The sequence below is a fragment of the Micromys minutus genome (assembly GCF_963924665.1).
Source record: "Micromys minutus genome assembly, chromosome: 13".
Taxonomy (NCBI): domain Eukaryota; kingdom Metazoa; phylum Chordata; class Mammalia; order Rodentia; family Muridae; genus Micromys; species Micromys minutus.
In genome coordinates this window covers 55,301,044-55,406,593 of record NC_137982.1, presented here as the reverse complement: position 1 = coordinate 55,406,593, position 105,550 = coordinate 55,301,044, and the positions used below count along the sequence as shown (strand labels likewise).

The window sequence follows — 105,550 nt, the reverse complement described above, 5'->3', positions numbered from 1 at the left end:
AAATGATAAAACTATACATTGTATAAGTGCTTCCAGCCCAAACTGTTTAGGCACCACTGGGTCCATCTCCACATCAGAAGAAGATGTTGCAGAATTAGGCAGTTATTTAGAGAGTTGACCTTTCTGCCAGTGGTTCTTTTGTGTTTGTATTTATTTTCATACTCTCTGGGGAACCCCATTCTTTCTTACACGCAGAGGCATGCCTGTGTTCCCTGCTCTCTCTGCAGCATGGCGTCCCTCACTCTGCCCAGCCCTCAGTGCAGCCCTTGGCTGATTCCAACCACAGTTTCTCAGATGCATTACTCAGAACACTGCAGAAGAAGGGCTGGGACACAGTGGTTCCTAGTAGGTTGTTTTATAAAAGGATACCAGGGCAGCGGGAGGGAGATGGATAAAAAGGCCGACTGAGAAGTGTGTTTGTGTGTGTGTGTGCATGTGTGGCAGTTGTTCACTGAACAATAGTTCACATTTGATCATTACTTAATATAGTGAAACAATATAAAAAAGTAAAGCTTAAGCATCAGTTTCAATAAATGGATACATTTTGATGAAATTCAACATTTTCGTGAATAATCTCATAGCAAAAAAAAGATCTGATAACCCGATGATACAGAAGTACGAAAATCATGAGTAACAAAGTTTAGTAATCAAGTTTTACAGTCACTCTACTAAAAGTTCCTCATTGCTTCTTAACACACACTAACAGCTTTCATTTTATAGTGACTATAAAAAGGCGAGATACAGAAATCAGTTCTGAATAGTATGCTGTGTCAAAATTCCTCTCATATGTTTATCAAAAATAAAAAAATCCAAGAAAGTGCCATGGTCCAGGAAGAATGTTTATTAAACTCAGAGTTCCGGCCTCCAGTATGTGTGGATAAGATATTTTTCACATTTTTGTGCCACTTTGATTCACAGACAAAGAGAAGCACTATAATGTTCTTTGGAAGATGATCAGTTATTGACCATGGTGGTGGTGGTGGGGGGTAAGACACCCCAGGAAGATGATGAGTAGGTAGTGAGCTAGTCTTTCAACGTTCCCTCAGACTTTTTGTGTACACTGTCAAAGACAACACACTGACCAGGAGAAAGCTTTATCCTTCCCCTGAGCGTGACTCGGGGAAGGCTTTGTCCTTACCATGGGTCCGAAGCATTGGGGTTTCTAACCAGTGGTATCTATAACGACAAGACACAGCAACTCAGGAATTCATCCTCTCCCCATCAATATCGAGCCCTTCATCCCACTACTGGCTGAAGTTCAGGGAATGGTAAGGAAGAGGAGTGGAAACAAGGAATAAGAGGACTGGAGAGGCTCGGCGAAAGGCTGTCCTCTGACAGGACATGGCAGTCACCTGAGTCCACAGCAGCTGTGGTTACATGACCTGCACCAGATTGAGCCAGGCAGCACCCCAGCATGGTGGAAGAAAGACCACAACCCCCAGCCAGGCAGCATCCCAGCATGGTGGAAGAAAGACCACAACCCCCAGCCAGGCAGCATCCCAGCATGGTGGAAGAAAGACCACAACCCCCAGCCAGGCAGCACCCCAGCATGGTGGAAGAAAGACCACAACCCCCAGCCAGGCAGCACCCCAGCATGGTGGAAGAAGGACTACAACCCCCAGCCAGGCAGCATCCCAGCATGGTGGAAGAAAGGCCACAACCCCCAGCCAGGCAGCATCCCAGCATGGTGGAAGAAAGACTACAACCCCCAGCCAGGCAGCACCCCAGCATGGTGGAAGAAAGACCACAACCCCCAGCCAGGCAGCACCCCAGCATGGTGGAAGAAGGACCACAACCCCCAGCCAGGCAGCATCCCAGCATGGTGGAAGAAAGGCCACAACCCCCAGCCAGGCAGCATCCCAGCATGGTGGAAGAAAGACTACAACCCCCAGCCAGGCAGCATCCCAGCATGGTGGAAGAAAGACCACAACCCCCAGCCAGACAGCATCCCAGCATGGTGGAAGAAAGACCACAACCCCCAACCCTGGTTGAGACACGATTGACTGTAGATGCTTGTTGGGAGAGAGCGACTTTTCCTTAGGAGTGAGGACACTGACAGATTCCCAGACCACAAATGTCCCTTATACACATGCATATGAGCAGCACTAATTAGACTCAGTAAGTTATTAAAGGAGAGAGAAAGGGAGGCGAGACGAAGGAGGAACGCAGTGGGGTGGATATCATCAGTTTATTTTGGATATATGTCTAAACGTTTCAAAGGTCCCAAAGAATAAAAATGCTTTAAGCAAAATCTCAGGAGAGAATGTCTTGATTGGCAAATTTTGTTTTCTAGTTGCTGTCTGAATGTTTAACCGGGTGGAAGATCAGTTGATTTCTGCTCAGTAGATGAGCGTTCAGAAACTTCTTTCTCGAAGAGCTGGACCTCGGAGATAGTGAATATGCACAAGCTATCGTCTTTGTGAAAAGTCAGCTAAGTTTTATGTTAGAGCAATAGTATAGGCAGTTAATGATTGAAAAGTTGGACAGATTGTTTTGAACGAATCCTCTGCATACTGAAGGAAGCTTGCTTGTTAGAAGGCGAGAGACATTTCCCATTGTGTTAAGAGTTGTTGAAAATCTGATTTGTATTCCTCATCAGCTGCTTAGACATCCTTCTACATTGAGAATCGGTGTGTGTGCATGCACATTTGTGCATGTGTGTGCATGGATGTATGTGCATGCATGTGTGAACACACAGAGACAGGGGAGAGAGAGAGAGAGAGAGAGAGAGAGAGAGCGCACACATAGTTGTGGAGACTTTCATTAGTGAAAAGGGAATAGGATGTCACTGTTACTCCTTTCAACAAGCCACGTTTTATAATTTGAGAGCAGTTAACGCTAGGTGGCAGGGCAAGACCGCAGATATCTAATGCCTCAGCTACCAAGACCTCCACACCTCCCACTGGTCTTCAGAGTCTTATTCAAAAGACTTTGTTTCCAAATGTAATTATTAGTCATTTACAAAATGATGTATGGGTCAAGATGTCAAATGCTAATTTAAATGTAACTTTCATTTTCACATTGAAGATTAGTATTCAAAAACTCGCAAGCATTTCACAACACGTCCCATATAAGCCTCTGCCATGAGATGAGAAAGCGTCCTTTTCAATGTGCTCTAAGTCTGTTCCAGAAATAGAATTATTTTGAATCTTTCTGGGAAAGGGAATTTCTGTGTCTCAAATGAACCGGTCTCACATTAGTTCTTAGTCTTTATTTACTATTGGTCCACATACAGTTTTTTACTCAAACAGGAACATTCCTGAGCATAGAAGGACTCCCTTAGAACTGAGGGATAAGACTTCCCCACCAGCCTACGGCCAGCACTCACTCCACTTTCCTGACCGAACATTTCGAAGTTTGTTACATCTAATCCCACCTCCCCGTTCTAGCGCAGGCCTTGTTTGCCAGCACCTACTCTTTCCTCTCTCTGCAGTCTCCAGGTTCTCAGGAACACCACCCGGGCATCACAAGGGCCAGGCTTTTTGACTAGATAAATATTTGGCTGTTTCTGATTTAATTTGACTCTCTTGGGGACACTATAGGCACTGCCACAGGCTCATGAAAGCACTTTACACTGCGTGGATGACAGTCACAGATGGCCCACTTCAAATTCACATCTTGCTCTTGTAAAAATCTTATGCCCGGCAAAATGTATGAAAACATTATTATCTTCCTTTGATAAATAATTTGTACACATGTAGTAAAGATTGGTCCTTTAATAATGGCATCTTTATGCTCAGTAGACATGGTATTGGGTAGAAATTGTTTTACTAAATGCAGTTAATTATCCTTTGCTTTGGAAAACACTCCTAACAACAGTTACTAGGTAAAATAGTACAATATGAAGTCTATTTATTTCCTTAATAAGTTTTTGATGTAAGCATATAAGAACTATGTGTTTCTCAAATAGTAAATTCTTATAAAGGATGGAGAAAATTAGCTTTTTAATTGCATCAGTTACTTAAAAACAATGAGTTTTCATGATTAAAAACACAACAGAATTGCGGTTTCAGAATACTATAACTGAACGATTTCACAGAATGATTTTTAAAATTCTTCCTTTGACAACTCTGGCACATCTACTAGAAATGGACCGTCTATGCCATGTTCCACGTGACAGTGTTTTGTTTTGATTGTTTTTAAAGATCCATGTTTCTAGGCAGTAGCTATAGAAACTTAAGTGGTCAGTTTAGTCAGTAGAAACCTAAATTTGTCACAAATAATTTTGGTTTAGTTGTCTCATTTGTGGACACAAGACTTTGATTTAGCATCCTTCTGACCGATTGCTCTGCGAGGCAAGGCCCATTTCATTAGGGAGACTCATCTCTTCATTTAGAGACTTTGGCACCTTTGAGACAGGTAAAGGACCACAATGGAGGGCATAAGTCCTGCAGTAAGAGATTACAGTGGACAAATGCGACTGTTCCTCAAAATGACTTCCATTTGTGCGTCATTCCTCACTTTACAGAAGCACAGACTCTGTGGGAGCACTCTCATGGGAGCACTCTCATGGGAGCACTCTGCATGGCTTATGCCCTGTGTGGTTATACTGGCAGCATTCTTCCATGCTTGTCCACTCTCCTTTAAATGGTCAAAACAGAAGACACTTCTTATTTGGTCTTAATTTCCTGAAAAAGAACTATTTCTAGTGTTCATCTGAAAATACAAACTTGATCACCACTGATCAAATAATTTCAAGTAGCTCCAGTGTGTTCTGGGGAGAGATTACAATATAAAACACATGTAGAATCTATAAGACTGAAAGCCTGTCCTAACAACATACCCTATTGGCTCAGAATCTCCTAATTGATTTCTGGAAATAGTTCATTTAGCAATGCCATAGCTATCTAAGTATTTGTGTCATACAAAAGCACACACGTGAGAAATTCCCAATCTTTTCACTTGCTCCTACATAGCGTGGCATAGTCTAGAAGTTTTTATAGCATGTATTAATATAGTACATATTCATTTTTTCAGGGTCATAAAATGATAACTCTCAATGATCTTATTATTGGTAAGTTTGCTTACTTTTCTTTCTACGAAACACACATCTATGAGATTAACAAGAATTATTCAGAGTCTTCATGGACCACAGCCATAAGTCTATGTGCCCAACCGATAACTTATTCTAAACACTACAGGCTGCGTTACACTTTCTGTTTAGAAGAGCACTATGTGCATCTGCCATTCAGGAGAATGATCACTGGCACCATCTCAAAAACTCCTTACTATGACTCTGCTATGTTTGAACAAGTCCAATGAGCGAATAGACACTTATTAATGCTTTTATATTTACGGGAAATGTATGTAGCTTTGTATACAGTCTGTGTCTCAGAGGTCGGATATTCTTAGAAATGAACATATGGGCATATACGATGATCATTTGGAAGTTAAAACCTAGTATTTGTTTTGCCTGAACAACATCATACCTAAAGGTTCTGTCGAGATTGTCCCAGCAAGTATGAGCATCTGCGAGGGGACATGATTTCTTCTGCTTTCCTCTGCTTCCCTCTGCAGCATGCGACTCCACATCAGAATTCTGTAGTTTCACTCAAGAATGCTTTTGCTATTTTTCTGATTAATGAGCTATTATTTTAGGAGGCAGCAGTGATTTACAATGTTGACTTTTCACCTCAGGAACTGAAGGAAACAGAACAAGAAAATATAATTCAACAGTTCCCTATAGAAAGCAAAACTAAAGTGTTTACAAAGTAACTTCCTAGGTCACCACCCTCTCTTAAAACTACATTGTGTAATTCAGCTTCTTAGATGGAGTTTCCGTTTTTTTTTTTTTTTTTTTTTTTTTTCAGTGATTGACTGAGATTGTTAATTATGTTCCATATTTTTATATGGATACATCTCATTTTATATACATATACACAGTTAAAGATTCTATAATCATTTTCTTCCACTGATCAAGATAGTAAAGGTTTAAACAGGGCGCTGTTGTTCAGAATATGATATGCAGAGACTCTGCATCCTGTGACTTTACTGCCTTTATTTATCTGCTTGGACTCGGAGCTCCTCACCTGCTGCTTGGGTGTAGTAGCTTACCTATTAGCCCTAGTCTCCGAGCCAAATCAGCGAGATTTTGTAGCTAATTAGAACTGCTTGGCCATTAGGGTAGCTTACCATTTTCTAAATGTTATAAAATATGTTGATTCAAAGTTTAAACAATGTAGAGACCTTCAGACATTATTTATCCATCTTTTCCAGTTTGTATGTGACAAATTTGATGCAAAGATCATGTGACTTCTAGTCTGGCTTCAGGAGTTATGATTATTGCCAAGTCTCTTAATTTATCATATTACATAAAACTAACAAGTACATTTCAGGTTTGCAGGCTTTTTTCTTATTATAATAAATAATTTCTTATATTTATGATGCAATTATGTTTAGAGGTAATTTTTTTAAATTGAAGTTTATTTATTGTAGGAAATTATTTCATAGTATCATGTTAAAATATAGCCATATTTCCTTGAAGGTTATTTTGTGATACAAATACTACGGTATTTAGGTTATATACAGTGATTATAATTACATCAAATATTTAAAAGTATGTATAATGATTTCACACTCTATACACAAACTGGCTTTACAGACACACATCTAAGGGACTCTTAGAAAGAACAGCACAAAACCTTCATCTTCTTATGCAAAACTGATTGTGGAGTTGAATTAGTGCTCGAAATTGAATCTGAAGTAATTCTGATGCTCAAAATTCTATGCACACTTAAGAAGAAAGATGTGACTAATAAATCGTTCCTGGTTGTTCCGTGAACTCTAATTCAACACACACCTACACCCACATCCCCACCTCCTTTGATTCTTTTGCACGTAGATTGCCTTCAAATCACAGGCAGCAAGTTCTAACAGAGCTCAGCCTAGGTGAAAGCCAGCCAGCTCTTGCTGGTAACAATGTGTTCATACAGCAAAGGATCTCTGTCTGTTCAGGCTGCCTCTTGCTCTTGTCAGAGCGAGAAGGGAGTTGCTGCTTCTTTCCTGGGGTAAGCTATTTGAGAAAGAAAGTAACCTAACACTAAGTGCAGGCGGGGCGGGGTGATGTAACAGGAAGCTGTGATGTTTCCCTTCTGCTGCCGAGATCGCTTACAATCTGACAACAGTCCCCATCTACTCAGAGCGAGCCCTCACTTCTCGGAGGAGCACCTCTGCCTTAGGACCGGCGGGCTCTTTGCCTGGACCTCACGCTGCCTGCAGGACCACATTGCAAAGCTTCAGTCCTCCACACCTCTTCTCCCGGGGAACTCTTCTGCAGTGTCTCAGAAAATCAAATTCCCTCCCGAGACTGTTCACCCAGACTTTCCTTAGGAGCTCTGCCGGGTAAGTAAGCGTATTATTCAAAACAAACGTATGGATTCTCAGCACTATTCTTAGGTAGTTCGACAATGTTTCTAAGAATTTAGTAGGTGGCATTGAAATAACGCTGAAACCGGTTCATTTATTCTGCATAGGGACACTAGAGTGTTACTCCAGAATGCATTCAAAATCTATTACTAATGCATAAGAGTATTTACAGTGATACTTTAGAAAACAAATTTACCAACTCATGACGAGGTGAACAGGCTATAAGGCAAGTTTCTGAACCAACACCTTAACCAAGAAACAATGCGCTTTAAAGTTAGCCCTCCTGCTAGCTCAAGTCCTGACAGCTGGGAAGCATTTGCACCCCAGGAAGGGTCTTTAAATTTTCCACATAATCAGTATTCTGAGGAAGGGATGGAGTCTTCCTGTGTGACTGAACACAAAGCAGGACTTAGAAGAAAAGCCAGGACTTGGACTTCTGTTTGCTTTTCCCTTCTTTTGACACTTACACCTCGAACGAGGGAACCAATGGAATTTTCATTGTTCTGTGTGGCTAGATTTGTGTAAATACCCCCCCCCCCCCCGTTTTCCTTTGTTGTTGTTTGATCCGATTGGGTTTTTTCCTTTTTTTTGGAGGGGGTCCCTGAAGTATTTCCACTGTATTAAAACCATGGGTGTCATACAAATAAGTTAAGGGGAAACAAAAACAAAACAAACAAACAACCCAACCAACAACCAACCAACCCAAAACCCTGCAACTGCCCAGGGTTAAGAAAATGTAGTGATTTCTGCATTATTTCATGGTTTTTAGACTTAAGCTTAGATTTGTGTTACTTCAACTACCCTGCAAACTTGCAGGGGAAGTGTGAAAGGAGTGTCTATAAATAAATAAACAGAGACGGTAAGTAAACGGATTAGCTCATTAAGCAGAGGAATTAAATTAGATTTTCTATGATAATGCTGAGTTGAAGCTTCAGCAATGCTCTCTTGCCACAGGACAGGCTGTCCTGAGATTTTAAGGAGCCAGTGTCTCCTTAACAAGTGGTTGTCCCAGCAGCATCACAAACTATGGCTGGGGAATGTAAGATGTCAGCTCTGGGTTCAAATTGTGCTGATTAGCATAATTTATTAAACTTGATGTTTTCTTACTTAAGTGACATTATTAACTGCAAGATGCCGTTCAAAGAGAGCTTCTGAGCTCAGCCTCCAGTAGTTGGGAAAACAAACAGCATGTTACAAACTCACCCTGAGTAACTCCTCCTGATTCCTGGCTCAGCATCCACATGTTTTTCAATGTAATGGAAACATTAATTTGTACACTTGTAATTGTTAAAAGCTTTGAAGCTGATTTATGTTTTTGTTTTTTTGTTTTTTGTTTTTTTAAAATTCTACCACTGAGTTCCCTGATGTGTAGAAATGGACAACGCACTTTTAAGATATGACTTGTTACAAATAGTCATTAGGTAACTGGAGAAAGAAGTGAAATCAACACATTAAATAACCCAATGTCACATATAGGAACAGAAATTAAGAAGCATTACACTAAGCTAGATTATTTTCTTAAATTAAGTATTATATTAATAAACTTTCATAAATTAATACCTCCACAAACTCTTCTGATTTTATTAACTATACATTAATTAAATGAATTAATGTTCCAAAGCATATAATCATCTTGTATAATTTATTTTAATATTCTCATATATATTAATCGCATTGTTTAAAATGACCACTATTACCAAAAGTCGTAGTAGAAAAATGCCAGGCCGTGATTATTGATGGTCATTAGGCAAAGAAATTATCTGGGTTAATAACAAGAACATTTAAATAAGAATTTATACCTTTGTAGAGTAAACATGGCCTTTAAAATTAATAAACAAAGTCTAAAAGTTAAACCATGTTTTTATCCTTAATGTTAGTTTAATTTTACAGGCAATATTTCCTTGTAGCATCAAAAAAATCAGTGGGTATGATCTTAGGACAAGGTCTAAGTATGTCAATTAAAAACACAGAATTTATAATAGTCATGACTCACGTGATCTGAAATACGTTGTACCTAAAATATTCTATTTATAACTCGTTATATTTAGACAACTATTTGGAGCCAGTACAATAATAACATGTTATCAGTTTTATCTCTGCTTACATTTTGATATTAACTATTTATTCAGAATTGTTTTGAAATTTTGTAGATAAATTAATACAATTACCTTTAGAGAATCAAAAACCAACTCACTAAATAAGATGCGTTTCATGCTTCATGCACAACTTTGATTGAATCTGGTCAAGTTAATTCTGCTTTTAGAGGTACAATGATGTCATCTTTTCAGAATACAAATATAGTTCAAGAACCCAATTCCTTGTCTTTATTTGGGATCCAGAAAAACTTCTAAAGCCTTAACAAACACACTCTAAACACATATTCTTGAATGTAATTTTTTTTTAAAACAAAGAAGTAGAGTGTGGTATTAAATCATTTAAAAATTTCATTTAATATTTAAATTTAATAGTATTCTGATGCCGTGGTATAGAGAGAGAACTTTGCAAAAATACAGATAAGGCCCATATCCTAACTAGGCTTGCCAGCCATTTCCTATGAATTTCCGTTTGTTCTCATGGACATTCTCTTCCTGCCCGAAAATCTTTCAGTAGTGGCAGTTGCACAAAGCCCAAGCACCTGTAGTTTGTCCATTTTAAGTTTTAGGTAACTGGAGACATCAGTGGAGACAATACCTTAAATAACTCAATGCTTTTGTTAGTTTTAAATTTGTGTGTCATTTTGAATATGGGTATTCATAGTTGGATGTTAACCAGAACAATAGGTAGGACACAGTTAACTGTAAAGTTTGGAGAATAAGAATGAAGTTAATCTTCAGGAACAATGAAAAACAAGTGAGTAGAAGTCATAATAATATATTTATTTGAAAAGAGGGCATACATTTTGTATTCCATTGCAAATCTCAGGAAAGCAGAAATGTCTCAGTGAATCTGAGTGGTGATTTTTTTATGTGTAATTAGTATCATAATACTTGCCAGTAAACTGATTTAAGTCAAATAATCTCAATACTTTTTAAATTAATTCAGTTTTTAAATGATAAGTTATTTTGGGAAAAAGAAAAATTTTAACTTTTAAAGTAAACTGAGTTAGGATTTCCTAGTTTGATAGAATTATTATCATGTGACAAGTTACACACACACACACACACACACACACACATGCACGCACACACACACCCTCTTGTCAAATACATATTATGAGATTATTATGATATTATTATGACACACATACATTCAAAAAATCATGTTTAGAGCTCATCCCCAGACTGTACTCCACAACTGCACCCACAGAAATGTTTCTTTTCTTGTCAGCTGGGTACCACTTACTTATCTTCAATTTAAATTCTAAAATTCAGAATAAGTCAGGAGTTAAATTGTTTTTCCAGACTGGGCTTCTCTGTGTAACCCTGGCTGTTCTGGAGCTCATTCTGTAGACCAGGCTGGCCTCGAACTCACAGAGCTCCATCTGCCTCAGCCTCCTGTGTACTGGGATTTAAGGCTTGAACAAGCACCACCCAGTGACAAAGTATATTTGTACAGAACACGTTTCTTTACTTTTTTTTTCCAGTTGGCTTCTTTATGTAACATTGTATTCTGTAACATGAGCACGTTAATATACTATTTGCAAATATGGTCAAAATAGTGTCACTGAGGTTTTTAAAAGTAATGCTTAATCGAATCCATACATGGTTTCGATAAAATAATGTGACATTTTTAGCTTCCTAGCCAACCAAAAGGACAAAACATTAAGATCACCCAAAACAGCACAGGCTCAAGTAAAAAATAATAAAATTAAGCAATTGCTTAATAACCCCATGATATTGACATTAACTATTTTATTACAGTCTTAATAACCCTATGATATTGAAGTTAACTATTTTATTACAGTCTTTGAATAAAACCTGCTTTTCACAGAAATCCTGTTCCTTTTAACACTATACCATTAAAAAAACACAACAAAACTGGAAAAAATTTTGTACAGCAGGCATTGTTGTGAAAAAGCTTATCATTCATTCTTTATTCAGGTTTAGCTTAACCGGAGTTCAGTTGTATTTTCCACGAAACCTCTAGTAAATCTTCAAAGCGTCATTTGGAGTGCTAAATAAACAACAGGTTGGTTTACAAGGATGTTTTATGACAGCTCAGTTCCCTGGAAGATCTCTTGTGTGTTTTTGAACTCATAATGGCGGCTTTGATAATGAAAACCAGCATAAACTTGTATCAAAGCCCTAACCCGAGTCCCACAGTTACTATTCTTGTGCATGTAAAATTTAATTTAGCCTACTTTTTAAGTATAATTTGAAGAGAAAATTGAGACATTGGTAAAACTATCAGGGAGAAGTATATGACATTTTATTAGAAAATTATAATTAAAATAATGAAAAGTAATTTAATCAATACAAAACTGTGATTCATAGTTCTGCAGCTATTTTCATTATGAGAGGCCAAATATAGACTTGCCTAGCTGAATCAGAAGAAGAGGGTTAATATTTTATAAAACAGGCTGCCTATGTGCGCTCCTTTAAGAACTTAATTTCAGTGGTGTTTGTATTTTAAAAGCCTTTGTGAAAACATCCCAATATGCTTTATTGAAGAAGGAGAAAATAACCTTGAATCAATTGCTTTAGATATCCATATATGTTATGTACATGTAACTTACAATGTCCACATGTAACTATGAGATAGCCACACGGCTCTATAAATGTTTAGGGTAAAGCATGTGAGAAAATACATGGAACATGTTTGGCGGAGTATTTGGGTATCAGTAGATGCTCGAGAAATTTCACAACTCATCAGATCTTTTTGGAACCTAACTGAAGCCATGATGTGTATCTATACATAGGCTTATTCTTAAAGCCAAGACTCAGTCAATGAGGATATTGCCTTCTTCTATTATGGGACCTGAGTGAGTGAAGTTTACTGTAGAATTCAAAGGAATTATCATTCTGTTCTCCTATAGCAGAATCTTAGTTACTATTTCTACATTTGTTCAGAATATAGCAAGGCATGCTGGTCTCTGTGCGTCATGCCAGCACTCATGAAGCTGGGGCAGGAGGTTTACCCAGGTAAGAGGCCATCTTGGGAGGATTCCCCTGGGTTAGAGGCCAGCTTGGGTTAGTTAGAAGGCTCTAGGATAGTGTGGGTTGAGGGTGAGATGCCATATAAAATAAAAATAAGTATCTGTCAAGAGTGTCAGGAAAATTTGAGTTCTGAATATGTAGCATCCACAGGAGCTTAAAATAGAAAGGACAGATGACGTGTAGACTCAGTTTATGTAAGTAAAACTTTTTTTGGTTATTTGGGTTTTTAGACCATCTTGTAGTAGATATTTCTTATTACTTTTTATTGGTAAACACATGTTTTCTTATGTATCAAAATCTCTCAAGAATCCCTGTACAACAAGATGGAAAAACACATTCTAGTTTTGAAAGGCTTGAAGATAATTTTGTTATAAGAGTTTGATTTTCAGTTAGATGCCATTCACTGAGACACTTAAAAAAAAAACTCAACAGTAAGGAATTCCTAGACTCTCCCGTCTGACGGAGCATGGATTCCCGTGTCTAAGGGGAACCTTCTGTTATAACACATTTTACTATATAGTTATTTCTTTTTAAGATACTGGGGCCAACCTGTAGGGCACTGACAGTGGAATTAAATGAAAGGTACCACTGCCAACGGTCAAGGCCGTTCAGAACACCCTAACGCAGGCGCATGCAGCCAGAGTGGAGTGGAATCATTCGATTCCTCTGCTTAGAGTAGTCACCCTCTCCTGTTTCAGCCACAGCTCAGAGCTGTCCAGATTAATGTCTGGATGCAGAAAGTATCGGACTCGTCAAACTCTGAATCTTTAGACAACTGGCCACTGGTCTTCTGACAGAATGAGACAGGCCACAGGCAGCCGAATACACTGGGTCCCCTGTCCCCGAGCTGTCTGCCTACAACAGAGGCCCGAGCCAGCCATCTTTAAAACCAACGTAGGGCTTCTTAGAGAACTACGGTGGCAACTCTTCGTTAATTTTGATATTTTTTATTTGTCTTGAATTTTGATCTTTAGTAGTAATATGTACTGAATCAAAACATGGAATATAACAGTAAAAATCACATGAAAAGTGTGTAACTAAGGAAAATAATATGAGAAATTGTATTAACTGAAAATGAGACGAATGTTGAGGTCCAACCCTGCTGGACCCTAACTGTTTCATCAGCTCTCACTTGAAAGCCTCCTCTTCAAATCACTGGTGCCAGCTTTCAAAGTTTTATTCCTAAGAAAATGATTCTCTTTAGCTACATCTATTTGCTCTAAAAATAAAATCAGCACGTTCCTATTTAATAACTCATGTTCCATCGAACCTCGTTATAGGGTTAGAGGCATCAGTCCAAACTGCACATAATGTGATTCACAGGTTTTGTATTAGCGTTTGGCAATTTTTAAAAAGAATACCCATTAAATATATAGTTTCCCAACTGACGCTAGAAGTTAAGTGTATCCATCAAGTTCTGAACTTTAATATTTTAAAGATCATGTTTCCCAATCCTGTCATAGTACATGTAACTTGCGAAGTTGCAGACTTGAGTACATTTTTAAAACCTACTTTAATGTACTCTTCCTAACTAAATAGCCAACAGGGCCCAAAGCTGTGTGTCTTCAGAAGGCTTTACTAGGTCTAGAGATCGCTTATGCTTTGGAGAAAAGCAGCTAGGTCGGTACACTCAGCAAACACACTAGTTATGAGAACCGACCTCATTGTCCACGGGCACAGGATTCTTAGCACACAGACCTTAGAGCTCCTTCTCCCTCTGTGGAGATCCTCAGCTCCAGAAAACGGACTTCGTGCTAGAACCTCTAATACTCTTCAACAACATTTTAAGGGCATGCGACCTAACTTTCTGTATGCTTCTTTTAATGAACATAAATGTCCTTCTCCCAGATATCAACGTGCCTTAGGCTCTCACCGCTGTAGGACCGATGACAGCCATTTTGCCTGAGCTCTGCTCAAGTGGCTACTTAAAGCCAGCCAAGTGCTTGCCCCGCCAGTGTCTGCTCGTGCCTGTCCGCTGCGCAGGACGGACTTTTCCTACGACATTAAACACCTGGCAACAAACAATTTATTGTAATTTGCGTAACTGCTCTACAGTTTTTCAGCCTTGTGTATTCTTTTAACGTGTTCCTTCCTCATGTAGATTTCCCTAGTGTTTTAAAAACTCCTAGAAATGCCTGTATGTAACAGCTCCGCAAGGTTGCTCCGTGAAGGAGTAAACGAATGGATTGCCCGTGCTGCTCTCTGCGTCACAGAACGCTGTACATTGACTTCATAGTTTTAGATGCCGGAGCTTCAATTCTGAGCGCGTTGGAATCTCTGCACATTCCCAAAGATAAAGTGACCAGAAACCAATGACGACCTTTATTGCTCTTAGGCTAATCTAATATTTATCCCTACACTGTCTTTGTGAGGAAAAATAATCCAGTAAAGATGCTTTTTGTGATGAGTTTGGTGGTCAGGTTTCACTTGAATTCCAAGGACTGGCCCTTCCAACTAGTTAAACGAGGACGGAGCCCAGTATTTTGACACAAGTGTTGAAGTCTTTCCACAAGAGGCCAAACAATGGCCGAACTGGCAGAATTATTGTTGAAACTGGCAAACTTGCCTGCTGTTGGCTCCCGACATAGCCTTACCCCATTACTTACTGCCTTTCGGGACAATAGAGCTAGGTCATGTACAAAAGCAAAAAGCTTTAGCACTGGAGATGAAAGAAAGTAAATCAAGTGTTTGAAAATTCCCATGCGGGAGGATGCAAATTTAGTTTAAAAGCAAGAAGTTTAAGAGGCATTGAGTTGTATGCCGTTATCTGTGAACTGTTGAGCATTAAACACTGATCAGCAAGTATTAAATACACACTCTATAAGAACGCTGGTTCTCAATGCCCTTCACGTGTGCACAGTTTTGTAGGTTTGTTGACGTTAAAGGCAGAGCACTATTAACTCAGAACATATTTCTATGTACAGAAACAGACTGATTGCCCGAGTGTGCGCACACACAGAGGGACTAAGTAAATCTTAGCTTGTCAAAATGCTCCATGTTTGACTTTCACAAAATGTGGTTTTTGAGTTGATATAATTCACAAGTTATTAAAAATACAAGCAGTCTTTTGTAATTTAGATGTCTGATTTGCCTGTCGTAGATCTAACCATTCATTCATGAAGAAACAGCACAGTAGCATCTACTCTGAGCCCAGATATTTATATAATTCATAAATGCAGGATTTCTGGAGGAGAAGGAGTGACGTCCATTATGTTTGGATGGAGACAGTGAGTGTCACGCGCACCGTGTCCCTGCCCCACCCTCACTATGTAGCGGTACTGGTCGGTTGTAAACCATAAACGATTAACTGCACTGGAGTCACTACGCTCAGCACTGACTAAGTACAGCTAGAAAATCAAAATTAAAATGACTTCTTGTTTCCGTTCTTTTCTATTACTTAATTCTTAAACTTTCTGACTGCATTTTACGTGGCTGTTATCAAGTACTGTATTTATGATTAAACTATCATAAAGTGTAGAGAAAATCATGCTCTTTTAAAATGTAATCTTCACTAGTGTGTTTCCTAGAATACAAAGATCTCTGCTTGCTTTTATTTTGTAGTTTTCATGAATATAAGAGAATTGAATACCATGCAACGTATTTTCTTCATTCTAGGTAGGAATGCCATCAACAATATCTTTAAAAAGGTGAAGTAACAATAATTTCTAACAAGTAGATTATATTAAACTGTGCAAAAGGTACTTAAAGATAAATTAAGCACAGGAAAATAAGTACGTCAATGACATTTCAAGTCACTTTTTAGTTCAAAAATGATTAATTTCTCAATTTGAAGCGCTGCTCCACTTTCTCAAGCGAGCACCGATCATTATGGCAACAGACGAGTTTCCCACGGACATGAGCACTGTGCGGAGGTAATTCTTCTCTTGTCTACATTCAGCGGAAGCGACAAATAAGAAAGTCTCTAGTAGAATATTACTTATAGGTTGAATGTGGTCTATTAACATATTTAATGCTAAATTACTGTAAAATTTTCAATTCATTTTAATAGTTCAATAATTACTGCAGTTTGAAATTCATTACACCGAGAAATTTTGGTACAGCGTAAGGTGGATGGTAAATCCTATGTCAGAGCAGTTTTGACTCCTCTTTATGCTGGACTCCTTTGACTGGAGTGTCTCCACCGCAGGAGACTGGCAGTAAGACCGGTGACTGAATAACTACCTCCAAAGAGTATCTGAATCCGTTTTATAATTCATGATTTTACCTACAAACAAGTGCTATCTGTAATTTTTGATAAGAATCACTTCAACTAACTCATGTTGGGAACTAGTTACTTTAGAACAGCGTTAATATACATCATCATAGTTTGGCCAAGTATTTTAAAACCCATAAACATTTAATAGAACCTAAAGTGTTTCACTGTTGAGGAAATCCAGAACACTAGACTTGCTACAAGGAGCAAAGTAAAAGACAAGCTTGGAGACTTGTGTAGAAGTTGATAAATTAAAGAAGGAGGTGTAAAAGTCACTTTTATTTTCTCAGATGAGGGGATTAAGGGATGGATGAGAGCTGTACCCAAGTTGTGGGATACATGACTTGTGCTGAGCCCTGAGTGTCTCTTTCTCTGTCCTAACCATCCCTAAGCCTAGGCCTGGAAGAGTCATATACAATACACTCTTCCAAGCTGACCAGTTCAAACTGGCTTCTCTTGGCTTCACTGAATTGCTTTGCTTGGCCTCAAATTAATTTTAGCAATTTGTTCTAAATCTTCTGGTTGCTTTTCATTCTCTGGCTCATTCTGTCTTCACCTGTGACTAGTCTCTGTAAACCTGTCCTGGCAAAAGTGCCCCTCTCCTAACCCTTCATGCCGCTCTGTTAAGTTGCCTCTCTTTACTTTGATGTTCTCTTAAGTACTCCAGCTTTCTGTGTTGAGCGCTGGGTGTATAGTGTCTCTGACTCTGTTAAATCTCTCTCTGATTCGTCACTTTGTCTACCCCTCAATTAGATGTCACTTTCAAAGATGGCTGCTTTTTTCTACACTAATCTCCATTGTTTGGGATTAAAGGTGCATAATTCTAGTTGGAACACATAGACCTAGAAGACTTTGGATGTGACCCCCTTACCAGAGCAGCCTTGTTGCTGGATTAAAATTCTTTTTTAAAAAAAATTTATTTATTTATTTTATTTATATGAGAACACTGTAGCTGTCTTCAGAGATGGTTGTGAGCCATCATGTGGTTGCTGGGATTTGAACTCAGGACTTCTGGAAGAGCAGTCAGTGCTCTTAACCACTGAGCCATCTCTCCAGCCCTGGATTAAAATTCTTTAACAGGGAAGCAGTAATTTAAATTAGCAGTAATTATTAAAGAATAAGTGAAGTCTGATATAAAATCAAGTCAGGAATAAAATTTGAAAGTAAGAGGAACTATGAAAGACAAGAAAATATTAAATGAATTCAGCATCTTAGCAGGTTGAATTTATACAGTGTGTGTGTGTATAACAATATTAACCAAAGAATAAGAGGCTGTGAATTTGAGGATGAGTGGAGGGAAATGTGAAGGAGATGGAGGGGGAAAGCGAGGGGGGAATGATGTAAATTCAGTATTCATATATAATTCTCAAAAACTAAGTGAATTGATTAAAAAAAGAAAGCAAGATTGAATTAAATGAGCAAAGTAATGGGATAAATAAGAGTCTAGACAAGAAGATAAACTGGCTCAAAACCCATGTTTTACTTGCCAGAATAATTATGAAATAAAAATCCAATTTCAAAGCACATTATTTAAGACAGGGAGATGTGAGATGCATGGCCACAGAGAATGGACACTACCAAGAGGACTTTTTTTCTTGGTCTAAAATGGTGCTGGAAAAAACCCTTCCTCTTCTGTTTTTGTGTACTTGGTGTTAAGTCTAAGTGTTACTGCCCTAGAGAAGTGCCATGAAGTATTCGGTTGTGAGAAGCAAATAGAAATGCTGTCTTTTTGTTCAAGGAATTGAACTCAACCTGTCAAGGTCATAGCTGTACTAAACAGTGCTGCACAGAGTTAGAGCTGTTGACACTCTCCAGTGTTTCAGGACAGTTTCTGAATAGACACCTCAGTCACCATACTGGAAGGATCAGGTCTATTGGTACAATTCAATTCCTTTTCACCAAGCTTGTCAGACAATATGAGGTGCTTCCACACAGCCAGCAGCAATGGTTAAGTTCCCTACGGTGCCTTGAAAGTGTTCTGTGCACTGGAACCCTGCAGAGAATATTCCATAAGGACATATTAGGTTCAGACTCACAGTAACAGCCCACGAGGGCAAACAAGTCACATAATTAAATTAAGTTGTCATCTTTTTAAAAAGTTTAAATATTCTCTCTGAAATGCCAAAAATATTTCCAAAGATATATACAAGGCTTTTCTTTTTAAACCTTGGCTCCAAATAAGTAGATTTGTTATCAAGGGGCACATTTTCCCTCTATTAATTGCTATAATTTAGAAGTATCAAAAACTTGCTATAAATTTAAATGATAACTTTTCTTCTTTCACTGAACATAGAGATAAAAACTCACACACACACAGGTGCACACACACAAGAATAGACATGATGGGACACACATGCGTGCACATATACATACATACACATACATATGCTCACATACATACACAAGAAAGCATACATTAACTCAAGAGCTTTTCTTTTATTTGCCATTTTTAAAAACAAAATAAAATACAATAAAACAAAACAAAACAATCACATTGAATTTGGATAAGACAATCTAACAGAAGGAAAAGAGCCCCAAGAAAAGACAGAAGAAGCAGAGACCCACTTGCTCACACATTCAGGAGCCCCATAAAAATACTAAACTAAAAGCTATGATGTATGCACAGAGGACCTAGTGCAGGACCTGTGCTTTCAGTCTAGTCTCTGTGTTCAGATGAGCGTTGCTCAGCTGATGAAGCGGGCCTTGTTCCCAGGTGTCCTCCTTCCTGCTGTCTCTTACACCCTTTTTGTCTCCTCGTCTACAAGGGTTCTCTTAGCTCCGAGGCGAGGGATTTGATGGAAACATCTCATTTAGAGCTGCGTCTTCCCAGGACTCTCTCTGCCTAATGTCTTGCTGCAATCCTCGGCGTTTTTTCTCATCTTTAGGTGGAAGCTTCTCTGATAATGGCCGAAGAAGGCGCTGATCTGAGTTTGGCAGGATATCTTTAGGAGTTATTATTATTATTTTTTTTACTTTGCTGTTGTTGTTTTTGAGTCTTCATTGTTACTTTTTTTTTGACCAGTAGTATTAAGTTTTACTCAAGGTCTCTGGGGATATCTAGTCTTTGGTTCTTGGTCGCCCAAGCAGTTGTCAAGTATGGGTTCCTTCTTGTGGATTAGGTCTTAAGTCAGAAAGGGTTAACCAAACATTGGCTGGTTAGACTCAAGGGGTTTTCATCTTTGGTAAGCTGAAATTCCATCACTAGTTTCCCAGAAGACTCAGAGCATGAGGTAGATTTTAAAAACAAAATCAGAAGAATTCAGAGAAGTCACATTCATTATACTGCAAGCACACAGTGTGTTCTCATGAATATTGTAATATTCTGACTGTAAGGAACTAAAGATTCCATGTTTTGATACAAAGATTCCATGTTTTGATTCAAAGATCCAAAATATACAATTCTAGGCAGTCACACTACTGCAATATTCTATACAGTTTTCTTTCTAAACTTTGTGTCTCACTTGCAGATTTTATCTATCATAAATATCCTATTTAAACATCTTTTTTCCCCCCTGAGATAAGGTTTTTCTGTGTAGCCCTGGCTGCTTCAACTCACTCTGTAGACCGGGCTGGCTTCTAACTCACAGACTCACCTGCTTCTGCCTTTCAAGCACTGGGATTAAAGGCGTGTGCCACCACCACCTGGCTAATAAATTTCCGTTTTAAGTAAATATCCTCTTACTAGGTCATGGTTTGTTTGAACATCAAGTTCCTGCATCACTGATCCACACATATAGTCCTCCCTGGAAACTGTTTTCCTGTGCTAGGATCTAGATATCTGGAGATCACTTACCTGGGCATAACCTTAGAAGTAATATATTATTTATTTTTACTGTTTCAAGTTTTCTGTTATGAAAGTGCAAGTATGTTTTCTGTGGCAAATGTTTCTTTCAGATAGCATTGTGGTTTTTGAGATACATCACTGTTGGAGTCTGTTGTGTGATATGTTGTTTAGCACTACTGCAGTATTCTACTGCATGAATGTATCAGAATGTACCATCTACCCTTCTGCTGTGGAATGCTAGAATTGCTTCCAGTGTTTAACTTTTACAAGCATGACATTATAAACAGTCCCCTATATATCTCTCCATAAACTGCATGATTTTTTTAAATAGAAAAGATTGATAAGACATATTTTTAAGCAATCCATAATGTGATTGTTTAAATTTAAATTCTTACCAACAGTCAATGAGATACTTATTACACCATAGCCTTTCCAAAACTGTACTCTCTAACATTCTAACTTCTGCTACTCTGGAGGGTGTAACACAATATCTCATTGTGGTTTCAATTTACATCTCTCAGGTCATGAATCATGGGGAATTTGCTTGTTAAAATAATAAAAATTTTCCTATTAAACATTTGTTTTAAATTAGGTAATAATTAGTTGATTTAGAGAAACTGTGACTAATCCTCTTTTTGTGTATCATCTGTCCTGATTTTTCTTTCTATTATCTATCTATCTGTCTGTCTATCATCTATCTATCTGTCTATCATCTATCAACCGTCTATTTATACTATCTATCTACCTATCATCTATCTATACTATCTATCTATCATCTATCTATCTATCTATCTATCTATACTATCTATCTATCTATCTATCTATCTATCATCTATCTATACTACCTATCTATCTGTCTATCTGTCTATCTATCTATCTATCTATCATCTATCTATACTATATGTCTGTCTATCTATGTATCATCTATCAGTCATTGGTTGATGTATCATTTATTCTTTCTACTTATTTGAATTGTATTAAATATTGAAAATAAGTTATGGGGCTTACAAGTCATCTGCATAGGATGTATCTCTTTCCCCACTGTTGTAGTATCAACTTCCTATTCATTAAAACATGGAAGGCACTGGAGTTTGTGTTTTTCATATAAGTCATAATTTGGCAGCTACCTAGTTGTCTTTTTAACCATCAGTTGAATTTATCTCATTTATTTATTCAAGACTTTGATTTTCCCTTAATAGAATTAGGTGTGGGTTTATTTCTCTTTAGTTTAGTTAATGTCTTTATATTAATATCAAAACATTGATTTAAATAATGGAAACGTTTCATGATGAAAGCTTATTTCTATGTGTACATGCTATGTTTCTTTTCTATGTTCTCAAGATTTAGGTCATTTTAATTTTGTTGACCAGGCAATTTAGGCATTGTGCTACTGAACAAAATTAGATATTAACTTACTTTTACTACAGTATTTGATACTGTATGTATTAATAGCTATCATATAGAATGAAAGTAAGTGTGAGAGCACTGTCTGTTCTTCCAGAGGACCCAGGTTCAATTCCCAGCACCCACATGACAACTCACAACCGTCTGTAACCTCAGCTCTTGAGCCTCCAAGGGCACCAGACACATATGATACACATACATACTGACAAACGCCCATCCATTTAAATAAGTAAATATTAAAATCAAAGTATGTACATGGTAATTTATAGGTCACAATTTTGTTCATATATGCAAGATATTTATCAACCAAAATTAACTCCATATTTAATTTTATGATAACATGGTAATTGGTTTCATTAACTAATTACCCAAGGGTTTAAAATACTCTTCCATGGTCACATTGGTATAAGAAAAGTGAAAATTTTAGAATTACACTGAGAAAAACCCACAAATGTTCCTCAGCTGTTTCTATTTCCAGTGGCCTTTTTCTAACAAGTTGGGAAAATATTCAAAATAAACTTCAACTTTGAACCTGCCGAATTCCATATGGGTGCCAATAAAGCCTGATGCTGAAGAGTTTTTATTTTTTTCAAAAGCATTTTTAGAAAAATCTCAATTCTAGATTTAGACAGCATTGGTTCACATCTAAATAAATCTCTCTAATATGACCAGATCTTGACCCTAATAATAGCAAAGTTAGATTACAATTATGTATGGAAATTATGGAAGAATAGTAAGTTTTTCTTAACTATAGAGTAGTATTACAAGATAACTGAAATCAGATTTTGCTAACAAAAGATTTTGTTTTTTAAAATAGTCTTTTTAATATGTTTGAATGTTCACATCAGAGATGTCCTTGACAATGGCTCCGATGATGGTCAAAGCATAACCGTAAATTCACGGATCCCGAGGGCAAGATCAATACAATTTCTCAGCTCACAGTGAGGGAGGGTAGACTCCTCACAGAACACAAACCTGACATCTTTGAAGTTCAGTGAATTTTAATGCAGTGTGAATACAAAGCAGTAATATATAATGATTTCACTTTACTTTCAACGTTGACTCGACCTGGAAAGATGTATCCAAGTTGACGTATGCATTTGGTTTATTTATCAGTAGAGTCAAGTTCGTTTCTGACCCTATATGTCTCTGGGTTCTTCTTAGACCAGGTCTACGACTGCTCTTGCTTTCAGTCCTTCCACTCTGATGATGCTAACCGTATATCTATACTTGAACCAGCCAAGTCATTTCTGTTCCCAGGCCATTAATCTAGGACCAACCTCTCCCAAGGGCAGTCAGGGCAGCCTCCCTCCCTCAACAGCTACGTCAACACCACTTCCTAACACATGACAGCCATAGTCATCATTTTTTTTTTAGAGAAGTTTTTAAAAGATTTATTTTTTTTTATATGTGAGTACACTGTCACTGTCTTCAGACACACCAGAAGAGGGTATCAGAACACATTACAGATGGTTATGAGCCACCATGTGGTTGCTGGGATTTGAACTCAGGACCTTTGGAAGAGCAGACAGTGCTCTTAACCGCTGAGCTGCCTCTCCAGCCCCCTCCACAGCCCCCTCCTTATACTTCATTTACTTGCTTTATTTTTCTTTGCTTCACCTATCACCGCTGAACCTTTACCCACCTAACTGTTGATAAGCTTTCTCCTTAACAGCTCTAGCAGGCACGGACTATGGTATCCTTACTTTACACAGCAAAACTATACTCATGCAGACTCTACCTCTTTCTAGCGCTGAGCAATAGGAAACACCTGGCTCCACGCTTTGTCCCTCAGTGACCTTGCTAAGGGCAGGCTGTCATGCTACAAAGTAAAAAGAGTTTTGTTTTCCCTGGTATTTCTGGGCTAGTTTAATGGTAACCTAAATGTGACAGATGTATCTCCTCTGAACTTCCCTTTTGAACCCACCGTTCAAAATGGGAACTTTAACAGAGAACACACTAGCATTTGTTTTTAAGTTAAGTTAATTCCACATTCTGCTTACAATGTTACCAGATTCACCGGATTCCTCTTTTGTCATCCAGGGCCCTATGATGACACACCAGCTTCTTGTGCTACCAACTGCCAAAACTTTGGATGGTCTAACACTCAGGTATCGCTTATATTTCAACAAGATATACAAAGTAACAACTTGGATTGGCAAACAAGTCAAGGCTATTAAAATGCATTAAGTGTAGGGACAAAAATTTCACAGAGAATGACATAGTTTACTTCTGAATAAAAACCTCTGGTTACAGTAAACAACCAGTAACAGTGGAATTGGGTACACCTATCAATTCAAAACGATTTTCTTAGGACAGTGCAAAGTAGATTTAACCCTATAGTTGTGTTTCTTGGTCTAGATGGTTAGGAATATTAAGTTAATTTTGAATGTGTCATACTTTTGTTGTAGTGATTTAATAATTTAAATTTAAAGTCATTTAACATATATTACATTGGTCTAGAGATGATCTTTAAATGTTATAATACAGTGAGCTTATTCATTTGAACTAAATTTCTACTTTGTATAGAATTCCCTTTGTTTTCATAACATTATCGCTGTTACATTATGTCTGTGAATGGGGTGAGATGAAAGTTCCTTATAATTAGAACACACAGGATACCTTATTTATAAATAAAGGAGCAGAAATATAAGAAAATGAGCTGCTTCACTATTTTACAGTATTCCAGATACTATTTTTAGGAATCCTTAGAAAACATTGAATTTTATTATGTCAAAGAACAGCAAGCTTCCCGGTATTGGTGCCTCTAAAAGGACAGGTTATTCGGTCTTTACAGTGTATGGCAAATAAGAACGATGCGTCTGTGCCACAGCCAACAGCCCCCCATACGTAACTGGGTTTCCTTACCCTAACTTACTTTTGGTAAGGCTGAAGGGTTTTTTTTTTTTTTTTTAATAACTCAAAACCGAATTTCCTATTAAGGTACAATAATCGTGCTGAAAGTTAAATTGTGTTATCTTAAATTCAAAGCATTGTGAGAGGTTTCTTCTTCTTTTCTTTTCTACTGTTTTTGAGCTGTGAATTTCTTAAAAAAGAATTCCCAACCTACCTAGACCCCAAAATAGACCATGTGTAATTGTTCTTTGTCCCTGTCTTTGGGAACTCACGAGTGCTCTGTCCCCTTATGTGTCAGCTTCCTCTGCGCCCTGCATTTCAGATGACTCAGTTTCCTCACAGCAAGGTCTGAGTGCTCCAAACGCCAGCATGTATGTGGTAGCTGCCTCTGTCTTCCCGATACCCTCTACGCATGTGAGGCCAAACTGCTTGCTTCATAACGACATGTAGGGAAGGACCTACAAAAGAGGATGTTTTTAAATAGAAAATAACTGGCTTTGGCTTCCCAACATGTGCATCATAATTTGATATCGGGGAAGATTATATAGTATTTCAGAATCTCATTCCAATGTGAAAATTGTAGTGTGTATTGAGTAGTTTGGAAGAAATGCAACAGAAGGCCCAGATTTAAACTGTTGTCTCTTTAGTTGCTCATCCCATATGACTTATTGAGCATGGGCAAGATTGTGTGTGTGTGTGTGTGTGTGTGTGTGTGTGTGAGAGAGAGAGAGAGAGAGAGAGAGAGAGAGAGAGAGAGAGAGAGAGAGAGAGAGAGAGAATCACTTCCATGGCGATGAAACATGTAACTAGAAGTAGGAATTGACTTACATTCATCAATTTGTATCAATAATGGTTTTATTTTGGTTTGATAAGATGTCCCAGAGCTGAGACCAATGAGGCGTGGTTTTAGCTTAGTAACAGTGCCATGGAACCCACCACACTCACGAGCTCCCTTGGCTCCTGTGTTCTCAGTCTGTAGAGGAAGCAGACGGTACTACAGGACAGTCAGGTCCGCTCAGTTCTGAGAACCTGGACAATCTGATTCAGATGCTTGGACATAAAGATTAGCTGGAAAACCCCTCGCGCATGCGCATCGTTCTAACAGTAAGGACCCGGTCACACGTATGCTCTTTTAGCGCCACGCACTTTGCAATGGTTAATCTACACGATCGTTCAGCACACTCTAAAACTTGACTGATAGGTAGGAGGGACGAGGAGCACCTTCTTTGACTACATTGTATTTAGGACGGATCTAATAATAGCTACCACGGATGCTTAATAATCTTGCTCAAAGCTCTGACACAAAATGGTAAAAATGTCAATGTTCTAACACATTTCTAAACATTTTCTAGAAATACTTCACTTTTAAATCTTTATCTACCTTTGAGTTGAATCTAAGACATTTTCCCACAAATTTAAGATTCGTGTTACACACACTTTGTTAGTTTACCTGTTCATACTGGCTAAAAATTTAGTTCAATAATTATTTTTATTTATCTTTTAGTTTTTAATCTTTTTTTTACAGTTCAGACTTTATTCCCCCCCAGTCCACCCTCCGATTGTTCCACATCCCACACCCACCCCTAAGAGGATGTCCTCACCCCACTCCCACCCCACCAGACCTCCCCACTCCCTGGGGCCCCAAGTCTCTCTTGGGTTAGGTGCATTTTCTCTGACTGAGTCCAGACCTGGCAGCCCTCTGCTGTGTATGTGTTGGGGGGGCCTCATATCAGCTGGTGTGTGCTGCCTAGTTGGTGGCCCAGTGTCTGAGAGATCTCAGGGGTCCAAATTAGTTGAGACTGCTGGTCTTCCTATGGGGTCGCCCTCCTAAGCTTCTTCCAACTTTTCCCTAATTGAACCCCAGGGCTCAGCAGCCTCTGTCCACTGGTTGGGTGCTAACATCTGCATCTGAGTCTCTCATCTGCTTGTTGGTCTTTCAGAGGGCGGCCATGATGGGCCCCTGTCTGTAAGCACACCACAGCCTCAGTAATGGTGTCGGGCCTTGGAGCCTCCCCCTGAGCTGCATCTCAATTTGGGCCTGTTCCTAGATCTTTATTTCCTCAGGCTCTTCTCCATTTTTTTGTTCCTTCAGTTCTTTCAGACAGGAAGAATTCTGGGTCAGAGTTTTTGATGTTGGATGACAACCCATCCCTCTCCTTGCTGGAGGTGGGCTCTACAAGTTCCCTCTCCCCACTGTAGGGTATTTTTCTAAGGTCTCCCCCTTTGAGTCCTTAGAGTCTCTCACCTCCCAGGTCTCTGGTACATTCTAGAGGGTTCCCCCCTCCTTCCTCCCAAGGTTGCCTGTTTCCATTCTTTCTGCTGGCTATCAGGGCTTCAGTCCTGTTCCCCCACTCTCCCAGTACCTGATTATGTTCCATTCCTCCCATTCCTGTTCCCTTTTCCACCCAGGTCCCTTCCTTCCTCCCCACTCCTGTGGTTGTTTTCTCTCCCTCCCAAGTGGGATTGAGGCTTCCTCTTGTGGACCCTTTGGCTTGTTAAACCTCTTGAGTTCTGTGGATTGTATCCTGGGTATTCTGTATTTTCTTGGCTAATATCCTTTTATTAGTGAGTACATAACATGTCCTTTTGGGTCTGAGTTACCTTACTCAACATGATATTTTCTAGTTCCATCCATTTACTTGCAAATCTCATGATATCCTCATTCTTAATAGCTGAGTAGTATTCCATTGTGTAAATGAACCACACTTTCTGTATCCATTCCTCTATTGTGGGACATCTGGATTGTTTCCAGCTTCTGGCTATCACAAATAAGGCTGCTATGAACATAGTGGAGCACATGCCCCTGTGGCATGGTGGGGCATCTTTTGGGTATATGCCCAGGAGTGCTATAACTGGGTCTTCAGGTAGAACTATTCCCAATTTTCTGAGGAAACTCCAGACTGATTTCCAGAGTGGTTTTATCAGTTTGCAATCCCACCAGCAAGGAGGATGTTCCTCTTCCTCCACATCCTGGCCAATATGTGCTAATACCTGAGTTTTTGATCCTAGCCATTCTGATTGGTATAAGGTGGATTCTTAGAGTCGTTCTGATTCGAATTTCCCTGATCACTAAGGACTTTGAACATTTCTCTGAGCCATTCAAGATTCCTCTGTTGTGAATTCTCTGTTTAGTTCTATACCCCATTCTTTGATTGTTTTTTGGGCTTGGTGGTCTAGGTCTGTAATTTTAGCTATTTTACTTGGGAGGCTGAGGCAGGAGACTGTCAAGCTTACGGGCCGTGTTACTTCTCCTGACTGTCTCAGAGAAGAAGAGATGGAGGTCAGTGGTAGGAATCTTGCCCAGGATGCTCAAAGCCTAAGTTTAATCCTAGTAAAACTAGCAAAACAACAACAACAACAACAACAAACAAAACAAAAAACCAGGAAATATTCTCTGCCGTTTTAAATAATACAGCTTTATGTCTTTCAAAATTTGTAGATCTTTATAATCAGAAATGAGTGGGGCAGAATGTTTCACATAACCACCATTACTGTTTTATAAATTGACAGATATAATTTTATATTTGCATGCAATTGTATGTATGTACAATGTGTTATCTTGAAGCACATATACACAGCATAGGGCTACTAAATTCAGCCAGTTCACACATGAATCTTTTTATACAGTTACTTTTCTTGTGATGGGAAAACTGCCGGCATTTTTAATAGATTTCTTACATTGCCATTAATTGCAATCAGCATGCAGTGCAATCAATGCATCTTTTGAACTTATTCAGACCATAACTAAAAAACTGCTGAGTGGTATAATAATTTATATCATTATCTGGAGTGTTCCAAACCCACTCTTTATCTTTTTGCTATGCTAATAGGAATGATTTAAGTTTGTTAAAGCCTAATAACATCCTCTTGCTTTCCTCCTATGGGAAGATGGACAAGTGCAATCAAACAAACTGGTTAAAGAAATGACCCGCCATCCATAGGGAGGGCGTGGTCAGGTAAGCACAGAACCTCACTTGCAGGCTGAAAGCACTGCACAGTCCTCTCGGTAGTGTGGCATCGTGCCTTCCCCCTGTCTCATGCCTTTGCTCATTTTGTTTCTTCTATTCTCTCTCCTAATTTCTCAATCTCCCACTTATTCTTCATGGACAAATTGTTCTGGCCACCTCAGAAACCTGCAAACACAAAACCTTAGAATGATCAGTCTTTTTTTCTTCTTTAAATCACAGATTAAAAAACAATAGTCCCTTCTTGCCATTGCTTTCTGTTTCCATGGTTTCTGTTATCCAGAGACAAGAGAAATGGAACGTCGAAAAGAAAGATTATTAACACCTTACACGTGTGCAGCTGTCCTGGGTAGTGTGATGGGACCCTGCAGGGCTCTGTGCCGTCTAACTCGGAATTTAACGGCCCCATCCAGCATACCGTGCTACATATGTGAGCAGGCCTTGGGGCACATTAATCTGTTTAGGGGCTGCTGTGCTTATCAGGACGGAGGTCACAGCAGTCACTGCTTGTGACTGAGTTGTGCTTTATTTTCCATAAGTTCCCAAAGCACAAGAGTAGCAATGCTGTCACCTTTATTGCAGCATTTTGTCATAATTGTCCCATGTTCTGCATTATTAGTAACTTTGATCTGGCCAAGGATTAAACTTTATTAAAGCTGTAGGTATGAGAAAAATTTACCATTGGAATCCTCTCTAGGCAGCTAGAAGGGCCACTGCCATTAAATGTTGACTATGTTTAATTTGCCTTCTGTACTAGATTACAAACAGCGTGCACATAACAGGGATACTCTATAGTCATGCTAATTGATAGACAATGATCAATAAAAGTAGTTACATATAGAATTACTTACTGAAACTTACCATATAACAAATGCAGATGTCACCAACTGTGAAACAACACTTAATTTACCCTCTTCACTTTACATTAAGCCTGAGGGTATTGAGGCTTGGGTCAAGAAAATCCTTATCTTTGGGATGCCTAAATTATTAAGAGAGAGCATGCTTAGAAGACAGACAGAAGAACAGTTACACATGCTAAGTAGTTTGGAAACGCATGAAGCAGCATGGTTAGTGCCCACTAATCTACCATGCTAGGGGTAGTGATTCTAGGCAGAAAAGCACAGTTTCTCCTTAATGGAAAAACCACACCACCTATCTCTTTAGCACGGCTTAGGGTGGACGGTCTCTTGACCAGGTGATTGGCCCTTCCCAAGTAGGATCTTAGGTTTTGTCAAACCAGAGATACTATTCTCTTGACTAGGGCTTTTTTTCTCCTTAATAGACCTTTATTGCTATTCTAACAGTGAGATTCAACTTAATAGTAATTACAATGTTTTTCTTTCTCCTTCTCTCTCTCTCCCTCCCTCTCTCTTTTTCTCCCTCCCTTTCACCCCTCTCTTCCTTCTTTCCTTTCTCCTTTCCTTCTTTCTTCTTTTCCCATGTGTAATACACATTACACGAAGTCTTAGGACTGAAATTCTGTTTGCACGCTAAACCTGTGTTCCATGAACTTACCTGAATTCCTTATAGTATCAACATCACATAATACTGAACTACTGCAGACAACTTGGCCTCAGTTGCTTTAAGATTACCGGTGCCATGTAGAGTCGTTAAACTGCTGTGTGCTCCCGGCGTCCCCCTCCCAGCCACCTGCCAGAGAACTCTGGATTCGGCAGTTCTAATCCTTCCTGATGCTAGAAAACACTCCCTCGGGTACTTCTGAGTTAACATCTTTTAAAATCTATATTTCATCTCTGTTACCCCAAACAGAATTGTGGGCACTTTTTCTGATTCTCACATGTTGATGGGCCTTTAGGTCTGGTCTTTCTTCTTTCCTGTCATGGTGATCTCTCCTCCTTCCTCTCTTTCAGTTCCTAGCCCCCACAAATCCAAAGGTCCCAACTCACACTATTGATAGTTGGCTCTTTATTGATTGATCAAAAACCAACTGGGGACAAGGACCTTCAGCATTTTTTTAAAGGGATTTTGGAGGCCGGATTAATTTACAGCATTAGAACACTAGATTCTGGGGAGAATGCTCTCACTGGGTAAGAACACTTGGTGTTTAAGTAAAAGACTGAATTTTAACCCCCAGTATTCAAATAAGAAGCTCAAAGTCCAGGAATCCCAGCATGAAGATTAGAGATGGGATAATCATCGGGGCTTCCTGCTTCCAGGTTAGTGAAAGCTCTGTTGTCAAAGAAGTAAGGCAGAACATGTTAGAGCCCACACATCGCACACACAAACCCCACACTGCCTTGAACATCATTTCTTAAGGCACTTTTAGTGCAGTGCTTTCAGTACTTGTAGGGCTATCTGAGTCCACGAGGCAGAAAGGGCATGATTTCTGAAAGGAGAAAAAAAAAAAAAGCCAAATTTGAACTATGAAGGAACTTCGGCTCTTTAAATTTTTATCAGTAATGAAAGTTGATAATTACTTCAAACATCCTTTCTTTTATCAAACACCAAAGCGGAAAATACTCAGACCACAGATGTCCACAGGGTCCATGGGCCCTTAACCTGTCGCCCTGTAAGCCCCCGGCGCCACCTTCTCCTCTCTGCCTATAAAGTTCTTTTCCTATGAGCTGCGGGACTGATGTTCTTCTCCAAATCAGCAAACTTTAATCTTAACTTATACTTGGTGTCAACCTGTTCAATGGTCCTACTTGACTTAATCAATCCCGTATTCCACCTCCTCCAAGTCTTTCAATCTCTCTGCACTTTCTACAACCAGCACTACAGAAGGCGGGAGTAGACAGAAAGTTCTTACTTTGTCTCCCTAAGTCTGAGCTCACCAGAACTGCTGCCCTGCTTTTCTCTGTACCAGTCTTTAAAGCTGGCCAAGGCAGTCTTTCCTAATGCTGCCTGGTTCTTATTTCTTTCTAGTCTTTGGAGAGACCTGAATGCCTTTTGTGAGGTCAACGCCCCCATTCACATGCATCCGCATTATATCATTGTAAAATGTTGATGTCAGTCTTATCTAAGAATAGAACTCTATTTCACTCTCTCCACGGTTCCTCCCACACCTACCACTAAAAGCCAAACCTTTAAGAAGGATCGTTCATTCTAATCGTCTTCTTCCCTCACACCCAACCCAGCTGCAACTGACTTTTAATCAACAACCAGAAACCAAATACTTTCTCTTTGCTGGAAGCAGATGTTTGCAGGTGTTACCGGACACAGACCAGAGTCTTCGGCACTTACCTAATTCTAAGTTCAGTGTAGTCTTCAGGACTTTACCTGCCTTCACAACCCATCTCATAGCTTTCCCCTCTTCCCTCTGATAGGAACCATTTGCTTATGTGTTTCTCAACAACCATTCTCCAACTGCAGATGTCTAGTGAAATACCACTTCCTCTGGGGACTCATCCCTTGAGACACTGCATGAGGTCATCTCATCCTTCCTAGGACTTCATTTGTAACTTTTAACTTTGTGCTTCAGATTTATACTGTCTGTGTAGGACAACTAATCAAGAACTTTTATCTTATCTCTTTTCATACCTTGTCCTCTATCCAGTGCCTACTGGTGTCTCAATAAAGCATGTCATAATGTGTGGGTTCTGTTTTGAGCACATTGTGTCGCTGTCTTCCTTGGGTAGGCCATCACTCAAATTCCTTGATTTAGGTCAAACATTTGCTGCTGAATCCTTTTGCTTAAAGTTAGTTAACCTTCCTAATATCTGAGGTAGGACACTGACAGAAAATATGTATTTTCGTACAGATACTAGCTAGATCCCAGCATCTTCTTTACTGATCCAGAGAGACATCTTTTCCCCCAAGGTTGTTCCCGACTCACAACCAGCAAACCTTAGAAACTGACTCTGAGGGCTGAGGAAAAGCACACTTGGGTTGTAACCACTTTCCCAGGGAAATCAAGGCAATTATCCATCATTATTGGACAAACAGGGTCAATTTAAGGCATTCACATGTAAAACATCCTCAGCCCCGTGACAGCCCCGAGAGAAAGACCATAATGCCAGGGACAGAAATGACTCCAGACATTTGAGCAACAACACTTGCTGGCATTTTTGTACTCTGAAGTCATTTACTTATAAATCCCATGAACACAATTGCTACTTAAAAAAATATAACAAATACATTTAATACTTCCACAAAATTGTTTCGATTACTATTTAGGCTATGGAGAAGAGAAAATTCAATAAAAAAACAATAAGAGGAAAAAAAAAAGAACCTGTCCTATTTTCCTTCATCTTGGTGTCAGGAATATAATTACTTTCTTCAACTATATTCGGATTAAATTACTCCATTTCTTTTACTAAAAGGTTACGGGTTGCTTTCTACACCATTCAACTTTCTATGTGCCTATCAATGTAATAATAGAAATTTCTGGATTATCCCAAGAGTCAAAACAAAAACAGTTGCAGCAGGCAATTTTTTTTTTGTATTTCTTTTGTTTGTTTGTTTTTCGGTCACCTCTGCACAGAAGATGACTGTAGTATAAGGTATATGCACTTCCCAGGTTCCTACCTCAGGGTAAGAGCTGGGCTCAGCGATGTTTTAGTGAGGGCGGTGTTCCTCCCACTCCCTCGAGGTTTTGATCCATGGTCTTCACTGTAAGCCATTCTGGTATAGATCTCACCATGTCACCCCAGCTTACCTCAGCTGAGGCAGGGCTTCTATAGGCCTCTGAAGAGCAGGAGTGGCCATGATTGTCTTTAGTTTTTGTGAGGAAGAAACGGCACACATGGTAGAAGATACAGTTTGGGTCTGAGGCTGTGGTTCAGTGACAGAGTGCTCACCCAGCACACAGGAGCCCCTGAACTTAATCCCAAACACTAAGAAGTAACCACAGTGATTCTTGTACTGAATGTCTTTGAATCTTAATGCTAGTCTCTGTTTTTCAATAATGCTCCAAGTAATGTTTGAAATACAAAGCGTGTCTTCTTCAGAACATTTATTAAGGCCCTGGGAAGAGCAAACTCAGGCTAGCTAGAAAACAAAAGCCAAAAACCACTTTCTACGTCTCATCTACCAACAAGAAAAGTGTGTTACATATTAAATTGTAACTTTGGTCTCTTGTAGGCTCTCTGGTTCTTGTTTAAACTTTTTTATTTAATGGACTTCCATATACACACACTTTTTTAAAACTTGGAACAATAGACTTGAAAGGAGTCTATAAACATTAAGAATCAGGTACTCTATATATCCTAATCCGAATTAAAGAGGAAGGAAAATGGTGTCCATCAAATGAAAGATGGCACTGCTCACAGACTAAATATATAAGTGTGTGGCAGCAGACATTAGGGTAGCACGTGACGGTAGGATCATTAGGAAATCTTTCATACCACACTCAGAATGCCTTAGGACCACACCGGTCATCTGTCCTAGACATCGCTTGTCTCCACTGTCATCCCTGGGTTTGTTAAAATTAGAACCTGGGTTTCTTCATATTCTAATGGGTTTTGATTTTTTTCCACACACAACTTGTGACTTAGATCCGTGTCTTTGCTAAAGACAGCTGTAGTGTCAGAGTTCCACGTATTTATACCAAACCTTATCTCAGTCTTTCCTTTATGCCCGATAAATACTTTTCTCATTCTTTTATTTTAAAATTGAGGTTTTTCTACTACGATATGAAAGTCAGTATCATAATGAGAAAAATTATCACTAAAAATTTGAATGTCCACTGCAGTTGAATTAATAGAAACAGTCATTTAAATTTTTCGTGCCTTTTTCATTTGCTTGTCATGATTTATTTAGTTTTCTTATTTTTCCTCAAATCACATATCCTGATTACAGTTTACCCTCCCTCTACCCCTCCCAGGTCCTCCCCACTGCCTCTTCCTGTTTCTTAATAGAAAACAAGCAGGTTGCCATGACTTAGCTTGCCTACTAAGTTTTTATGTTCTTTCAAAGGTATGAGAAAATACTTTCTTTAGCAAGTATATTGCTGTTTCTTACTTTACAAATAAAGAAACTGAGACATGTTAGCAAGTCATGTATTTATATAAACACAATTATGCACACAGAAAGCACACACAAAAGCCAGCACAGAGAAAACACACACAAAAGCCAGCACACAGAAAACACACACACAAAAGCCAGCACAGAGAAAACACACACAAAAGCCAACACACAGAAAACACACACACAAAAGCCAGCACACAGAAAGCACACACAAAAGCCAGCACACAGAAAGCACACACAAAAGCCAGCACACAGAAAACACACACAAAAGCCAGCACACAGAAAACACACACACAAAAGCCAGCACAGAGAAAACACACACAAAAGCCAACACACAGAAAACACACACACAAAAGCCAGCACACAGAAAGCACACACAAAAGCCAGCACACAGAAAACACACACAAAAGCCAGCACACAGAAAACACACACAAAAGCCGGCATGTTGTTTCTCAGACAGTTACCTCTTCAGTTACCAATGAGAGCATGGTGATATTTACTTTGAAAATAGTAGGTAAAAGTTAATAAATTAATTATGAATAGAGGTTATTTCCCAATATTCCTTGCTGTTTCCAAACTCTTGTCTTACCCACTGGAAATTCCCTTTCATCTTGCAAAACCAGAATCCTCCTTGGTTCTCTTCGACAAGACTGCTCCACAGAAGACATGTTTGAAACATAAATTATTTTCTGTCATATTGTGTTTTCCTACAAATAATTTTCACAAACTAATCAAACATACGCTGTGATATTAAGGAACAAGAACTTACTGGGACCATTCCAGAACTTAAGCAGTCATCTCAGATGAGACATTAAATGATGTCTTTACTCTAACCAGGTTCTTCTGCCCCAAATGGGGTGACAAATCTTATCTGCTTCACAGCCACCAACTGGCACTGTTTAATAGGAACACCGGCAGTATTAGAATGTCTACAGTGAGGAAAGCATGCACATGCACACAGTGTGTACAGACACGTGCGTGTCTTTAGTAGTGCAGGTAAGAACATTAAAAACAACATACCTAAGTCACTCCCAGTTCTCAGCCACAAAGAAGCCCAATAGACATTCTCTTAAGTGTTGATTGGTCCATGTTTTTCTTCCCTTTGAAGTATGTACCTTACATCTCTTTACACTGACATCTCCTGAGCTAAGATCCTCCCATTATCTGCAGAACACGTTATGTCACCTCATTTTCACTGGCTTTCCTCTTCGTCCAGGAATGGACGAAGCTAACAAAAGCAAGGGTTGGGCATGCAGATTCAAACGGCCCCTTTCAGTCTGTTGTGACAAAATGCAAAAGACTTCCCTCCTTAATAATACTGTCCTCAAGGGGGGGGGGACACACAGAAAGACAGAGAGACACAGAAACACTTGGGCATTACTATTTCTTACTGCTCTTAAAGGACATGGCTGATATGTATTTTGAAAGGCACCAACAAAGCAGAAAGCAGCTGCATCACGAACACACAGCCAAGTCATTTGATTAGAAACAAATGACTCATACACAGCTCTCGTCCTCGTTCATACTTGAATGTCTTACGTCCCGCTATCTTCAGGGACCCACAACATTTACTTCACAAGAGGCTGAGAGAGTTTGTACTGTTAAATATTCATAATTGGACTCAACATTACAAGTCTTCTAACTGTGGCCGGTTACAGGGTGAGCCAGGACACACTGTTCTGCTCGCGGAGGGCCACCACTTGCTGTACAGGGTGCGTTTCCCAGGCACTGTGTTCGGCTGCTGGTTACGGAGGAGATTCCACTCGGTACGCACGAAGCATGCGCCCGTTACTCCTTTCTCACAGCTGCAGAAGCTTGGAGAAATGCTGCAGGGGACACCGCCCTTGTCTTCCGCTAGCACACGCCACTGTCGGTATCCAGAACACTAGGCCTTCTACGTGGAACCTGTTCGCTCTGCCTGACAGCCCGCCCTTCAAATACAAGGCCTGCAGAGTTATTTCTAATTGTTTTCTGAATGCCCAATTGCCACATTGCCTAGATAATCATTTTGACTCCTGCCCCAAAATGCCTCATAGAATTCCCCAGGCGCGGCCCCACTGAAACATGGGTTAGATAGTGTTTATCCTTTCCTTGTTTTCCTCTGTTTCCTTTCGAGATCGCCATTGTTTTGTAGTTTAGAGAGGTTTTTGTCAAGGAAGCCGAGTGTGAGGAAGACAGGCACGTAGCTGGAGACATAAGCTACGTTGCAGTTAGAGATGTATCGATGAACACTCTGGAAGCAGCCGGGGCAGTTTCAGTCCGTGGATATGTTTATTTCCTTCTCAGAAACAACAAAAGGTATGGATACAGAGATAAAGTGAAAAAGAGACTTAGGAAGTACATTCATAAGTACTAAGGACCTACAAACCCAGTTCTGGAGATCTGCATCCATTTTTTAATTGAAGACATACTCTGAGGGCTGATCTTCGCCCCCGGTTTAAAAGCCCACTCCCATTACGCCTCAAGGTGCGGACTCATTTTTCTTTTTCTCTTGGGATGTTAAAATGTTTACAAACAAGTTTTATTTTCTGTTTCGATTTTTTTTTTACTTGGAGAAAACCATACGTGGGGTGGGGATACAGGCTTTTCACTCCATGTCTGGATTGAAAACGGGGCTGTTGGGGAGGTGTTGTCTGTTTCTTCCGGTTAGCTTTTGTTTTGGGTAGAACACAGCACGGGAAGATTCCCAGAAGGGCGGGAGGCTGAGGCTAGGAAACATTTCTACGACGTTAAGGGCCCATTAAACCCCGTCAAGCGTGACAGGGCACTTTTTTTTTTCTTTAACACATCCTGGTCCACTTAGAGCTGAGAGTCAGAAAAAGTGCTTGGCACAACAATTTAGCAGGAAAGAAAGCTATTTTAAAAGTCTTTTGGGAACATGTTTGTGCAACAGGAAAAAACATACAATTGGGTTGATAATAGCCGCTCGTAAAGGTTAGAGCCGCTGAAACGCGTTTGCCATCTTCACAGGGAACGCGTTGTTCCACCGCGGCTCTCACTTAAGCACGCCTTAATTCAGCAAGGAGCCCCTTCCTGCCGGCTTCTTTTACACTGGAAAATCTATTTTTAAACCACAACCCAGACATAATCCCAGGACTTGATCGTTAAATTAAGTAGTGTTTGGGATGTGCGAAATTACAACAGCTCACTGGGTGTCGTGGGAGCCTGTCCCAGTGAGGCGGAAAGCGCACATCCAGGTGTGTGCGGGCGACTTTTCAGAGCAGCTCAGGTTCCTCAGTGCCCTGTGTCTCCAGTCACACTGCCTGGCTCGCTCGCTCCTGCATCCTTGCCCTTGTGTTTCTAGGCCTTTATCCCTAGAAAGTGGCCTTTGTACTCTCTGCTCATACATCTCCTTGCTGGCTTTCAGATCCTTTGGTCGTTTACAAAAAAACGGAGGTGGTATTATGATGATGATGTTGATGATGATGTAGTAAAATTTTTTGTATTAAAGATAAATATTCCTTATCAAACATGTGATTTCTAAATTTGTCCCTCTGTGTTGGGTTGCCTTTTCATTTTCTTTGTGTGTGTGTGAGTATGTGTATGTGTGTGAGTGTGTGTGTGAGTGTATGGATGTGTGTGTGTGCCTGAGTGTGTGAGTATATGAATGTATGTGTATGAGTGTGTGTGTGTGAGAGTGTATGAATGTGTGTGCATGTGCCTGAGTGTGTGAGTATATGAATGTGAGTGTGTGTGTGTGTGAGTGTATGAATGTGTGTGTATGAGTGTGTGTGTGTGTGAGTGTATGAATGTGTGTGTATGAGTGTGTGTGTGTGTGAGTGTATGAATGTGTGTGCATGTGCCTGAGTGTGTGAGTATATGAATGTGTGTGTATGACAGTGTGTATGTGTGTATGAGTGTGTGTGTGAGTGTATGAATGTATGTGTGTATCTGAGTGTGAGTATATGAATGTGTATGTATGAGTGTGTGTATGTGTGTGAGTGTGTATCTGAGTGTGTGTGAGTGTGTATATGTATGCACACATGCACATTCAATCTAGGACCTTGCTCATCCTGGCCCACTCTTCTACCACTGAGATGTCCTGAGACTGTCACTTTCACAATGGCACTATCTATACACAAGCACGATTAATTTGATGTAGTCAATCTATGTCATTGTGACTTGTACTTTTGATGTCTTGTGTATAAAAAATATCTCCAAGAATCATGGTGGCAAAACAGCCTTAAACACTTTCTTTGGAGAGGTTGCTTTACTTTTTGAGTTGGATATTAACAAATTCTACTGACACACTTAAAGTATCGATCATCTGAGAACATATACTACTCCTTTTAAAAATTTCTCTGTATTTACATTTCAAATGTTATTACCTTTCTCCCCATCCCCATCCCCCTTCCCCCTTCACTTGCTTCCATGAAGGTGCTCCCTCTCCCAACCACCCTCTCCACCTCAGCACCTTGGCATTCCCCTAGACTGGGAAAATGCACCTTCACTGGACCTTCCTCTCCTCCCATTGATGCCAGACACTGCCTCCTCTGCTACATAACCAACTGGAGCCATGGGTCTCTCCATGTGTGCACAATGGTTGGTGTTTTAGTCCCTGGGAGTTGTGAAGAGTTTGGTTGGTTGATAATGTTGTTCTTCCCGTGGGATTGCAAACCCTTTCAGCCCCTTCAGTCCTTTCTCTTGCTCTTTAATTGGGGTCTCTGTGTTCAGTCTGATGGTTATATGTAAGCATCCTCAACTGTGTTTGTATGACTCGGAAAGAACCTCTGTGGAGGAATCTATATCTGGCTCCTGCCAGTCAGCACTTCTAGGCATCGGCAACAGTGACTGGGTTTGGTGGCTGCACATGGGGTGGATCCCCAGGTGAGGCAGTCGCTGAATGATCTTTTCTTCAATTCTGGCATCCCTTTTTGTCCCTGTATTTCCTCCTGTGAGTGTTTTGTTCTTCCTTCTAAGAAGGACTGAGACATCCACATTTTGGCCTTTCTTCGTTTTGAGCCTCATAAGATCTGTGAATTGTTTTTAGGGCATTCAGAACTTTTTGGGCTAGTTTCTGCTTATCAGTGAGTGCATACCATGGGTGTTCTTTTGTGACTGGGTTACCTCACTCAGGATGATAGCTTCTAGTTCCATCCATTTTTTGCCTAGGAATTTCACGAAGTCATTGTTTCCAATAGCTGAATAGTACTTTATTGTGTAAATATACCACAATTTTTGTATCCATTCATCTACTGAAGGACATCTGGGTTTTTTCAGCTTCTGGCTATTATAAATAAAGCTGCTATAAATATGGTGGAGCATGTGTCCTTGTTATATGTTGGAGCGTCTTTTGGGTATATGCCAGGAGTGGAATAGCTGGGTCATCAGGTCCAATTTTCTGAGGAATTGCCAGACTGATTTCCAGAATAGTTGTATCAGTTTACAACTCCACTAACAATGGAGGAGTGTTCCTCTTTCTCCACATCCTCGCCAGCATCTGCTGTTATCAGAGTTTTTGATCTTAGCCATTCTGACTGGTGTGAGGTGGAATCTCATGGTTGTTTTGATTTGAATTTTCCTGATGACTAGGGATGTTGAACATTTCTTTAGGTGTTTCTCAGCCATTCAATATTTCTCAGTTGAGAATTCTTTGTTTAGCTCTGTACCCCATTTTTTAATAGGATTGTTTGATTCCCTGAAGTCTAACTTCTTGAGTTCTTTGTATATGTTGGATATTAGCCCTCTATCAGATGTAGGATTGGTAAAGATCTTTTCACAATCTCTTGGCTTCTGTTTTGTCCTCATGACAGTGTCCTTAGCCTTACATGTCCTTTGCAATTTCATGAGGTCCCATTTGTCTATTCTTGATCTTAGAGCATAAGTCATTGGTGTTCTGTTCAGGAAAATTCCCCTGTGCCTATGTGTTCTAAGCTCTTAGTCACTTTCCCTTCTATTAGTTTCAGTGTACCTGGTTTTATGTGGAGATCTTTGATCACTTGGATTTGAGCTTTATACAAGGAGATAAGAAAGGATTGACTTGCATTCTTCTGCATGCTGACTGCCAGTTGAACTAGCACCATTTGTTGAAGATGCTGTCTTTTTTCCATTGAATGTTTTTAGCTCCTTTGTGAAAAGGAGTGACCATAGGTGTGTGGGTTCATTTCTCACTCCTCATTTCTGTTCCATTGATCTATCTGACTGTCTCTGTACCAATACTATGTGGTTTTTATCAAGATTGATTTGTAATACAGCTTGAGGTTTTGGATGGTAATTCCCCTGGAAGTTCTTTTAATGTTGAGAATAGTTTTTGCTTCCTGAGTTTTTTATTATTCTGAATGAATTTGCAAATTGCTCTTTCTATCTCTATGAAGAATAGATGGGGATTGGATTGAATCCGTAGATTGCTTTCAGCAAGATGGCCAGTTTTTACTATATTGATCCTTCTAATCCATGAGCACAGGAGATCTTTCTATCTTCTGAGATCTTCAATTTTCTTGTTCAGAGGCTTGAAGTTCTTTTCATACAGATCTTTTACTAGCTTGGTTAGGGTCACCCCAAGGTATTTTATACTCTTTGCAACTATGAAGGGTGTCATTTCCCTAATTTCTTTCTCAGCCTGTTTCTCCTTTGAGTAGGGAAAGGCTACTGATTTGTTTGAGTTATTTATTATCCTGCCACTTTGCTGAAGTTGTTTATCAGCTGTAGTTTTCTGGTGGAATTTTTGTGGTCACTTAAGTATACCATCATATCATTTGAAAATAATGATATTTTAACTTTGTTTTTTATGATTTGTGTCATTTTGACTTCCTTTTGCTGTCTAATTGCTCTGGCCAGGACTTCCCATACTATATTGAATAGGTAGGGAGAGAGTGGGCAGCCTTGTCTAGTCCCTGATTTCAGTGGGATTGCTTCAAGTTTCTCACCATTTAGTTTGATGCTGGCTACTGTTTTCTGTATATTGCTTTTAGTATGTTTAAGTATGGGCCTTGAATTACTGATATTTCCAAGACTTTTAACATGAAAGGGTGTTGCATTTTGTCAAATGCTTTCTCAGCATCAAATGAGATGATTATGTGGTTTTTTTTTCTCTAGTTTGTTTATATAGTGGATTCTTTTGATGGATTTCCATATATTGAACCATCCTTGCACTCCTGGTATAAAACCTATTTGATCATGGTGAATGATTGTTTTGATGTGTTCTTGGATTTGGTGTTCAAGAATTTTATTGAGTATTTTTGCATCGATGTTCATGAGGGAAATTGATCTGAAGTTCTCTTTCATTGTAGGGTCTTTGTGTGGTTTAGGTATGAGTGTAATTATGGCTTCAAGGAATGAGTTGGGTTGTGTTCCTTCTCTTTCTACTTTGTGGAATAGTTTGCAGAGTATAGGTATTAGATCTTCTATGGAGTTCTGATAGAATTCTGCACTGAACCCACCTCGTCCTGGGCTTTTTTTGGTCGGGAAGCTTTTGATGACCACTTCGATTTCTTTAGAGTTTATGGGACTGTTTAGATGGTTTATCTGATCCTGATTTAACTTTGGTACCTGGTATCTGTCTAGAAAATTGTCCATGTGCTCAGGATGGACAGCCTCCTGAGGCTCTTCTGGATGCTCAGTAATCTTCAGTCTTATAGTAGTGGGCTGCCCCTCACTGCTCCCGACAGTCATTTGGTAGATCCGTAGGATTTCAAAGTGTTAGGTAAGAATTATTAATTAGGGTATAGAATATACTAGGCAAAAAATGATAATATTTTACTTTGATTAAAAAATCCTCTTATATCTAGTCATGTGATGGAACAAAATGCTATCACCTCATTTTGCAGGAATTTCATGCTAGTCAACCATAGAGTGAAAAGTGAAACTGTCTTATTCTAAAATCTCTGAAATTTCTACTATAAGAATATTCCTCAAAAGTGTTTAGAAAACAAAACTTAAGGTTCAATTTTGTATTCACATTTATGAGGAGTTTTAGACTTGTAACTGACTTTATATATGCCAGATTCACGATTTCTGATGATGTCACAGACTTCTCTACAGTGTGCGGTGCTTAGCTGATGGTGTGTACTTGGCTCCGTATTCTATCTATGGTAGAGGACGCATGAGAATGTTCCGATACCGTGCCCTGCCTCTTGTGCAGCTCCAGTTGAAAGATGTGCTATTCCAATAATCCTACTAAAAGGAAGGATTCTGACTGTATAACGCTGACTATACAACCTCAGTCACATCATACTTCAGTGAATTCTTTCTTCCTCACACGTGGGACTGTTCCATTAAAGCACACTTTTTTTTTTTCTTTTTTAAAGCTCCCTCCCACCTTTTACTAATCGGGCTGATACTGGCCACTTGCCTTTTCAAATAAAAAGAGTGTGGCTAAAATGACCGGAAAATGGCTAATTATGCCCACAATGGAAAAATTATTCCCAAGAGTAAATACTCCAGAGTGTAAAATGAAATCCCAAACCCAATCACAAACGAATCTCTCTAACAGCTATTCAGCTCTCCAGCCTGGAATGCTCATTAGATAAGCAAGTCAGTCTCTGAGGGCTTTGGCTTTTGTTTGAACACAGTGTCGTTTAAGGCTATTTAGCACACCTTAGGGTTAAATTAGGAGGCTCCACGTCTGCCTTCTTTTTAGAGGTGGAATGTTATATATATTTTTTATGATACTATTATTTGAGTATACTGCATACAAAAATTTTTGCTAGAACTTCAGTTCATGTAGGTTTGCTCTTATCCAGATTAATGCTCCATTTTAATCGTCAGATTCAAACTTAAGAGTCTTGAACTATCAGCAAGTGCAGACCCGAAAAGAATATTTCTAAGACATTAAAAACAAATAGACAGAACCGGTGTCAGGAGATTTGTTTTAAGACTTTAGGGATATATTTCTTTTTAAATGATTTATTTATTTATACCTTGCACGTCTGTCTGTCTGTCTTCATCTGACTTAGTATGTGCTGTCTTCATGTGTTCTGTAACCCCAGCATGTGCTGTCTTCCTCAGTCTTACCATCATATCTGGGGGGGGGGGGAAGCAAGAGCAATGGCAGTAGGCTGGGACCCTTTGAGATCCCACTGACCTTTCTATTGATTTGTATTAACACTATGTAGGTTATCCTGGGCCAGGTTCAGCCGTCACATTAAAATCTCTACCATATCTCTATCAGTGATTGTACTGTATGTGAAACAAATTGGGAAATTGTAATAATTTCACTGTGAAGATTTGAGTCTTGTCAAAAAAGTAATGCTGATAAAAATAATCATGCTTTGAGACATTTATATTAACATTTTTTCTCAATAATGTATTTTTTAAGACTGTAAGAGAGGAATTCTAATCTGTAGGAAGGATGGAAAAGAACGTTTATATTTTGTGTTGACAGAGGAGAAATGGCTTTTCTGATGTACCACAAGAAGAGAATGCATGTGCCAGCTCAGGTATAACTGATCCTTGGTAGGCCTCACTTTAGGATGTTAGAGCATCTAGATATGTGTGGGAATTGAAGCTTCTGTTGGTCAGCTCTGTAGTGACTGGATAAATAAACAAAGGAAAAGAATATGGCTTTGGGCCTAAAATAACTCAGGATATTTAAGAAGCAGAGGAATAGAAGTTGAAGGCTATTTTTTTCCTAGAGTGAACATAATCTTTCAATATTAGGATCAGGCAACAAAACTAAAAATTAGCTAAATTATTGTAACAAAAATCAAATACCAAGTGTAAAGTATACACACACATATATATGAATAGTAATAAACTGAGAAAAAATAAGCAAGCTTGCAGGTAGCATGCAAACATTTGCATTTTCATGTCCTGACAAATCATATTGATTAACACACACACACACACACACACACACACATACACATGCACATACATATGGGTTAGCCTACATAGTGTTAAGATAATATATGTATATGTCTTATGTATATGTATATGTCTTATATTTGTCAATGTATATATAAATACATAGTGTTAAGAAATATATATATGTATTTGTAGAACAAAACTTAAAGTTATCCTGCAATAAGCCCAGAGCAGGACCCTCTTCAAAATTCACAAACTTCATAGAGACAGAAAAGGGTGTTTCATAAGCAAACACATGGCAGGTTGGAAAGTTAAAATCAGAAGGGTGTATTATATAATGTAGTGACTGACTAGCCAGCTGTGTTTCGAGAAACTTCTGTTTTTGTTTATTTCTTTTTTTATTTAGCACTGAAAGTCAAACCTAGAGTCTTGCACAAGCTCAGCAAGTCCTCTATTACCTAATTTCTTCAACCCCAGACATCTGGGTTTTAATACATATTTGCATTTGAAGACACTTTTTGTTCCTCAAAGGTCTTTCTGTAATGAAATACATTACTTGAGAATTTGGTGGCTGGCGAGGCAAGTGGGGAGAGTATTTAGGAAGGGAGTACATTTGTTCTGTTTGTGCGTAAGGAAAAGTGCTTTGCAAGAGAACCGGATTTTTCAGCCTTCTTCACTTTGGGAAGGGAAAGGAAACCATTTGTAAACAATCTCTGAGAGTGTAAGCTGGGATGGGAAAATGTGAGGGAGTACTCCCAGTGCTGCTGTGGTTACAGACTCAGTTCAGAGTAATTGGTAGCTTCTTCAGATGTGACAAATGTCTTTTCAACAAACCACAGGACACTTTCGGACTCTAGAGAGAGATCAGACAGCACTGCTTACTTTGAATCCCCTTCATTGCCTTGCTTTCTCCCCAAATCTGAAAACAAAAACAAAAACAAAACCTGCTTACGCTGTTTCACAACAACCCATTCAGTTGTCAGTAAATAATTTCCAGTCTGAAAGATCACTTGCTTAGAGTGCTAGTTGATTAACATGGGGCACATCTTAATAAACACATCCATTTTAATGGGTCAGATGCACTTGCCCTGGGCATCATCTTACAAAGTGCATCTACCAACATGAGACGCAATCTAGGTTGACTTTTAGTTGCATTTGCCGTGGCGCTGTCTACCTCACCCGCCCATGACCCGTCTGTGACTAACCTAAAAGATCCACAGCACAGAAGTGATTCCTCCATTGCCTGGTCACTGTCTGTGGCCATTGTCAGGGACACTCAGATAAGAGCTTGTAAGAGCAGGTGACAGCCATGAATTGAATCACCCATAGACAGGCTATCATTGAGTCTTGTGGAGAGAGCAAGTGCCTACTATGTGTTGGATGATTATCACACAAACTTGCTGCTGTAACCTGGACAAAGACAGGGGCAATCTGTTTGCCCCACTGGTTGGGAATGAGGTACTCTAGTGGAAAGCACAACCCTAGGAAAGAGCACCCCAGGAGCATGTTTTCCAGATCACTAAGGGATGGTGTGATGAGGAAAAGCTACACAGGGGACCTATTTGCATTGAGAATACTTCTTTGGTTATTGTGGCCGAGATGACTTGGCAACTACTAAGATAAATGTCACTAAGATGCATTTTTAGACCTCCGAATTTGAAATCTAGTAAATAGCAACAAAAATAAGAGCAGTGTTGGGTAGAATGCTGTGGTGTTTGGGGAATCACCAAGCATGATTTTGAAGCACTTAGCCCCAAGGCGTAATGAAGGAAACTTAATCTCACCTGGTGTGTAAATCATCAAAGCACTGTTTTGTTACACCAGCCTGTTTTCCAAACAATAATTGTTATCTATATTCTGATTCATATATATTTTTACATAGAGACAGACAATTATGAACTGGTCATCTTTTAAACATAGCTCCCAGTGTTTTAAGTTTGCTTAATTTAGATGCATTCCAAACTTAGTGGGCATTACTTGTTCGGCATCCCAGCATCTGCAGTTTTGAAGACTAAATAGCTTTCAAGATCTTATTTTGTAAGAGAGTAGAGATGCTCAGATAAGTGTTTTTAACATCAGAATTTTATTGTCAATGCAGATAGTGCTTCTCAACCTTCCTAATGTTGCAACCCTTTAACACAGTTCCTCATGTTTTGGTGACTCCCCAATCTTTACTCTGAAGTTATTTCATTGCTTCTTCATAATTATAATTGTGGTACTGTTGTGAATCCTAACAGAATAAATAAGAAATGATAATTGATATTTAGGGTAAAAATTTCTGAGAGTAACTTTGGTTTTATTGGTTAACCATTCATTTATTTGTGTATTCAGTAAATATTTATGAGCTTCCAGTCAGAAAAGTGCACAGATGACATATGCCGTCTCTGTCTTTGAAGGATCATATAAGCAAAAGACAGAATAGAACACTTACAGTAAGTTCACTACAACAAGAGTGTTGAAAAGAAGATTAAACTCTTATCTCAGGGGACTTTTTGCAAGTCTAGCATTTTAAATTTATATAAATAAAATTCAGATATGTTATCTAATGTTTCAGTTATCCTATATAGATGAAAAGTATGATGTTTGGGAACAAATTATAAACAAATAAGCAAAGAAAATCTAAAAATTATTCTATGCTTTCTAAACCTTTTCTAATCTTCCAGATAATCAATTCAAAATCAGTTATAAATAATATATAACAGGGGACATTTGAAACCTGCTAAATAGTTATTTGAGTTGAGGTGACTGTAGTTGCTCGTCCATACTGTGCATGTGTGTATGTGTGCACACAGATGGGGTAAAGTTGGTAAGCCTTCCAAAGAATTTTGCTACATTTGGACTCTATACAAAAAATTCGAGATATCAGGGAATGAATAGAAAAAAATGTGAGCTAATATTTTTATGAAGAATAGCCAATCATAGAGTAGTAGTAGCTCACCAGAGGCAACACCTTAAATCAACAAATTGCACATTTAGCCCTGTAACCTTTTATTTAGTGTTTTGCATTCATTTATTAACTTGTATGTGTGTTTATGTAGTGGGGGAGGCTCTTGTATGCATATGTATGGAGACTGGAGGATAATTTAGCAGTGGTTTACTGCATTTTTTCCTGTGGGCCATCAGGTCATCTGGGTTGGTGAGAAGTACCTTTACCTTCTCAGACATGTTTCTGGCCTTCTTTTATTTTTTTAGAAAAAGATTATTTAATACTTAATTACTTCAGATACTATATGTCTTAGTCAAAGTTTCTATTCCTACACACACACACACACACACACACACACACACACACACACACACACACAACCCCATCATGACCAAGAAGCATGTTGGGGAGGAAAGGATTTATTCAGCTTACACCTCCACATTGCTGTTCATCACCAGAGAAAGTCAGAACTGGAACTCAAGCAGGTCAGGAAGCAGGAACTGATGCAGAGGCCATGGAGGGATGTTACTTACTGGCTTGCTTCCCCTGGATTTCTCAGCCTGCTTTCTTATAGAACCCAGGTCTACCAGCCCAGGGATGGCACCACCCACAATGGCCTGGGCCCTCCCCTCTTGATCACTAGTTGAGAAAATGCCTTACAGCTGGATTTCAAGGAGGCATTTTCTCAACTGAGGCTCCTTTCTCTGTGATAACTCCAGCTTGTGTCAAGTAACACAAAACCAGCCCATACACTATGTAACCACCAAAAAATAGAGGTTTGCAAATACAATTTTTACTTAAAATTTACTTACATATGATTTTATTTAGAATTAAAATATTAAGCAAAAAAATAAATTTTACCTCCTTCAACCAACATCCCAATAAGTCTCCATTGCCACGACAAGAAGAGCTTTGAAAAACCTACAAGGACTTTTGTCTTCCTATAATACTGAAAACTGCCTCCTCCTGATTTGTAAAATTTTATCTCCTTTTTTTTTTATTGATTCTGAATGATAATTGAAGTTTCACTGACAAGATTAGAAAACCACACTCATTTCCTTGAAACAGAAGGATGGAAAACACAAAGATATGAATAAATACGGAAAAATCTAAGTTATAAATATCTAAGGAAAATATATTTACAAACCAATAAAAACACATAAATGAATAAACACAGAAAAATCTATCAAGTTATAAATACCCAAGGAAATATATTAACAAACCAATAAAAGCACATAAATTCATATTCAAGATAAATTTTTTGATTATGTATTTTTTTTTTTTTTTTTGAGTTTGCTTCAAACTCCCTCTGTTACCAGGTTGGCCTTGAGCTCAGAGAAATCTGCCTGCCTCGGCCTAGAGAATCCTGGGATTAGAAACACATGCCAGGATAGGCTTGGAAATAGTTTCCTTAAACATATAACTACTTTGAAAATTATTTACTCACAGGAAATATAAAACAGCTAGGCCAAGTGTGTTTTTCTATAATCTATAATTTATACTGAAAAGATTCATGCAGTGACTAACTGCATTCAAATATATTATAAACAAAAAAAGGACATTTGCACAAGGAATGCTACTTGGCTACTAAAAACATGGACATCATGAATTTGCAGGTACGGATGGAACTAGAAAAGATTATTCTGAGTACGGAACTCAAATCCAGAAAGACAAAAATGACATATTCGTTTATAAGTAGATATTAGCCATATAGTACGGGTAGCCACGCTGTAATCCACAGACCCAAAGAAGCTAAGCAGCAGGTAGGGCCCAAGGGAGGATGCTTGAATCTCACCAAGAAGGGGAAAATAAATAGATGTGATATGCCAAGGCAGGCTGACATGCTTGCAATGTCTCTTCTCCTCTGTGGAGAGGGAGCCGAGGATAGAAGGAAGGGGGTGAGGGTGAGGGGACTGGGAGGAGAGGAGGGAGCTGAAGTTCTGATCTGGATATAAAGTTAATTAATTAATGAAAAAAAAGGAAAGGAAAAAAGTGCATCTGTTCAACGATTGAGCAATGTATTGATTGGAAAGAATAACCTTGTCAGTGATCAGACGTTTTAGCCCAATGCTAAGTCATATTTGCTATTCATGTTTCCTCTTCCTTGAGTAGTTGTGACTCCGGGACAGATTGGCTCAGCCATTTCTCATGATCAATACTAACTGATTCAAATATGCAGCTCTATTATTATGAAAGTCAACAATACTTGATAAAATGTTATTATATACAAAAAGAAATAAAATAACTGCTACTCAGCACACTGAGGCTGCTAGTTGAACAGGACTACAAAAAACTACTGTACCTTAAATTATTTTAAAAAACCAATAGCTTTAAAAAATAAAATACAAAGAAAGATAAAATAAATGTGTGTATCCTTCTTGGTTTAGGGGCAGGGGTGAGCGTCTAAAAGTCCGGTTAAAGACTTTTTTTTTCAGTATCATTTCTGTAGTTCATTAAAAATCAGAATAGCTCAAGAATGTCTAATTTCAGTGGAGATATTACTTAGAAAATTTCAGTTTCCTATGAAAATAATTTTGTCTTGTTAACCTCATATTAAGTTATTTTAAATCGATCCATTATTATAGGTCATGACCCTTATAATTAAGAAATTCTCGAAGACAATATTGAGCAAGATTCAGGAGAAAATGTGATTTGAGTCTGGAGACAGTTTCGCATGTAAGTATTTGGAAATTGGATTCTCCAGGGGTGAAATGTAATTAATAATCAAAATAACAACTTGTTAATTACTAAATTGCAGAAAATTATTTTCAATCTAGCACACTTGTTTTCAAGATGTGAGATTAATGGAGTCCTTCCTGATTTTCAGGTATACTTTTCTTAAGATCTTAAAACACAAATCTGGGGTCGTGGGTCGCTGATTGATAGAAGAGAAGCAATATTCAGAAGATTGCTTATGATTGATAAGAGAAGCTACAGCAACTATCTAGGTGAGTCACTGTGGGCAGCCAGTGGAGCCACATTCAATGTCGCTGAGCAATGGAGTGCTCTCAATGCATGTCATTAAAAACAAACAATCACCCCAGGAAGCCTGGGGTCATGTGGAAAAGGGCTTTCTAGTTTCATTCTGAAATTAGCTATGCCTGTTTTCTAACAGAATTCAATCTGAGTTCATTGTTCAGTGGTAAATATCTACTGAAGATTTTTTTTTTTTGTTTCCTTTGAAAAGCCATTGCTACATGTTAAGTTAAATGTGTGTTCTGTTCTATGTTTATATCATGAGAACCTAGATGGCTAAAACTAGTGTGTTAGGGTATACTGGGAAGTAAGCTTTAGGGTCATCAGTTTTCGAGTCTGTTTCTTAGTATTCTGCTGACAGATGGCTGTTTGTACCAGCTTAGAATGTGATTTAATATTAGATCAACACATGTATGTCACTGTTTACCCCAAGCCTTATTTCACCAATGCAGAAGACTTTGAAAATCTTTTTATTTCATGATTAATTTCTGTATTAATTACTTTTCTTATCGCTTTAACAAAATACCCGCCAGGAAGCAAACGTAAAGGAAGAGGAACCTTTGCTCATAGTCTGAAGGTTTAGGCCGTGTTGTCATAGTAAGCACAGTACACATTTGAACCATGTGATCACTCTGGGTCTACGAGAAGCAGACTGCAGTGACTGCTCCCATTCAGCTTACTTTGTCATTTATATTTAGTTCATGATCCGGGTCACAGAACGCTGCTGTCCACAGTTCTGTAGGTCTTCCCATATCAACCAATCAGATGATCCCTTACAGTCTTTCCATATCAACCAATCAGATGATCCCTTACAGTCATACCCAGAGACTAACTTAAAATGGCTAATTCCTCACAGATGTGTCTCCGGGTGATTCAAAACCTGTTCACTGTAATCAGTATTAATACAAATTTAATCAGATTTTCTCCATTGAAAAATTGAAAGGGCATTTTTATATTGTCTGAATGTTAATTTCCAAACAATTGGCCTGAGAATAATTTCCTTCCTTAAATTAGAGTCAGAAAGTTACAGATAAGTACTTATACGAAATAAATATAAATTATATGTATAATAAAATGTGAAAGACAGTCATGTCAAGCTGTTTATGTTTATAGTTAAATAATTGCATTCCAATTTTGATAAAGGCAAAGAAAGCAAGTTACTTTCTAATTACACAAAAATACATGTGTCAAATATTTTATTTGTAAATCAAATTAAACTAGATTATTTCACTAAACTCTGTTATACTTTAAGCCATAATATTGTCAATATTTGTAACACATTTGACTAAACAAATTTTTATAATTAGTGTAGAGTTATAACTGATATTTTCTTTTGAAGGATAAGTTATTGAGTATTGAACTTCATTTTTTTCATTTTTATTTTAGCTTGAACATACAGCGCATTTCATTTGGACTCTAATGATGGATAAAAACTGTATACTATGTTTCCTGTTTCTCTTGCCTCTAAATGTGGTAAGCAGTCAACCTACATATTTATTTCATTAATTATGACTATTTATGCTTTACTTACAACATGCATCTAATTGATAAAAGTTAATAAATGCAAGTTAAAGTAGTTATTAGATGATTTATTTTCATATCCACTTCCTTTTAGTATTTTTTTTTTATACTTTGAATTTTTATAACCAATATGGTTTGTTGGGTCCTTGGAAGGAGGTTGGAATATCAGTGGATTCAACCGTGCATGACTCAAAAGTGGTTAAGTTGGAAAAGTACTGGAATTATGCTTTATAGTATCACTAATATACACAGCACATAAAATATGTTTACAGGGACACATGGATTCAGAATTATATCTTTGACAAAATCAAATTCTAGTCTTTAAATTTTTTCTTCTGGTCAACGATTGATCGGCATTTATCGATTAAAAATAGGTAGAAGACATACACTGTACTTTGTATTAGCTTACTCATTCATTAATAAATCACTGTCCAGACAGATCTTGATGCTAAATTTGGAGCAAGTGTGTCTTCATTCATGTGTGTGTGTATGTGTGTGTGTGTGTGTGTGTGTGTGTGTGTGCCCATCTGCATCTCTGCATGAATGTGTCAGAGACGTGAAGCTGGAGGTAAAGCCAGAGGATCAATGAAGCCCAAAGAGCTACGTGCTTCATAGTTGACATATTTGTTATAGTCCTGTTTCCCTTCATCTTTTTCTCTGCATTGAATCAAAGCAACTGGTGTTGCTCTTCTCTTTATATACACAAGACACTCAGGGACACAACCTCGTCTAATTCCGTGTGCCAGCAAAGGATTTTCCTGTGGTGTTTCCAAGCAAAACCCTCAAAAAGATTCAAACAAAGGAATTAAAAAAAAACTACTAAAACTTAAATAAGCCCAAAAAGCAATATTATATTTCTGTGAGTGTACGCACTGGAAAACACCTTTGAGTCTAGAAGCTGCCTAGCGTCTGCACATATAAGATGTTATCTTGGGTAACTGACTAGACTTCAAGAGACAGAACTGTTTCTTTAGCTAACAGCCCCATTAAGTGTGCCAGCAAGGTCCATGGGTCACCATGGCTTCTCGACAGGCCACACTGTAGCATTTTATCATTTAGCACAGTGTAATATAAGGAACTATGACCTCTTCCCTTGAATTCATTCATGGACAATGTGGAAATACATTTGAAATTATTATTACTTTGCTTAGTTTCTAACCAAACCTTCTCAGAGAAAGGGTTTTATGTGTGCTTTCCCGCTAACATTGTCCTGGAATAGGCAAGTGCTTGCTTAGCCTACACGAGGCACTAGTTTCAACCTGCAGCATAAAAGAATAAAGTCAAGTGACTTAAATTTGACGTTCTTGAATCTTATTTAAGCCTACCAGAAAACAAAAGTCAGTATTAATGCTAGCCAGGCAGTGTGATGCCACACAGTAAGCTAGTTATTATTTTGACATTACAAATGTTCAAAGTTTGATTCCTTTCCATGTGGTCAGTACTCTCTGATATCTGGATGCCATTTTCTGTTGTTTTATAAGAGTCTTGGAAGTAGTGGTGCAGAGCTTACCAACACTGGAAGAGCAGGCAAACCACCAGGGGACTCCAGATATAACGGTTTGCATTTTTGAACAAATGTTTGGGTTACGTTGTTGTCAGCCAAGTACCACAGGCTTTGGAGAGCCAAGGGACCCTATATGGGTGTCACTAGCAGCACCCCAAGGCTGTTTGAAACTGGACATGTTCAGAGTTTAGACTATGGCAAACACTATGCATTGGGGGGTTGTTTCTCATGAGAGTCATTTTGTATTCAAGTGCCATGCTCTTGCTATTTTCCACAGGCTTCTCATGTTCTAAAGCCACTGTTGCTTCCCTCCCTCAGGCACTGGTCTCAGCAGAGTCGGAAGAAGGAGTGAACCAAACAGACTTGGGAGTCACTAGAAACAAGATCATGACGGCTCAGTATGAATGCTACCAAAAGATTATGCAGGACCCCATTCAACAAGCAGAAGGTAGCTGCAGCTCACACTAGATGCATTTAACATGCAGCTTAAAGAAAACTATCTCTGTGGGTTCTTTACATCTTCTAGTAAAAATTAACTAGTTGCTTGTTTTCTGGCTTATGTACAAATTTTATTATGTATTTTGTGGAGTGTGTTTTATGACATGATCCAACTTATTCTTTTTAGTAAAATTTAACAAAATTCTTCACTGAATTTTTCAGACTGATCCTTTAAAAGGTGTAAAAATATTCAAAATACTAACAGATATTAATGTTAAAACAAGACAAGTCAGTAACTATTGACCATCAGTTCTTGTAATTTATAAATTTATCTTTTAAAAACAGCTTTGCCCCATAGAGCTTGCATGTGACTGCATACCAATTCTGTTAGCTGGTACCATTCTGTTTCATAGCATTGCTTTACAACTCTTGAACTCACCCCTTGCAAATGATCTAGATAAAGGTTTAAGTAGTAAAAAAATAATGTTGAGCAATAGGAAAGTACCGTCAGAATAAAACAGTTCTGTGGTAGGTTAGTTCAGGATTACTGCTTATTTTATCTCAGAACTCCACAACGCACTTTGCAGTCTGTAAAAATTACTTTAAAGTAGACTAAATATCTTCTAAAAAAACCCGTTGTGTTTCTGAAACCCATCTGAATGTCAACCAAGGCTATCTGTCTCACGCTGACACCTCAGAACAATTTAAAACACAGGCGTACTGATGTGTCACGCTACTCACGGTGAGGTGTACTCCACACAGACTTTTATCATGGCAACTTGGATGTGCACGATATGATTTCTGAAGCAATAAGAACGTTCTTCTATATATCATAAAATGTATTTTACCTGCCATATCTGATGGGAGACATTTTAAACTTACTTAAGTTGACAGAAAAGAAAGCTCTGGTTGTCTTAGTCTCCCTTTTAAGGGTTTGTAAAATTATTTAGAGGTTTTTGGACACCAGAACTATTATGGCTCCACTGGGGCTAAAATGGCCACAAGATTGTTGTACAGATATGTGGTTATTAACAAATATTTCATGCGACAGTCAATATTCTACTTAATTTTGATGACTTACAGATTTCTACAGATTTTTGATTAGATATTTTAGAGCACTGATGAGTTAATTTTATTATATGTATATATTATAATATGCAATATATATAAATATATAATATATATGTAAAACAAATTTTTTTATTCTCACATTGATGAAAACATAAAGTGTTTACAGTTAAAATGCTAAAATAGTAATGCTGACTAGAAGGTATTTGTTTCAGAAAATGCTCTAACACTTTCCTTAAGAATGCAGTTTTTGTCCTACAGTGGTGGCGAACAACTTTAGTCCCAGAACTCTGGAGGCAAAGACAAGTTGATCACTGTGAGTTTAAGGGTAGCTTAGTCTATAGAGCAAAATCCATGACAGTCCGAGCTATATAAAGAAACCCTGTCTCGAAAAATCAAAACAAAACTAACCAAGCAAGACAGACAGACAGACAGACAGACAGAGAGAGAGAGAGAGAAGAATACAGTTTCTGTCTTAGTCAGGGTTTCTATTCCTGCATAAAACATCATGACCAAGAAGCAAGTTGGGGAGGAAAGGGTTTATTCAGCTTACACTTCCACAATGCTGTTCATCACCAAAGGAAGTCAGGACTGGAACTCAAGCAGGTCAGGAAGCAGGAGCTGATGCAGAGGCCATGGAGGGATGTACTTACTGGCTTGTTTCCCCTGGCTTGCTCAGCCTGCTTTCTTATAGAACCCAGGTCTACCAGCCCAGGGATGGCTCCACCCACAATGGGCTGGGCCCTTCCTCCTTGATCACTAGTTGAGAAAATGCCTTACAGCTGGATCTCATGGAGGCATTTTCTCAACTGAGGCTCCTTTCTCTGTGATAACTCCAGCTTGTGTCAAGTTTACACAAAACCAGCCAGTACAGTCTCTAACATAAAATATGCTTTACCATTTGCTTTAAAAAAATTAAGCGCAGGGATACTAATTAACCATTGCTTCATAGTTAAATACAATCACCAAGGATAGCTGAATTTATCGAGCAATGGCTTTGAAGAAATTAAACTGATTCTAATATTTATGCAGTCGGTTCTAAGTTTGGTTTGAAATGCCAAGGCACTGAGAAGCCTTCCTTAAGAGTTTATTCACGGTAGCCACAGAGACTTGCTGACCCTCCGTTTGTATTTCTCCTCTAAGGCCTTTTCTGCAACAGAACCTGGGATGGATGGTTGTGTTGGAACGATGTCGCAGCAGGCACTGAATCAATGCAGTACTGCCCTGACTACTTCCAGGATTTCGACCCTTCAGGTAGGTACCGGAATTTAATCGCAGATCTTACTGACACCTGTACGCTTGTCATTTAATATTTATGAATGTTACTAAATATTAGATCCATGTTGTTAAATGCATTTGTAACCTAATCACAAAAGTAATCTTGAAAGATTTGTGGTACGTAACTATCTTAGTTTTAACTTTCTACTTCTGAGTTCATTTAACCAAAGGGGGGGGGGATAATGAACAGAAACTATACGTTTATTAAACCCTTCTTCAATCTCTTTTTTTATCATTAAAGAGAAGGTTACAAAGATCTGTGACCAAGACGGGAACTGGTTTAGACATCCAGATAGTAACAGAACATGGACAAACTACACCTTGTGTAATAACAGCACGCATGAGAAGGTGAAGGTATGTAACAGGAGCTGAGGCTTGACTCACATTTTCAAACAGTGCAGTGCAGGGCAAGGAAAAGGAGTCAGCATCCCATTCCACAGTGAAGCCTTTCCTAGTATCACTGGAGAAAGACAATGAAAGGAATCTGTGGAAAATCTGTTGTTAATTCTGTCCTTACACTAGGGAAGTAACCCTGTGAGGTAACCGCGCATTTGAGTCAATGCCTCACTATCGGGATTTCAGATTCTCCAAAGAAAATATAATTTAAAGTGTAATGTAAGGGAAGACTTTCACTTCTAGTGAAATTCTAAAATTGCCTCCCCCTTCCCCAAAAATAAACTGTTCTTAGGGAAACAGTTATGCTTAGTGGGATTTAACTGTCCACCGGCACCTCGGAATAAGGCACCCATCCTAACTGGCTGCTCAGAACAGGATGGCTCTTGTTCCTGCTTTGAAACTTAGAATTAAAGCCACGGTTAAGGACAATAGTCACAGTTTAAAACTTGACTGAGATATTTTTATGTATTTCCGGTTGGGTGTGTATATGATTAAAAGTGATCTGTGCTTACTGTTTTGGCACTTTATCTGCCCCATGGTCACAGACAAGAAAACCCTCTTGTGCTAAACAAGATGAGTGTGCTTTCTTCCAATGGCAATCATTCAAAACTCGAGCTATCACTGTGTTTATGTACCATGTGTGCTTGCCCTGTTTAGAGGTGTGTCAGTTACCAACCCAACCCCAACTTCAACCCAACCCCAAGCCCAACTCCAACCCCAACTCCAACCCCAACTCCAACCCCAACTCCAACCCCAACTCCAACCCCAACTCCAACCCCAACTCCAACCCCAACTCCAACCCCAACTCCAACCCCAACTCTAACCCCAACCCCAACTTCAACCCAACCCAACCCAACCCCAACCCCAACTCAAACTCCAACCCCAACTCCAACTCCAACCCAACCCAACCCAACCCCAACCCCAGCCCAACCCCAACTCCAACCCAACCCAACCCCAACTTCAACCCTAACCCCAACTCCAACCCCAACCCCAACTCCAACCCCAATTCAAACCCCAACCCCAACCCCAACTCCAACTCCAACCCCAACTCCAAAACCAACCTAAACTCCAACCCCAACTCCAACCCCAACCCCAATTCCAACCCCAACCCAACCCCAACTCCAACTCCAACTCCAACCCCAACTCCAAAACCAACCTAAACTCCAACTCCAACTCCAACCCCAACCCCAACTCCAACCCCAACCCCAACCCTAACCCCAACTCTAACCCCAATCCCAACTCCAACCCCAACTCCAACCCCAACCTCAACTCCAACCCCAACCCCAACCCTAACCCCAACTCTAACCCCAATCCCAACTCCAACCCCAACCCCAACCCCAACCCCAACCCCAACCCCAACCCCAACCCTAACCCCAAACCCAACTCCAACCCCAACTCAAGCAAGCAAGCAAGCAAGCAAGCAAGCAAGCAAGCAACTAAACAAAACCTCTATACATGGTATGTTAAAAGAGAATTGAAAAAGAAAGAAAGCTAAAACTAAGAATGTTAAAATACACTTATATAGATCAAAGGATCTTTTCAGTTTCCATATTAAGGTCTGTCTCTGCATCTCAGATTTGTGAGATGAAATTGAAAACCTGAATAGGTAAAGAAAGCCTTATCAGGTATTTAACTTTGAGCAAACCAAATCATTGAACACCTTTTAATTCTGAATATAAAATGCTGATTTTATGTACACTATAAACTAAATAAATAAATGCATTACCGTAAAGATTCCATGTGACTTCTGATTCCTTAAATAAGGGAATATGTAGTTTATAAGTTTTTAATAACATTTGGCAAATTTGTGTAGATGTTTTTCATTTACATGTTTTCAAATATTTATCAGTTTTCAAACAATTGATTGTAAATCTACATGTTCTTCTAAAAGTAGAATTTATTCACTTGAATTTTATCTAATATACATGTAGATTTTTAGAGACAGGGTTCATTCTATTTTTTTTTTTTTTTTTTGTCACACAATATAGACAGCACTGAATTTGTTCTACCTGACTATAATTGGACATGGATTATCTATTGCATCTCTGATCATCTCTCTCATCATATTTTTTTATTTCAAGTAAGTGCATTTAAGTCTTTTTAAATTTGACAACTGTGGTGAATTCAGGTTGTGTGCATATCGAGCTCATGTGCCGGTAAAATATACAAAGTAACAATATTAAGTTTAATATTTAAAATAATCTGGAATAATTTTACTTTAGTTTTGTGAAGTAGTCAGGATATGACTGGGATATCTTAATCCCAATTCTATAAAATTATTAGGCATATAAAATTAGTGTTTTGCTCACGTCGATTTAAAGGGCTCTGTTTCCTTGGTCTCCTCCATCATCTCTTGCTCTTACATGCTTTTTTTTTTAAAAGATTTATTTATTATATATAAGTGCACTGTAGCTGTCTTCAGACACACCAGAAGAGGGTATAATATCATTACAGATGGTTGGGAGCCACCATGTGGTTGCTGGGATTTGAACTCAGGACCTCTGGAAGAGCAGCCAGTGCTCTTAACCACTGAGCCATCTCTCCAGCCCAGCTCTTACATTCTTTTATCTTCCTTACTCAGGGTTTTCTGAGCCCTGAGGGATTTGATGGAGACATCCCATTTATGGCTTAGTGTCCCAAGTTCTTACTCTCTGCAGAAAGTCTGCCTGTGATCTCTATATTTGTTCCTGTCTGCTGCAGGAAGAAGCATCTGTGATAATGGCAAACAAAGCAATGATCTATGAGTATTACAGAATGTCACTAGGAGTCCTATTACTGCTACTTATTTTTTTAAGAACAGTGTAAGAATATTTGGTTTTGTCTTAGGTCTCTGGGCTATGGGCTCTCAGGTTCTTGGCCACCTTTGCAATGTTAGGTATGAGCCTTAAGTCAAATCACACATTGGTTGGTTACACCCACAGTGTGCATGCCACCATTGCACTAACATATTGTGCAGGCAGGGATACTATTGTAGACCAAATGGCTGGATTGGTGTTTAATTTTCTCTTTTGATAACATGCTGAATGCTTCCCTGTGCCAAAGATGCTAGAAGATAGGGATGAAGGCTCTACATGAGCACTATATTGACTTATCTATGTTCAGTGAGCTGTATAGAGGTTGTATCCACCAACGGGGCCTTGCTGTCAGTTTGTGTAGAGCAATCTGTAGTCTTGGCAACAGCATGGATTGTTTGGGGTCCCTATGAGACCACTTTGGCCAACAACTCAATTAAATGTAATCAATCTCAGCACTGGAAGCTTCATTTGAAGACAAGAGATGGCTCGATGGGGCTGTCTTCTCTATTCTTTGGCAACTTGATTTAGATCGCCTTGATCTATGTTTATATTTTAGGACGTTTCTACTGTATCAAGTTTCCTTAATTGTCTCCCCCCATCTTCCCTTCCTCTTCCCCTTTCCACCCCCTCCACACTCGATCCTCCAATCCTAGCACCTTTATTTCTCTGTAACTGTTTTATTTCACTTTCCTAGTGGGATTTAACCCAGCCCCCATATCCCTTACTCTACAGCTAATCTCTGAGGTTCTGTAGACTGTGGCTTGGTTATCATTGACTTGAACAGCTAGTATCCTCATGTAAATGAATACATACCACATTTGTCTGGGAGACCTCACTTAGGATAAGGTTTTTCTAGTTCCATCCATTTACCTGAAAATTTCATGATTTTATTAAAATGTTTTTTAATCTGTTGTGTAGATGTACCATATTTTCTTTATTCATTCTTCTGCTGAGGGACACTTAGGCTGTTTCCAGTTTCTGACTCTTGTCAGTTTATCAGCAATGAACATATTTGATCACTGAATGTCTCTAGGATAAGATGAAACATCCCTTGAACATATGTCCAAGAGTGGGATGACTGGACTTTGATGTAGATTGGATCCCATTTTGCTGAGGAACTCACACACTGATTTCTATAATGGCTGAACTTCTGATATGTATATGTGCTATGTACCTTGGGCAAGTCTGGTATGCATAGGGACCAGAAGAGTCATTAGATATCCTGGAACTGGAGTTACAGATAATTGCGAGCCTTTATGTGGGTCTGGGAATTTAACCTGGATTCTCGGTACGAGTAGCCAGTTCTCTTAGCCATTGATATCTCTCTCGCCAGCCCCAGTTTTTACAGTATATTTTTTGTTTTATTATGCAAATATTTTATATTTTCAAAGCCATGCAATTCTTGGTCAAAGATACGTGTTTTTGTGCTTCTTGAACTGTATCAACTCAGAAGTCTCCCAAAAGCTGTATTTTCAGAATGAATTTATAACATCCAACTCTTCCAAACCTGATAGGTTTCTTATGAACTTCACTGATGATGTCACCAGAAACTCCATTGCATTTGTCAAAAATTTAGCAATAATTTGAGAGTCCATTCTCTTTTTAATTCCTCCTTATCATCTCTGACACCATTACTACTAAGCATTTTCTATGTATATTTAAAAAATATCATTGTTATTTTTATCAGGGACTCACTGTGTAGCCATTGCCGGCCTGGAACAAGCGCTCGGCTAGCTTCAGACGAGATCTGTCTACCTCTGTCTCCCGAATGCTGGGATTGAAGGTGTGTTCCACCATACCCAGCTGCTATTCTAGTGCATTTAAAAAAGCACTTTCCTCTATTCACTGTAGACGTCCTTAAAAAAAAAAAAATCAAAGGCAGGGCTTGTTTGTTGCTTTCTGTTTCAAATGTTAAGGTGCTTTTTTCTCCTGCACCTTATATGAACATGGGAAATAATGTATCTTGCTTGTTATCTTCTCTACCTCCATAGCCTGGTTAAATGTTTCATATTTGGGAATTATACTTGATCATTTTCTCAGTGGACTCTTCCTGAATTCCTCACCGAAGCTGTAATTAGTTACAGTGGACATGGTATAAAACTTTAAAAGAATGGAGAGATAACAATCTCTTTAAATTAAAAACCATCCCAGCCGAGACTCTTCAGATTAAACTGTCTTTATTTTCTTTCTAATGTAATAAGCCAAAAACACCCAAGGGCATTAAGTTTCTGAAGGCGATGAAGTTAATAGCAATTACATTGCATTCCCAAACCAGTAGTAAGAAAACAATGGTCTCCTGGAATTCTAGACCATATGCCCTTATGCAATTTTGATTTAGCAAAGATGTCAGTAAAGTACCCAATAAGTGAAAAGCAACATCAATTCCACTTCTCATGTGAAAAAAATCCAAGAGTTAATAAAATAAAATAAACTGGGCTTATGAGGCAAGTGGGACCGCCAAGGCAAACAATACTGAAGCCAAACTGGACCAGGAAAAGTATAGTATCAGCCTAAATCTCTAATCAGAAGGTTCATTCATTCAGTTCTCAGTGGAGAAACACTGTCAAAATAAATGGCTTATCAAGATGGTTGGGAAATTAAGGGAGACAATAGCTATGTTGACCAAATCATAACAGTACAAAGAACGTTGTCATAGGATTAGGATGTACAGCAATAGGAGCGAAACATCTTGAGTACAAATAATAATAATTAGGAATAGGGTGTGTACAGTAACAAGGAGAAATAGGTGGTTTAATAGATGGTTTAAGGTTAAAACCTCTTAACAGCTAAACAAATTATAGTGAAGCCTCGCTATCAATAGACCTGTCACTCAAAGTTTTCAGATAGACATCATACACTAACCCATCAAGAATATTGACATGGTGGATCAGAGAAATGACTCAGTCAGTAAAGTGCTCTTGAGTTTGGATCTTCAGCATCCATGTAAAGAGCTGGGAGCAGAACACTGGTGCCTCTAATTCCGGTGCTGAGGAGATAAAAAGCTCTATGGTCCTGCTGGCCAGCCAATCGAGCCAACTTGGCAAGCTCCAGGTTCAAAGGAGCACACTGCTTTAAAAAGGAAATTAGAGAAGAATGCAAATTGATCCATTCTTATCTCCTGTACAAAGCTCAAGTCCGAGAAGATCAAAGACCTTCCCATAAAACCAGATACATTGAAACTCATAGAAGAGAAAGTGGGAAAAAGCCTGGAAAAAAGAGGCACAGGGGAAGAGTTCCTGAACAGAACACCAATGGCTTATGCTCTAAGATCAAGAATAGACAAATGGGAACTCATAAAATTTCAAAGCTTCTGTAAGGCAAAGGACACTGTCAATAGGACAAAATGGCAGCCAACAGAATGGGAAAAGACTTTGCCCATCCTACATCTGATAGAGGGCTAATATCTAATATATACAAAAAACTCAAGAAGTGAAACTCCAGAGAACCAAATAATACTATTAAAAATGGGGTACAGAGCTAAGCAAAGAATTCTCAACTGAGGAATATTGAATGGCTGAGAAGAACTGAAAGAAATATTCAACATCCTTAGTCATCAGGGAAATGAAAATCAAAACAACCCTGAGATTCTACCTCACACCAGTCAGAATGGCTAAGATCAAAAACTCAGATGACAGCAGATGCTGGCGAGGATGTGGAGAAAGGGGGGCACTCCTCCATTGTTGGTGAGATTGCAAGCTGGTACTCTGGAAATCAGTCTGGCAGTTCCTCAGAAAATTAGACAAAGTACTGCCTGAGGACCCAACTATACCACTTTTGGGCATATGTCCAAAAGATGCTCCAACATATAATAAGGATACATGCTCCACCATGTTCATAGCAGCCTTATTTATAATAGCCAGAAGCTGGAAAGAACCCAGTTGTCCTTCAACAGAAGAATAGATACAGAAAGTGTGGTACATTTACACAATGGAGTACCACTCAGCTATTAAAAACAATGACTTCATGAAATTCTTAGGCAAATGGATGGAACTTGAAGCTATCATCCTGAGTGAGGTAACCCAGTCACAAAAGAACACACATGGTATGCACTCACTGATAAGTGGATATTAACCCAAAAGCAGGAAGACAAAAATGTGGATACTTTTGTCCTTCTTAGAAGGGGGAACAAAATACTCATGGGAGGAAATATAGGGACAAAGAGTGGAGCAGACACCACAGAAGAGGTCATCCAGAGACTGCCACCAAACCAAGTCACTATTGATGATGCCAAGAAGTGCTTGCTAACAGGAGCCTGATATGGATGTTTCCTGAGAGGTTTACTCCTCCAGAGTCTTAATGATACAGATGAAAATGCTTGCAGCTAAACATCAGACTGAGCATGTGGACCCCAATGGAGGGGTTAGAGAAAGGACTGAAGGAGTTGAAGGGGTTTGCAACCCTATAGGAAGAACAACATTATCAACCAACAAGATTCCCCCCCGCCCCCAGGGCTCTCAGGGAGTAAGCCACAAACCAATGAGTACATATGGAAAACCCACAGCTTTAGCAGCATATGTAACAGAGGATGGCATTGTCTGGCACCAATAGGAGAAACCCTTGGTCCTGTGAAGGCTTGTTTCTCCAGTGTAGGGGAATGCCAGGGTGTTGAGGTGGGAGTGGCTGGGTGGAAGGGGAAACATCCTCATAGAAGCAGAGGGATCAGAGATGGGAAAGTGGGAACCTGAGAGGAGATAACATTTGAAATGTAAATGCATAAGCTATACAATAAAAATGATTATTATTGTCAGTTGTTCTTATTTTGGGTTCAGAGCTAGGACTGAGAATTTAGAATGTTCTTTCAAAGCCTAAGAATCTATGAATGGAGAAGGAATTGTGTCATGAAAATTAGAATGAGTTATGTTTAAGTTAAAATTTGTAACAGAAACTGGTACTTGTGAAAATATCATTGATAGGAATTTGAAAGAATTTCTGGCTTTAATATCTTTACTTATATCTGTTTTATTCTAAAAACAAATACCATTCAACCAATATTTAAATATTAAGGCTTAAAACCTCCAAACTATCTATGGAAATCTCGGATGCAGTAACTATTAAAAATGATGGCTTACCTCTTTATTGGCCTCCCACAGTCTCACCCTCTAGGATCCACCTTAATATGTAGCTGAATGCATGGACCCTGTCACGACCTACACTTTCCATGAGATTCCCTTCCCTGGCCGTTCACTCTGCCTGCCCAGGAATGTTTCTTTACCCCACCATTTGGCACAAACATGACTCTAAGGCCCGATAGCTTTTCATGGAGGTTTATATATTAAATTCTCAATCCACAAACCCTCTACATAATAAGATTACATCCAATGGACAAGATACAAACTGCTCTTCTATATGAGACAAAAGACCTATGAAATCCCTAAAAAATATTCAATTCTATCAACACCAATTACAGTCACCAGGATCCAGGTCTGCTTTCTCTGGCTCCATCTTGATGTTTTCCCCTCAATTTCTGTTCCTCTTCTGTTTTCCTACTTTTTGTCTGCCTACCTCTCCACTGTCCAATTATGTATCAACTTAACATAAATCTATATATCACCCTTTTTGTTTACTTAAAAAAAGCAAAAGCAAAAAATTCTTTACCTTTAAATGTAAGCAGTGTACAACTATTACTACTTGAAAATATTCTAAATGACTATTTTTTAATGTTAATTATTTTGATTAGGCTATAAAACTAAATTAGTCTTCAACTCCATCAGAAACCTGAGAGTGGCCAAATATCTAAAAACATAGGAAGCGTATCATGGTTTACAGAGCTGAGAGAGTTTGTAGAGAGAAATCTCCACTAGCAGTCCCCTGTTAACATGTGAGAGTAAATCTTCAGCCTTCTGGCCTAGGATCACTGACAGACCTTGAAATGCAGAAATCTTGAAGGGCTGATAATTTTGGTTCGGCAAAGATTATCAGTCGATTATTTTGCACAAAGCTCTGTAGATGAAATCTGCAGTTTCTGCCCAGTGGCTGTCAGGCCACAAAGTAAACCTCACCTGGAGGTAGAGATGTTCAATTTCTCCATTAATTTCACCAAAGGGGAGCTGTAAGGAGCAGATATGTCTCAACAAAAGATAAATAACATTAAATGTAGTAATTTATCAATTTCTGATGTTTTTGAAAATGATCTAACTACTAAAAGCATTCTGAACTGTTAAGCCTTGACTACTCTTGGCCATTTTTAATTTAAATATCTCAAAAACATACTTTTATTGATTTAGAACCATGAGTTTATTATCTAGCCCTTAACTAGTATTGTTTAATCAACTAAAAACAGTGTATAAATCTTAAATCTATATCAAATAAATTTTATAGCACCATAAAGATTATAACTTTAACTTTGTATCAATTAGAAAGATTTCTACCAGTGAAGATATAACTTTAGCTTAGTTACCAAAAGAAGATTATAGCTGTATAAGCAAATGTGGCTAATTTCTCCCTGTATGATTATGATCATTTCTAAATTCCTCATAAAAAAACCTTATAATAACCACTTTAACTCCCCAAAATCCAGGGAGTCAGGTGATCATTCTTCATAGCTTTTTCAAACTGAATATATGGGCGTTAAGAATTTAGAAGGGAGGAGGGGAATGAGAAAGCCAGACAGACCTCAAGAAGGAAAGCCACACTGACAATTGTTGTGGTCTCTGATGTATGGAACCAGGCCAGTTTAGCATTCTGATGACAAGCTTTATCATAGTTGTACATTCTGTAATATACATAAAACTCAACAGAAAACACTTTAGTATCGAGAAAAACATTTTTTGGATCTTTTTGAATTTAGTTTTCAGGTGGTCTACCTCTATCAAATCTAATTCATATAACTCTGCAAGGCACACAGAGCCAAATCACATGTTTTAAAACACAAAGACAAAACAATTCTCTCAAAATAGTGTTTACCTTAGTTGGCAAGTAGAATATCTTGTATTCTTTCCCAGAGAAATAATATAAACACAAACTCAACATCATATCCATTTTTAACAATATAAACAATTAAGATAATTATAAACCCTCATTAGTGGCATCTGAAGAGCCATGTGGTCTTAGCAGGGTTAATTCACAGAACAAACTTACTATCACTTACAAATCAATAAGAAAGCAATTTGTAAAACCAGGACATTAGTTCAAAGTATTTCAATCTGTCCTTCTCTCAAACTGGAGCAGCAGATCTTTATTTATTAATAACTTCTCTAATATATGTTTTTATTTACTCTGTCTGGTGCACAGACTCTTAGCTTACTTCTGAACCGTGGGTGAAAATTCCCACATGATTCAGGTAAACTCTGTAATCTCTTTTTCTAACTTAAAAAAAAAATCAAAAATCAAAATCTAAAAACGAAACCAAAACTAAAACCAACTAGACTTGATCATTAATTCTGTATACCATCTTTAAAACAAACAAATATCTAATTCTGAACCAGTTTTTAGTACATTTAATAAACAATTCTGTAAAACCAGGACATTAGTCCAAAGTATTTTGATCTGTCTGTCTCTCAGTCTGGAGCATCAGATCTTATTATTTATTAATAACTTGCCTAGAATATGTCTGTATTCACTCTGCCTGGTGTACAGACTTCTATCTTAGTTCTGCACCTCGGTTGAAAATCCCCACATGATTTGGGTGAGTTCTAGACTCTCTTCTTCTAACTAGAAAAACAAACGTGACTTGTACATTAATCCTTTATATCATCTTAAAACAAATAAGCCTTTTAATTTTTGAAAACAATTTTGTCAAAGAATCAAGTAGCTACTAATCTCTCTTTCTCTGTGTTCGTGGTCACCTGCCTTTGCACTGCAGGACACCCACAGCCTGCCAGCAGAGGTTGTCTCTGTGTTTCTTTTGTTTAAGGTTCCCGTGCTTGTGACATCATGTGAGTCAGCATGGCACTGGTCCCGCTTACTTAGAAAATAAAAACTTTCTAACTAACTCTTATGCTGATAGACATAATCTTTTAGTGGATTCTTGCCTAACACGTTGGTTTGCCGCATGTGGCAGTAATTATTAAAAATGGATGGCTTATCTCTTATCAGCCTCCGAGGTTGCACTCCATGGAAGTCCCTCTAGCGTGGAGCCGAGCACACGAACTCGGTCACTTGGTCCATGGCCTACACTCTTTACAAGATTCCCTTCCCTGGCGGTTCATTCTGCCTTCCCTGGTGCTTCTGCCCCATCGTGTTTCTTTACCCCACCCCCTGGAGCAAACATGACTCTAAGGCCTGATAGCTTTTCATACAGGTTTATAATTACATAATTACATTCTCAAGCTACAAACACTCTATACCATATGATTACATCCAATAGACAAAGATACAAACTGCCCTTCCATATGAGACAAAAGACCTATAGAATCCCTTAAAATATTCAATTCTACCCATCGCCAATTATGGCCACCAGGATCCAGGTCTGCTTTTCCTGGCTCCATCTTGATTTCTCTTCCTCAATCTCTGTTCCTCTTCCGTTTTCCTATCATTTCTCTGCCTACCTCTCCACTGTCCAATCATGTAACAACTTAACATAAGTCTACAAATCACCTTTTCAAAGCTGAACTCATATATTTATTTAAAATATATTCGTTGCAAAGATACAATAGCCGATACAAGCCTCATTTCCAAAGAGGCCAGAAATTTCATATTGTTTCTAATTCCATTCTCATGCTTTGTAAAGAAGTAGCTCATTATGCTAAATCATAAAGGATACACACACACACACACACACACACACACACACACACACACACACACATACATACACACATATACACATACATGTATGGTGTTATAAATATATGTCTAATTTAGGAATAGAGTTTGGGTAAGAAGAAAAGAGAAGCCGGGCATGGGTAATGCAAACCTTTAATCCCAGCACCTGAGAGTCAGAGGTAGGCAGATCTCTGTGTTCAAGAAGAAATTATGTGGCTTAAAGATCAATATGCAATAAATACAAGTACTTTGCATTTGCTAAAACTTTTGCTTTTAAAATTAATGATATATGTGGTGTCGGCTGGGGAAGACACCCGGAAGCCCACCAGCCACTAACCTTCCTAGGTCCTTCTCAGTTTATGATCTTTCTGCTTGTCTTAGCTATTTTCTTTGACTTGAACATGCTTGACTTATAGTTTGAACAGAAAGAAACAAAATGAAGCAAAGCAAAAACATTTCTCTTTGTTATTAAATAGGCCTTAGGTGAAATGTGACAAATGCTCCAGGCAGGACAGCAGAAACCATGGTTTGTTTTTTTTTTTTTTGTTTGTTTTGGTTCTTCACACACCTAAGCCTTGGAATAGTATCTTGCACAAACTTGGCACTCAATAAACACACGAAGGCATGAAGGCTTTGTAGTTTATATCCAGGACTGACCTGTCCATACCTTGTTATTAATCTCTAACAAATTTCTCGAGCTTTTCCAGGCGTTATTTTTATCCATTAAGAAAGAAAGCAACTAGACCAGGACTCTGAATTCTGATCTGTAGAAGTATCCAAAGAAAATAAGATGGCAGACAGTAGATTAAAAAAAAAAAAAAGTCTGGGCACCTCAGAAACTCCTAGGTTTAAATGCTGCATGAAGTGTGTTTGTTGACCATCAAGGATGATAGAAATGATGAGTTTCATGCCAGATAACCTGGAAACAATTTCTCGAGGAGCTGATGTTTTAGATAAAATCACTCGTGTGAGAAAAATCCACCAACATATTCCTTCTGTCTCCTTACCCAGTCCCTGGTCTTCTTCAGCGAGTCTTTGGTAGAAGGAAGTCTTCTCCCCATGTTGGTAATCAAGGGTCACTGACCCAGCCTCATAAAAGGCCCAGAACTATACAGCCTGCTGATTTAGGGCACCGTTTGCTATGTTTTGTTTAGAAAGGAAAGACAACAGTCTTCTTCTCACCCATGTTTTAAATCAGAAACAGAGAACATGAAATGCTGCTCACCAGATAGATTTGTTTTCTATTAGAGCCAATTAAAGTAAAAAGTCAGAGCAAGAGATTAAAAGAAAGAGAACAGAGAGGGAGGGGGAGAGACAGAGCCATAACTCTGGGGTTTTCCAAGCCTTCAGAGGCAGACTTACTCATGATCATCTTTGGAAAAACAAAGCAGAATCCTCTAGATAAAAATAAATAAACTTTACTGGAATTAGTTACAAATTATGTTTTAATTACTGTGCAAAAGCTGAAAGCATAGCAAACCTGCCTTTTACTTTCAAGTCAGATAAAAGGCTTGCACATAAAAGGGCGCATGAGCATCCATCTGACTTGTCAGGGAAAGCACTGTTTGTTTGTTTTTTTTTTTCTTTTCTATTTTTTTTCCAGTTTGCTTTGATTTCTTGAAAGAACATCTCTGCTGAAATTTTAGATGTGATTTTAACTTCTTTTAAAGCAAGTTGCATATTTTCAAGCATGTAGAAATGATCTTTCTAGGTTATTGACAAGTTCCAAGTGATAGAGAGCAAGAAAGAAAAGATGCTGTCGGAGAGGCAAGCATCCTGACTCCGTGAGCCAGCCTTGTAGTGATCATGCTTGCTCCTGACTGTGTTGTACACGCATGTTCCAAGGCAAATGACCCAAGCTCTGACCTCGGTTCCCAGATTCATCTAAATGTTTCAGTCAGTGTCATGAACTTCTGTTTTGTCTGCACATTTCTCTTAAACTAAAGCAGAAATTTAGTTTTTCCTTATAGCCAGAGTTTTCCTACAGAAATCGTATATAATCCAGTCTTTAAGATGTCTGAAAATCAAAGGAATCCTATGTTGAGTCTGATAAACTTGACTGAATCCAGAACCATCACTTAAATGTGGCTCATTTAATGACCCTTGACCTTGCCTTTGACAAGGGCTGAGTTTGTGGTCATCTAGAGCTGTGTGACTGCATGTCTGTCCAAGTCCACCTGTCCACTCTTGCTTTTCAAACTCTTGTGACCCGTTTATCCTTTTACAAGGTTTATATACTTAGGTTAACTGGTATGTCATATTATGTATCCTACGCTTCTTCTAGCCTATCGTTGCATTTTGTTTACCTAGATATGTTTTTCTTAGTATTGTTTATCAACTCAACACTCAGTCTATCTCTAAGTCGTAGTTTAATGAATGTATCTAAAACTGTGTTCCTCATATTGAATGCTGTGTGAGTTAAAAACAATTACATTACATAATATGAGCCAGAGTTGCAAAAAAAAATCTTAAAAATACGTATTGAATTATATACTAAATTCACATTCCACATTAGAGCAATAGATTTGGATAAGGGCAATGTAGGGCAAGAAGTAGTGATGGATTTTGCTCAATAAAAACCGTTTCAACTCTAATATTACCATTGCCATTGGCTAATTGAGGAGAGTCTCATGTATGGAAATGTAAGTAAATAATCCATTAGAAATGGGGTTCTTCTAGGAAATAGTTGTATGATTTGAAACTACATTTATACGTTAAAGATAAGTGTTTATTGATGTTTTACAAATATTAATTTCTCTATGAACATATTTTATGTAGTTTCTTGAAAAAGTAAACCAAAGGGTTTATTTAATTATGTCTAAATTAGAATGATGTAGAATGCCACAAGATTATTTTAACTAAGCTGGCAAATGGTTGCTTTACATAAAAGTATACAGTTATTTAATTGCATTAAAATTTTGTAGTTCAAAGAGAACATATAGTAAAGGTAATTTTATTCCAGAAGTGACTATATGCTGTAGTCTGGTCTTGCAGGCATAAGTAATTTCTTTTTTTTTTTTAATCTGTACACACAGATGTAACGGTGTATGAGGAACTCAAATAAACCCTCCTTAGAATTGTACCACCATTTTAGAAGTTAGGAAACACAAACCTTTGAGTGACTAGATACTGCACTGCTACTCTTGCTGGTGAGGTACTCAGATGAGGATAATTAGAAAAGTAGAGCAATTATTATATGTGTATTATGTGTGTGTGTGTGTGTGTGTGTGTGTGTGTGTGTAGTTTTCCATTAGAAAGCAGAGAAATAAAAACAATTGACTAAAATCTTTCAGAATGAGGGAAATATTGTTTAAGTTAATCTCTTTAATATTTTTCTCCTGTGCAAAGGTGCACTACTGCCTTGCTTTATGCTGTCATTCTTTGGTTCTTCTCTTCCTCCTCTTTCTCCTCCTCTTCAGAGCATCAATGTCATGACTTTAACTAAGGGTATCTTCTCTACCTAAAATCCATGTCCCTGATCTTTCTTCCTGGTTAGGTCAGTACTGAGTACGCCATTTAACTTTGGCCACAGTCTTAATTTTTAAAAGAAGAGCACAAGTTTTAAGAACGACATCAGTTCATGTGCCTGTTTGCTTCCCGCTGTGATAAAAAATAACATTAGGGTCTTGCTCTGAGAAGTTCACAACTGTTTCCCTAGAATCTAGAAAGCATGGCCAGGGGATAAACAACAAATAGTAACTAATTGGATATAAAGTAAACAAAACTCATCCCTTCCTCCAAACTTTCTGGTTCAATAGGTCATCTACTAAATGGATGGCCTTGAATAACTTTATTCAATTTTATTAAAAGATAATGACATTGTAAGAGGTTGTTAAGATAATGACCCTAGTTTGTTGTGTACATGACTGGGGGCCATATTAAAAACTCAATAAACTGTGACCGTATTATTACTGATTTTGCCTCTAAAATGTCTTTGCTTGTTTCCGGAATGCAAGAAATATAAACATCCAAAAACCTGTTTTCTCTCCCGATGGTTTCTTTCCCATCAGCAGACAAGGGAAAGAACTTGTATAACAGTTCAGAGATAGGAAGATCCCAGCTAGCCACATGAAAACACTGTTCTCTGTGCAGCTGGAGCTCACCCGAGGCACTGAAGAGGCGGCCCTGATAGGCAAGGGTGGGAAAAGGAAGGAGGATGATGGAAGAGGACCAACTCCAGGCAGGGGTTTTTATTACACACTAATGAAAATAGACACACACCTTTCAATGTATCTAGATGGTGACAGTAGCCTCATTGGAGATTGTCTACTCCTGCCACACACACACACACACACACACACACACACACACACACACACACACACACACACACCAAACCAGAACCAGAACCAGATATACTGATCAGCATAAATCAATTCAAAGCAAATGATCAAAATGTAGTCTATTCTTTTAGTGTGTTCACTGTTTTCTGCCTATTATCTCGGCTAGTGCTCAGTTTGGCATGAGTTGTCCTTTCACATACATGACCAGTGGTGTGAAGGGAAGTGATCTGAGCCCTCAGTAATTACATAACTGGAATAAGAAAACAAGGGTTGGTAGGCTGCAGCTGTACCACGGCGCCCCATTTTGTTGCTCACTACTAATACTGGGAAAAGTAGATTAAAACTTTATTTTCACATAGCAAACCCAAATGGAAAATTAAGATGAGATCCTTGATCATGCTATCTGCCATATTTTGAAGATGCAAAAACAGAATTGGGTTACCATTTTAGTGAACATAGTGGTTTGGAGATTTGTATGGACAGGATGGAATTCCCTGAGAAAGTAAATTGGTTGTTTGGTCAATTGACATTTTACCACACAGAAATTATCTTCTGAATGTTGGCAAAATTGTAGCAAAAAAGATAGGTTTTTAATTCTTTAATTGAGGTGCATACAACTTGATACAAGCTAGAGTTACTAGAGAGGAAGGAACCTCAGTTGAGAGAATGACTCTATAAGATCCAGCTTGGAGGAGGGTCCAGCCCACTGTGATTGCGGCTGTCCCTGGGCTGGTGGTCCTGCAGGCTGAGCAAGCCATGGAAGACAAACCAGTGAGCAGCACCCCTCTCCAGCCTCTGCATCAGCTCCTGCCTCCGGTTTCCTGTCCTGACTTTGGTGATGAACAGCGATGTGGAGGTGTGAATGGAATAAACCCTTCCCTTCCCAACTTGCTTGTTGGTCCTGGGGCTTCACTGCAGTGATAGAAACGAACCCAACACAAGCTGCTGTACTACTGAACTACTTTGCTGTCACTGAGACACAATTCAATGCCATCTATTTGTGTACCAGAAACCACTGACTGTGTAACTAAAATTAACTGCATGCTAGTGACGCCAAAAACAATAAACAGCATCAATATGTGTTCCCCAGAGGTTAAAGGTCGTACTAAACATGTCATGGTTTGTCACACACAGCCTTCAAGGCCTGATATGACAGCCTTATTATAGGTAAGGGATCTGAGGATTAGATGCTAGAGACTTGCTCAAATGCACGCTGCAAGGAAGTGTGCTCAGGCTTCAGAAACCCCCTCAGGACCTTGCGTGCTGACGCGATGCTATCTGCTAAGGTTGTTCCAACAGGTGGCTGAAATCACACGCTGGAGTGACGTTATCGTCACACACCAACCGCCTATACAACTCTGCTTTACCACAACTGCACCCTGAAATGGTTTTCTAAAACAGTTATCAGAAAAGACCATGAAATAGAAACAACCCAGACCCCCAAGCACGTTTTCTATTCTGTGCTTATGCTACAGTCACCAGAACAAATTTTACAGCCGTATATAAAATGTAGCATGTTTCTTTGAGCAAGTCACTCATTTGCTTAATAGTTATATTTAAAATTTTCACTTGCGAGTTGATTTTTATCTGCGGCAACCTACTTACGTGTGTTAATGACTGTTCGGAAGGAAAGAGAAGGAATCACTGCACATGTCTGTGTCCCTTTTTCTCACAAGCTTGATAGAAGCCGTGTCTCAGCATCTGTCTGCACTTGCTTAATCTGTGCAGTGCTTAGAGGCAGAAATGAAAGAAATTAAGGCAATAGGTCAAAGCGTTTGGCGGGTGGGTATGTCTTCACCACGTGGGGAACTGATGACAGTGATCTTTTTTTTTTTTTTTTAGAGTTTGAGACATTTTTTTTAAACGACTTTATTTTACAAAGCAAAGATAAATGTAAAGATTTTAAACATTTTTTTGCTTAAAATTATACATTTTTGTCAGTACTGTTTTTTCAGACATTAAAATAATTTTTACATAAAACCATGTGAATATATTTTTTAGTCAGTACTTGATTTTTTTCAAGGGCTTGACAGTATGCATTGAAAACCTAATAGTTACAATAAGCGTAAAGTACATGCAAAACAAAATGCAACATGGAAATAGTCAAAGTCTTCTTGATTTGTAAATATATATATATATTTTTGTTTTCTTTATTTCTTGGACTTCATACAGTCTGTGAGTTGTTTCTGGGGGAGTGAAAGCCTCTGGGGTTAGCATCCCACTATCAGTGACTGCATATTATGTCTGTTCTTTTGTGACTGGGTTATCTCACTCAGGATGATCTTCTCTAGATGCAGCCATTTTCTTAAGAATTTGGTTAAGTCATTGTTTCTGGTGGCTGAGTAGTATTCCATTGTGTATATGTACCACAATTTTTGTATCCATTCATCTTCTGAAGGACATCTGGGTTCCTTCCAGCTTCTGGCTATTATAAGTAGAGCTGCTATGAACATTGTGGTGCATATATCTTTGTTGTGTATTAAAGTGTCTCTGGGGTATATGCCCAGAAGTGGAATAGCTGGGTCTTCAGGTAGTACTATATCCAATTTTCTGAGGTATCACCAGACAGATTTCCAGAGTGGTTGTATTAGCTTGCATCCCCACCAACAGTGGAGAAGTGTTCCTCTTTCTCCGCAGCCTCGCCAGCATCTGCTGTCATCTGAGTTTTGGATCTTGGCCAATCTGACTGGTGGACAGTGATCTTTATTGTAACAGTTTTACGGCTCAGCTGAATATCAGGATTGCTAAATTGGACAGCTTTGGCTTGAGCTGTGCAGGTCGATACTCACAATTACAGTAATATTAATTATAGTGAGAAGGAACATCCTTAAGTAGGCCTGTCTGTTTATTGTTAATAATTGTCATTGTTGAGAATCAAACCCTGTTACTGCCGTGTCATCTTATTAAAACAGGGCTATCTTTCAATGTTGTAGGTCATTTTATTGAACATAGGCCCGTTTTTCATTGCTGAATTGCAGAATCATGCTAGCCTTCAAAATTCTCTAATATCCCCATTTTCTGTGGAATATCATCTGTAGGTCCGACTTTACCCCAGGCTTCCTCTCATTCCTGTCATGCCCTGTGAAATCAAGTCAACTTCACAGACTGAAGTGTGAGAGACAGCAGGAGTTGTAATTCGTTCTATTTTGATGGGTTGCAGATGATTGCAAACACCTGCTATTAAATGTCTCAACTCCATCCAATGGTTATTTTAAGAACTATCACCTCCATAAACTTCCCTGAATCTTCACTAAGCACTAAGCACTGGGCACACACTGGCAACCCGCAGTCAGGAGTCTGGGTGATATCGACGTCCTCATTCTTTAAGGAACAAAAGAGTGGAGCTGTATATATAAAATCATGGAGCTATAGCCATTTCAGAAGGAGAACAGTCCGAGCTGTTGTTTTAAACGTAAAAAGCATTGATTTCCCCGTTCTAATTCTAAATTTCAACACACTCTGCTTTTTGCTTTGTTTTTGTCTTTTAAAGGTAAAAGGGAAGTGAGAAATTGTCCTTTAGATTTTCAGAGTAGAAATCCCAGCATTGTGGAGGATGGTTTCTCTAGAAGGACTGTCTGAGTTGGTGTGACTAGAACGCACTTGAGGTTTTATTTTCTGCAGTTGGCCTCCTGTAGGTCTCCTTTTATCATTTTCCCTGGAGTCCCAAGTGAACGGGAATGTGATGGGATGTTGACTTGAACAAGGTGAGGTGGTCATGTACTAAAAACCCAGGAGTGACTGAGTTAAATCTGTGAAGCTGAGTCACTCAATGGCAACACACCTTTTCTGAAATCTGCTTTGTATGAACTCCAAGGGCTAGTTCTCTGTCTTATATAAATGGTAAATGGTCAGCTTCTTTCTACATCTTAAGGACATCTGGACTGATGAGAGAAACAATCTATAAAACCAAATCAACACTCTTCCGTGATTTTTCTAATTTTCGTCCACACAGCTAGTCTAAAAGCAATTATATATTTCCCATGACCGGTCGATGTAAGTACAGTCATCAGCAGCCCAACAGAATAGTCTTGACTATTACACAAAACAGACTGTGTAGTGTACTTAGGGACACTTTACCGGTGTGGGAGTCTCAGTTAAATTGAAGTATCCAAGCTTGTCATTTGCATGTCTTTGATTATGTAACATCTCTGAATCTCAACTGCTTGTTGCAGAATAAATCAAATATTAATTGTGTACAGAATTAAGTTCCCCCTGCACATCTCTATGAAAGCAGCTCATTTCCATCTGGGCTTTTCCCCAATTAAAATTTTTATCAAGTAAAAATTATGGATAAACAAAATAATTTTTTCAAAGTTAGAGCTACCTTTATGGATTGAAAGTGTACTTTGTTTGGAATTACATTTAATTAAAATGTAAAAACATTTTTATTATATTGATACATTGTACTTTTTTTTGCCTTTAGGAGCCTAAGCTGCCAGCGAATCACACTGCATAAGAACCTGTTCTTTTCATTTGTCTGTAACTCAATTGTCACAATTATTCACCTCACAGCAGTGGCCAATAACCAGGCCTTAGTGGCCACAAACCCTGTAAGTAAAACATGGCTGTCCCTTTGAGGATGAGTGGGAAGAGACATGGGTTGGGAGATGAGTTTTGTTACAGAATATGTGTGTTATTAAATAAACGTCTGTGTAAACTTTGTTTAACATATCTTAGTCATATTGCAGTCTAGGAAGGTGAATTCCTTCAGTAGCTCCAAAGCCATTCACATCATGGCTGTGGACTTCTGATGCTGGTGGCCCTTACGACTGAGACTACACAAAGTCTGTTCAGTCCAAAGCAGTCTGTGCATCTGAGTACTTAAATGAAAGAAAACAATATATGTAATGGGAAATCTGTATAATGTTTCCATTTCAGGCTTACATTAAAAATTAATAAAATCAGGAAGATGAGCATTCCCATGCTTTGTATGTATGGTAATGTTAAACTCCATTAACATGAAATGTTAGAGTGCTCTACCGATCATTGCTTCAAAAAGCACCTATAAATTCTCCTTCTTATAGGCCATAGTTTAAAAATATATGCTAAAATTTATATAACATAAATTATCCATGATATAAAATAAACTTGGATTCAAATATATATCTGTGTAACAGAAAACCTCACACTTTAGAATCACCTACTTTGACATTGTGGCAAAAGCTCCAGCTTTAGATATGGATGTGTGTGGTGTGGTATATGTAGTATGTGTGTTGTGTGTGTGTGTGTGTGTGTGTGTGTGTGTGTGGTGTGTGTTTGTATGTATAGTGTGTGTATGTGTGTGTGTGTTTGTGTGTATAATGTGTGTGTGTGGTATGTGTGTTTGTGTGTATAGTGTGTGTGTATGTGTGTGTGTGTTTGTGTGTATAATGTGTGTGTGTGGTATGTGTGTTTGTGTGTATAGTGTGTATGTGGTGTGGTGTGTGTGTGTGTTTGTATGTATAGTGTGTGTGTAGTGTGTTTGTATGTATAGTGTGTGTGTATGTGTGTGTGTGTTTGTGTGTATAATGTGTGTGTGTAGTATGTGTGTTTGTGTGTATAGTGTGTGTGTGTGTGGTGTGTGTGTGTGTTTGTATGTATAGTGTGTGTGTAGTGTGTTTGTATGTATAGTGTGTGTGTATGTGTGTGTGTTTGTGTGTATAATGTGTGTGTGTGGTATGTGTGTTTGTGTATATAGTGTGTGTGTGTGGTGTGTGTGTGTTTGTATGTATAGTGTGTGTGTAGTGTGTTTGTATGTATAGTGTGTGTGTGTGTGTGTTCTTGAGCACATCAAGTTGTGTTTTCTGGATTATGTTATCTAGTTACTGGAATCAGAGAAGGAAGGGATTTTCACCAAATGGGTCAATAAATAACACGTTTGTATGTGCTTTATGTGTATTTTCAGGGTAATTTACAGAGTTCTAAAGTTTCTCCCATTGTTTGCACATGTGTTTCCTGGTGGTTTGATCTTGCTGTGTTCCTCTCTGAAGTCACTGGGGAAGGAAGCAGACCAGGATATAATTAGCAGTGTAAAGTACTGGCCGACATTCTGCTATTTAGGAATGAGTTTTTTCCTAGGAGAATCTGTTCGGTAGCACAGCAAGGGTTTCTAACTCTTATGTAAGCAGAACGGGGCAAAAGTATTTTCTTGTTATATTTACAGTGCCCTCCACAGAAATATTTTTCTGAAGTATGTACTAAATGATTTTCCTCACAATAGTTTATATTAACTTTAAAGTAATATTAAAATCAAATTGAATTAGATAAAAATGTAATACCTAAATAAATATCGGGAGGTTAAATTCATCATAAATGTACTTAACTATATGTGGTTGAAACTATTTTAGCTTTGAGAGACTTGAATGTTATCTTGTGAAACACGTGATACTGAATTATTTAAAATTTAGCAAATGCATTCTTCACATGTATTAAATGAATAAATAAAATGAAGAAATAATGTTACAAATATCACTCAGGAAGGTGTTATTGCATATATAGGTTGTTGTTTGTTTGTTTTGGGTGAGGCAGGATTTCTTTGTGTAGCCCTGGCTGTCCTGGAGTTCACAGAGATCTGCCTGCCTCTGCCTCCCAAGTGCTGGAATTAAAGGTGTGAGGCACAACTTCCCAGCTTCTACTACTAGTTTTTTTTTTAAATCTATACAATGTGTGGCCATTTATAATGCATGCCTCACAGAAATACTGAAGAATTTTGATAAGATGTTTATAAATGATGTTCATACACGTTAGCATGACTTTTATTGCAAATGCTATTTATCCTAGTCCATGATAACTCTAAACTTATTTTTAAGTGGTCTAGGTCCACTACAATGTTAATTTGAAAATATTTTTAATAACACTACAAATGTATCGAATTTCAGATTGGAAATTACAGACTGTAACATACCGCTACACGTTTATCAACTCCGATAAGGAAAGAATCAACATTTTTCTGCTTCTTTGTGTTTTCTTTATTTGATATTTGGATGTCTTTCTTCTTCCTTATGTAAAATAAGAGAAAGTAGGAATCCAAAAAAAAAAAAAAAAAAAAAAAAAGAAGCAAAACCACCATTCTTTATTCTGATGTGAACATTTCATATTTTACAATCTGGCAATGTGTAGGTTCATTAGAGAATTACTTAGTGAGTTTTACTTATGCTTGTGGGGTGAAAGGTATGAAATTTACTAAGGATTTATACATGTTTAATTAAGTGCTGATAAGACTATCAAAGTTTTTCTTTTTTTCTGACAGAAAACAACCACAATTAAAGCAGATGTACTATGTGTCTACTGTTTATATTTAATCTAAATAAACATAAACAATAACTTGAACTCATTAGAAAGACAGATACTCAGAAAGCAGAGAGAGATTTCTTTTTTGTTTGGAATTGTTTGGAATATCACATGATTCTTATGAACTAAGAGAGTACATAGTTAATCACGTTAGAACCATCATGGGAGGTACATAGGTAATCACGTTAGAACCATCATGGGAGGTACATAGGTAATCACGTTAGAACCATCATGGGAGGTACATAGTTAATCACGTTAGAACCATCATGGGAGGTACATAGTTAATCACGTTAGAACCATCATGGGAGGTACATAGTTAATCACGTTAGAACCATCATGGGAGGTACATAGTTAATCACGTTAGAACCATCATGGGAGGTACATAGTTAATCATGTTAGAACCATCATGGGAGGTACATAGTTAATCACTTTAGAACCATCATGGGAGGTACATAGTTAATCATGTTAGCACCATCATGGGACGAGTGTTCAAAAGAGCGCTGCATAACCCAAATTCCCTAGTGTGCACATTTGTGTGTGTGAGACAGAAAAATCCCATGCTTTCTGAAACACACTGGATGACTTGGTTCAGTCACGGATGTCATTAACTGAGGAACCACTGTTTCCCCCCACAGGTGAGCTGCAAAGTGTTTCAGTTCATTCATCTTTATCTGATGGGATGTAACTACTTCTGGATGCTGTGTGAAGGCATTTACCTGCACACACTCATTGTGGTGGCCGTGTTTGCAGAGAAGCAGCATTTGATGTGCTATTACTTTCTTGGCTGGGGTAGGTGCCACTGCCCTTGCCTGCTTATTTGTCTAAGAAGGCTTTTCGCTTTTAGGTCAGGTGACTTGTGACCACCCATTCCTCCCTCATTGCCGTAAACTGAAATACTGAAGTGTCTTGAGCTCACAGTTTCTCTAGTCTCCTCTTGATTTATTTATTTATTTTTGACATTCCAAATGAGAAGCTCATTCTATCTGAATGCACAGTGACCAGAGCTATAGAAGTAAAATTACGAATTAAGGATCTAGTGTCTGTACTTTTATTAATGTCCTCTCTTTCCATCTGTAGAATGAAGACATGATGCTAAATAGCTTTGAAGTTCAACCGAAAAACAAAAAACAAAAAACAAAAAACAAAAAACAAAAAACCCTCTGAGATTCCCCCTGCCTCTCTCCTTCCCCCTCACTCTCTCCCTATCCCTCTGGTTTTCTTCTTTTTTTGCTTTTGAGACAGGATCTTTCTGGCTTAGAACTTGCTATGTAGATCAGAAAGGTTTGAAATCAGAGATTTGTCTACATCTTCCTCCTGAGCACTGGAACTGGAGATGTGTGTTGTCATATCCAGCTCTGTTGACATCATCTAAAGCGCATCTTATGGTCAAAATTTGGGGTGTCGATAATTGAATAAAAGGATGCAAAAGACGGGCTTCTTTCACATACTGTCCTGGAAGTGTGTAACCCACAAGACAAGCTATGAAACATGTCTGTGTTTCTTCAGGTCATTGGAATGGTGTGTGTGAATATGATACATAGTAAATGAATTTAATGGAACCAACTTCCAGAGATTAAACAGAAATTTTATTTATTATCTATCAGATGAAGCTGTAGCTATAGAGATAGATTTATACGAGGTTGTCAGGGCATTCTGATTGTTCTATGAAACGTCTTTTCACTTCAGTTTTTAAAGATCTTATTTAGAAGCCTCAACACTTGCAGAAATCTTGGAACACATTTTTTTTTTCTTTCTTCAGAAAATAGCTTACTGTGAAGCTGTCTTTTATCATAGAAATAATCTTCAGTTTAAATATTTCCCAACATTTGACCTTAAAATATTAGCCAATTTCATCCCACAGAAATTATATGAATACAAAAATTCTGCTAAGGATTGTGACTTAGGCAGCATAGAATGTGTTAATCTCTGGAATTTACTGATTCTAAATGACATGTGATACTCAAACTTGTCATCACTTACACTGTAAGCACGGGTATAATTCGTTTTTCTACTAAGGTGTCTCTGAAGTCCATGTTCATGACTTCTTTGAAGGAAAATTACCCATTCCTTCGGTTTTACTCTATTTGTAGGGTTTCCCCTGCTTCCTGCCTGCATCCACGCCGTTGCAAGAAGCTTGTATTACAACGACAAGTAAGACGTTTTCCATTTGTGAATTCTATTAGAACTAAGTGACCTGAAGATATTTCAAATATCTCCCCTTTATCCCCTAGTTGCTGGATCAGTTCAGACACCCATCTCCTCTACATTATCCATGGACCGATTTGTGCCGCTTTGCTGGTATGTAACCAAAGTATCGGGTCCTCGCTGTCGCTCATGTTTCCTGAATCTCCTCTCTAACCTTCGTACTCAGAGTTGCTGCTTAGTTGAATAAGGTTCGGTGAAGATGCTGTATTTGTGACTGAGCAGGGAAAGGTAAACAGCTCATTTGCAAGTGGGGGCAGAGCATCAGGGACCAAGTGTGGGAGGCTGCTTTCGCAGCTGAACTTGAGGTTGAGGTCAAAATGGTTCCAACAGAATCAGACAAATGCTAAGAGTAGAGCAGCAAATACTCTGGCTTTGGCTAGTGGACAACAGTTGCTGCTCAAACCGCAGCCAGGCAAGGAAAAAGAAGAAGCAGCAGAAACAAATACTCAGGCTTTGCTCTCTTCCTGTCTCTGATTTCTTAGTTCCGCTTGCTAGCCAGATCCAGCAAATGTCAGTGTCAGACTCTGAGCGGGGATACCATGGGCACTGCCTTCTGCAGGAGGCGTGGAGCACAGAACTGCTTTATTAAGACATTACGACACACCTACGCAAGGGTAGCAGGCCAAGGAAGAAACAACTTTGTTTCGAAAAAGTATCTCTTATGAATTCTGTAATTACAACACTCACCATTTAATATGAGGGTAGCAACTGGGCATCTTTGAATGTGGTTGTGTTATCAGAAAATTTGTAATTCCTCTTTTGGGTTCTTAGTCTCCCTATTTTAGGAAACTTAGTCTTCCCAAATTTAGGGAAACACACACACACACACACACACACACACACACACACACATCAAGAACAATGTTATCAGAGGTTAGGAGACAAGCAATAGGGAAGATAAGATGTAAATCTTCCCAACTGGAGGAAAGAGGAGGCTGAAGGAAGGACATACCATGCCTTTTGTAAGTAGCCAATAGCAGAAGAGGGCGGGCGCTTCAGCGGAAGCACAAGAAAACATAGGTCATCACAAAAAAGCATGCTACGTTTTGGGCAAAGAAATAGAAAGCATGAACAGGAAAATTTACACTCATCATTCACAAGGAAGCTCTCTGCAAGCATCAGCAGGAGGGGAGGCCTTTGGAAGGAATAAGTAGATTATCTTATCCAGGGGGTGATTGTTGCTTCCACCTCCTAGCATGACTTAAGATGAATCAGTTTTCTCAAGGGGTGGTATGCGGCCATGTGATTGACAGATCCAGGTAGACTAGACTGGAACATGTGCCATGTCTCCATGCAAAGGGGGGGGGGGAGGGAGAGAGGGAGAGATGAGAGAGGAAGGAGGGAAGGGAGGGAAGGAGAGAGAGAGAGAGAGAGAGAGAGAGAGAGAGAGAGAGAGAGAGAGAGAGAGAGAGAGAGAGAGAGACTCTCTCTCTCAAGTCTTCTCTCCTGGAGGAAATAGTTCTCTTTAATTAGCCATAAGAGAGCCCTAATCCCCAGCCTCAGTGGCTTCCAAGACCACAATATTCCTAAATCAAGAGTCCCTAAAATCATTTAGGAAATAGGAGGAACCAATACAATCCAGTTTTATGATGAAAATCTAGACATGCAGTTCCAAAGCAAAGGAGTGAGTGTCTGGACTGGATTTTTGGGTCTCAGGATTATGTAATCGTTTGGAGTCAGGGATGACTTTTTAGAAAGAATTAAGAAACAAAGGCTCCTTTCTGGTATTCCTAACCAGGAATCTGAGAACACTCCTTGCTTCTGGCCAAGGATGACAATGTAACTGGGCATATTGGAAGGTTCTTGCCCCTAGGTTGCCTGGCCAATCTTATCCCTTGTTCTTTTTAGTTAGAAGGCAGCAAAAGTCAAATTTGGTGCTTTTATTACGCCGCTTCAGCGAGTAATAAATTAACGCAAATTAGCATGTCTTCCATGGAGCACAAGAGACCCCAAGGCAACCACACTCTCTAAGAGTGGAATTTGGCAGAATCGGTTCTTCCCCACCTCCTCCTTCACACCCCACCCTCCTAGTAAGCATCTGTGCAGATATGGCACTTTTAGATGCCTTTAGTTTGAGACCTAAATGGCATTCAGGTCACTTGAGGGCTTAGGTAAGGAATTGCTGGCCATTCTTGTGTGGATGTCTTCAATGTCCCTGTGGCATCTGTACGGCTCCTTCTGCTTCCTTCTATGACTCTGGGCACTATGGTGATAGGAATATCTCTCGTGGTATCTACCACTTCTGAATACCATGGCTGTCAGACTAAAAAGAGGCTTCTCAGCCTGCGCTGACTGCCTGTAACTCTTCATCTTCCCCAGGGACAAACCACTGGTGGCTAACCAAGTGCTCACCCCTATGCATGTCTACACACACGAGCAACACTAAACGGACTAAGTTGGTGTGTTTAGATATTTATATGTATGCCTAGATATATACATGCACATAACAGTAATAATTAAATAAAAAGAGGCCATGAATTTGGGAGGGTGTGGGGACAGGGTTTACCTAAGAGAAGTCACAGGGAGAAGAGAAGGAAATGATGTGAATAAGTAGTCGTGTTACCAAACTGCCGAACATGTAAGTCAAAAAGATAATCAGGAATCTGTTAGCCAGGTCTGTTGTAAGTCAGGGGACATTCAGATGGGGTTCATCTGAAATGTAAAGCTCTTCTACTTTTGCCTAAAATAATACTGATGTGGGAAATCGTGTAGGGCATGGATTCCAGTTCCCCCTGCCCCAGCTATATATATCTATAGAGATGCTTATATAAACAATAACTTCCTCTTCAGTTCTGTTCCATGTTTTAAGCCAGAACGACGGCTTTAATGAATGCCTTTGTGTTTACCTGTTCTTTGATGGAAGATAGATCTAAGCTGACACATTTCTGCCCCTTGTTAATTAGTGGGTTCTTTTTAAAATGTATATTAGGATTTTTTAAAAATGCTTTGTAATATAATTCATATCTATAACTAATAAATGGGCAAAAGATAATTTGTAAGTTGACAGAAAATCATTATCCAACTTTCCCAGGAAGCAGTGGTAATTTTTATTTTATTTTTTAAAAAAAACCCCTTCTATATGTTTATATATACAAAACTCTATCTAGAGGTTTAGAAATAGAACCGGCATGCTGGCTTGTGTCATTGCTCATGTCCCACCTGTCAAATGGCTTTTTCTCTGTCTGCTTTCATTGCATTCCAATGTCTGTCAATGTTCTTTTCATGCATGTGTTCTCAGCAGGGGTCTGGTTAGCTATGTATGTTTAAAACTGTGTTACACTGAATTATCTTAGCAGTGGAATCATTTTATGCTTACTTATTTTCATGACACACGTTAAAAATGAATCAATGTGTTGTTTTTTCCTTTTTTGTCATGATGAGAGATAAACTTTCATTATTTGAATTTATTGAAGCGTACAGATGCTTGTTGTTTAAAATTATATAATTAGGTTATTCAACAAAAAATAAAGAAAAAGGAAATAAATCAATAGTTTGCCCAATGTGATATTCCTGGACAAAATAAAGAACTGTCAACAGGAAATGGGCAAAATTTAGTTTGAATTTAGGTCAATATAGTGGTCAGTGTTGGCTGTCATCTCAGCAGGATCTAGAAGGCCTCTGGGCATGCTTGTAGGTGACTTTTCTTAGTTACCGTAACCGATGTGGGAAGATACAATTTAATCATGGACAGGACCATTTCAGAGCCAGGTAGTCCTGGACAGTCTAAAATGGAGCAAGTAAGCTGAGCCCTCGTCTGCATTCCATGTGGCTGATTCCCAGCTGAATATAGAGTGAGGCCAACTGCTTCGGATTCCTGCTACCTGATGCCCTGTTTATACTGGCTATCCTGGAGCTATGTGCTGAAATGTTAGAGTATATTATCACAGGAACGGGGGGAAAAGCATTAAAGTAGTCAATGTAAAAGGAGAGAAAATAGGGTTTGAAGAAAGAGAAAGTGGATGAAAGGGACTGTAGGGTATAGACAAATTGAAATGACATTCATAAGACAGATTCTTAATTGCTGAGTCAAATTCCATTTTCAGAGTTCTGTGAATCCCTTCAAAGGCAATGTTATCTCTTGGGGAAAGTTGCTACGGCACAATAAATAGTAAATTGTAATCACAGAGAGTTATTTATAGACATTGTTATGGGAAGCCAAAAGATTCTTTCTCTAGCATAGTCCAGTCTGAATATCAGCTGGATCAGTTGCATTAGCTCTTTATCCATAAGCATAAAGAGAACTCACAGAACAGCACTATTTCAGGTACTTACTATGAGAAATGTTCATACAGAAAGATTTGATCAGATTATTACAACAAGGAAGACCGAACAAATATATAAAAATAGTTATTTTGGCACAATACACTCTTGGAGAGTACAATGTACGGACAGTAATGAAGAGGAAGCTTTAAGACATTAACTTCTGTTGAGGCTGGAGAAATGGCTCAGCAGTCAAGAACATTTGCTACTCTTCCAGAGGACCAGAGTTCAGTTCAACCTGCATGTTAGGCAGCCTACAACCACCTATAATTCCAGCTCTACATATCTGACATCTTATTCTGTCCTCCATCAAAACACACACACACACACACACACACACACACACACACACACAACTATAAAAACAATTTCTTCTGAAACACCAACCAATGAGTACACATGGAGAGACCCATGGCTCCAGTTGCATATGTAGCAGAGGAGGCAGTGTCTAATCAAGGGAGGAGAGGTTTTGGGTCCAGTGAAGGCTTGTTTCCCTAGTGTAGGGGAATGACAAGGCCTTGAGGTGGGAGTGGGTGGTTGGGAGAGGTAGCATCTTCATGGAAGTAAGGGGAGGGGAAGGGGGATGAGTTGGGGGAGGAAGGGAATAACGTTTGAAATGTAAATACAGATAATATTTAATAAAATAACATTTCTTAAAAATAATATTTTTGCTAGAAGTATTTATGACCTTGAATTGAAATAATAGACAAATTTTAACTATTACATAGAAAATGAGCTTAAAATGACAGAAATATTTTCTAACTGAGTATGTTCCACAATAATTTTAGCATAATTTTATTTTTCTAAAAGTTAATTTCACTAAAATTTATGTGCCTGTCAGTGGAATAGCATTACTTTATAACTACACACTAATTAATGTCTTACAAAAATGTGCCTTTAGTTCTTGTACATAAAGTTTTATAAAACTGGAGTTTTCATAGGCTTCTTCCTGTTTAAAAAACTGCTTGTCTGTCTATTAGTCTATCTACCTATCTACTATCTATCTATCTATCTATCTATCTATCTATCTATCTATCTATCTATCATCTATCTATCTATCTATCTATCATCTATCTATCTATCTATCTATCTATCTATCTATCATCTATCTTTCTTTCTATCTATCTATCTATTTATCTATCTTTCTATCTATCTATCTATCTATCTATCTATCTATCTATCTATCTATCTACCTATCTATCATCTATCTATCTATCTATCATCTATCTATCTATCTATCTATCTATCTATCTATCTATCTATCTATCCATCTATCTATCTATCTATCCTGCCCTGGAACTCACTCAATAGATCAGACTGGCTTCAACCTCATAGAGATCCACCTGTCTCTGCCTCCTAAACGCTGGGATTAAAGGCTTGTCCTAACACTGGTTTCTTAATCTAAAGACAAGCAGACTTTTAGATGAACTTTTATTTTCTTCTTAGGTAAATCTCTTTTTCCTGTTAAACATTGTCCGTGTTCTCATCACGAAGCTGAAAGTCACACACCAGGCAGAATCCAATCTCTACATGAAGGCCGTGAGAGCCACCCTCATCTTGGTTCCACTGCTTGGCATCGAATTTGTGCTTTTCCCGTGGCGGCCTGAAGGAAAGGTTGCCGAGGAGGTGTATGATTACGTCATGCACATTCTGATGCACTATCAGGTAAGGTGTTCCTGATTCAAGGGGGTGGCTTGACAAGTTTTGTACTGAGTTTACATATAGGTTTGGTTTCACTCTTGACTACTTGTATAACAGTGGATGATAAGCCTTTGATTCCTGTGCCTTTTCTTAGGTCCTTTTCCTTCTGTTGGTTGGCCTTGTCCAACTGTGATGTGATCATTTTTTGCTTTAACTTATATGTTAAATGAATGAATGAATGCATGAATAAATGAAAGAAAACCTAGCCACTACAATAAAGGTTAACAACTGAGCTGTCAAATGATTCCTTTTGGGAGAGGAAAAAATCAGTTTTCTTTAATGGTGTGACAGTACATCAGCCATTCCAGGACAGATCTCATGTTCAGAAGTAGTTGACCCATATATAATAAACACTACCGTGTGTGTGCATGTGCATGTATGTGCACGTGCATGTGTTGTTTTATTTGCTTGCAGTTTGTTGAGTTTTGTTCTTCTTTTTGGGCATAGTTTTATTTTGTTTTCTTGTTTTGAAGCATTGTTGTTGTGTTGGGCTTTTGTTTGTTTTTTTGAGAAAGAACTTAAAGTTGGGTGAGTGGGTAGGGAGGGAGAGATGAACTGGAAGGACTTGGGAGAGGGGATGAATATGATAAAAATATTTTGAATTAAAATTGCTTTAAATAATAAGGAATATAATAAAACTGGACTCAGATAACTTAATTTTTTTACAGGGTCTTTTGGTGTCTACAATTTTCTGCTTCTTTAATGGAGAGGTATGTTTATTGATTTTACTAATTTTTTTTTCTACAATTTCCTTTTTCAAAAGATGAGGTTATAACCCTCCCCCCAAACAACTATTTTAATTACCAATTTTATCACAGAAAAAGTTACATAAAATTACTTTTCTGGGCACAAATATTATGTCAAAATTGTGGGTAACATTAGAGTTGAATGGTAGAGCAAAGTTGGTCTTACTTCAAAATATCCCAATGGGTAGTATCCATCAGCTAGCCTTTCGACCTACCGTCAAGAAGTACGAAGTCTGGGTGTTGCTATGGGAACACTGCTGGGCAATATTTAACTTAATAGAACATGTACTGTCACAAGAAACAAAATCTATTCATTTCCTCTGTTCTCTTTAATTGGCTCAACTCTATGCTCCTTTGAAAGGTTTCATTATAGATATAAAAAGATAACAAAGTAAAGTAAGAGAGTGAGTTAGGAAACAACTAGAACGCCATGACAAGTACTATGAAAATGTATTGGAGATCTCTAGGTGTCTGCCTGGGGATTTTCCACTCAAGAGGTTTCAGTGATCTAACTGGGTGGATATGTCTACTCAGATGGATGTTGTTACTGCTCCATTGTTTGAGCATCCTTGACTTTGCTTTTTATTTGTTCCTGATCTACTTGGCCACTTTTCATCTAGAGTGTGCTAACACGATGGAGCCCAGTACAGAAATCTAGACAGCTACTCCATGACAAATGGACCCCATGTAACTGAGAAACTCATTGGGAAACCTCAGGGAACACATGGGCCAGCTGGCATAGTTTATGTGACTATTTCCTATAAAATAAATTACTGGAAATTACATATGCCTTATAAGAAACTACTTTTTCCTGGTCTAAGTCAATTCTACTTTTCTCTCTTTGTAGGTAAGCCGACAAATTGTTTAAAGTAGAAATTAAAGTATAAGTAATGGAACCTATTTTACATTACATTTATCTATAACACTGTATAACAGTGGGATAGAAGTGTATACTGTCAAATGAAACTACTGATTTATAATTTAGTTGGTATCTCCATAATTCTACATTCTACATGACAGTGGATATTTTCCTCAAGTTGATGGCACTTGTGGACAGAGAATGAAATAAGAGGGGACAGATAAATGATTTGTCTTGACAGGGAATTTCATATACCCTTTATTACATATGGAAACAGATGCACTGACTTAGGCAATTCTCTATGTGGCTATAACAATATCAATGAACAACATAAACACATGTCAAAGAGCATGCATGAAATATGGAAGATGTCTCCTTATTTAGAGAAACAGAGTAGTGTAATTTTTTAAATATTTAAGTCACTAGTAAACTAGGTGTTGCAGTAGGCGGAGAAGGATAGGAGGGATGGGCAACAAACATGGTAGAGCCTTCAAAATTCTGGAGCTGTGTCTTCCTTCCTAGCACTTATAGTCTAGGAAAGACTTGGAACCAAGGAAAGTGTATTTGTCCTTACAAAGGGAAATAGACTTATTTACACTCGTGTTGGAAAGGTGAAGGTAAATACACGGTGTCCAACCTCGCCACATCCTTAGGATAGTCTAGCTTTATCTCTATGTTGATCAGAGATCATTGTTTTAATGAAAAACCATGCAGAAATGGGAACATTAATCACACTGCAAGCTAAATTTTAAATTGGCACTTTGCTTCAGAAACAGTATCCAGGGAGGATTGAAGTTAATGTCTTCCCCTTCTGTTGTCCTTTATCTGTCTAAACAAAACAGACACAGCACCTTGTTCTTCTGCCATGACTTAAATTGAGAAAATTTTTGGCATTGGAAAATTTTAATAACAAGAAAACCTTTGAACTTGGTTGTTGCCAAATCTTCAGTTCATCACAACATCTTTCATATCTCTCCCTTTTCCCTCTGCTTGGGAGACCGTCTGTTTGAGCATGACTCAGCCCAAATCTTAGGAAATGCCGTAATCCCTCCTTTTCTGTCTCTTTGCCTCTTGGTTTTTCCCACTCTTGTAACACAAAGAAATAGCTGCCAGATTTAATTTGTGTGGTTCCAACTATGTCATTTTTTAAAAAAGTCATTTGCTTGGTTTTAGTTTCTTTATGCCCGTCATGTTAGGTCAAGTGGCTTGCTTTCGCCTGATGTCTGTGCTTGTGCTAAATGTTAGCAAACATCTACCTTCCTCTTAGCATCTCTTGATAGTTAGCTGTAGGTTCACAAGTGGCCAGGCCACTTCCTTCTCAGTCCCATTCCACTCAAATAAAAGTACGCAACAGTAACAAGGGGCTATGGTCATCAGAAGGACATGTGTCACAACAATGCATTGTAGCTGGCTTTATCAACCAAACAAAAAATGTTGAGAAGCCTTAACTCATATACTTTGAAGAAAAACTCTTTGTCTTTATACCTAGTTTATAGTTATATCACACCCTTAGAATTGATTTAGATTAAGGAGTATTATTATCGACCCTTCTCATGTGTTAATGAGGGTCTAAGTATTTGATTTAGTTGCCTGCAAAAAGCTCTTTCATAAACCAATGTAAACATATTCACATCATTAATAATACCCACATTTTACATTTGTTCCATTTAAATGCATTGAGTGTCTAATTTAACAGTCTGTTAAATAAGTATGATCTTGCCTTAGAGAAAGATGTTAAAAATGAAAAGACTAGAGGTCTTTTATTAGGTCCATTTTTTTTAACTTTGGTAAAGAATAGTCCACATTTCAGGACATTGTCTTTTCATTATTTTTCTGACAGTTTATTCACTAAGAAAAAATAAGGTTGTGATCATAATCAAAGGGACAAACATCTAACAGTTCATACCTATTTTGATTTCTGGGATTTGGTTAGCTTTTCTTTTAGAACTATTTATCAGTCCAAGGGTCTCAAGATGGGTATCTTCTGGCTGACATCTTTCAACCTTTGTAATATTTTATGGGAAGATATATCCCACTCTCATTCAACTTGAAGCTACATAGTTCCAGTTTCTAACTAGTCTAGCATTTATAATAAATTAGAAAAATATGTGTAACATCAGAATAAAATATTTCCCATCCAAAGGAGATACACAACTATTCAAAGTGTTTTTGTTTAAATCTCTGAATATTTACTTAAACATGCCATTTAAAGCCATTGGCCTGCTGGGACCCCACAGAGAAAATGTAGTTATCATTTGCTTGGTGTTTGAAGACATTACATGCATCAATATTAGTGAATTACTTTAATTTAAATACCTTACTTGTTGGTTTAGAATTAATAAAACCACGAGTGAAGCAAATAGTAATTTTGTGCAAAATAAATAATATGTTATCCTATAATTCCTTTATTTCCACAGTACTTATATAAATATACATTAGCCTTTGTTACCAAATACAAAGAAATGGTCCAAAAGTTGCTGAACTTCTTAATAACATATTATATAATGGAGGTTCTAGCAGTTCACTTATATAGTGTTAGAATTACTGAAAAATTGAATAGATATTTTATAAATTAATTTTGAATTTTATTTAAGTAATTGGATGGCTTCATTTTTGACCATTCCCTTTTCTTTAATACTAAAACATGAAATAAGACAGGAAAACTTTGTCTTTATCTTAAGTGGCAGCACGTAAGAGACTTAAAAGTACCCCCAAAACTATAGTATCCTGTAAATCACTATTGGTTGTAGAATGTTTGGAGAAGGCACAAGAGACAACACAAGACAGATTTTATAAAATATTTAATATAAATTTTACATGAATATTTTGAACAGAGAGTTAATTATATACCCTTAACATATGAGGATGTTAAGAGTATATAAATTGCTAGGATTGTTACTATTATTTTGATTCTTAGATTCTTCTTAGGCACAGGCATTAGAACTGGCCAAAATATCAGACGACAGCTTGGGAAAATCTATTCAAATAACAAACATCTACGCAAACATGTACTACATCACAGGGATAGGACAAATGTTTTATGACCTAAAACTGGCCAACCTCCACTCAGGCTTTACATGGGTATCAAACCTGTTAGTATACAGATGATGGCATCTAAGACTGAGCTGACTATTTTTATTTGTGTTTAAGGACTCAGCATAAAGGAAGTCTTTCTAGTATCCTAATTCAATCAAAATAAAGGTCATTGTTTCTGACACAACTAGTTATAATCTCTTAATTTCAGTCAGGAAAAAAGGCATCAAACTTCACATTTGTTCTGAGAAAGAAAGCTACAGGATAGAGAAATTTAATCCAGCAAAATGGCTGCTCTGGCAAAGGATCCCATCCAAACACCTTCTAGGTCTCTATGATCAGGCCGGAATGAAGTCAAGCCTTTAGTAAATACCTTTAATCCCAAACAATATAGGTAAGATTAGCTTCTAAAAGGAAACAGCCATGTTTGAAAGTCACATCTAATTGAGGGGTAGACAAAGTGATGAATCAGAGACAGAATTAACAGAATGAGTCAAAGATAGAATATGCCCAACATGAGAACAGCATAGGAAAGAGAAAATACTTAAGAGAACATCAGCAGGGGAGCAGGGGAGAGAAGAGGGTAGGGGTTGGTTTTACTGGGACAGTTTTACAGAGCCTTAGAGAAAGGTTGTAGGTAAAGATAGAATGAGCCGGAGAATAAAAAGGAGCCAGAATATTAGATTGCCAGTTAGTTTGAGGTCAAGCGGAACAATTTAGTCAGAAGCCAAGAGAAGCCAGTTTGAATCTGTCAGATTGGAGAGGAGTTTGAGCCAGAATAGCTGAATTGAATCGGTCAGTCAGAGTTCAGATCGGGAGTTAGAAAGGGAGAGTTTATTGATCAGTAATCCTCCAAGATGATAATTACATCTGGTGGATAAAAGTTACATTTACATACAGGGGAAGGAGAGATGGCTAGAAATTATGATCACTTGCTACTCATGCAGAGGACTAGATTCAGTTCCCAGTATCCTCATGATGGTTCAAAAACATCTGTACCTACAGTTCTGAACACCTATCACCCTCTTCTGACCTCACTGAGTATCAAGCACACACACACACACACACACACACACACACACACACACAAACAAACACAAAATCACCCACACATGAAACATGTTGCAGTAAATATTAAAAATGAATGGCTTATCTCTTTACCAGTCCTCTCGGTCTCACTCCACAGATGCTGCTTTATTAAGGAGCCGAACACACACTCTGTCACTTGGTTCATGAGCTACACTCTCCACGAGGTTCCCTTCCCAGACGGTTCATTCTGCCTGCTCTGTTGCTTCTGTCCCGACCTGTTTCTTTACCCCACCGCCCGGCACAAACATGACTCTAAGGCCGGATAGCTTTTCATGCAGGTTTATAAATACATTCTCAATCCATAAACCTTCGATACCATAAGATCACATCCAATGGAAAAAGATACAGACTGCCCTTCCATATGAGATAAAAGGCCTATGAAGTCCCTTAGAAATATTCAATTTTACCTAATGCCAATTACAGCCACCTGGATCCAGGTCTATTTTCTCCAGCTCCACCTTGATTTTCCTCCCTTCTCTGTTCCTCTTCTGTTTTCCTATCTTTTCTCCACCTACCTCCCCACTGTCTAATCATATATCGACTTAACACAAATCTACAGATACACTTACAAATATTCATATAAAATACTTATATAAATAAAAGAAAAATAATTCTCGGAAATATCAAAAAAATGAAAGAAATACAAAATATGCAGAAGTGGAGAAGTAACATTACTAAACATTTTTTAATAATTACTTTTGTCTAATCTAATGCATTACATTATTTTTGGAAGTAAGATTTGTGAGGATAAATGCAGTTATTTCAGAATGCAGCACAATTTTTAGCATATAGAAACAATTTTTTAAAGCCTACTGCTAGTGCTAATTATTTCCTAGTGTCCCTATATTTTTTTTGATCTGCATATTTCCCCAATTTCTATACATTCTTAACACTTACATTCTCAGTTTATTAAGGCAATGATGTAAAACCAGATATCTAGGTGAACCGTGTTTGGCAAGAACACACATTCTACACTTGCATTATTATAGCTTTAAAGACAAGACTTGGAATAAAAATATTAAAATATTAATTAACTCAAGAGTAACAATTAATTGCAATATGTTCCATGATGTGAAGGTATTTTATTTAAAATTCATGTGTATGTGTATGTGTAATACTGGGACTGAATTCAGGGCACCAGAAATGCTAAGTGAGCTAGCTACCAAGGATCTCTCTCTCTCTCTCTGTCTCTGTCTCTCTGTCTCTCTCTCTCTCTCTCGCTCTCTCTCTCTCTCTCTGTGTGTGTGTGTGTGTCTTTCTGTCTCTCTCTCTCTGTCTTTCTCTCTTCCTCTCTCTCTGTTTCTCTGTCTCTCTCTCTTTTTCTCTATCTCTTTCTCTTTTACTTTTCATTTTGACACAAGATATCGGTAAGATATTTAGGCAGGTCTGCGCTTACTTGACACTAGCAGGCATTGACCCTGCAGTATTCCGGCCTCAGTTTTATGAGTACCTAAGATTATAGACCTTAGTCTATAATTACTTGGTCTTCTTCTTACTTTAAAGAATAAAACCTTTTCTGCCAAACATTTTGCTATGCCTTAAATAGACTAAGTTCATCTCAATTAATGGGTTGTTCTTGGTGTTTCTGTTTATTGGTGATTGATAGGTTCAAGCAATTCTGAGAAGAAACTGGAACCAGTATAAAATACAGTTTGGAAATGGCTTCTCCCACTCTGATGCTCTCCGCAGTGCATCCTACACCGTGTCAACCATCAGTGATGTGCAAGGGTACAGTCACGACTGCCCCACTGAACACTTAAATGGAAAAAGCATCCAGGATATCGAAAACGTTGCATTAAAGCCAGAAAAAATGTATGATCTAGTGATGTGAAAAAACAGAAGTCTCACATGTTTTGTGTCACTTGAACCTATGATTTGATGGCCAGAAGATTTAATAGAAAATGGATTTCTTGCATACCATGAAGAAAGTCCTCAAATGAAATGATAACTGTGTGGATAAAGGTTTAACAACCCTCTCTCTATGGGGGAGAAAAAGCCTCAGTTTATATTGTTGGCCAGTATACTCCTACCATCGCTGATTTCAAGTTACCAACCTGATATCACTGAGTGTGGAACTGGAAAGAAAATACACACAATCAACTCTCTGGAGCTGACGTGCTTTGAACCCACACAATACTGCATGCTCTCACAGATGGGTGTCTGTGCACACTCACACCCACATTGACCAGAGCTCTGCTCTTCTCATCTGAGGAGACCTTGCTCAGTCTTATAGACATGAAAGGAAAGTTTGTTTTTTGTTATAAAAACTCCCCATCCTTTGTCATTTGATGGTAGTGAATGGTTTGTCAGAAACACTTTAACCGTCTTTCTAACTTCTGTAGATTAGACAGAGTTCTTCATCTCTGTCATCTTCTGTTCCTATAAGAAAGCAACTGAGCAGAATTCCCCTGGGCTTTTGCTGCTACATATTGTATCCTGTGGCGTCTCTATTCTGAATCACTAGGAAGACATATTGGTAGAAGCTACAAACACATTTTCAGTTACATTTGTTTCCTCTAAATCTTACTGCAGGAGTAGGAGATTAGTTTTCCTGAATCTGTAAATAGAAACTTTGGCCTTTCCATTTCTACTGTGTAGATAAGTGATCAGCCATTTTTTATGAAGGGAATCAATGAAGGATTTCTTTTTATCTTGAGAGAGAGAGAGAGAGAGAGAGAGAGAGAGAGAGAGAGAGAGAGAGAGAGAGAGAGAGAGATTGTATAAATGAAACTGTAATTGTTTTATTTTATTGTTTCAGTTCAAAACACAATCTAGGTAACTGTTTTAAAGCAGATAAAAAAATGCAACATTATATGCAACATAGTATCTGATACTGTGTCTGGGCTGATTTATTTTAGAGTAAAATAGAGTCCAGAATTCTATGTTTGGTAAATATTTTAAGGACAAACAGATACCAGCATCAGAAATTTGAGAACTAAAAACAAACCACTGAAATATCAATGATATGATATAAAATATTTATTTTAAAATGCAAAGCCATAGTTTTATAAGCATGTTATCTTTGAAGTACTGACATATTGCTTCTTCCAATTTGATGATGACTCACTCAAATTCAGAAACAATGAACAACTACTGTAAGAAATGCTAGTCTGCTACAGTTGTGTATTTTAATTCGCTAAAATATAGCTAAACTGACTTTTACTAAAAGAAGACTTATAGTTTTGGAAAAAGACCCAGGTTATTTTTTTTATGAACCACAGAGGAATTTTCTCTCTATTATATGCAGTGCTTCAGTATTTCGGTAGACTGCTGTGGGTCTACAAGCCACAGGAAGACTCGAACTTACCATTGAGGATGAAGTGTCAGATATTTAGGTAATAATTAAATTAAGACAGAAGAAAGTTTTGCCTGTGAGTTAAAGTGACATTTTAAATAGATTTAGTTTTTCAAATATTGCTTTATCTGGACTTTCTGAAGAACAAGATCGACATCAGTTACTAAAAGTCACTTTGGGGATAGTCACACGAATCCATGTTTTTTGAAGTGTGTCCGTCAGCTTATAGTGGATGAAAGAAACGAATCAGTCCTCACTTCTTGTGTCTTAAGCTACAATAGACAGTTAATTCAGAAGTTGAAACTGTCAAGGAAAATAGTTCAAATTATCAAGCACTGATGTATTAGATGATCTGACAAACATATTTATGATTTATCTATACAGACAAAGGTGTTACTAAGTTACTTTCAACTTTGTGGATTTCATGCAAGCTGCCATTAAAAAGGACGCAGGCTGTTTTGAACTTTCAACTGCCTAAACTGTACAAACTTTCCTTTTAATACGTTCAAACTGTAGCTATTTATTATTTAAAGGAGTAGATTCATAACTTTATTGACAGTGTTCATGTAACTCTGCATTCTTCCGAACAAACCATCAAGTATTAACAATAAGTGACAGTGCAGAATGCTGAATTACTAGAGAACATATTTTAAAGGTATTGTAATTTTAAATTTTAGTATTCTTTTATCATATCAAGCATAGCTGAGATTTCTTTACTGCCATTATCGACTGTGGTATCTTCCTCAGACATAGCAGTCTGAGGTTAGTCAGTATTAGTTTTGTAATAATATTTTTGAAGCTAGAATTCTCTAAAACTGAAGTGCCAATTAAAATATTTCTATATTGCTTCTATATTGGAAAAGAAATCTGAAAATTTTGAAAGAAAACTTCTCTGGTGCCTAAAAACTAACTTAGGGAATTTTTAGCATTTAAAAGTTGGATTTATCATTTTTTCTATAATTTGTTAAAATCATGGCTGACAATTTTAGAAGTGACTTTGTATTTTTTTGTTGTTGTTGATAAGTCATTCATCCTGGAGTTTAGTGTTTGTTCAAATATAACAAACTGTATAGAGTTTAGTAGTATTTAGAGTGTTATACTTAACTGTTTAGATATTTTATTGTGAATCTATTTTAATTTCCTTTGTGTTTTAATTTGCTTATGGAAACATTATCTGTAAAACATATTCAAGATGTTCTGGTCACTTAAAAGAACTCATGTTGTATTGACTTGCAATCTCTATGTAGGTTTCATGAGAATATTAAAGCTGTAAGTTAACTTTTACTCATCTTCCCTGCACTACAGAGTAATTGAATTTCTCACAAAATTCTTGCAGCAACTAAAGAAATACCTTGCAAAATAAATGACAATGTCTTTATTCCTCTCTTTAAAGACTTTAATAAACTAGTAGGTGAATTTAATAAATTAATTAAAAATACAATTTTTGTTTTCTGTGTTAAAAGTATAACATGTACAAAGTCTCATATTGCAAGAAAAGAAAAGAGCCTTCCAAACAGGAACATTTTTAGAGAATTTTCCTCCTTTTTGTACTATATCCCAAGGAGTGGCTTTGTGCTAAATACTAGAAATTAAAGAACTAAAAATACCTACATAAAGATTTTTTTTTTAAAAAAAGAATACATGGTCAAAAATTCATACAATCAAAAACTTAAATGGGTCAATGACTTTATTTAACTAATGACAGAACCAGTAATTTGTCATAATTATTCAAAAGGGAATTTAAAACCCTACATGTGCCTGAGGATATAAAAACACTGAGGTGAATATACAAACATTGTGTTTAAGAATGGTAATCCAAAGCTGGGTGTGCTGGGCACACACCCTGCACTCAGGAGGTAGAGGCAAGTGGCTCTCCGTGAGTTCCAGGCCAGTCTGATCTACAGAGAGAGTTTTAGGACAGCCAGGGCTACGCAGAGAAACTCTGTCTTGAACCCCCCAAATAGCAATCAAATATGATTACTGATAAAAATTAAGCAAAACAGTAAATATAAATGCAATTAGACTATACACTCAGAAGAGGTAGGGCTACATTAAAATAATATACTAATTTTAATGTAGAATTAAAATAGCATAATGCTCACAGAAGTGAAAAATGCTTACATTTAGGAAAAATGCAAAAACCAAAAATATCCTCATAGTATTTTGAGCTATTTATTGATAAAGGTTTAACATAATAGAGCCAACTAGGCAGATCACATTCTGCCCAATGCATTTTGAAACTACCACCTCTAAAGTTAATCAACTGTAAAACAAAAACAAAAATCAAACAAAACAAAATGCTTAGTGTGTTGCCTAATAATGAATGATAACACACACACAAATTGAAGTTAACATTGTTGTAGTTGAGATTACATTTTTACATGATAGAGCAAATTGTCTACCAACTGTTCCAAGCATGTACTTACTATTCCTGAAACACACTGAAAATATTATATATTATAATATATATAAGATTATATATATTTTTTCTCCAGACATATTTTACCATTTACATGTATTTGACAATTTAATGTCTTTCAACTTACTTTTAATTAAAAATTTAACTATCATATAGTGATATATATATGTGTGTGTGTGTGTGTGTGTGTGTGTGTGTGTGTGTGTGTATACATATATATATATATATCACCCATTCCCACCTCACTGCCCTAGTATTCCCCTTTGCTGGGGCATTAAGCCTCCACAGGACCAAAGGGCTCTCCTCCCATTGATGCCAGACACTGCCTCCTCTGCTACACATGCTGCTGAAGCCATGGGTCCCTCCATGTGTGCTCTTTGGTTGGCGTTTTAGTGCCTGCTCTGGGTTGATTTTGTTGTTCTTCTACACATTCCTTCAGCTCCTTCAGTCCTTGTCCTAACTCCTTCATTGGGGTCCCCGTGCTTAGTCTGATGGTTTCCTGAAAGCATTCACATCTGTATTGGTCAAGGCAGAGCCTCTAAGGGGACAGTCATACCAGGCTCCTGTCAGCAAATTTTTCTTGGCATCAGCAATAATGTCTGGGTTTGGTGTCTGTGGATGGGATGGGTCCCCAGGTGGGGCAGTCTCTGGATGGCCCTTCTTTCAGTCTCTGCTCCACTCTGTCCCCGAATTTTCTTTAGACAGGAGCAATTCCGGGTTAATATTTTTAAGATGGGTTGGTGGCTCCATCTGTCAACCAGGAAATAGGGGGCTGTGCCTAACCTCCAGATATGGTCTCTACAAGTTCTCCCTCCCTTGTGTTGGGTATTTCAGCTAATGTCATTCCTGTTGGGTTCTGGGAGCCTCTTACTTTCATAGCATCTGGGAATTTCTAGTGGCTACCCCAGTTCCCCATCCCCCACCACTCCACCCCGTCCTCCCCCCCCCCCCCCCCCCCGTCCTCCCACACCTGGTCCTGGCCTCCTTTTCCCTCCCCCTCCTCTCTCCCTCCCAGGTCCCTCCCTCTACCGCCCACAATGATAAGTTTAATTTTTAAATACAAATTATTATTTTTTGCTGATTCTCCTCTCCCATAGTCTTAGGCATAGTCCTGCCCACCCCACCGCTGTGCCTTCCTATCTCCATAGCCTCCTTTTTGGGTTCATGTGGCAAATGGGTTGCTGTCCCCTTTCTGGACACTTCATTTTTTCCTGTCCTGACCCTATCAGTCTCGTAGTCTGTATCCACACTTACCCTCTGTATGCACACACATGTAGACATCGTAAGTACGATTTGTGCATAAGAGAACGTGTGACTTGGTCTCTGGATTTTGGTTGTCTGCTCAATGTCCAACCTTTCAGATCTACCGGCCTCCACTCAGTTAATTCCCATCAATCTCCCGTCACCTCCCACCTTTCCCTAGAGCAGAATCAAATTCAGTTGTGCACATGCGCTGCATTTTCCTCCACTTACCCACGGGAGGGCAACTAGGCTGCTTCTCTTTCCTTGCTATTATAAATGATGCCTTCAGAAACATGCTTACAAGAGTTCGACTGCTTATTGAGAGTGGTAGAGCTGGACCACACGGACACTCCATATTTGATGTTTTGAGAATGCTCCACACTGCTTTTTACAGTTCTGTGCTTTTACCGAGCGCTCCCACGGCAGCGAATAGGAGTTCCTTGTGAGTTTTAACATCTTTGCCCAATTCTGCTTTGACTTAAATTCATGGAAACTACAATTCAAACACCGCGAGCAAATTTACAACATGGTTTATAGAAGTAGATACAGTCATGTAAAAAGTCGTTAAATTAAATCCGGTTTCGTCTCTCTTAATGACAAAATGCAATGGTTTACGTTCCAACTGGAGACCGTTTCAGAAATCCCTCAGTTGACCCAGAAACAACCCCTCCCTTGGATCAAAATTAGCAAACTAGTGTCCAAAAGTCTTGTAAACATTTACCTCAGCTTACGGCTTGGATGAGCAGAGGGTGAAAACAGAAACCAACAGCGAAGACAGTCACTTTTGTCTCATTTTGTCCCATGTGGCACATATGAGCTGCTTGGACGTGTGTGGCCCCGAGCCGGCCTCTCAGCATGAGCTGTGTGCTTCTGGCTGCGCATCCAGGCTGCGGAAGGAAAATACACCCAGTGAACAAAGAATCCATCGCAGCCCGAGGACCCAGAGGGTCCCCTTTCTTTTCCTTTGCTTTCCTTCTTTTTTTTTTTTTGTGCATTTTGCTGTTATCATTACTACTGCTGTTGTTGTCATTTTTATTACAAAACACAGTGCTTGGTGATCCATGTCTCTACGCCTGGGACAGTTTTGTAGACAGCAGTTTGTACGCCATAATTAACACACATTCCATAAATCCAGGCTAACCATAATGTTCTAGCTTGTTTAAGAATTTGGATGTGCGTTCTTTCAGCTCCTGCCATAGATTTCGGTTCAGGATGTGTAGTTCTAGCATTAGATCCATGGGAAGAGAAATGGAGAGAGGGATTGCCTTTTGTTTTTGCATGACTGTTCTCAACTCTGGGGTTGCTTTGACTTGGAGTTTCTTCCTGTGGTGAAAAGTGATCAAAATCAAGGAAACAGGACTCCCTTAAACATGAACTGCAAGCACATCCTAGACCACAGGGACTCCACCCCAGTGGCCTTTGTTCACAGAGGTACCATGTGAAGTCTTATGTCTTCTATGACCACACTTAGTTCCCAGGAATAACCGGAGAGTGAACAAAGGGGCTTTCCAAAGGTCACCGTCTTTGTCCCAAACTAGGATATTTATACGCAAACCTCCAAGGACATTTTGCTTTCTTAAAATTCTAAAAAGTAATTTTTTAGGATGTTAAAATTATTTGAAGATGGGAAAATAGGAAATTATTAAATTTCCTTGTACCTTATTTATATACATAACATCTCTTAAATAACTAAACTTATAGTCTCAAATAATCTGGACCCCCCAGATCTCAAAGACCTGAGGTCCGGGGGAATAGGGAGGTCTGGTGACGCTTGGAGATGGGGGAGGAGGAATGGGACAAGACTGGGAGGGGATAGCAACTGGACTGTAAAAATATTGAAGAATATTAATAAGACTAGGCTTATATTTCCTGTTGCCTGAGATCTCAGTACTAGGGAAGACCCCGAGTGCCTAAGTTAGATAATAAGATCTTCAGTTTTGTAAAGCATTAGTAAGGTACTCCCATACTTCCTTCTACTAATCATTTCTTGTTCCAGGTTGAAAAGTAATAAATAGTTAAATATAGTTTTATTTAAACCATAGTTTTTCATGCCTCTAATGCATATCATACATCAAACTTCAAATATGTTTTCAACAGGTCAAATGTCATAATTCTTAGTGATAATATTAAACCTGCTACTATTTTACTATTTCTAAAATTCTACTATTCAAATATTACATCTGTGAACCTTTTGAAACTAATTGTTTGTGACTTGTTAAGTAAAGTTGTAAGACCCTTATAGAAAACGCAAGCTTTTTCCATGTTCATACTTTAAAGTATAGTCACACTGCTTATTCAAAGAACATTTCAGATTCTTTTTTCACATTAAATCCGTAAATACATGTTTTATTCTTAAGCTTTAAATCAAACAGCAAAGTCCACGTGTCCTTCTTTTTATGCTCACCCAGGAGAAGAGTTGCCTTGAGTCCTCTCCTGCTCCATAACTGTTTCAGACCTTCCCTCTCTGTTTTTGTCCTGCTGTCCAGAGGTGGGTTACCATATATGGTTTACAAAAGCGGACATAACTTAAACTCCTCTTCCTCCTATAAAATGCAGTTGGGTTTGCTACACAGCAGATGGATTATGTTGACTTCCATCTTTCTAGAACCATCCATTTGTTCACCTGTCTGCCTCCTACAGCAGAAACAGATGGAGAACTCCCAGCATCCTATGTCACATAAACAGCTGAGCTGATTCCTGCTGGAATTTCTTTTGCAGACACTTACAAGGTACCATGGGGTCTCTGCAACACAGCGTGGTTTCTGTTCACCCCATCACGGTCAGTTTCTAGCTTCCTGATTGCACCCGTTCAGTACCTTGTGATACATCCTTTTTGGTGAATACTCCCTGTTCTATTTGATGGGGCTCTAGACATGGTAGGTATAGAATAAACAGCTGTTTTATTTCTCTCCTCCAGCAAACCTATATTTGAATCTGTAGAGGAAATGCAACCCTTCAGTGGTGTCTCATAGTGAGCTTTTGAAAGTTTAAGTTCGTGTTACACTGTTAACAAATCATTAAGTTAAAATTAGTTACTGCCCATTTCAGGTTCTAATTGATTCAGACAAGAGATAAAATAGAAGAAAATGTAGTAAAGCACCCTGAAACACTTCTTACTGCCCCCTTAACCAGAATTTTGAAGAAAGTACCAAAAAATCCCAAAGATCTGGAAGAAAAAAAAACCCCCACATGGTTTAAAAATAGCTTCTGGAAGAAGGAATTGACAAAAGAAGGAGGGGACAAAAAAACAATTACTGTACAAAGCCACAATTACTGGACAGTCACAAAGTACAGGGATGTCTCTTTCTCATAGTCTATTGTCTCTTTGTTTTTGAATTGAAAGTAGTTCGCCCCTTTCTACTCTGTTATTTCCTGTTTGGAGATTGAAAGAAACTTTTCTCCATCCCGTTCATTCATGTGATACCACCATTCAGCCATCACGCTCCACAGCCCGGTCTGCTTGGCGCCCTGCCTCTCAGGGTTAATGGCCAGCAAGGTCATTGACTAGACCCAGAGAATGGAGCGAGGTGGAAGTCATGGCCGGAACTGCACAATGACCTTGACTTGCTTTTGTGATCCTCAGATATTTATTTCCTCAGATGGGGGTTGGTTGTCACAACAAAAAGGAATGTCCTGAAATGTGTCCCTTCTGAGGGGTCCGGAGGTGTGGACACATGCGTAAGTCAGTAGACAAGGATGTGCACAGCACAGCAGCAGATTTAAAGCTGTGATGAGTAGGACTTTGAACTCTACAGGGCTGCTTGTGATTTCCATGGAAGTGTTGAGTCAGCTATGCTGCTACTGCTATGCCCCAAGCATGGGGGGATGGGTTAGTTCCATATCCGCCAGAAAACACTGAGTTCACATCCTGTCTCTTCTCTTGTATCATCGAGGGTTGACTGAAGTACAGTTCAAGCCGATGCTAATGTTTTAGTCCACGTGTCAAAATAAATAGAAGCTTTAAAAATTAACACCCAAGCTCTCTAAGGCATTCCAATATTTATTCTAGTTCAGCAAAAAAAAAAAAAAAAAAAAAAAAAAAAAAAAAAAAAAAAAGCATCTGGAAGTTATTGACAGGAGCATCTCTCCCTCTTCACGACTTCTTGGGACCAAACAGTAAATGGGACCAGGGACCAAGCAGTGAATGGCAATGCATAATCACTTTATTCCTTTCATGTTCTTCTGTTTTACACGAAAGTCCAGAAAAGGATGGTAAAGCTCTGAAATCCATTACTAGTGAGTGGCTGAGTTATCACACATTTCCCTCACTCCCCTGTCCTTGGGATTCTTTTTTGAAGTGACTATTCCCAGTTTTGGATAAAAGAGTTCCCAGTGTGCCTATCAGGATGGGCAAAAGTCTTTATCCATTGAAGTGGTAGACACATGAAGTTTTAACAAAGCTCATAAACGTCATGGGTAGTCCTGGGGGAACCACAGGTGTGCATAATACAGACCGAGCGTGAGGCCTTCTTCCCAAGCACAGCTGCTGGGAGCAAACCTAAGTTGGAGGACTTTTTGATAATCATTTGTTATCTGGGTGTTTGGCATCAATGAAAAAGACAAGATGCAGAGGGCAGAAAGGAGGATGGGATTTTTCCAGAAGATGCAGGAAGCATTGTGGGGTGTTTGGTTTGCTGGGATCCTGAGTAGGAGAGACTACCAGTGTGGAGAGAGGCTCATGGCCAAGAGAAACAGTGATTCAAATGATGGATTTGATAGAACTTGAACTAAGGCAGTAGAAAAAGAGGACAGGTCAAACAGACACAGCCCAAGGGCAGACCTTTACTTAAGGCCAGATTTTAGGAATCCATTTATACTCCCCTTTTTCTTACTGCAGACAATGTGCCTACCAAATATCAAGTGGAGAAGTATGGTGGATGCCATGTGGAAAACAAAAAAGTTTTCTTTAGACGTTTGTCTTTCTCACTAGCAACTTCACTACTCTTTGCTTATTCCAAAAAATATGGCAGATGAGGCCATTATATTGTGAGACTATCTAGGGCCATTTGGAGATAGGTACTATGTGGGGGATAGTACCTGAGGGGTTTGAGAAAGTGGCCATGGTCTTGTGGTAAATAATTACAATTCAAGGACAGTTGAAAGTTAAAAACTCAGAAAAGTTGACAGAAAATGATGATCTCTGAGGTGGAAAATGCAGTGAGGTTGTAGAAAGCATGTTCAAAGTCCAG

At 38.4% G+C, this 105,550-nt stretch overlaps 1 protein-coding gene across 2 annotated transcripts; it reads left to right on the top strand.

Moving 5' to 3' along the window:
- Positions 1 to 7,154: 7,154 nt before the first annotated feature.
- CALCRL (calcitonin receptor like receptor) lies at positions 7,155 to 98,129 on the top strand. 2 transcript variants are annotated; one of them, XM_080928224.1, is made up of 16 exons: positions 7,155 to 7,341; positions 23,906 to 23,973; positions 49,867 to 49,957; positions 50,109 to 50,229; positions 51,644 to 51,730; positions 53,601 to 53,730; positions 55,932 to 56,042; positions 56,308 to 56,420; positions 58,451 to 58,542; positions 76,667 to 76,793; positions 80,148 to 80,301; positions 81,603 to 81,663; positions 81,744 to 81,810; positions 87,424 to 87,642; positions 88,347 to 88,388; positions 95,012 to 98,129. In XM_080928224.1, the coding sequence occupies exons 5-16, from the start codon at positions 51,677 to 51,679 to the stop codon at positions 95,234 to 95,236; spliced, it is 1,395 nt and encodes a 464-aa protein (XP_080784350.1). In that variant the 5' UTR covers positions 7,155 to 7,341; positions 23,906 to 23,973; positions 49,867 to 49,957; positions 50,109 to 50,229; positions 51,644 to 51,676; the 3' UTR covers positions 95,237 to 98,129. The 2 variants fall into 2 exon arrangements, with proteins under 2 accessions (XP_080784350.1, XP_080784351.1); XM_080928225.1 differs by lacking the exon at positions 23,906 to 23,973.
- Positions 98,130 to 105,550: the final 7,421 nt, after the last annotated feature.

Bases quoted from the DNA above. Each gene is read 5' to 3' on its own strand.
- CALCRL (XM_080928225.1), top strand. From the start codon at position 51,677: ATGATGGATAAAAACTGTATACTATGTTTCCTGTTTCTCTTGCCTCTA. The intron at 51,731-53,600 runs GTAAGCAGTCAA...TCCCTCCCTCAG, and splicing joins TTCTCTTGCCTCTAAATGTG to GCACTGGTCTCAGCAGAGTC. The intron at 56,043-56,307 runs GTAGGTACCGGA...TTATCATTAAAG, and splicing joins CCAGGATTTCGACCCTTCAG to AGAAGGTTACAAAGATCTGT.